Raw genomic sequence first — 144,179 nt, 5'->3', positions numbered from 1 at the left:
TTTATTTGATGTACTTACTGTAACACACCCTTAACAATATAACCACAGATAAACCATAAGGTACACACACCAGATATGTGGAAAACTAATAAGATTTCAGTCATTCATTAATTCTCTTGAAAGCATTACAAAAGGTGCCACATGCATTATACATTCATAAACCCTAGATTCTGAATCTATAGCATGTGACACAAGACACTATATTGAAATAAAAGGAAATTCGAATAAGTTCATACCTTAATGGCTACATATTTTCAAGACGATACCTGGTTACAACAAAAGTGGGTCAAGCCCAAAGCAAATTAAAAGCATGAGACTTGTACAAAAGATATTTACAATAAAAGAAAAACAAATGAACCTTCAGCTCCAAGATCCTTACAAGTTAAGTCCTTAGCGAAGTCATATCATCAGCACCTGAAAGTTGGTTTCCACATAGGATAAGCTAAAGTCCGGTAGAGAATACCTTAACACATTGTATAATACTTAACAAGATCATACGGTGAAAGCACACAAAAGTCACTTACCAAAATGTTACACTTTTTCCTTTCAAAATAATGCAATGCCATGATTATAAATCAATTCATAAAATTTTACTATTTAAAGATTAGAAAACAGGGTAGTGAATACACAATATTGGAAATCTCTAGGTACGTATCTGCTAGTAGGCTATACAAGCACCACCAAATCTATTTTACTGGTACCAACAGGAAGGATCGGCATCTAACCGCGCAAGAATTTCTAGACTTTCACCAAAGATACACAGGCCAACATGATAATACCACAATCACACTCCCTAACCAAATTCACCAAGGTATTCACCATGTTTTCTCAAAACAATACATTTTTAAGGTATTAATATGAAACAATGTTTAATGCAAGATGTATGAGCAATTGGTTTCAATTAACCTAATCCTCATGCAATTTCTCCAACAATCAAAGATATCCTCCACCGATTGTCCAAAACAGATATCTCTATGATAAATCTCCAAGCAACAAATATAATTTCAAATCTCAATATAGAAGTGATAATACATATTCAACTGCATTCTCATCATCAACAGGTATATTCACATTATTATTTCAAACAATGTTTTAAAAACCAGACCGGTGAGCGAACTGGAAAAGAAATCAAGTGGGCGAGTCACTGGTTCAACCGTCAGGTTGAATCAAAATCGAACTGTGATGTCATAATTATTTTATGAATATTTTTATAATTTAAAAATAAATAAAATACATTCATTTAAAATATTTTTATAATTTAATATATATATTCATCAAACATATATGTTTATATATTTTTTTATATTATTATTATTTGTAAAAATATTAATTATACATGTGTTTGAGGGAAATTAGTTTGAATACAACTAATATTATATATTTCCTATATGTTAACAAGGAACCATGGTAGCAAAGTGGAAATTCATGCTCTTTGGAGCTTGAGGTGTTGGGTTCAAGTCCCTTTAGTATTAGCTTTTTCAATATTGGACCAAACATTCCGATTTGCTATAACCCAGGCCGATTCGTCCGGTTTTGTGGTTTAACTGTGGTTCTTCCAGACCATAGACGGGTCGATGGTCAGGTCTGGTTTTCAAAACATTGGTTTCAAAGCTCAACATCTTTCCCCTTTTTCCTTAGTTCAAAACCAATGACTTCCAAGATGTCCAACAAAACACCTATTCCTTTTAAAACACATTTAAATGAGAGATTTTCAAAATTTCAACCCAACTTAACAATATACCCATCTCCACAACATTTCTCATGAACTCATTTAAAAAACCCTCTTTTATTTTTCCCAAATCCAAATCCAAATCCAAATCCAAATCCCAAATCAAACCCTAAACCAAGCCCACAACTCCCAAATCATTACACTTTTCAAGGAACACATATCAAGGCTAAGAATCATACAAAAGGTTGAATAAATCCCTACCTTAAGATTAGAAGAACAGATGAACAAGACCCAAAGTTTGACAGAGCCAAAAACGAGAACTTTTCCGATTAGAATGTTTACCTCTACAAGCTCTACACTTTTTCCTAAAGCACTATGGCAACGAGACCAACGGATTTGAGTGTAGAAGGATGTTTAGACAAGAACTAGAGAGAGAGTAAAGAAATTTGGCAAAGAAACCTTTTAGATAGAGAGAAATAAAAAAGTGAAAGAAAAGACCATTTTTCCGTACTGATATACGTATAGACCGCTCGAGCGACCAAAACACCGCTCGATCATCAGGCACAAAGAACCCCTCGAGCGACCAAATCATGGCTCGAGCACATAATGACCCCCTTCTAGAAGTTTTATAGACCTGCAAAAAGACCGCTCAAGCGAATAAAAGACCGCTTGAGCAAAGAACATCCTACTCCCAATAGTTCAGACTGCAAACACAAATACTGGAAGAAACCAAATATTGCTAGAGCAAACCTAAAGAGAAACAAATAGAAACTCTTTTGAAAAACTAACTCCCAACCTATTCAAAACACAACCAACCACTCCACACAACCATTCCCAAATAACAACAAGACAATGAGAAGTATAGACAACAATAATGAGTACTGGATCCTGGATCAAAGAATGCAAGTAGGTCAAGTTGTAACCCGAGCCATTATAATCTTCCCCCCTTAGGAAATTCCATCCTTAAAATTTAACCAATACAACAATAACACTATAAACCATCAACAACAATAATAACTCATGCTAACCAACAGTAAAAGTCATAGCAATCCAACCCAAAACACTGTGATTTCCAACACCAAATCATTCATAATGTTTACATATTACAACACAAGTGAAATTTAATAGAAAAGACTCAATTACCAATAAACAGGTCCCGGAACTTATCACGAACTTCAGCATTACGTCCCAAGTCACCTCCTCGATCTCGTAGTGTCGCCACAACACCTTAACCAATGGCATGGTCTTACCCCTCTAGACTTGATCTTGAGTATCTAACACCTAAACTGGTTTCTCTTCATACGAGGAATCCTTATCTACCTCTAAATCGGCGCAATCCAACACATATGAAGGATCAGACTCGTACTTTCAGAGCATTCATATATGAAACAAGTCATGAACCCCGAAAAGTAGGGGCAACAAGGCCAAACGATAAGCTACCTCCCCAATCCATTCTAAAATCTCAAAAGGTCCAATGACTCTAGGAGACAACTTCCCACTCTTCCCAAATCTCATCAAATCCCATCTCGGCTAGATTTTAAGAAACACATGATCCCGTACCTCAAAAGACAAGGGTCTCCTCCTTTGGTCAGTGTAATTCTTCTGACAATTGAACTGAAACTAACTTTTTACGGATACGAGCGATCTTCTCCATCATTTTCCAGACTAATTTCGAACCCAATATAGGTGCATCACCCACCTCGGCCCAACACACAGGTGATCTACATAGTCACCCATACAAGGCCTCAAAAGGTGCCATTTCATTGCTCGCTTGAAAGCTATTATTGTAGGCAAACTCTACCAAAGGAAAATGTCTCTCCCACTACCTCTTAAAATCAAGAACGTAACCCCAAAGCATGTCCTCTAGAATCTGAATGATGCGCTCGAACTACCCGTCAGTCTGAGAATGATAGGTGGTGCTAAAAGTCAACTCAGTGCCCAAGGCACTCTGTAGGCTCTGCCATAGCTGAGCCGTCAAACGCAGATCCCTATTCGAGATGATAGTCAATGGAACCCCATGAAGTCACACTATGTCTCTAACATACAGATTGGCAAGATAGTTCAATATGTCACTCGTGCGCATAGGTATAAAGTGTGTATATTTGGTTAACCAATCAACAACTACCCACACGACATCATTACCCCGTTGAGTCATCGGAAGACCCACAACAAAATCCATTATGACATGCTTCCACTTCCATTCGGCTATAGCTAAGGGTTGCAACAAACCCACTGGTCGTTGGTGCTCGACATTCACTTGTTGACAAATAAGGCACCTTGAAACAAACAAGGCCACATCTCTTTGCATCCCCCTTTACCAAAATTGGCAGCAAAGGTCGTGGTACATCTTCATGCCTTCTGGGTATACCGCAAGGCATGAATCGTGGAACTCTCAGAGTACCTCCCCTTTACAAGACTCTGGCACATAAAGGCCATCTAGATATCTCACAGTCGTGTCATAATGAATATTCAAACCCTTATCTACCTTTCTACTGGAGAGCTTCCCTCGGATAGTCTCTACTTCATGATCATGTTGTTGTGCCTCTATAACTCAGCTAACTAAGGTAGGTTTTGCAACCGTGGTAAATAAAGTGGCCAACTCAAAGAACTCGCCAAGGTGGAAGTCAAACTCGCCAATAGTACCCAACATCTCCAATTCCTGGATAGCAATACTCGCTACTCTGCAAACAGACTTCCCACTCAAAGCATCGACCAATACATTGGCCTTCCCCAAATGATAATGTAACTCAAAATTGTAATCCTCAATAAACTCCATCCACCTCCTTTGCCTCAAATTCAAGTCATTCTGAGAGAATAGATATTTCATGCTCTTGTGATCGGAAAACAGCTCAAATCTCTCCCCGTATAGATAATGCCTCCAGATTTTTAAGGCAAAAATCACCACCACTAGCTCTAAGTCATGCGTAGGATAATTTCTCTCATGGGTTTTCAATTGTCGTGAACCATAGGTTACAACTTTCGCTTCATACATCAACACACAACCCAAACCTTCCCGAGATGTATCACAATAAACTAAATAACCCCTACCTCTCTCCGGAATAACCAAAACTGGAGCAATGGTGAATCTAATCTTAAGCTCTCGAAATGACTTTTCACAAGCCTCACTCCATACGAATCTAACTCCTTTCCTCGTCAACCTAGTTAATGGTGAAGCCATTCTAGAGAAATCTTTTACAAAACATCAGTAATAACCGACTAAACCCAAAAAACTCCGAATCTCAAAGGAGTACTGCATCTATTTTAGATCATCTACAATCACCCCTTCCACAGACACCACATGGCCTAGAAACTTAACTTCATTGAGCCAAAACTCACACTTCCTGAACTTAACATATAGACGGTATGCTCTAAAAAGCTCAAGTACAACCCGCAAGTGTTCCTCGTGTTCTTTCTCAAAGGGTGACTATACTAACATGTCATCGACAAAGACAATTACGAATCGATCTAGGAACTCACGAAAGACTCGATCCATCAAGTCCATAAAGGAAGCCAGTGCATTGGTTAACCTAAAAGGCATCACTAGGAACTCGTAATGGCCATACCGTATACAAAATATCATTTTATGTATATCCTCCTCCTTCACCCTCAAATGGTATACTCTGATCTCAAATTAATTTTTGAAAAGCAACGAGACCCCTTCAACTAGTCAAACAAATTATCTATTTGCAGCAATGGGTATTTGTTCTTAACAGTCACCCAGTTCAACTTATGGTAATCAATACACAACCGCAATGTGCCATCATTCTTCTTCGCAATGAGAGTCGGTGTTCCCCAAGGTAGGCACTAGAGCAAATAAAGCCCTTATCTAATAAATCCTAGAGTTGTACCTTTAACTCGCACAACTCGGCTAGTGCAAACATATATGGTGCCATGAAAATCGGAGTCGTGCCTGGCACCAAATCGACGGAGAACTCGATCTCTCTATGTGGTGGTCACTCTATAAGATCTTCTAGAAAGACATCCGGATACTCTCAAACTACCTTTGGTCAATCACCCCAAACCGCACTACCCTCATCAGGTATCGAGATGAAAAAAAGGAAACTCAATTCTCCTCGACCCTTAAGATCATATAATGAAGAAATAAAACTATCACCTTGGTCACACATAGAGTAGAAACATTCTCCTCATGGTGTATACACCGACACCCTCCTATGATGGCAATCTATCAGAACACGAAAATGAATCAACCAATTTATACCTAGAATCACATCAAAAGTATGCATATCAAGAACAACAAAATCAAAAAAGAGTCGATGATCTGCGACCTCAATCTCAAGAGTGGCAAACTTGACCTAATGCCATTCTACTCCCAATAAGTGTCTCAACAATCAGAGGAGACTCTAACTGATCAAACTCCAACCTAATGCGGATGCAAAAGAAGACAAAATGAAGGAATGAGATATGCTCGTATCAATCAACAGATTGGCTAAGGAATTAAATAAAAAAAAGTTACCTCTCACGACAGGAGGTACCGACAACTACTTCGGTGTGGTCACAGCACACACTCGCCTTGGAGGCCTCTGATCAATTTGCTCAACTCTCAAAGCATAGGCCTGAAGAACTAACTGAACCAAAGTGGCTCCCTGGTTGGCCCTCGAGGCCTGAACAGACTAAACTGACTGATACGTCTGTGTTTGTTTTCAACCAAACGCACCAGATATGCCACCCAATTGAGGATAAAACCTCCTCAAATGCCTAAACTGCGCACACTGATAACAGGTAAGTAGTTGCCCTCTACCTTGGCCCTGACTCTAAGAACGAGTCGAAGACGGTATGAACTATTGTCCTCTACCTCTTTTGGGAAAACTGGAGACTTGTGGCCCAATTGACTACACTTGAAGCACGTAAACCCACCCTAGTTGCCTCTCCCCGAACTTGAACTCGGCACAGGGAAGGTAGACCTAAACTTCAAGGACTGGGACTGTTAGGGGGTAGAACCCCTCTGCATTTTGTTATCCCTTACATCCCACTGAGACTCCGGGCCCCTCTACCTGGAACCTCTCATTCATTCGTCCTTTGCCGAAATCACTATCTCCAAATGGGCAGCCGATTCGACAAGGCGACCATAGTCCAAAATCATAGACCCGACCACCTTGAAAAGGAGCCCAGTCCTCAATCTTATCTCGAACTCGATACAAAGGCATTCCTTTGTTGCCACAAGTTCAGGTGCAAACCTCAAAAAACTAGTGAAAGTCGCCTCAAACTCTACCACTGGTGTGCTCAACTGCTTGAGCTTCAAGAATTGCTCCCTCAACTTTTCTCTTGCTATGGGTGGTAAAAACTTATCTTGGAAAGCAATAACAAAAGCCTCCCAAGTCACCCCGATACGGCCCCTCGCAAACTTCCACCATTGACCCGCGTTTCCTTTTAGCTTAAAAGCTGCCAAGGTCACATCAAACCGTCGTCTTCAATGCCAATCATCTCAAACGTCTTCACTATCTACTCGAGCCACTCATCGACCTTCAATGGCTCTTTCAGATCCCTAATAAACTCATTCAGATTCGACCGGAAAAACTCCCACTTTAGAAAAGATGGCCATGTCTCTGTAACATGGGCCCGTACTTGATTTTTAGCTTTGAGAATGTCCATAGATTCCCGTAATGCTCCTGCAATTTCACGAGCTAAGGTGCCCTTGACTTGCTAACCTACTGGTTCAGCCACGCTTGCCTAACCAATCCGTTCCTCTTGTGCCAAAATTTTATCCAGAATTGGCACGTCCTACCATCTAGGCCTGCCACGCCTACCACTACTACTACCACTACTACGTTCGCATCCTGACATACTAATAAAGGTAACACACAATTCAATGCATTCACAATGTGCCATAACTAATTCACACATGTCCTACACAATAATTCATTCCACATAAGCACTAAATCATATATTCACAAACGAATTGCTATTCTAGATAATGACCGTTCCGCAACATTGTCAGAATTCCTATTAGAATTAGCAATGATTAAGTGCTATTCTAACGGGACTTCTAGGAATTTGTAGACACAACCAATATCTTTGAAATGAAATTTCATACTCACTTAAATCACATAAATATGTTATCACAAAGCATACTAGGTATACGTCTATTACCATCTAGCGAGACAAACCCATTATGGTAATAACCACTTCCCACGAGCCCAAAGTATTCAACCCGGGTAAGCTTTGATACCAAGTTGTAACACCTCTTTAATAATATAACCACAGATAAACCATAAGGCACACCAGATATGTGGAAAACTAATAAGGTTCCAGTCATTCATTAATTCTCTTGAAATCATTACAAAAGGTGTCACATGCATTATACATTCATAAACCCTAGATTTTGAATCTATAGCATGTGACACAAGGCACTAGATTGAAATGAAAGGAGATTCAAATAAGTTCATGCCTTAATGGCTACATATTTCCAAGACTTTACTTGGTTACAATAAAAGTGGGACAAGCCCAAAACAATCAAAAAGCCCGAGGCTTGTACAAAAGATATTTACAATAATAGAAAAAGAAATGAGTCTTCAGCTCCAAGATCATTTCAAGCTAAGTCCTTGGAGGAGGCATATCATCAGCACTTAAAAGTTGGTTTCGACATAGGATATGCTAAAGCCTAGTAGAGAATACCTTAACACAATGTATGATACTTATCAAAGTCATATGGTGAAAACACACAAAAGCCACTTACCAAAACGTTACACTTTTCCCTTTCAAAATAATGCAATGCTATGATTATAAATCAATTCATAAAATTTTACTATTTATAAATTAGAAAGCAGAGCAGTGAATACACAATACTAGGAATCTCTAGGTACGTGTCTGCCAGTAGGCTATACAAACACTATCAAAGCCATTTTACTGGTACTAATCGAAAGGATCAGTACCTAACCGCGCAAGTTTTTAGACTTTCACCGAGGACACACAGGCCAACATAGATAATACCACAACCACACCCCCTAATTAGATTCACCAAGATATTCACCCATTTTTCTCAAAACAATACATTTTTAAGGTATAAATATGAAGCAATGTTCAATGCAAGATATATGAGCAATTGGTTTCAATTAACCTAATCCTCATGTAATTTCTATAGCAATCAAAATTATCTTCCACTGATAGCCCAAAACAAATATCTCTATACAAAAGACAAATCTCTTAGCAACAAATATAATTTCAAATCTTAATATAGAAGTGATAATACATATTAAACTCCATTCCCATCATCAACTAATATATTCACATTAGCATTTCAAAGCTTAACATCTTTCTCCTTTTTCCTTAGTTCTAAACCAATAACTTCCAAGGTTTCCAACAAAACACCTATTCCTTTCAAAACACATTTAAAGAAGTGATTTTCAAAATTTCAACCCAACTTAACAATATACCCATCAACATTTCCCATGAACTCATTTAAAAACCCCTCTTTTATTTCCCCCAAAACCAAATCCAAAATAAAATCCTAAATCAAGCCTACAACTCCCAAATCACTACCTCAAGATTAAAAGCAAAGATGAACAAGACCCAAAGTTTGACAGAGCCGAAAATGGGAACTTTTCTGATTATAATGTTCACCTCTACGAGCTCTTCGCTTTTTCCCAAAGCACTACGGTGGCAAGACCAATGGATTTGAGTGTAGAAGGATGTTTAGACAAGAACTAGAGAGAGTGAGTGAAAAAAATATGGCAAATAAGCCTTTTAGAGAGAGAGAGAAATCAAAAAGTGAAAGAAAATATCTTTTTTTCATACTAATATACACACAAACTGCTCGGGCAACCAAAACACTGCTCGAGCGTCAGACACAAAGAATCGCTTGAGCAACCAAATCATGTATCGAGTGTACAATGACCCCCTCTCAAAAGGTTTACAGACCTGCAAAGAGACCGCTCGAGCAAATAAAAGACCGCTAAAGCAAAGATCACCTTACTCCTAGTATTTTAGACTACAAACATAGATACTGGAAGGAACCAAAGACCACTCGAGCAAACCTAAAGAGATATAGACAGAAACTCTTTTGAAAAACTAACTCCAAACCTGTTCAAAAAACAACCTTTTACTCCACATAACCATTCCCAAATAACAACAAGACAACGAGGTATATAGACAACAATACTAAGTACCGGATCCCAGATCAAAGAACATACATAGGTTAGGTTGTAACCCGAGCCGCTATACTTACTTTCCACATCATTGAATTGATGCGATAATTTTTTGACATCGTTTGATTTTTTCCTTGTAATTTAAATAAAATGTGTGCATGAGGTACATTGTTTTCTTGAACTTCACAATTTCTGCTTTAGCTCGTCTAACTTTGCTTGGAAAGCATGTTGCAATAGATCTTCTGTAGTTTTGTTTCACCATCTTCTTGTTTTTCTTCTTGCCCATTATAACGCCCCGAAATAATTATAATAATCCATCCACAATATCCATTCACAACAACAATAATAAAGTAATTATCCTTCATTTAGTCTAATTTGATTTACAAAAGAGAAACATATGCAGTATACATTCATAATACCTGACCCTGAATCTATAGCATATGTTGCAAGCTAAAGGGAAGAATGGAAGGCAAACAGATAAGACTACCCTAAGGGCTTACATCTTTCCAAGACGATACTTGGTTACAACAAAAGTGGACTTAAGTCCAATACAGTTAAAGCCCTTGGCTTATGAAAAATAAAAATAGTAAATACACAAAAGAAACTCTCGCTTCAAGTCCTTCCAAGCTATTGCCTTGGCGGAGGCATATCATCAGCACCTAAAATGTTTTTCCCACATAGGTTGAGCCAAAGCCCAGTAAAAATAATCCAACACAGTATATGAATCTTAACAAAGCTATAAGGTGAATGCATATGCAATGCACGTGTCAAAACATTTTACATCTCTTTCCAAAACCATGCAACGCCAAGTTAATATCACGGTTCATAAATCATTTCATTTAGAATAGAAAATTGAGTGATGAATTACACTCTGGGAATTTCAAAACAATACAACTTTTCCCAAAAATTTCGTCCGGAGGAAATCGTAAGCCAGGACCCATGTAAACGTAGGCTATACAAGCATCACTATTGTCATTTCATGAAAATTTCGTCCGTAGGATCGGCACCCATGTGTACGCGCAATTTTCGAGACTTTCACCCTGAACGCACAGGCCAACTTATTTGATTTAACAACAATTCCTTTCCCAGATTCACCTATTTTCTCAAAAACAATAACATTTCCAATGTATAAGTGTGAGGTAATACTCAATGCAAATGAATGAGAAAGATAGTTTTAATTCTCCTAATTCACATGCAATTTCTACAACATTCAAAGTTATCCTCCACTACTAGCCCAAAATAGTATTTCTAAACAGATAAATAATTACCAATAAAGATAAACGCTCTAAATTATCAAGAGGTGAGTGATAATACATATCCAACTCCACCATCCTCATCAACATCAATCAAATTTCACAATTCCAATAACAATCTCACAATTTGTATAAAATCAACATTTGAGGCATTTAGGGCAAAATCCCTCTTTTTCCCAAAGTCAGTCCCAGCATTCAAAATCAACCATTTTATTCCTAACTCAGCATCATCTTCCATAACAAAATCATTTTCAAGGATCCATTTGAAAAGTCCATATTTTGATTTTTACCCATAACCCTAGATTGTTCCAAATCTTCCAAAAATCTCATTATGGCTTACAAATAACAAATAACTAAGTTAAAACTCATAAAAAGTGTGGAAAGTATCCCTACCTCAAGCTTAGAAGATGATTGAAGGAGGGATGGAAAATCAAATATGGAAAAATTCAACTATGCTCTGATTAGAACGAAGCCCTCGCTAAGCTCTACCTTTTTAGCAAAGACACACAGGTGAAAAGATCGATGGATCTAGGTGTATTTGAGGGAAGGAGATGAGTTTTAGAGAGAGATAGAGTGAAAGATATTAGGGTTTTGAAATGTTTAGAGAGAGAGAGAGGTGAAAAAGTGACTCAAAAAAGTGTTCTTACGAACTGATATATGCACAGTTCGCTCAAGCGCAAGATGTGTCGCTCGAGCACAAGAATCTTCACTCGTGCACAGGATACAAACTCCCAGTAGTTTTACAGACAGAAGACCATCGCTCAAGCGCAAGAAGCTTCACTCGAGCGAAGAATGCAAACTCCCTGTAGTTTTACAAACCTACAAAAGTACTAGAGGTTTATAAAGACCGCTCGAGCGCAAGAAGTGTTGCTCAAGCAAAGGAACAAAATTCTGGGCATCAACCATTTGAAAAACAAGCTACCAACCTGTTCTAAACACAACCCAAAAGCCAAACTTAAAAAGAAATAAAGGGAAAGAAGACAGGAACAACTATATAAGAGAATGAAACCCGAATTCGAAACATACTATAGGTCAAGTCTAAACCAGAAACGCTATAACCTCCCCCCTCCCCCCTAAGGAATTTTGTCCCTGAAATTTAAACTAAACAATAAAACCAAGTTTAAATCAATTACAACAATGATAGTAAATCTAATTCATCACCATGACCCATTCACCGGTCATCCATTCCCATCAACATGATAAATGAGTTTTCAACACTAAATATACAATTCACATTTCCCAACATATACAATGTTTATATTACATTAACATAACAAAGTTTTCAATGCATGCTCAAACATCAATAAATAGGTCCGGATATTTCTTACGGACTTCCGCTTCACGCTTCCAAGTGGCCTCTTCAACCCCGTGGTGTCACCACAACACTTTCACCAAAGAAATCGTCTTGCCTCGCAAGACTTGGTCTCTAGTATCCAAGACTCTAACAGGTCTCTCCTCAAACGAGGAATCCTCGTCTACCTCTAACTCCGTCCAATCCAACACGTGTGATGGATGCGGCTCATACTTCTGAAGCATACAGATATGAAACACGCCATGTACCCCGGAAAGCTGTAGCGGCAAGGCCAAACGATAAACTACCTCCCTAATCCATTTTAGGATCTCAAAAGGCCTAATAAACCTAGGAGACAACTTCTCACTCTTTCCAAATCTCATCAAATCCCTTCTAGGTGATATCTTCAAGAAGTCGTGATCCCCTACCTTAAAGGCTAACAGTCTCCTCCTACAGTCGACATAACTCTTCTGACGACTCTAAGCCGTGACCAATCTCTTACGGATAAGTGCAACTTTCTCTGTCCTTTCCCCAACTAACTCTGGACCCAATATAGATGCATCACCCACCTCGGCCCAATACACAGGGGATCTACATAGTTGACCATATAAGGCCTCAAACGGTGCCATACTAATACTCGATTGGAAGCTGTTATTATAGGCAAACTCCACTAAAGGCAAGTGTCTCTCCCACAACCCCTTAAAGTCAAGGACACAACCACGAAGCATATCTTCAAGGATCTGAATAGTATGCTTGGGCTGTTCGTCAGTCTGTGGATCATAGGCAGGACTAAAAGTCAACCTAGTCCCAAGGCATTCTACAGGCTGCACCACAACCGAGGCGTAAAATGCTGATCTCTATCCAAAATAATAGTCACAGGGACCCTATGAAGTAGAACAATGTCCCTAATATAAAGGTCAGCTAGATGATCTACCAAGTCACTCATGCGTATGGGTACAAAGTGCGCCGACTTGGTCAAGCGGTCAACCACCACCGAAATGGCGTCATTACCCGGTTGGGTCCTCGGAGGACCTACAACAAAATCCATCATGATATGTTCCCATTTCCACTTGGCTATAAGTAAGGATTGCAACAAATCCGTTGGTCTCTGATGCTCGGCCTTCACTTGTTGACAAGACACTTCGATACAAACATGGCTACATCCTTTTTCATCCCCTTCTACCAAAATTGACGACTAAGATCGTGATACATCATTGTGCCTCCTGGGTGCACCGCAAGGCGTGAATGGTGAAACTATTGGAGTACTTCTTCTCAGCAAGACTCCGGCATGAAAAGACGGTCAAGGTATCTAACACTCGAGTCATAATACAAGTTCAAGCCCTTCTCTACCTTTCCACTAGAGATCTTCTCCCGGACGGTTTTTGCCTCAAGGTTACCCCTCTGCACTTCTATAACTCGACTCACAAGTGTAGATAGTGCAACTACCGAACACAAAGCTGCCGACTCAATGGACTCGCCAAGATGTAAGTCAAACTCACGAATAGCACCCAACATCTCCCATTCTCGAATGGCAATACAAGCTACACTGCTAATGGATTTCCTACTCGAGGCATCGGCCACTACATTGGCCTTTCCAGAATGGTAATGCAACTCAAAATCGTAATCCTCCATAAACTCCATCCACCTCCTCTACCTCAAATTTAGATTTTTCTATAAAAATAGGTACTTCAAACTCTTGTGATCAGAAAACACCTCAAACTTCTCACCATATAGGCAATGCCTCCAAATCTTCAAGGCAAAGATCATAGTTGCTAGTTCTAAATCATGGGTAGGGTAGCTCCTCTCATGTGTTTTCAACTGACGCAAGCCATAGGCTACTGCCTTCTTTTCTTGCATCAAGACATAACCCAAACCTTCTCGTGAAGCATCACAATACACAAAATAGCCCAAACCCCTCTCCAGAATAATTAACACTGAAGCAGTGGTAACTCTAACCTTAAGCTCTTAAAATGACTTTTCACAAGTCTCACTCTACACAAATTTGATTCCCTTTCTCATCAGCCTAGTCAATGATGAGGCTAATCTAGAGAAATCCTTAACAAACTGACGGTAATACCAGGTCAATCCCAAGAAACTACGGATCTCGAATGCATTCTTAGGTTGTTCCCAATCTTGTATTGCTTTTATCTTTGATGAATCTAGAATCACTCCTCTCCCGGATACCACATGGCCTAAGAACTTCACTTCACTCAACCAGAATTCACACTTCCTGGCATACAGTTTGTGGGCTCTAAGCAACTCAAGTATAACTCGCAGGTGTTCCCCGTGCTCCTCCTCAGAGGGTGAGTAAATCAAGATGCCATCAACAAAGACAATTACAAAAAAGTCTAGGAACTCGCGAAAGATCCAATTCATCAAATCCATAAACACAGTGGGTGCATTGGTTAATGGCCATATTGCGTACGAAATGTCATCTTCTAGATGTCCTCTTCCCTTACCCTCAACTGGTGATAACATGATCTCATATCTATCCTAGAAAAGTGAGAAGACCTTTTTAACTGATCAAACAAATCATTTATACAAGACATTGGGTACTTGTTCTTAACAGTTACCCGGTTCAACTTTCGGTAATCTATACAAAGTCGCAACGCACCATCTTTCTTATTGGCAAAGAGAGCCGGTGCTCCCTAAGGCGAAACACCAAGGCGGATAAAACGCTTATCCAACAATTCCTGGAGTTGAATCTTCAACTCACTCAATTCGGTAGGTGCAAATCTGTATGGTGCCATAGAAATCGATGTCGTGCTAGGAACTAAATCAATAGAGAATTTAATCTTACGGTGAGGTGGCAAACTAGTGAGATCCTCAGAAAATATCCGGGTATTCACAAGCTACCCGCGATAATTCAACTCGGACTTTATCACACTCACTACTCAAAAAGTTTACAAGAAGACAACTAAGCTCACTCCGACCTCGCGGATTATATACTGGCAACGAAACTCTATTGGCTCTATCTCCCATGAAATAAAAACAATCACCACTCAAGGTATATACTGTAACCCTCCGACGATAACAATCTATAACAACCCGATACGATGATAACCAGTTCATACCCAATATAGCATCAAAATTCGACATATCAATCAATACAAAAGCAAAAGAAAGTCGACGATCGGCAGTCTCTATCTCACAACCCTAACACCCATGTTCCAAAGCAATCTCACCACCAACAGGTGACTCTACACTAAGTGGAGATGCTAACCGAGCCAATTCTAACCCCAATGCTAATACAAATGTAGACGCGATGAATGAATAGGATGCACCCATATCAATTAATATATTGGCAATAGAATTACACAACAAAAAGTTACCTCACACTACTGAAGGCGTTGGCACTAAGTCTGCGCGTAGTAATAGCATACACATGCCCTGAAGGTCTCTATTCCACCTGCTCACCCCTCGGAACATAAGTCTGATACACAGACTGGGCCGAAAAGGCCCCTTGATTGGCCTTCGAGACCTGAACTGACTGTGCAGGCTAGTGGCTCTGTGTCTGCCTCGAAATAGATGCACCAGGTGTGCTACCCAACTGAGAACAAAACCTCTTCATATGCCCTGACTACCCACACTGATAACAAGTAGGTGGTTGCACTCTCCCCTGACTCTGGCTCTAAGAATGAGTCGCAGGCAGTGCAGGCTGTTGCCCTCATCCTCTTTGCGGGCAAGCTAGAGACTTGTGGCCTAACTGGCCACACTTGTAACAAGAGAAACCTCTCGAATTACCCCTCCATGAACCTGAACTCGGCATAGGAAAGGTGGACCTAGACTGTGTTGCTTAGGATTACTGTGGGGTGGAACCCCTCTACCTTTTATTGCCCTGGTTCTTCCCCTGAACCTCCTAACTTCTCCTAGAGCCTCTCATCCATTCCTCCTCTACCTGAACTACGATCTCAAGATGAGCCACCGCCTCCACAAGGCGTTCGTAGTCCCTAATCATCGACCCGGCTACTTTGAAAAGAAGTCTAGTCCTCAATCTCTTCTCGAACTCAATGCAACAGCGTTCCTCTGTCACCATAAGTTCCGGTGCAAATCTAGAGAGGCTTGTGAAAGCTACCTCAAACTTGGCTACTAGAAAGCTAAGCTGCTTAAGCTTCAAGAATTGGCCCCTCAACTTCTCCCTAGCAGTGGGAGGCAAGAACTTGTCTTTGAAGGCATTGACAAAAGCCTCCCAAGTCACCTCAATGTTCTTATGCACATACTTCCACCATTGACCTGCATCTCCCTTCAGTTGGAAGGATGCTAAGGTCACTTTCAAACTGTCGTCCACGATGCCAAGCATCTCGAACGTTTTCACTATCTATTCTAACCACTCATCCGCCTTCAGTGGTTCCTTAAGGTTACCCAAAAACTCGTCCGGATTAGACCGGAAAAACTCTCTCTTTAAGAAGGACGACCCTGCTTCAGCAACTTTGGTCTGGACTTGATTCTTAGCCCTGAGAATGTCCATAGTTTCCCACAGAGCTTCAGCCATCTCACAGGCCAAAGCACCCATGGCATGCTGACCAACCAGCTCGGCCACATTGCGTCGGAATCTCATCTGATAAAGGCACTTCATGCCTTCTAGGCCTACCACGCCTACCACGTCCACGTCCACGTCCACATCCACGTCCTGACATCCTAATGAAGGTAACAAAAGATATTAGCACATTTACAAATGCACCGAAGCTAACTCACTCACGTCCTAATACGATGGACAACAGTTTTTCACTCCACATAAGCACGATGTCATATAAACACATACAAATTTCCTTCTTAGATAATGATCATCCCGCGGCATTGCCAGAGTTCCAATTAGAACAGTAGTGATCAAGTGCTCTACTAATAGGACTTCTATTAACCCGTAGACCCAATCAATATCTTAGGAATTAAATCTCATACCCATATAATCACATAAGCATGTTACCACATAACATTACAAACATACAAACATCTCTATCAAGCAAAATAAACCCATTGTGGTAAGAACCACTTCCTACGTACCAAGTTGGACACACAGGCCAACTTATTTGATGTAACAACAATTCCTTTCCCAGATTCACCCATTTTCTCAAAAACAATAACATTTCCAATGTATAAATGTAAGGTAATGCTCAATACAAATGAATGAGAAAGATAGTTTCAATTCTCTTAATTCACATGCAATTTCTACAACACTCAAAGCTATCCTTCACCGATAGCCCAAAACAATTATTTCTAAACCGATAAATAATTACCAATAAAGATATACTCACTAAATTTTCAAAAGGTGAGTGATAATACATATCCAACTCCACTATCCTCATCGACGTCAATCCAATTTCACGATTCCAATATCAATCTCACAATTTGTATAAAATCAACATTTTAGGGCAAAATCCATCTTTTTCCCAAAGTCAATTCCAATTTTCAAAATCAACCATTTTATTCCCAACTCAGCATCATTTTCCATAACAAAATCATTGTCAAGGATCCATTTGAAAAGCCCATCTTTTGATTTTTACCCAAAACCCTAGATTGTTCCAAATCTTCCAAAAATCTCAATATGATTTAGAAATAACAAATAACTAAGTTAAAACTCATAAAAAGTGTGGAAAGTATCCCTACCTCTAGCTTAGAAAATGATTGAAGGAATGACGGAAACTCAAAGATGCTGAAATTCAACTTTGCTCCAATTAAAACGAAGCCCTCATCAATTAGAACCAAGCCCTCACCAAGCTCTACCTTTTTAACAAAAACTCAAAAATATAAATATAAATTTATATATATTATTGTATTCATACATTGTCAATCTGTAATGCTAAATTAGTTTCATATAACAATCTAAAGAATCTAAATTAGTTTCTCATTATTACCTGTATTATATTGTTGCAAAAGATTTCATATAACAATTCATATAACAATCTAAATTCATCTAAAAATTGTACAATCTAAATTCATATAACAATTGAAAGGAATTTGTGAATAATATAAAATTAGAGATTAGTGAAGAAATATTTTTAAAAAGAGAAGTTTATAATGTTTGGTTTGGTTTATTTTTTCAAACTTTTGTTTTAAATTTTTTATTTTTCATATTTTCTGTCTTTGACACTTTTTTTCAATAACCATTTTATTTTCTTTTTAGATTCACTTAATTTATTATTTTTTTTATTTTTTAATTTTACTTTTAGATTTAAACTCATTTAATCGAAATACACTTAGAAAATAATTTGTTTTGTATTTGGGAAAAAAAATTATTAACATTAAATAATAATAATAATAATAATAATAATAATAATAATAATAATAATAATAATAATAATAATAATAATAATAATAATAATAATAATAATAATAATAAATCAGTACATTTTTTAATTTATAAATGTTTTTACCAATAGTTACTTTTTAATTCTATTTATATTATTAGATATTAGATTTTCATGTAAAACTATAATTTAAATATAAAATATGAAGAAATTATAGTATCTTTAATCACTAAAATTGAGAAAATATGAAAAATCAAAAATTGAAAAACAGATTTAAAAAATAAAACTAATGAAAATAGTTCATGTTTAGAATTTTGACAGCATACCTTAGTTATTAAAGTACCATCTAAAATATTATAATTCATAAAATATAATTTAAATGAAAAGAAAATATATGAAGGTAATATGTGAATTTTTGAGATGCAGCACAAATCTTTGTTTTAAAAGCACATGTGCTTTCTTCTGTGTAAATTCGAACGAATGCATACAACTTTAATATTTAACCAAAATTATTCACGGTGATTTGATCCATGATGAACAATTATAAATATTATGTATATCAATATAGAAGCAGACACAGGAAATAAGAAAGAGCAATTTATTTTTTATTCTTCAATCATTATCAATGTAAAAAATAAGAAGACATTTTTTTAAAAAAATAAGAAATGAGATGGTTTATTTATATTTATATAGGACTCTTGGAAACAGATATATCATTCTTTAATATTCAACTCCAAAAATAAAAAGATAGTTGGTTTATATAGAACCACTTTACATTTTTATAATAGTAGTAGATAGTAGATAATAGATAGTAGATATATGATATTTTTTAAAATTCTAGGAGTGTGGTTGTCCCTAGAGATGGAAAAATGTCCCAATTTCCTGGGTCCTCGACTCCCCCAACCCTAACGGGATGGGTTTGAGGGGGTGATTGAATAAGGTACGGTCGAATTTGGAAAAACTTTTGAAAAGCCTGATTGGGTTCGGGTCGAGGCGGGGGATAGTATTTTTTTACCTGAACCCTAACTGACCCACAAATACAGTAATAAATAAATAATAATATTACATATATATATGTGTGTGTGTGTGTGTGTGTATAATATATTGTTAAATTTTTATAGAATATATATAATATTTATTGAGTTTTTATTATGTTATGTATATAATATAATTTTAATATATGTGTAGACACCCCATTTTTGACTGACCTTAAGACTCAGACGTCATCGATTGAGCGCTCGATGATTGCGCATGTTGTGCCTGTTCTGAGGTTTCGAAGTTTCAGCCGAGGTCCTTACCCCCGGACCTCGGGACCCTTTTATGCTTTGCCTCGGTTTGCAGACCAGGTCTTGCTTTCTCTTCCTCGAGGGAGGGAGAGGTCTTGTAGACCATCTCTCAGTGGCCGTAGGCTACTTTTTGTGGTCGCAGGCCACTGTTCCCGTTTGGAGACCAATTTCCGGTTTTCGGAGCCGTCGGTCGCGCGCCTCGGTTCGGGACCACTTAACATTCTCCATTTGGCACGGTTTTTTGCACACACCTTGTTTCCTCTGTCTAGAGGGACACCGCGGCCCGGGAGAACACCTTTGTGGTCGCACGCCACTTTTGGTGCTTAACAGCCTATTTTCGGGGCACCCGGCCGCGCGTTTTACCCCTCGAACCCTCGTTTTGCATCGGTGTTGGTTCATTTTTGGCATGAACCTTGTTTTCATTGTTTGGAAGGTGGTACAAGGGTGGGAGACCACCTTTTCTCTTGGAGACCACTTCTTTCTCCGCCAGCCGGTTTCTTGTCGAGAAATTGGTCTCCTTGATTTTTGAGCCACATTTGCTGGTCTCCCACCATACCACTAGCTTGCATTCAGTTGGGAGACCATCAAATAGGCTGACCGACCAGTTTTTGTGTGGGAAATCACTTGCCTTGGTTGGCCGACCAGGGGAAGTGGTCGGCCGACCACCTTAACTGGTCAGCCTGCTCCCTCTAGTTTTGTCTCTCTGAGTGGATACCAGCTGTGCCAACTGGAAGGCACAGACTGGATCCTCCATACACGTGTACGGAGGATTTGCACCCTTGCTTTAGCTTCTTAAGGAAGCTTGAACCTTTGCTCTAGCTTCTTGAGAAAGCTTAAACTCTTGTTCTAGCTTCTTGAGGAAGCTTGAACCCTTACTTTAGCTTCTTAAGGAAGCTTGAACCTTTGCTCTAGCTTCTTGAAGAAGCTTGAACTCTTGTTCTAGCTTCTTGAGGAAGCTTGAACCTTTGTTCCTCTATAAGAGAGGACCTCCCTCTCCTTATACCAGGTTCCAAAAAATTTTGCTAAGGCAAGAATATATCCCTCTCTATATCTCACTATTTTGAGCTCCAAAGTGTGTGATTCTTGGCCCTTTGCACACCACCTCATAGCCTAACACTTCCACCATCAACCTAAGGTTCTTGGAGACCATTCCCAGAGGTTAAGGAGCTATGTTTTGGGTCCAGAAGTTGCTGGTTTTTGTTGAGCTTCAAGGGTAACTCATTTTCTCCTTTTTTGAGCTCTATTTTGATCCTTCTCTTAGCCTTATTTTCATGCATATTTAGGCTTTGTTGTCAACTGAAAAAAGCTTTATCTTTAAGCATTATTCATGTTTGTTTAAGGACATTTTTCTATTGGAGGTCATCTACCCTCTTGCATGCTTCATTTAGCTTTGTTTTGTGCCATGCCATAAGGCATTCGAGCTAGTCTTTGCTTGGCCCTCCTACCACTGAAATTTAGTGGATTTTCAGTGGTGAGAATGTGGTTTTGAGGGCCAAAGTCAGAGAGGGTTGACCCTCTCTCTTGTTGTCTTCTTTACTAGCATTTTTGGCCTACAAGAGGAGCATATGTTTATACCATTTGGAGGCCTAGTTCAGGCACTTTTTGGTGACTTCTAGGACCTTCCTAGGCTCTGACCATGGCTGTTTTGGTCCCCTTTTGCTTGCTTCTTGCATGTGTAGAGTAATCCCTTTCATGGCTTATCAAAGGAGCATGTCATTCTTGCATGTATTGGTCTTGTTTCAGTGGGTTTTTGGTCATTATTTGGCATGTCATACCTCTTTCTTTTTCTGGTTTAGTGGCCTCTTGAATGCTTCACATGCTTGTAGTGTAAACCATGCTCACTAGCTTACATTGCATGTGGTTTTGGCCCTTGATTCTAGCACATTTTGGCCATGCTCTAAACTGATTTTGTTCATATTTTAGGCTGCCTCAGCTCTGTTTTTAGGCCTCTTGGTCGAATGATGCTTGCCATGCATGGTTGTAGTGTAATACCCTTGCCTAAGCCTTGAGTTTTGAACCCCCTTGCATGCTTAACTTGAGGTGTTCCTATGTCTTGGCATCATTGAGCATGTTATTTTAGAGCCTATACTTGTGCCATGTTCCCATGTTTTCCACTCTTTAAATGCATTTGAGAGTTGTGCTTGTATACCTCATTTATGGGCCATTGTATGAGTTTCATTTTTGTGCATTTCAAGCCATCATCTTAATCCATTTTGCCACTGTTTTGGACCTGCATAGGGACTATTTGGGGTTGGTTTGGTCATTTGAACACCACTTTGCATACCTCTAGTGTAAGGTGCTTCACTAGTTTCGGTATTTGAGCCTCCCAATATGCATTGTGTGAGTTGTTTGCGTGATTCGGGACCATGTTGCATGTTATTTTAGAGCTAGAACTTGTGCCATTGTATGCCATATTTCATCCCTTCAATACTTTTGTAGAGTTGTATCTCGTACCTTAGGCTTTGATCCCTTGCATTGTGCATGCTTGTGTGTGTCTCATTACCTTGTTTTCATCATGTTTGGCCACTGATTTGGGTGCGGCTGAGGTCTATCCATCTTGGTTTAAGCCCATCTTGCATTGTGTATGCCATATAGTCCATGTTATCGCATGTTCGATCATTGCATTGCGTATGCCTCGTTCATAACATTGCGTATGTTAGTGCATTGTGTATGCATTCCATATAATCCACGTGCATTAAGTATGCCCTTGATTAGTCCATAGCATTGTGTATGCTAGTTGCATGCTTGCATGACATCCTTTGCATGTTTGCATCACTTAGTCGTATTACATTTAGGATTGCATACTAGAGTTGCATTTGCACATGCCATGCCATTCTCCTTGTTGCATTGTGTTTGGAATACGGGAAACGAGAAACGTTTCATACTCCAAGTGATGAAACGTGCCTCGATTTTCGATCGTCGACACTCTTGACCATCCATGATGGAATTGTTGGTTTTAGTTGCTTATATGTGCATTCTTGTCCCATTGAGTCGTGCAATTCGACTCCTCGACCATCATGCATCGGGATGCGTGATTGGTGGCCCGAGGATCGAGGACTACACTCCCTAGAACTTATGCAATGATGGGAGAATGGTTGGGCACACATATGTTGAAAATACCTTGCCTTCTCTCTCTCTTGCCTTTGTTGCAGAAAAAAGTAGAAACCCGGAGAATGAACTGGTCGACCGACCAAGTTTTTTGGCAGGCCGACCGCCTTTTCTGTTCTTCACTACCAAGGGTGGTTGGCAGGTGGTCTCCCCTGCCCATAGCTGGTCGACAGCCTTCCCACAGCTTCCCTGGGTGGAGTTTCATCTCTCTAGAGCCTCGTACAACTTTCTGAAATCAATTGCAAAACAAAGGCGAGTCGAGGCATCGCGATGGATTTCCTGACAAGGCGACTCGAGCATGCATGCATCTTTTATCATTCAAGACAGAGCTGAGGCAATCCATTTCATGTAGCTTGCATGCTAGTTTATTTGTTTCCTTAGTTAAATTTGTTAATTAGCTAGTGTTGTGTAATAATTAGCTGTAATTCGTTATTCATCTGGGTTGTGTAATAATTAGTTCAATTAGCTTAGATTAGCTAGTTGATTGTGTATTATTCATTCGAACCCTCCGAGAGAAGGCAATGTTGTAATAAGTGTGCGTGTGTATGATGTATGTCTTCCAACCCCACGTCTTTTTCCCTTTCATTTACCAGCTTATGATGGTTAGTTTTAGGGCACGTTTCAATTAGCATCCTTATGCTCGTATGTTTGCATCCATTCATCTGTTTTGCATGCACCGAGCTCGGCGCATCATACTAACTGCATCGTATTTCAATTCCAAGTTGAATAAATGTTACCTATAACATCTCATATGTCATCTTAGAATAGTCGAGCCTATCTTAGTTGCATTCTTGCATGTGTTGCATTAGGCATCTCAGCATAGTTAGGATTCATGCATGTTTTCTAATTAGCTTATTTCTTTAGCTCGGAGTACTCGGTAAGTGTTTATGCTTTAGCATCCTTGCATGCATGTGAGTGACTGCCATGATAGCATGCTTGCCATGAGGCTATGTGCTTATGTGATATAACTGCCTGAATGCCTGTGGGTGAAGGTTAGGTTGCTTGAATTGGAATGATTCGTCGAAACCCGTGTTTTAGCCTACTTGCGAGTAGCAAACTTCAATCCATTTTCAAAACAAACAGATATGTGATGCTTTGTTCCAACTTAGGCAATCTAGTCTATACTTGTATGCTGTGCGCATCACATAGTAATTCTAGGTTAATAACCGGAATAAGAGCACATGTGTTTTCAAAAACGAGATATCATGCTTAGTAGTGGCCGATCTTTGATCGGGCGAGCGGGGGTGCTCATGAAATGACCTTCTCCAATCGTACCCAAGTTCCCGAGCCGAGGCAACTTTGGTGATGACGGACATGTGACCTTAGGCACGAGTCAGGGTTTCCTAAATTCCCCAAAATAAAATATTTATGTGACGACTTTGGCACTTCTTTCTAAAATTAGTTTTTCAAAACGATTTGCCGGATTTAAACTCTTTGGTGATTTATCGATCTTGTATTGCACCTTGCGAGATTAGATTCAGAACCGTGACATCGAGTCCGAACTATAGTGAGCCCAATGAACAAAACGGGATTTTTCGGGACGTTCGGGGGACGTCTACAATATATATATATAAATTATAAATAGTATTTCCAGTTTTAATTATTACATTTTAATATTATTGTTAAATTTTTTTGGGAAATTGAGCAATAAGTCTTATATTTTGGACTTGTAATCTATGTAGTCTCATATTTTTTCATGCGATCCATTTAGTCATTTTGGATGTGTAATGCCTCATTTACCCGCCACATTAGAGTGTCACATTTGAAAAAAGTACACTAAAAAAATTTTTAATGTCACATCATACTTGCCACGTTTGAGTGTCACATTTGATAAAAGTACACTAAAGAGTTTTTAATTTTTTTTAGAATGTCACATTATACCTGCCATGTTGGAGTGTCACATGTCACATTTGGGAAAAGTACACTAGGGAGATTTTAATTTTTTTAGAGTGTCACATCATATCCGCCACATTAGAGTGTCATATGTCACATTTAGAAAAAGCATAACAAGGAGTTTTTAATTTTTTTAGTGTGTCACATCATACACGCTACATTGTTACATTTGATAAAAGTATACTAAGGAGTTTTTGTTTTTATTTTTTTAAACTGTCACATCATACTCACCACGTTATCACATTTGGAAAAAATACACTAAAGAGTTTTTAATTTTTTTGGAGTAATAGTTTTGGAGTGTCACATTATACCTGTCATATTGTCACATTTAGGAAAAGTACACTAAGGAGTTTTTAATTTTTTTGGAGTGTCACATCGTTGAAGTGTCATATTAATACCTGCCATATTAGAATATCACATCATACTTGTCATATTAATAAAAGGTTATAGCTGTCCACCAAAACAATACCAAAATCAAAAATAGGATCACACGGAACGAAACTCTTCACTAATAGGACTTAGCAGATTAATAGAAAAAATTTCAGACTAATTGAAGTACTTGTTTGTTTGATGGGATTTATTGGTGAGATGAGACTTAGCAGATTAATAGAAAAAATTTCGAACTAATAGGACTTAGCAGATTAATAGGCCCTAGACCCATACCCTACCCTACCCATTGTCATCCCTATTGCCCCCATCTGCACCCCCTACGGCACATTTGTTTGGCTCTTTGATGAGGAGGATTTGACTAATAATCTGTTGGATCCGCTTAAAGAGTGTTTGATTGGGGATATGAGTGAGGAGATTAACTATCTCCTTAGACTAGTAATCTCCCCATTGGTAGGACTATCAATCTCATACGGGAGTTGGGATTAGAAATTAAGTGATGGGATTAATGAATTTTTAAATAATTTTGAAGTAAAATTTATATTTTTTAGAACAAAAAAAATATAATATTAAAAAAATGCCAAAAATTAAAAAATATTAATTTTATATATTAATACTATTTATGGTATTACTAATCCGGTGGTGTATTTATAAACACCTTTTATTCTACATCTTCAACATAATACAATTATACTAATAATCTTTTCACTTAATCTCATCATACTCTTAATCACTTCCTTCCTATGGAATCAAACAAACATGGCCCTTAGATCCATCCTTGTATAAAAGGAAAAGGAATAGGAAGAGGAAGAGGAAGAGGTAGAGGTAAAATTACTTTGAGAAAGAGCGAGAAAGAGAGAGATATGGAGGGCGTGAAAGAGAGAGATATGGAGGGAGAGATGATAACCAAACACTACTTGTCCATGGCTGCCACCACACGTCAATGGAAAGACGTGTTGTATATATGCAACGAACGCCCAGACTTACAGGTGAACAAGCTCACTAAATCAGGAGATACTGCATTGCACCTAGCGGTGTCAGACGGCCAAATAAAAGTGGTTCAACAACTAATACAATTACTGCGAAATTCAGGGGAACGTCAAACCAAGGAGGTTCTGAGAGCAAAAAATGCGATGGGGAATACCCCTCTCCATTTGGCAGCAGCATTGGGAAGCGTGCACGTGTGCAAGAGCTTTGCTAGTATTGATGATACATTAATTCGTGCTCGCAACCTTGAGGGCGAGACACCACTCTTCGTGGCTGTTCTTAATGGTAACAAAGATGCTTTCCTCTATCTCCATCGTTTGTTAAATCGCACGACGGATGCCGTTTACTTGAGAAGGATGGATGGCGAAACTATTCTTCATGCTGCCATCAACCAAGAATATTTTGGTAAGTTCTTCCCACCCACACCCACACCCACACCATTTATTTATTTTATTTTTTATTTTTTATTTTTTGTGTAGATTGGCCATTAGAGCATCCCAATATATTTTCTTCAAATTGTGCATCCTTTATTTTAGGGGATCATTTTTTCAATTACTTTCTCTAATAATATTCCTTTTTTTTCTACTCTATTTAAATATTATATTATTATTATTTTTCAATTAAACTTATTTTTTGAAAAATTGATGTGAGAATTAGATTTGAGAGAGTAAAGAGGAAAGGGAAGAGAGAGAAATTAATATTATATATTTAAGGAATGAACAGTGACCCCTATATATAAAGAGTCACTGTAGCATTGGTTACATTAAGAAATTTTTTGAGGAGTCTTGGGATGATTTTTAGAGTTTTCCCTCTCTAAATTAACTAAAAATTGATAATTGGGTATCTGATGGGAATGCTCTTATATTCGTCTTTTTAGTGTAGTTTTTTACAAATTAGTAGCTGATAATTAAAAACATAAGTTAAAACACATTTTTGCCCATGTCTCATTACTTTAGTATTTTTTGCTTTTTATTTTAAGGTTGGGTTTTTTTCATATTGAGATATCAATATGAAAAAACTTGAGAGACCTACAAGGCTTATCATGAGTCCCGTTTTAATTATCCGAAACCGTTTGTAAGGCCATAAATACATAATATCCATGAAAAATTTTAGATTAATTCAATAATCATAACTTTTACATTTTATAACATTTATCTCTAAAAAAATAGATAGTCTATTTAAAAATATATATTTGGTGTCCATTTATTTGGAGACAAATGTAATAAAATAAAAAAAGTTTTGATTATTGGATCAACTAATTATTTCATTAATACAATATGAGAGAAGCCCAACCCTTATTTTAATGCTAGAGGTAGGGGTGGTCTTTCGTTGGGCTGATCCGAATTCGGGTTGGGCCGACACTACATAATAAGAGACTTTGTGTTTGTCCAAGCCCCAGCCGGACCCTAACAACGGACCTCTATTTCTGCCCAAGCCCATTCCAAAATAATTATAAATTTGAAGTCCACCCAGCAGGCTATATGTTAAAAAAAATTAAACATTTCATAATTAAATTCAATCACACATTATATTTCTAAATTAAATATACTAATATAATTATAAATTGAAAGATTTTGTATATAAATTGAAGGATTACTTAAATAAATTCAATCAAACATTACCACAAATGTGAGTTTCAATAAAATTAACAAAAATAAGAAAACATTATGGTAGGATGTACACTATATGCACCTTATAATTAAAAAAAAAAAAAAAAAGTGACATAATTCAATTTTCTAAGTCATAACTATAAATATATAAATATATATATATATATATCATAAATAAACATAACATGATGCATAGCTAAAAATCTCATGAATCATAACTAAATAAGAGAATTAGTCATAACTAAAGAAAAAAAAAATAGCAAAATTATGAGTGCATGTGGTACACCCTTTTTAAAGGGGTGTATGTTAGAATTTCTCACAAAGATAAAGTATACATCCTAATAAAAAATATATATATTATTATATTATATTTAATTAATTAATTTAATAGTGGGCCGAGCTGGATTGAAAGTATAAATTTCAAACATAACCCACTAATATATTGGGTTAAAAATGTTGGCCTAGCCCGGCCTTATGGGCTAAAATAGGGAAGGGACGGGACGGGACGGGACGGGACAGGACGGGCGGACCAACGAGTCGATGCCCACCCTTAACTGGAGGGTGTTGTCTAGACTTGTAGGGACTACCATACGTCCCATTTTTCAATAATTTGAACCATTTATTTTGTAGGATCTTTTGTGTATATCACGCAAAAAAATAAAATAAAATAAAGTTTGTTAGATATTCGTAATGTATTCAATTGTTGTGTTTGTCGCACACAAAAAAAAAACAAAAAAAAAATATTTTTATTTTTAAAAACACACTGGTCGTCCATTTTTTTTTTAAATAAATGCAATAAATTGAATGAGTTTTGATTACCGAATCAACTTTGTTTTTTTTTTTTAAATGATATACAAGATCTCTTCAAAATAAACAGTTTGACTTATCGAATTGAGAGCCGTGATGAATCCTATGACCCCAAATATGACTGTAGAAGTTATTTGGTGGTCCTGGAGTATAACTGCGTAATGCTCCAGAAGTGTTATGATTGTAGAGGAAATGAGGCTCACGATTTTGTATTACGTGATTGGAAAATATAAAGGGATATGGTGGTTTGTGATTGGCAAAAGACGTGGCCATGTGATGTCCCTAGGCTTCTGTCATGTTGTGATATCAACATGACATAACTATAGAAGTGTGTAAAACTTGACACGGATATCGTTTCAATGATCTGAACTACTCATTTTGTAAGGCTAATATTGTATATTATCCATGGAAAAAAAGATAGTTCAATCCAACAATTGTAATTTTTTCATTTTATTGCATTTCTTTCCCAAAAAAAAAAAAAAAAGACGACAAATATATATTTGAAATCGACCATCTATTTTTTTTAGAGATAAATATGATAAAATGAAAAATGTTATGATTATCAGATCGTTCTAAATTTTTTCATGGATAATATAAATTGCGAATCCTACAAAATGAACAGTTTGAATTATCAAAACAAGACACATGTTAAACTTACAAACCCTTTAAATTTTTTCATGTTAAAATCCCAACATGAGAAGAGTACAACCCAATATAATGATAGTGAGGAGAAGAATAAAGAGCTAGTTGATTTGGTGAAATAACTTTATTTGGTTTGAGAAATTTTAATTTTTAATTTGTATTTTTAATTTTTAATGAATTTTTTAATATTTTAATTAATATTTTTTTTTTATTCTTTAGATTTACTAAATTTGGATACGATTAAAAATATAAAATTTGAATTGAAAAAAATACTAAATACTAAAAATACAAAAATTCAATAACATCACTTTTGGCCTCCAACAACATCCCTTTAGGATGAGAAATTATTGATTGATCCAGGGATAGCGTCACATGATGCTCCAAATGCATTGTGATTAGTAGAGAGGGTGAGGTTTACGATTTGATGTTCGGTTATAAAAATATGAGAGAATATAATAATTTGTAATTAGTAAGTAGTACCGCCACATATCACCCAAAACTAACCAATAATTTTTCCTCTAATACCTCTTTTCCACAACCCATCCCTAGGAATGGCAACGGGACGGGGCGGGGGCAGGGATCACAACCCCTGTCCCCGATCCCCGACAATGGAAATTCCCCTGTCCCCGGCCCCAATCCCCGACGAGGAACTTATATCCGCCCTCGCCCTCGCCCTCGCCTCCTAATGGGGATTGGGCTTCCCCGACCTCGAAAATTCCCCGGCAAAAAAAAAATTAGGTCTAACAGATCTGTTCATCATCAACAACAACAACATAGTAGAAAGAGAGATATGTTCATCATCATCACCATTAACAGATCTGATGAGCTCAAATGTTTAAAAAAAAAATGGTAAAATGGTAGATGGGTGAGACCAGATGGACCTAGTTCAAACCCAGATTTGAAGAAACATATTTGACTCATAGAGAAATAGATTTAACCAGATGGAAAGTTTTGCTACCTGTGATGATGGTGATCCGGTGGTCCTCCGAGAGAGAGACAGGATGGAGTTTGCACAGATGTTTTCAGCAAGAGAAGCTCTCTTTGACGCGATGATGGTTGTTTGTTCCTCTTTTCTTTCACTGATAAAAAACCCTAGATAGTTCTTCTCTGTGCCTCATCTTTCCTTGTTTTTTCTCTTATGGTATCGTGAACTCGGAGCTCCTTGTTAACCATTGCGATAGATAGTTGATCATCGTTCACCATCGCCGTTCACCTTTTGAGATCGTCGATCGGGGTAGAGGTGATTGATGAGAGAGAGAAGAGATCGGCGGAGCGTTTTAGAGAGAAAGAGAGAGAAAGAGATAGAGAGATGACGAGAGGCGGTGATGAGTGAGGTGCTGCTGCTATGTTGTGTGAGCGAAAATGGTTGATTTATATATATATATATATATATATAGGGGTAAAATGGTAATTTTACTTCTGGAAAATTCGGGGTCGGGGTCGGGAACGGGGACGGGGACGGGACGGGCTGGGGCTTGAACACTGATCCTTGTCCTCGGCTCGAAACTGATCAGGGATTTAATTTCGAATACCATCTCCGTCCCCCACGGGGGTATTTTTCAGGAAAAAACCATTCAAATCGGGGTCGGGGGATCGGGTCTCCGTCGGGCCGGGTTCAAATTGTCATCCCTACCCATCCCACTGCTCCTAACCAAGATTGAGAATAATTTATTTTTGTAAAGATCTGCTACTACAAACCCATTATCATTCCAACTGACAACTACTAAAGATTTAGTGGATGTTTAGGAAGTTGTTATTTTAGTAGGTTATTTTAGTTTTTGACTATTTTAGGAGGACAAATTTTTTATGTTTGGAAAAATAGTTGGATTTTTTTGTGGTTGGATGTGATGCTTGCGAGAGAAAAAGTGAAATGATTATGGGTTTGATATTATATTTTGTCTTATTAGCTATTTTAGCCTATTTTGTCTTTTAATGCTATTTTAGCCACAAAAAAAAAAAAAAAAAAAAAAAAAAAAAAAACTAAAAAAACTTCTTCCCAAACAACTAGAGAAAATTCTTAAGCCTATTTTGAAAGGTAAGAAAAAAGTTAATTTTTTAATTTTTTATAAAAAATATATTTTAAAAAAATAAACAGATAATGTGGGTGTTTGGGAAGTTGCTATTTTAGTATGCTAAAATTTTTGTGTTTGGGAAGATGATTGGATTTTTTTATAATTGGATGTGATATTTGTGAAAAAAAAAAAGTAAAATGATTATGAGTTTGATGTGATATTTTGTCTTAATAGTTATTTTAATCTATTTTGTCTTGTTGTGAATTTTAACCTAAAATAAGCTAAAATCTTTCTTTCCAAACACCCCCAAATAATATAAACCAAATAAGTCACTTTTTTTTTTTTTTTAATTGCCAAAATAGGTGTTAATTGAAAAACCCAAATGCCTAATGTACACTAATCTAGTAACCATAGTTGAAACCCCCCAAAATATAATATAAAGAATTAAAATGTTAGAGTTTAGAGAGTGACCCAACTGCAAAATCTGACAAATTCTTCAATCGCACTTACACAAAAGTCATAGAATCAAGCAACGTTTGAAAACTCGAACCGAATTGGCCGGTCGGATCGATGATCTAGTTTTGGTTCGAATGATCATTTAAATTTGGATTATGCTCAAACTCGGCTTAAAATTTAGGAATATTTACCAATCAGTCCTATTAATTAGATTTATTTACATATAGGTCTTAACTGATAAATTTATTACTCTAAAAACAAGAGACTGATAAATTTATCACTATAAATTTATTCATAAAAACAAAGAGACTAATAAATTCATCACTATAAATTTATTTATAAAAACGAGAGACTAATAAATTTACCAATTGATAAATTTATCAATAAGACATAATGAGTAATAAGTCTCAAAAGTAAGACATAATGATAATTTACCCTAAAATTTAAAAACCGAAAGAATCATCGTTTCAACAAGAATAACCAACGAACTGGTCAGAGGTTGACACAAGAGCTGACCAAATTTGAAAAATTGAAATTTCTTTCAAAAATATGCTGTCAAGCCGCTAAGCCATCAACACAATTACCGACAATATAATATGCATATATATTATATTCAATATTATCTTAATTATTTTTACTGAAAATTAATGTATAAAAAATTAAAATAAATTTTAAGAAGTATTTTTTTTGTAACTTTTTATTATTTTTATTTTTTTGTAATTTTAATATCTATATTTTTTATACTTAGAAATTTTAATATATTTATTACATAATTATGACAGCATGATTCAATTCCAAATCACCCGCAATTAGGGCTATGCAAAATACCGCTCAATTCGCTAAAACCGCACTAATCCGCACCACTCTAACTGCTAACCGCGGTTTAAACTTTAAAATTTATAATACGTAAACCGAACCGCTCTGCTCCGCTATAGTTAGTACTGTTGGAAATGGTTATAAAATTCTGGATAAAATCAGAATTTTTTCTTAAGTTTGGTCTATTTTTTAGGTAAGCTCCGAGTGTCGATTTACTCGGGTCAAAGTGGTAACGCGTTCTATGCCGCGTTGTGATTCACGTGGTATATTTGGTTGCTCAAAACCATTACCGAGTGAATGGGAAATTGAAGCCAAAGTGTGCTCCATGGAAATGGAGTTTTGGTGGAAATTCCTTAAGGTTGTAAATTGGCTTGTCCCACATTGATTTGGTGGGAAGTTTTGAAAGGGTTTATAAGGCTTAGGGTGAGATACTTGGGGTGTGCCCCAAGGGGTACCCAAGTGTTTTAGAGGGAGAGGTTATGGACAAAATGGGCTAGACCCATTGGACCCAAAAATCACCACACGCGCGCCGCCGTCCGTCCGGTCGGGCGGGTGTGTGCTTCTAATCTTTTTGGGCCAAAAACATTTGAATTTAATTTTATTTTTTATTAAAATAAAATCCATAATTCAAATTAAATTGGTTTGGATTTTTTGTTCATCCAAACAGGGCCCTTCCCGTTTTCAAACAGAATTAAACTGTTTTGGATTTATTGCTCATCCAAACAGAGCCCTTCCCGTTTTCAAACAGAATTAAATTATTTTGGATTTATTGCTCATCCAAACAGAGCCCTTCCCGTTTCTATCTGTTTGAATAAACAGATTCAAATCTGTTTAAATTTGAATCTAACAGGTTTCATACCTGTTCAATTCAAATCCAAAAGCCACCTTTACATCTATAAATAGACTAGCCTCCCATTTGGATTTAATTCCAATTTTCGTACTCCATACTCTGCAAATTATATTCTTCATCTTGCTGCATTTTATTTCCGAAAGAAAGAGTGTAAACACTTAGTGTGTTCGTAAGGCAAACAATTTGTAGTGCTGCTATTGTTTGTGGTAGATCATTTCATCCTGGGAGATAGACGTCCAAATTCTGAAAGCACCGTGGAGAGGACGAATCTGTCTTAAGGACACAGTGTTAAACACTGGACTTGATCAGAAAAATTATTCATATAAATTAACCAAGTAAGTTGTTTAATTTAATTCTGTTTTTATTTGTTTATTTAATCAGATTTTAATTTTGTTTTTGTAACAAAATAAAATCTGTGGTTTTATAAAATCAGAAAAATTATTCTCTATTTCTTTTATTCTTGTTGTTGTTTTGTACACAACAGAATTTAATCTTTTTAAATACAGTGAAGATTGTCCAACAAGTACATATATATTTTTTAACCTCCAATGAAATATCAATGTAAAATAAGTGTAAGAAATATTTAAGATATGAAATTTATTATAAATTAGTAATTATATATATGAAACATATTATGTAAAATTACTTTGTGTTATATATCTAAAAAATATTATACAAATTAGTATTATATATTATGCAAATGTATGATAAATAGTTAGAACATTTTTCAATCCGTCAATCCGTTAAAAACCGCTCAAACCGTAATTTGTCAATCCATTAATCCGTCAACCCGCCATTCGATTTGTAATTTTACCTTCAAACCGTCCGAACTGCACCACGCACACCCCTATCCGCAATTGAACGAGTAACCCGTCTCGATCACTTTCCTAGCTCGCTCACCCATTCGATTTTCAAAACATTAGAATCAAGCTCGAAAACTTATATACAAAGAAAGCCCCCAAAATGCAGCAAAAAATTTGTTTTATATATATAGATTCGGTGATATTATATGCAACAATTAATATATAAATTAGTATATCAAAATATAATTGATGATAAAAATATATATGTACAGCTGAGAGCATCTCCAATGAGGGTGTTAAAATTATTTGTTAAAGATTATTACATGAAAAAAATATAAAAGTGAGATCTATTTATATGTTTGAAGTGTTTGTTAATTTAGAGAATGTATATATTTGTTTCAATAATGTAGTTAAAATATGTACTAAGCGAATAATATAATATATATATATATATATGCAACCAAATACGCTTCCTCTAATCTCTTTCTCTCTCCTCTACTTTTTCTTTTTTTTCTTTGTTCTACTGCACACACAGCAAAACTCTGACAACTCTTACTCCTTTACTCCCTCCCTCTCTCCTCGCTTCCTTTGTTACCAAGCTCGCTGCAGTCAACAAATGGGATAGCAAACTTTTCCTTTTATTTTTGATTAACGAGTAAAACTCTCCAAATCTGTCCTCCATTAAATTTGAAATCAATTACGTAATGTCAATTAACAAGCACGTTAACAAGACCATTGGAGCATATTTTTGATTTGTTTGTTAGTTAACTGTAACTTTCTGACACTAACCAATGAGTTAACAAATCCACTAGCGATGCTCTAAGCTTCTGAAAAACATAAGCTACAATTATAATGATGACACATGTATGCTCTTATTAATTTAATTGTATTTATTTTCAGTCTGATCGGTTTGTGCAATTTTTCAATTATTACATCCTTGAAGAAAAATAATAACATTACTAATTATACGGGAAGCAAATATTTCGCAGAACTCGTACTCCTTTCGTCCAAGCTCATTGTCTATCCGATCGGCCTACAAGTACAACAGCAGTGAGTTACCTGGCGGTGTGTAGCCGGAAAACCCCTCCGACGGTCAAGTTAGCACACACACTCAGGGAGAGAGAGAGGAAGAGAGAAATAAATCACAAAGAGTGTTTCTCACCAAATGATGTTTCATCCACGGCATGGGGGGCGCAGTCATGCTTATATACTTTCTGCGCTCAACTCTGCACCCATAAGTCTCTTTACACGTCGAGCTACTCTCCCATCTGTCAGCACAAATCCAGTGAACACCACCTAACCAAACCGCCAAACAACATTAGCGGGAACTCGGCAGCCCGGCGGCATCACCCCGGCCTCTTTCGACCGAGCTACTTAACGAGTCCAACAGTGCCACTCACCGAGCTCCATCACAACCGAGCTCGGTAGCATTCCAGTACGGCCGAGCTCCAGACAAGTTAGGCTGGTCCGTGAGAGACCTTTCTGCCGAGCTACATGCGCGAACAATAAGCCTGGGTTGACAGACGATCATCTCTACCGAATGGGCCCTGGACCTCAACCGAGCAATCCACTCTAGTTCAGCCAACGTTAGCTCAGCCCAAACATGCTCGGACCTCTTTTAAGCCCGGTCATTACCACGGCCCAAAGCCAGATTATGAAATCTCCCTCACAATTGCCCCTTAATTCTGTCCGCATTTGCGTGACCGGAATTACATTACAAGGCCGGGCTAGAATTTTCGCTCGGTGGTTTACTTTGCTCGGTCGGCAAGCAAGGTCAGCTCGGCGACTTTCTTCTTGGCGAGCAAGATCAGCTTGGCAAGGAACTCCAAGGTCGGCGGGCAAGGTCCGCTCCGCGATTTGCTTCTTGGCGAGCAAGATCAGCTCGGCAAGGAACTCCATGGTCAACGAGCGAGATCCGCTCGGCGACTTGCTTCTTGGCGAGCAAGATCAGCTCGGCAAGGAACTCCATGGTCGACGAGCAAGGTCCGCTCGGCGACTTACCTCTTGGCAAGCAAGATCAGCTCGACAAGGAACTCAAAGGTAGGCGAGCAATGTCAGCTCGGCAACTTTCTTCTTGGCGAGCAGGATCAACTCGACAAGGAACTCTAAAGTTGACTAAAACCATCAACAAACCTCTTGCCGAGTAAAATCTATCTGGTAAGGAATTCCAAAGTTAATAAAATCATCAACAGATTTCTTGCCGAGTAAAACCCGTCCGGCAAGGAATTCCAAAGTCGCGAACAAGGTCCGCTCGGCGACTTGCTTCTTGGCGAGCAAGATCAGCTCGGCAAGGAAATCCAAGGTCGGCGAGCAAGATTCGCTCGGCGACTTACTTCTTGGCGAGCAAGATCAGCTCGGCAAGGAACTCCAAGGTCAGCGAGCAAGGTCCACTCGGCGAGTTACCTCTTGGCGAGCAAGATTAGCTCGACAAGGAACTCAAAGGTCGGTGAGCAAGGTCAGCTCGACGACTTTCTTCTTGGCAAGCAAGATCAGCTCGGCAAGGAACTCAGAGGTAGGCGAGCAAGGTCAGCTCAGCGACTTTCTTCTTGGCGAGCAAGATCAGCTTGGCAAGGAACTCTAAAGTTGATTAAAACCATCATTAAACCTCTTTCCGAGTAAAATCCATCCGGTAAGGAATTCCAAAGTTGATAAAATCATCAACAGACCTCTCGCCGAGTAAAACCTGTCCGACAAGGATTTCCAAAGTCACGAGCAAGGTCCGCTCGGCGACTTGCTTCTTGGCGAGCAAGATTAGCTCGGCAAGGAACTGCAAGGTCCGCTCGGCGACTTACTTCTTGGCGAGCAAGATAAGCTCAGCAAGGAACTCCAAGGTTGGCGAGCAAGGTCCGCTCGACGAGTTACCTCTTGGCGAGCAAGATCAGCTCGGCAAGGAACTCAAAGGTCGGCGAGCAAGGTCAGCCCAGCGACTTTCTTCTTGGCGAGCAAGACCAGCTCGGCAAGGAACTCCAAGGTCGCGAGCAAGGTCAGCTCGACGACTTTCTTCTTGGCGAGCAAGATCAGCTCAACAAGAAACTCCAAGGTTGGCGAGCAAGGTCTGCTCGGCGACTTACCTCTTCGCGAGCAAGATCAGCTCGGCAAAGAACTCCAAGGTCGGCGAGCAAGGTCCGCTCAGCGACTTACTTCTTTGGCGAGCAAGATCAGCTCGGCAAGTAACTCCAAGGTCGGAGAGCAAGGTCAGCTCGACGACTTGCTTCTAGGCGAGCAAGATCAGCTCAGCAAAGAACTCCAAGGTCGGCGAGCAAGGTTCGCTCGGCGACTTACTTCTTGGCGAGCAAGATCAGCTTGGCAAGGAACTCCAAGGTCGGCGAGCAAGGTCCGCTTGGCGAGTTATCTCTTGGCAAGCAAGATCAGCTCAGCAAGGAACTCAAAGGTCGGCGAGCAAGGTCAGCTCGGAGACTTTCTTCTTGGCGAGCAAGACCAGCTCGGTAAGGAACTCCAAGGTCGAGAGCAAGGTCCGCTCGGCGACTTGCGTCTTGGCGAGCAAGATCAGCTCGGCAAGGAACTCCAAGGTCGGCGAGCAAAGTCTGGTCGGCGACTTTCTTCTTGGCGAGCAAGATCAGCTCGACAAGGAACTCCAAGGTCGGCGAGCAAGGTCCGCTCCGGGACTTGCTTCTTGGCGAGCAAGATCAGCTTGGCAAGGAACTCCAAGGTCGGCGAGCAAGATCCGCTCGGCGACTTACTTCTTTGGCGAGCAAAATCAGCTCGGCAAGGAACTCCAATGTCGGAGAGCAAGGTCTGCTCGGCGACTTTCTTCTTAGCGAGCAAGATCAGCTCGTCAAGGAACTCCAAGGTCGGCGAGCAAGGTCCGCTCCGCGACTTGCTTCTTGGCGAGCAAGATCAGCTCGACAAGGAACTCCAAGGTCGGCGAGGCAGGTCAGCTCGGTGACTTTCTTCTTGGCAAACAAGATCAGCTCGGCAAGGAACTCCATGGTCGGCGAGCAAGGTCAGCTTAGCGATTTTCTTCTTGGCGAACAAGATCAGCTCGGCAAGGAACTCCAAGGTCAGTGAGCAAGGTTCGCTCCGCGACTTGCTTCTTGGAGAGCAAGATCAGCTCAGCAAGGAACTCCAAGGTCGGAGAGCAAGGTCAACTCGGCGACTTTTTTCTTGGCGAGCAAGATCAGCTCGGCAAGGAACTCTAAGAGCGGAAGCAAGGTCCGCTTCGCGACTTGCTTCTTGGTGAGCAAGATCAGCTCGGCAAAGAACTCCAAGGTCTGCGAGCAAGGTCAGCTCGGTGACTTTCTTCTTGGCGAGCAAGATCAGCTCGGCAAGGAACTCTATGAGTGGGAGCAAGGTCCGCACCACGACTTGTTTCTTGGCCAGCAAGATCAAGTCGGCAAGGAACTCCAAGGTCGACGAGCAAGGTCAGCTCAGCGAATTTCTTCTTAGCGAGCAAGATCAGCTCGGCAAGGAACTCCAATAGCGGGAGCATGGTCCGCTCCGCGACTTTCTTCTTGGCGAGCAAGATCAGCTCGGCAAGGAACTCCAAGGTCGACCAGCATGGTCAGCTCGACGACTTTCTTATTGGCGAGCAAGATTTGCTCGGCAAGGAACTCCAAGGTCGCGAGCAAGGTCCGTTCGGCGACTTGCTTCTTGGCGAGCAAGATCAGCTCGGTAAGGAATTCTAAAGTTGATTAAAACCATCAACGAACATCTTGTCGAGTAAAATTCATCCGACAAGGAATTCTAGAGTTGATAAAATCATCAACAAACCTCTTGCCAAGCAAAATCCGTCCGGCAAGGAATACCAAAGTTGATCAAAACCAACAAATCTCTTGCCGAGCAAAATCCGTCCGGCAAGGAATTCCAAAGTTGATCAAAACCATCAATAAATCTCTTGCCGAGCAAAATCCGCCCTGCAAGGAATTTAGATCTTTCCGTCAAGATGATTGTTAGTTGCCTCTTGGACCGCACTAAATCCGCTTGGCGAGGCAAAAATACAACACCCTCTGCGTCTCCTGCCGGCAAGCGCGCTCCTCCAACACATTCTTTAAGTCTTTCGATCGGTCGGAACGAGAATACCTCGACGCCGTCGTCGGGCGTGAGGGGTGGTAACTGCTGTCCTGCGTACGAGATATCGTCGCCGGTGTTACGTAGTCTCCAGCTCTGAAGCTTCTCGTGACGGAGAGCGAAGGGGTGCGACGTCTATTAAGACTACCGGAACGGCGGGAATGGGCATGCTCATTGTGGTTTCCCACTCCAACAATGCCCTTTCCCTTCATCTGGCGTCTTATGGCCTCCATCTCTGTCGTCATTTTCTTGATGATGGTATCTTGGTCTCTCAGCTTGTCTTCAAAGTGTTGAGTGTGTGAATCTCACCGTCGGCGACGCTCTTTTAAAATGACAGAGCACCCAAAACTCCTTGCGCGCTTGTCTCGCGCATCCCTTGGAAGTCCTTGTGCGGGGGTCTTTAAATCAGCCATCGTCGGAATGGCGAACAAGCCATCTCTGAGACAAACGGACTCTGGCATGATGCCGTCGATGGCGAGTAACGGGATGTCGTCGTGGTTCGCCATAAAAGATGACCGGAGAAGCTTGGAGGACAAGGTTTTGTCTGTCGACTTCCCACAGACGATGCCAATTGTACGGGGAGCAAATATTCCACGGAGCCCGTACTCCTTTCGTCCAAGCTCCTTGTCTATCCGATCGACCTGCGAGCACAACGGCGGTGAGCTACCCGACGGTGTGTGGCCGGAAAACTCCTCCGACGGTCAAGTTAGCACACACACTCAGGGAGAGAGAGAGAGAGAGGAAGAGAGATAAATCACAAAGAGTGTTTCTCACCAAATGATGTTCCATCCACAGCATGGGGGGCGCAATCATGCTTATATACTTTCTGCGCTCAACTCTGCACCCATTAGTCTCTTTACACGTGGAGCTACTCTCCCATCTGTCAGCACAAATCCAACGAACACCACCTAACCAAACCGCCAGACAACATTAGCAGGAACTCGGCAGCCCGGCGGCATCACCCTGGCCTCCTTCAACCGAGCTACTTAACAAGTCCAACAGTGCCACTCGCCGAGCTCCATCACAACCGAGCTCGGTAGCATTCCAGTACGGCCGAGCTCCAGACAGGTTAGGCTGGTCCGTGAGAAACCTTTCTGCCAAGCTACATGCGCGAACAATAAGCCTGGGTTGACAGACGATCATCTCGGCCGAATGGCCCCTGGACCTTAACCGAGCAATCTGCTCTAGTTCAGCCAACGTTAGCTCGGCCCAAACACGCTCGGACCGCTTTTTAGCCCGGTCATTACCATAGCCCAAAGCCAGATTATGAAATCTCTCACACTAATAATGTGGTAGTAGGTCCCGCCGACTGTCTATGCCTTTTTTTTTTTTTTGACATTCTCAATCCATTAGTGCTATTAGCGATTTTTTTTTAAATTGTATGAATTATTGTTGATCCGTGAGTCTACTGAAACCCACACAAAAGTCAGCAGCCCAATCGGTTGTCGACCGTTGAAGCTTCGAAACCATTCAAATGGTGTCGGATTGGTCGGATCGGCTCAGTTTACTTGGGTAATTCAGTTTTATGAACACTCCTAGCTATGGGGCAAAATATGCTGGTAGAGTGTCGTAGAAAGAAGGGAAGGGAGATGGAATAAAAAGGTAATTGAAATGTCTATTTTATTCTTAAAGTTAATCACATGTTGTGAACATAACTTTTCTTTTTTTCTTTTTTTCTTTTTTTTTATTCTAATGACAGTTATATATTGGATCAAATAAATATAAAATTAAAAATTAAAAAATATAATAACCAAAATTACATAAGAAACAAATTGTAAGAAACTTGTCCCATCTAATACACTTATTTTTAGAAGAGATTTTTTCATTGATGGATGTTTTGGACAGATTTGGCATTTCTTATAATTGGTCTACATGGAGTACTTGCTTACTTTGTCAACACACGTGGACTTACCCCTCTCCAAGTTCTAGCCGGTAAACCTTCTGCCTTCAAAAGTGGAAGTGACCTTGGATGGTTCAACAAAATCATATACATCTGTAAGTACGAGATCTACAATGCATGAGCTCGTGACACATTATTTAAATTTAAAATTAATGATCTATGATTTTTATGTTAATTTTTAACCTTGGAGTTGAATGTTTATAAATATTGTCAAAAATCTGGACATGTAGAATGCGAGTCATGTTACCATAATTATTTATTTTTATTAATTTATGTTATAATTTGATGTGTTAGTTTAATTATTGTATTAGAAGAAAGAGATTTCTCTCCAGTTTATTACGTAGACTGAAGCGTAATGTTGGGCTAGTGGGACTCATCATGGGTCTTATTTCGATAATCCAAATCATTCAACATGTAGAGCTTGTTGAGTATTTCATACCTGTAAAAAATCATATTAATCGGATATCGGTAGCTCCTTAATCTGAACACATTTTTGTTAACAATTTATTTTTAAAATCATATTTACTATTGACAAAAATGTGTTCTGATCAAAAAGCTACCGATATCTAATTAATATGATTTTTTTCAAGCATGAAGTACTCAACGAACTCTACATATTGACGGTTCAAATTATCAAAATATGATCCGTGATGAACTTTACGGATTTAACAGTATGCTCCAGTCCACACAATGGACTGCTTCTCCCATATTATAAATATACATTTGTGGTAGGTCTCATTAGACATAGAGCATGTTTGTTTCGAGGGATAAGAGGGTGGGATTGGACTATTAGTCCCACTGGACTAATAGTCCATTGTTTGTTTGAAAAATTTTGCTCCAGACTAATAGTCCCCCTAGACTATTAGTCCCACAAACATGGGACTATCCTATCCCATGGGGGGGGTGGGATAGAAACCACGGGATTGGTATCCCATGGGATTATTTTGTAAAATGTCCATTTTACCCTCCATGCTATTACTTAGTGAACAATTAGAAAAGGGTAAAATAGTCTTTTGAACATTTATAAATTATTTTTTTGGTGTTGTTAATTTAAAACTATATATTAAATAAAAAATTTAAATTATAAATTGTAAATTAAATTTAATTAAAAATAATAAATTATAAATTATGGCCTTATAAATTAAATTTTTTTAGTGTTGTTAAAAAATAAAATTTACATATTGAATAAATTTTTTTTTAGTATTTTTAATTTAAAATTATATATTAAATAAAAAATATATATTATAAATTAAATTTATTTAAAAATAATAAATTATAAATTATAAATTATGGCCTTATAAATTAAATTTTTTTAGTGTTGCTGAAAATTTAATTTATATATTAAATAAAATTATTTTTTATTGTCGTTATTTAAAATTATATATTAAATAAAAATATAAAATATAAAATATAAATTTAATTTAATTGAAAATAATAAATTAAAAATTGTGGCCTTATAAATTAAATTTTTTTAGTGTTGTTAAATTATAAATTATAGATTATAAGGGTAAAATAGTCTTTGAACATTTATCCTTATCCAGTCCGTCTAACCAAACATTGGATTTACTAAAAATAGTCCAATTCAGACATCTAATCCCATGACTAAACAAACATAGGATACAAATCTAATCCAACCAAATAGTCTCGGGACAATGTATCTCGGGACTAACAGTCCAATGAATTACAATCCTCCCTTATCCAGTCCGTTCAAACAAACACACCAATATAGTATGTTAAGAACTTGATAGTTAGCATACAGTTCTGCTACAGACCTCGAATGAGGTCTGTCGCGAATGGCCCGGGCCCCAAAGTAACATCGTTTTGGGGAAAAAAAAAAAAAAAGAGCAGCAGCAGCAGCAGCAGAACCGAAGCTATCATGGCCGACCGGCCAAGAGCAAGAAGAAGAGGAGGAGGAGAGCCGGTGATGGCCTTGGTGTCGACTGTAACGCCCTCAAAATAATACATAAAACCCAACAATTAAACATGCATTGATAAAAGAGAAATCAACCATTTCTATTCATCAGAGTAGTTCTTTCTACAGTATTACATGTTAACAACAAAAGCAAATGTCCTACGGGCTTATAGCTTTCCAAGTCAACATTTGGTTACACAAAAGAAGAGTACTAACTCTATACAAAAGAAGCTCTTGGCTTGATGTACATGTAATACAGACAAATAAACAAAAAGAGTCTTCAACTCTCATCATCATCCAAGCTATGTCCTTGGAGGTGGCATGCTACCTGTACCTAAAAATAATGTCCCATATAGGGTGAGCCAACGCCCAATAGAGATATGCTAAACACAGTATGAGCAATAACTAAGACATTAGCAAATGATAAATGTTTAATTCCCATAAACCAATCCATAACCCATTTCCATTTTACAATCACAATGACCATGTTTCATTTCATTTTCCATTTCTTAACAATTTCACAATTTATGTTAACAGCTCAGAACATGGCCAACCACTTATGAGACAGTGACTCATATTAAACATTTCTCATTACACAATAGATAAGCCTACTAGCTATATCAACTTCTTAACAGATAAGCATACAAGTTGTATACACACTCCAACAGATAAGCATATGAGCTATATCAACACTTCCACAGATAAGCATATGAGTTATATCAACACTTCCACAGATAAGCATATGAGCTGTATCACCACATTATCTGACAAGCATATGAGCTGTATCAATGGAGTCCATCCCCTATCTCCTCCCAAACAACATCCGGTTTAGTGGTCCATCCCCTATCTTCCCCTAAACCGTGGAGTACGTCCCCTATCTCTTCCCATACATACACAACGTATATACACATAGGTCATATACACAATCAATCAATACATAACGCAAATGTATTCTATCAACCGTCATACTCTATGACATACCCAATTGATTAGTTTTAGTTTGCCTAATCATCATGCATTGTCTACAACAATCAAAACTACCCTCCACCGGTAGCCCAAACAATTATTTCTAAACAGATAATAAAAGCTCCAACAGATAAAATATCAATGTTTTTCAAAAGTGAGTGATTAACAAATCCAACTCCACTATTCTATCATATAATGAGCCAATTTCATTATTCCCCACTCAATTTCAAATATCGACACTTTTCCCAAATTAATTATACCAATTAATTTATACAACAAATTAGGGTTTTCTACCCCCTTTTTCAATATTAACCCAATGGTCCATGTATCAACAACCAACATCAATATCCTTATTTTGAAACCCAAAATACACATTTTAGAATCAAAATAACAAACCCCCTTTTCTACATTTTGAAACCCTAGATCCCAAAATCAAACCATGTAACAAAATGCTCAAAAATCTAGGTCAGAACCCATAGTTGTGAGTAGGAATCCCTACCTCAAATTCGGAGCTCAAGGGAAGAAGATGAAGAAACTCAACGTGCTCCAAAACTCAATATTTTCGGATCAAAACGTAGCCCTCGACGATCAATCCAACTTTTGTAAAGACCGAAGGTGAGGAAATCACTCTTACTAGATCAATACCTAGAGAGAAGGGAGTTTCTAGAGAGAGAGGCTCTCAAAATATCTTTTTAGAATGAAAGAGAGAGAAAGGAAGTGTAGAAAGTGATTCAAAAATGCCCAGCTGCCCTCTGTTATACGACATTTCCGCTCGAGCAGAAAACACAACTCTCGAGCGTCAAGCACACAAATCTGGACACGCTCGAGCGCAAGAAGGCCCGCTCGAGCGCCAAGACACAAGAATAAAGTACATCCGCTCGAGTGCGAAAACCAGTCCGCTCGAGCGTAGATTTCCCTTTCCCAGGACTTACACCAAAACTGAACTACCAGCTCGAGCGCTAACAAACCCGCTCGAGCACCACCCACTCGAGCGCAATAAACCCGCTCGAGCGTAGAAAACACACCTGCAGAAGTTTTGTAGAGACATGAGATGCTGGAAGGGTGCAAACCCTGCTCGAGCGCCAGAACACCCGCTCGAGCGGAAAACCGAAAACAAAACTCCGCTCGAGCGCAACTCCAAAAACCTGGGCAATAACACTAGAGACCGAAACCCATCCTACCTGTTCGAAACATGCTTAACACATCCTAAAAACTCAACATAAGGAATTAAAGGATGACCACAAGGCATACAACCACCAACTTCACGGAACCAAGGTCCGGAACACAACAATTTCATAAAGGGAAGATCGGGATCGCTATAACCTTCCCCCCTTAAAGAATTTCGTCTCCGAAATTAAATACAGGTTTTTCAAAAAGAAGATTTTCTCAATTCCCAACATTATTACAATGCGAAGTTTAACAACTCGACCCATTACCGGTCTTTCCATCTCTATTCAAGAGGCAAGCTCACAATATGTAAAAACAATATATTACAAGTGCATCATTAACATGCATTTGTCTTCCATTTCCAACCATTTCCAACATACATGGTCCTATAATATAGCCAATATATGCAATATTACAATTAACTCCCATATCAAGGCAAGTTCTACAATACTTTCATAAATCGAAACATTCACAATGTTTTACAACTTAAGACATTTTTAATGCTCTTAAAGTTCATTAATACTACAAAATCTCATTACATGGTTATACATCAATAAACAAGTCCGGATATTTTTCGCGGACTTCCAACTCGCGTTCCCAAGTGGCTTCCTCCACTCCATGATGTTTCCACAAAACCTTTACCAAAGGGATGGTCTTGCCACGTAGGACTTGATCCCGCCCATCCAAGACCCGAACCGGTCTCTTCTCATACGAGGCATCCTCATCTACCTCTAAGTCGGTCCATTCTAACACATGGGATGGATCCGGCTCATACTTTCGAAGCATACTCACATGAAACACGTCATGCACTCCAGACAACTGTGGCGGCAAAGCTAAACGATAAGCAACCTCGCCAATCCTCTCAAGAATCTCAAAAGGACCAATAAATCGAGGGGATAACTTTCCACTCTTCCCAAACCTCATCAAATCTCGCCTAGGTGATATTTTCAAGAAAACATGATCCCCTAGCTCAAACGCCAAAGGCCTCCTCCTACGGTCGGCATAACTCTTTTGGCGACTCTGGGCTGTAACAAGCCTCCTACGAATAAGCTCAACTTTCTCCGTCGTCTCCCTAACCAACTCCGGACCCAACAAAGGTGCATCACCCACCTCGGCCCAACAAACTGGAGACCTACACGGTCGGCCATACAAGGCCTCAAACGGTGCCATACCGATGCTAGACTGAAAACTGTTATTGTAGGCAAACTCCACCAAGGGTAAGTGCCTCTCCCACGTCCCACTAAAGTCAAGGACACAACCTCGAAGCATATCCTCAAGGATCTTAATAGTACGCTCGGACTGCCCGTCAGTCTGAGGATGATAAGCCGTACTAAAGGTCAACTTAGTGCCCAGGGCACTCTGCAAACTCTGCCACAACCTATCAATAAAATGAGGATCTCTATCTGAGACGATCGTCACTGGGACCCCGTGCAACCTCACTATGTCCCGAACATACAAGTCGGCGAGATGATCTACTGAGTCTCTCACACACATAGGGATAAAATGCGCCGACTTAGTCAACCGATCTACCACCACCCAAATAGCATCACTACCCCGCTGAGTCCTTGGAAGACCTACAACGAAGTCCATAGTGACATGCTCCCACTTCCACTTGGCAATAGGGAAGGGTTGCAACAAACCCGCTGGCCTCTGATGCTCGGCCTTCACTTGTTGACAAGTAAGGCACTTCGACACGAAAACTGCACATCCCTCTTCATACCCCGCCACCAAAACTGGCGACCCAAATCATGATACATCTTAGTGCCTCCCAGATGCATCTTAAGGCGTGAATGGTGAAACTCTCGGAGTACTTCCTCTCTGCAAGACTCTGGCACAAACAAACGGTTTCTGTATCTCACACTCAGGTCGGGATACACCGTCAAACCCTTTTCAACCTTCCCACTGGAGATCTTCTCTCGGAGGGATTCTATCTCAAGGTCACCTCTCTGTGCCTCTAACACTCGAGTCACAAGTGTAGGCTGCGCAACAACAGAAAACAAGGCCGCAGCCTCTACGGATTCACCCAGAAGCCAATCAAACTCGCCCAGTGCACCCAACATCTCCCATTTCCGGATGGCTATACAAGCTACATCACTAATGGATTTCCTACTAAGGGCATCGGCCACAACATTGGCCTTTCCCGGATGATATTGCAACTCAAAATCATAGTCCTCAATGAATTCCATCCACCTTCTCTGCCTCAAATTCAAGTCTCTCTGTATAAATAGATACTTCAAACTTTTGTGGTTCGAGAACACCTCGAACCTCTCACTATAAAGGTAATGCCTCCAAATTTTTAAGGCAAAAATCACAGCTGCTAACTCTAAGTCGTGTGTAGGGTAATTCTTCTCGTGTATTTTCAACTAACGTGAGCCATAAGCTACCACTTTCTCCTCTTGCATCAACACACAACCCAAACCCTCTCGTGAGGCATCACAATAAACCGCATAACCCAACACTCTCTCCGGAATAATTAAAACCGGAGCGGTGGTCAATCTGACCTTCAACTCTTGGAATGACTTTTCACAAGTCTCACTCCACACAAACTTGACCCCCTTCCGCGTCAATCTAGTCAACGGCGAAGCTAACCTGGAGAAGTCCTTCACAAACCGACGGTAGTACCCAGCTAATCCCAGAAAACTACAGATCTCAAAAACACTCTTAGGTTGTACCCAATCTTGCACTGCCTCTACCTTGGATGTATTAATAGACACCCCTCCCCCGGATACCACATGGCCTAAGAATTTGACTTCTTCTAGCCAGAACTCACACTTTTCAAACTTGGCATACAGCCTATGGGCTCTAAGCAATTCAAGCACCACTTTCAAGTACTCCTCGTGCTCCTTCTCCGATGGCGAATAGATAAGAATGTCGTCCACGAAGACGACCACAAATCGATCTAAGAATTCCCGGAAGATCCGGTTCATCAAGTCCATAAAGACTGCCGGTGCATTAGTGAGCCCAAATGGCATCACCAGAAACTCATAATGGCCATACCGCGTACGGAATGCCGTCTTCGGAATATCCTCCTCCCTGACCCTCAACTGGTGGTAACCCGATCTCAAGTCTATCTTAGAGAAACAACGGGAACCCTTCAACTGGTCGAACAAATCATCTATACGGGGCATAGGGTACTTATTCTTGACCGTAGCCCGATTCAACTTCCGGTAGTCGATACACAATCTCAAGGCACCATATTTCTTTTTAGCAAAGAGGGCCAGTGCTCCCCACGGCGAAACACTAGGACGAACAAAACCCTTATCTAACAACTCCTGAAGCTGAGTCTTCAACTCACTCAACTCGGCTGGGGCAAAACGATAAGGTGCCATAGAAATCGGCGCCGTGCCGGGCACTAAATCAATAGAGAACTCTATCTCTCGGTGAGGTGGCAAACTAACAAGGTCCTCGGGAAAAACATCCGAATACTCACAAACTACCCTCGGTAACACAATCTGGGTCTCATCACACTCACTACTCAGGAAGCTAGCAAGTAGACCACTAAGCTCACTCCGCCCTTGCGAATCATACATCGGTGGCAACACACTACCAACCCGATCCCTCAAGAAATGGAAACACTCCCCGCTCAAGATACAAACTGTGACCCTCTGGCGGTAGCAATCAATAACAGACCGGTATGACGATAGCCAGTCCATACCCAAAATAACATCAAAGCCCTTCATGGGCATAACAACAAAGGGAAAAGGAAGCCTACGGTCGGCGACCTCTATATCACAACCTCTACACCCGTGTTTCAAAATCAATTCACCCCCAACAGGTGATACTACACAGATAGGAGATGCTAATAGCGCCAACTCCAACTCCAACACAGATGCAAATGCAGCAGATATAAAAGAATGAGACGCACCCATATCAATCAATACACTAGCAACCGAGTTGCAAAACAGAAAGGTACCTCTCACTACTGATGGAGCCGGTATTAGGTCCTGCCGGTAACAGCATACACGCGCCCTGTAGGCCCCTGATCCACCTGCTCACCTCTAGGAGCAAAAGACTGCTGCACTGACTGGGACGACGAAGCTCCCGGATTGGCCCTCGAGGCCTGCACGGACTGAGCTGGCTGATAACTCTGCGTTTGCCTAGAACCAGACGCTCCCGAAGTGGCACTCAACTGTGGGCAAAACCTCTTCAGGTGCCCAGGCTGACCACACTGATAGCAAGACAAGGGCTGGCCCCTGCCCTGACTCTAGCCTTGAGGTCTAGCTGAAGAAGAAGTAGCTCGCTGATCCCCTCCCTTCTGCGGGCAAACCGAAAACTTGTGACCCAGCTGGCCACACGCAAAACAAGTCAAGCTTCCCTGACTACCTTTCCCAGAGCCCGCACTCGGTACTGGAAAGGTCGATCTAGCCAAACCACCCTGAGACTGCTGAGGGTTAGAACCCCTCTGTCTCCTGACATCACCCTGACCATCTTGGCTCCTCTTGGAGCCTCTTTGCCCCTCATCCTCCTCCTGCATCATGAGCTCCATATGAGCTGCAGCATCAACCAAACGTCTATACTCCCGGATAAACGACCCTCCAATCCTCAACTTGAGCCCACGCCTCAGCTTCCGCTCAAACTCAAAGAAACGACGTTCCTCGGACGCCACAAGTTCAGGTGCAAACCTGGACAGACTAGTAAAATTAGCCTCAAACTCGGCCACTGACAAACCCTGCTATTTAAGCTAGCAAAACTGCTCCCTCAGCTTCTCCCTAGCAGCTGAAGACAAAAACTTCTCCTGGAAGGTGTTCACAAAAACCTCCCACGCACCACCAACACGACTCTTCTCGTACTTCCACCACTGACCCGCATCTTCCTTCAGTTGGAAAGATGCCAGGGTCACCTTTAAAGCCCCGTCCTCGATGCCAAGCATCTCGAACGTCTTCTCCATCTATTCCAACCACTCGTCAGCCTTAAGTGGTTCTTTCGGATCCCCAACAAATTCGTCCGGGTTAGACCGGAAGAACTCCCTCTTCAAGAAAGAAAGTCCTGCCTCAGCAACCTGATTCTCAGCTCTGAGAATACCCAAAGCTCCCGCTATCTCTCGGGCCAAGGCGCCCATAGCCTGTTGACCCACTGGCTCGGCCACACTGGCCTGACCAACTCCCTCCTGCATTGCCGGAACGTCATCCGGTAAAGGCATCTCCTGCATACCATGCCTGCCATGCTTGCCACGCCCTCGTCCTAACATCCTAATAAAGGTAACCAAGACTATTAGCACATTCATAAATGTGTCGGAGCTATAACACTCACGTCCTAATGCATGGACAACCGTAATTCACTCCACGTAAGCACATAATCACGTAAGCAATTACGAATTTCATTTCCGGATAATGATAGTCCCAAGGCGTTACTAGAGTTCCAGTTAGAAACAGCATTGATCAAGTGCTTTTCCAATAAGACTCCCATAAACCCAAAGATCCAATCAACATCCTAGAAACTACGTTCCATACCCACATAGTCACATAATCATGTTATCAATTAAACACATAGCATAAGACACTACATCTAAGTCTCTGTCAAGCGAGACAAACCCATTGTGATACTAATCACTTCCCACGTACCCAAAGTATTCGAACCCGGTAAGCTCTGATACCAAGTTGTAACGCCCTCAAAATAATACATAAAACCCAACAATTAAATATGCATTGATAAAAGAGAAATCAACCATTTTTATTCATCAGAGTAGTTCTTTCTATAGTATTACATGTTAACAACAAAAGCAAATGCTGTACGGGCTTACAGCTTTCCAAGTCAACACTTGGTTATACAAAAGAAGAGTACTAACTCTATACAAAAGAAGCCCTTGGCTTGATGTACATGTAATACAGACAAATAAACAAAAAGAGTCTTCAACTCTCATCATCATCCAAGCTATGTCCTTGGAGGTGGCATGCTACCTGTACCTGAAAATAATGTCCCATATAGGGTGAGCCAATGCCCAGTAGAGATATGCTAAACACAGTATGAGCAATAACTAAGACATTAGCAAATGATAAATGTTTAATTCCCATAAACCAATCCATAACCCATTTCCATTTTACAATCACAATGACCATGTTTCATTTCATTTTTCATTTCTTAACAATTTCACAATTTATGTCAACGGCTCAGAACCTGGCCAACCACTTATGAGACAGTGACTCATATTAAACATTTCTCATTACACAATAGATAAGCCTACTAGCTATATCAACTTCTTAACAGATAAGCATATGAGCTATATCAACACTTCCACAGATAAGCATATGAGCTATATCAACACTTCCACAGATAAGCATATGAGCTGTATCACCACATTATCTGACAAGCATATGAGCTGTATCAGTGGAGTCCATCCCCTATCTCCTCCCAAACAACATCCGATTTAGAGGTCCATTCCCTATCTTCCCCTAAATCGTAGAGTACATCTCCTATCTCCTCCCACACATACACAACGTATATACACATAGGTCATATACACAATCAATCAATACACAACGCAAATGTATTCTATCAACCGTCATATTCTATGACATACCCAATTGATTAGTTTTAGTTTGCCTAATCATCATGCATTGTCTACAACAATCAAAACTATCCTCCACCGGTAGCCCAAACAATTATTTCTAAACAGATAATAAAAGCTCCAACAGATAAAATATCAATGTTTTTCAAAAGTGAGCGATTAACAAATCCAACTCCACTATTCTATCATATAATGAGCCAATTTCATTATTCCCCACTCAATTCCAAATATCAACACTTTTTCCAAATTAATTATACCAATTAATTTATACAACAAATTAGGGTTTTCTACCCCATTTTTCAATATTAACCCAATGGTCCATGTATCAACAACCAACATCAATATCCTTATTTTGAAACCCAAAATACACATTTTAGAATCAAAATAACAAACCCCATTTTCTACATTTTGAAACCCTAGATCCCAAAATCAAACCATTTAACAAAATGCTCAAAAATCTAGGTCAGAACCCATAGTTGTGAGTAGGAATCCCTACCTCAAATTCGGAGCTCAAGGGAAGAAGATGAAGAAACTCAACGTGCTCCAAAACTCAATATTTTCGGATTAAAACGTAGCCCTCGACGATCAACCCAACTTTTGTAAAGACCGAAGGTGAGGAAATCACTCTTACTAGATCAATACCTAGAGAGAAGGGAGTTTCTAGAGAGAGAGGCTCTCAAAATATCTTTTTAGAATGCAAGAGAGAGAAAGGAAGTGTAGAAAGTGATTCAAAAATGCCCAGCTATCCTCTGTTATACGACATTCCCGCTCGAGTGGAAAACACAACGCTCGAGCGTCAAGCACACGAATCTGGACATGCTCGAGCGCAAGAAGGCCCGCTCGAGCGCCAAGACACAAGAATAAAGTACATCCGCTCGAGCGTGAAAACCAGTCCGCTCGAGCGTAGATTTCCCTTTCCCAGGACTTACACCAAAACTGAACTACCTGCTCCAGCGCTAACAAACCCGCTCGAGCGCCACCCGCTCGAGTGCAATAAACCCTTTCGAGCGTAGAAAACACACCTGCAGAAGTTTTGCAGAGACATGAGATGCTGGAAGGGTGCAAACCCCGCTCAAGCGCCAGAACACCCGCTCGAGCGGAAAACCGAAAACAAAACTCCGCTCGAGCGCATAATGACCCGCTCGAGCGTAACTCCAAAAACCTGGGCAATAACACTAGAGACCAAAACCCATCCTACCTGTTCGAAACATGCCCAACACATCCTAAAAACTCAACATAAGGAATTAAAGAATGACCACAAGGTATACAACCACCAACTTCATGGAACCAAGGTCCGGAACACAACAATTTCAGAAAGGGAAGACCGGGATCGCTATAACCCTGTCAATCCATTCAAGAACACACACACACACACACAGAGCCACCAAGAATTGCTTGAAGGCAATCAAAATGACCATAGTAAGCAGCATAGTGCAAGCAGGTTCTTCCATGAATTGAATCAAAGTTCAAAATCTGAAATTAAAAATAAAATAAAATCGAGATAATCAAGATCAGCAAATCATCAAATTTGACTACATAGTATAACAAAGATTCATACATGGACATGGATAAAGAAACAAAACAAAAAACAACACACACACACACACACAGAGGAATTTTTCCTCTGAGCAAATTAGCAGACAAATCAATGTGGGTAAGGTTCAAATGCTAGTGTTTTGGCAAAAATCCAATTAGATTTTCTTGAGAAAGGGGGGGTGGGGTAGTTGACGAATTGGAAGGAGGTGAGAGATGAGAGAGAAGAGAGGGCGGTGATGGAGAGTGAGAGGCCGGCGGAGTAGTTGGAGAGCCAAAAGGAGGGAAAGGTTTGCCGGGGTCGCAGACGGTGGCGCTGTGGAGGGAGGGTGGTTGAGAGCAAGGGTTGGTGGAGGTGGGGATGTTGAGGGCTTGGAGGGCTCTAAGTTGTTTTGGGTCAAGGGTTGAGGCGGATGAGGGAGTGGAGGGTGGAGATGAGATCAGGAGGGGGATTTGGGTTGGGGAGATGGTGGTGGTGGTGGTGCTGGGAGGAGAGAGAGAGAGGAGGAGGGGGAGGAGAGAAGAAGGAGGAAGATGAGGAGAGAGAGTAGGGGGACCATGGTGCCATTAGTGAGCTAGAGAGAGAGAGAGAGGGATGAGAGTAAGAGAGAGGACGATTCGAGTCATTCGCGCCTCGAATTTTCGAGGCCTGAAGCATTTTTCGTCAACATAAATATGGAGTATAAAGATATGGTACACGTAGAAAATTGAAAATTATAATAGAAAGCCACATATAGAATTGAATATAACCTTCTCTAAATGGATAGGTAAATGAAATTTGGGGTTAGTTTGGGGTGTACTAAAAAAGTGTACTTTTTGTCTTTTTACGAAAAGATGTGCAGAAAAGTAGAGAGGTGATGTGATGGAAAAAAGATAAAAAGATAAAAAAATGGATTATATAGTAGATGACAAACAAGGCTAAAAAAAAATGGACCACACTAGCTGTGGCAGCGCTCCGACATAAATTTGGTGGAATTCAACCCAAAACACTCAAGAAAGCAAAGAAACCCGGTTGATGGACAATTAGGAGACTCTCCGATACTTCATTTAGTAAGTTTGAAAGTAATGCAATAAAAGAGCGTGTGTGTAGAAGTTATCGTGGAATTGATTGTGTACCTTATCCATCTATTAGAATCAAACATATCCTAGGTGACCGTTGGGGGTGGTTACACTTCCCATGCTACTCCTCACGTCTGTCCCACTTTGAGTGGGATTGTGTCCCTCATTTGGGGATTTTTAGGAGTGGTTGGTCCATATATGTAGAACCAAGCATTAACCCAGTTTGGTTATTCGGATTGAGGTTCACGCCGACATACTAGCTCGACCTTCCGAGCTGACATCTAATCATGCTCAGAAGTGCTGGTTCTAGTTCGGCCAATAAGGCTAACTATCTTCTAGCTTGGCTGAGAGGTCGTGCTCCATTCCTGTTCGGACTCAAGAGATTTGTAGTTTGGATCCTGCTTAGATTTCACCCACCACAGTAAAACTCTTGTTGCTAAAAAATAACAAGTTTCAAAATCATATCTCCAATGGTTAGGTAAAAATCATTGCCATAATTTGTCATTGTATTATATTTGACACAAGGAATAGTTTTAGGTAAAATTTTCGACTCATCAAAAAGAGAGACGAATGATAATGAATGGCTGTGATTAAAATAGAAAACTTCAACTCAATAGTTATGATTAAAGAAGAAGAAAAAATCTAACAAGGACACCATTGAACGAATATTATTAAATTATAGCAATTTATCACTATTTATTACGAAGGCCAAGTTTGACATGAAGTCAAAAAGTTACTCAAAAAGTTAAAAAATTATCACTATTTATCAAAAATCAAAAAGTACGACTGCATAACTCTTAATCTTAATTTTTCCCAACACATTAATTTATACAAATTTTTAATACACATTTTTTTATAAAAAGTCAAAAAGTTAACCCAAACAACTATATTTTTTTTCTCAACTTTTTAGTTGAAAAAGTCAAAAAGTATACTTATTTAGGACATCCCAAACAACCTCTAAAATATAATAATAGCTAGAATTTTAACAGGTAAATCATTTTTTTTTTAGAACATGATAAGTATTTATATTAATAAACGACATTTATAAATAAGACTCCAAAGGTTATCCCAACCAAACAACAAAACGGGGAAAAACAAAAAAACAAAAACATAAAAAATCAAATTCATCAAAAAACTAATTACAATCCAAGAATAATTGTTGATCTTCTCAAAGATGTGCTCTAAAAAATAAGATACTCATCAAACTAAGCAAGATCTTCTTGAAAGTCTGTCATTCCCGTCGACGTCGTCTCTGTTTCTGTTGCCCAACTCTGCCACCATCATCGCCAGACTTCGAACACTGTTAAAAGTTAAGAGTTGAAAATGAAGTACACATATAATAGTATGGGAGAAGATTTGAGAGAGGAAGGAACTAGGGTTAATTACACTAATAGTCCCTATAGTTTGGGACTTGTATCACTTTAGTCCCTGACTTTTCAATTGTGACACATTTGACCTTGAATTTTGAATCTTGTTCTAACTAAGGACAATTGAAAATATTATTAGATTTTTCAAGGATAAAATCGTTAATTTGATAAAATATAAACTAATTTGACAAAAATAAATGTCAAAAAAATATGTTTAATTTTTTTAAAAATTATTTTTATCCACCAATGATAAAAGTATGTAAAATTAATAAAAATTACATGATTAATTTTTTAAAATTAATTTTACATGATCCTCATCAATACACATAATAAAAATTAATCTGGTAAAAATAAATAAATAAATGTCTAAAAGATTTATCAATTTTACATAATTTTATTTTTAGTAGATAGAAATAATTTTTAAAAGTTCAAAAATATTTGTTTGACATTTATTTTTGTCAAATTAGTTTATATTTTATTAAATTGACAATTTTACCCTTGAAAAATCTAATTATATATTCAATTGTCCTCATTTGGAACAAGATTCAAAATTCAGGGTCAAATGTGTCACAATTGAAAAGTCAGGGACCAAAGTGACACAAGCCCCAAACTATAGGGACTATTTGTGTAATTTGCCCAAGGAACTACTATAAATATTGAGAATCTAAAAATTTATACCAACGGCGAAAGAGAGTCCCAATTAGAATAACATTAGAGACAATCCGTGTGTTTAGTTTCAATTTTTTGAATTCAGTTTTTTGAAAATTGAGTTTTTTGTTTCGTATTTTTTTATTTTTAGTGAATTTTTTTAAAATTTTAAACAATTTTTTACTTTTTTAGATGTATTTAAATAGCAAATTATTTATAAAATTTTTTTTTAAAAATTAATAAATACACAAAAAAATAAAAAAATGTATTAAATTTTTGTTTTTTTTATATTTTTGGTATTTAGTAAATTTTTTAAAGATTTTTTTTCACAAATATTAGACTTTCTAAACATATTTCTGTTAAGTGTGTTTAATAATTAAAAATAATAATAAAAACAAAAAATACAAAATACGAAAAAATATAATTTTCTGAAAAATAAATTTTGAAAACTGAAAATGAGTAATTTTCTATTGTATTTTCTACTTCACACTCATAACGAAAATGTGGCTCATAGGTGTCGAGCAAGGATTCTCTAAAGTGATTTTTCTCTAAAGTTTCTTAGAGTGCTACATTGTGTGGTTGAGATTTACTGGCAAGTCACATCAGAAATTGATGTGACTTGCCAATAAATCTCAACCACACAATGTAACACTCTATGAAACTTTAAAAAAATTTCACTCTAGAGGATCCTTAGTGATAGGTGTCAGTGTCACTTTCATTAGTGGATAAAAAATACCATAAAAATAATGTGCCTACAACTAGACTGCATCAATTAACACTGATACTGTTGGACAATCTTCACCGTATTTAAAAGGATTTAATTCTGTTGTGTACAAAACAACAACCAGAATAAAAGAAATAGAGAAAAAGGAGAGAATATGTTTGATTACAAAAATCAAACTCGAAATAAAAATAAATAAATAAAAACCAAACAGATTTTATTTTGTTACAAAAACAAAATTAAAATCTGAATAAATGAACAAATAAAAACAACACTGAAAGTAATTAAATAACTTACTTGATTTAATTTCTTCGAATTATTTTTCTGATCAAGTCCAGTGTTTAACACTGTGTCCTTAAGACAGATTCGTCCTCTCCACGGTGCTTTCAGAATTCGGACGTCTATCTCCCAGGATGAAATGATCTTCCACAAACAATAGCAGCACTACTAATTGTTTGCCTTACGAACACACTAAGTGTTTACACTCTTTCTTTAGAAAATAAAATGCAGGAAGATGAAGAATAGAAAACAGAAGTGAAATACGAAATTTCTGAATGCAAACATCAAATGAGGGTGGTCCTATTTATAGATGTGAAGGTGGCTCTTCATTTTGAATTAAACAGGTATGTAGCTCTTGGTTTTGAATTGAACAGGTATCATACCTGTTGGGTTTTGAATTCAAACAGATTTGAATCAATTCAAACAGATAGTAAAACGGGAAGGGCCCTGTTTGGGTGTGCATTAATTCCAAAACAGTTTATTTCTGTTTGAAACCGGGAAGGGCCCTGTTTGGGTGTGCACTAATTCCAAAACAGTTTATTTCTGTTTGAAACCGGGAAGGGCCCTGTTTGGATGAACAAATAATCCAAACCAATTTAATTTGATTTATGGATTTTATTTTAATAAAAAAAAATAAAATTAAATTCAAATGTTTTTGGCCCAAAAAGATTAGAAGCCCAACCCAACCACACACCACGCACTCGCGCCCAAGCCCAGGCCCAGCCCAGCCCGCCCGACCGACCGGACGGACGGCGGCGGCGGCGCGCGCGCGCGTGTGTGGTGATTTTTGGGTCCAATGGGTCTAGCCCATTTTGCCCATAACCTCTCCCTCTAAAACACTTGGGTACCCCTTGGGGCACACCCCAAGTATCACACCCTAAGCCTTATAAACCCTTTCAAAACCTCCCACCAAATCAATGTGGGACAAGCCAATTTACAACCTTAAGGGATTTCCACCAAAACTCCATTTTCATGGAGCACACTTTGGCTTCAATTTCCCATTCACTCGGTAATGGTTTTGAGCAACCAAATATACCACGTGAATCACAACGCGGCATAGAACGCGTTACCACTTTGACCCGAGTTAATCGACACTCGGGGCCCACCTAAAAAATAGACCGAACTTAGGAAAAAATTCTGGTTTTATCCAGAATTTTATAACCATTCCAACAATCCCCCACATGAATGGAATTTGATGACAACGGAAATGCAACAAAATGCAGACTTTAACGAAAGAGTATAAGTCGAAAATATCTTGCATCAGGATAGGTAGTTTTCGGCTTTGAACCTTCCCTAGTGATAACCTATCGGACTTACTGGCTAACCAATGGACGCGATGCCTTGAATTGTTCAGCCGTTTGTGTAAGCCAAGACAATAGATTTCACACAAAATATCTTCTAACACATCGTGGTTCTCACTGTTGTGTTCATTTTGGCCTTGAACGCACCTGGTTTTCATAAGTGTTTCTAGAGAATTTAGCCTCTTCATTCTCATAGAACCGGCCCCAGTTCAACACTCATATAGGTGATTCTTATTGTGAGTATCTCTTTATACTCGTCTTGATTTTATGCCTTAATCAAGATATAAGTAATCATTAAAAGCAAAGCTTATCCTTATACCCCTACAGACAACATATGTTGCAGATATCACTCTCACCATAGGAATGGGTAGGAATTTTAATCCCTTGGTGATTTCTGGCGAGCCATACATAACTTAGTTGTCCCTTTGAACTTAGTTCTTGGGATCTCCAGTCATATAAGTAGGGTTACCATTATGACGACTCTTATGTAATAGGCTTTAATCCCATCCCCTTCGATGAACTATACACTAGCTCTTTTGTCAAACCTTTTGTTAACGGATCCGCAATATTCTCTTTAGATTTTATATAATCTATTGAGATTATTCCGTTTGACAACAATTGCCTTACGGTATTATGTCGACGACGAATATGTCGTGACTTACCATTATACATATGATTCTGTGCCCTGCCTATTGCAGATTGACTATCACAATGAATGCAAATAGCCGGCACAGGTTTTGGCCACATTGGAATGTCTTCTAAGAAGTGACGAAGCCATTCTGCTTCTTCACCTGCTTTGTCTAAAGCAATGAACTCGGATTCCATTGTGGATCGTGCGATGCACGTTTGTTTCGTGGACTTCCAAGAAACAGCAGCGCCTCCTAGAGTAAAGACATATCCACTAGTGGATTTTGAATCTTTAGTATCCGATATCCAATTGGCATCACAATAACCTTCGAGTACTGCTGGATATCGAGTAAAGTTCAAACCATGATCACGAGTAAATCTTAGATATCTAAGAACTCGAATGATCGCTTTCCAATGGTCTTCTCCAGGGTTACTAGTGTACCTACTCAATTTACTTATAGCATAAGCTATATCAGGACGAGTACAATTCATTAGGTACATTAGGCTTCCAATGATTTGGGAGTATTTTAACTGAGACACTGCATCACCTTTATTTTTCGATAAATAAAGACTGATGTCTACAGGTGTTCTAGCTAAATTCAAATCATCCTTGATAAATTTATCAAGAATTTTCTCAATATAATGAGATTGAGATAATGCATATCCGTCTGATGTTTTAGTAACTTTCATTCCTAATATAACATCTGCGACCCCCATATCTTTCATATCAAATCTTTTGTTAAGCATCTGCTTAGTTGATTTGATCATGTTTTGACTGCTTCCAATGATAAGCATGTCATCCACATAAAGACAAACTATGACATATCCTTGGTCAGTGTTCTTAACATAGACGCACTTGTCACATTCGTTTATCTTAAACCCATTAGTAAGCATTGCATGATCAAATTTTTCATGCCATTGCTTAGGTGCTTGTTTTAATCCATAAAGGGATTTTACAAGTCGACAAACTTTCTTTTCTTGCCCTGATACTACAAACCCTTCGGGTTGTTCCATATAGATTTCTTCATTTAGATCACCGTTTAAGAAAGCTGTCTTAACATCCATTTGATGTATTTCTAAATTAAACAACGCTGCTATAGCAATAAGCATGCGAATGGATGTTATTCTTGTCACAGGGGAATATGTGTCAAAATAATCCAGACCTTCCTTTTGTCTGTAACCTTTAACAACAAGTCTTGCTTTATACTTATCAATTGAACCATCTGTTTTCATTTTTCTCTTGAATATCCATTTATATCCAAGAGGTTTAGAACCTGGTGGAAGATCCACCAATTCCCAAGTATGATTTTGCATAATGGATTCAATTTCATTATTAACAGCCTCTTTCCACAAAGGTGTTTCAGGACCTGTCATTGCTGCCTTAAAGCTTTGAGGTTCATTTTCTAACAAGTATGTCAGAAAATCTGGACCAAAGGATTTTGATGTTCTCGCTCTTTTACTTCGTCTTGGTTCATCATTAGTTAAATCCTGTTGGTCGAGACTATTACTAGTCTCTGGTGTTTGATTGTCATTAGTCTCTTGACTTTGTGTACAATCATAAGTTCTTTTCTGTGAACTTAATTCCTGTCCTTTCTTGTAAGGAAAGACATGTTCAAAAAACACAGCATTCCTTGACTCTATAATAGTGTTCACATTTATATCAGGTATATCTGATTTATAAGTCAGAAACCGATATGCACTACTATTCTGAGCATAACCAATAAACACACAATCTACTGTTTTTGGTCCAATTTTAGTCTTTTTAGGAACAGGTACTTCAACTTTTGCCAAACACCCCCACACTTTTAAGTATTTGTAGGAAGGTGGTCGACCTTTCCACAATTCATAAGGAATGCTTTTGGTTTTCTTGTGGGGTATTCTATTAAGAACATAATTAGCAGACAATATTGCTTCCCCCCACAAGTTCTGTGGTAAGCCTGAACTTAGTAACATGGCATTCATCATTTCTTTTAGGGTTCTATTCTTCCTTTCAGCAATTCCATTTTGCTGTGGAGAATAAGGGGCTGTAGTTTGGTGAATAATGCCATGTTGTGCACAAAATTCATTTAATGGTGCATCATATTCACCACCCCTATCACTTCTAACCATTTTAATGGTTTTACCAAGTTGATTTTCAACTTCTGTTTTGTAGAGTTTAAACATTTCTAAGGCTTCATCTTTACTTCTAAGTAAATAAACATAACAATATCTTGTGCAATCATCGATAAATGTTATGAAATACTTTTTGCCACCTCTAGTTTGAATAAACTTTAAATCACATACATCAGTGTGAATTAATTCTAGAGGTTCGGTTTTTCTTTCAACCGATTTAAATGGAGCCTTGGTTAGTTTCGCTTCTACACAAATTTCACATTTATGATTAGGATTAATTTCAAACTTTGGTATATAATCTAAACCAATTAATCTACGCAAAGCATCAAAATTCACATGTCCTAATCTACCATGCCATAAATTTGACTCAAGAATATAAACAAAAGATGTGTTATTCTTATTCATAGCAACTTTCGGTACAACTGTCATTACATTTAACTTAAAGAGACCATCACTCATGTATCCCTTACCAACATACATACCACTCTTTGTTAATACAAACTTATCAGACTCAAATACAAGCCTAAAACCATTTTTACTTAACAAAGACCCAGAAACTAAATTCTTCCGGATGTCAGGTACATGTAGTACGTTGTTGAGGGTCAGTTCTTTCCCTGATGTCATCTTCAAGATTACTTTCCCTTGTCCAGCCACAGCAGAAGTAGAAGAATTTCCCATGAAAAGTTGTTCACCATTTGCAGCCTCATTGTAAGTAGTGAACATCTTCTTGTCCGCACATATGTGACGAGTTGCTCCAGTGTCAACCCACCACTCTTTGGGATTTCCAACCAAGTTAGCCTCAGACACCACAGCAGAGAGGTTGATGTCATTCACTCCGTCAGAGATGTAATCCAATTCTGTTACATTGGCCTGATTGGTGGTCTTCTTACTTGTACTTCCATGATTCTTTTTAGGGCGGCGGCAGTCAGAAGCTCGATGTCCAGTTTTGCCACAGTTATAGCATTTTCCTTTGAACTTCTTGCTACTATCGCCTTGTTTAGGACCATCTCCAGTAAACTTTCTCTTTTTGTTATGTGGTTTATTAACTTGTTCAACCACATTTGCCTTGGACTCAATGGGATTTTTCTCATTCCTCTTTTCAGCCTTTCGGTTATCTTCTTCAATTCTTAATCTTACAATCAATTCATCCATAGTCATCTCTTTGCGTTTATGTTTTAAATAATTTTTGAAATCTTTCCAAGCCGGTGGTAACTTTTCCACTAAAGCTGCGACTTGGAATGACTCGCTAAGAGACATACCTTCTGAATGAATATCATGCAAAATTATTTGAAAACTTTGAACTTGAGATATTACCGTTTGGGAGTCTACCATAACAAAGTCCAGAAATTTACCGACGACAAATTTCTTCGTGCCGGCATCTTCTGTCTTGTATTTCTTCTCCAAAGAATCCCACAATTCTTTTGCTGTTTTCAGAGGACTGTATACATTATACAGCATATTGTCAAGGCCATTTAGGATGTAGTTTCTGCACAGGAAATCTGAATGTTTCCAAGCATCTACAGCGGCAACAACTTGCCGATCTCTTTCACCCTCTTTAAGTGCTGGAGCCTCTTCATGGAGAAACCGGGCCAAATTAAGAGTTGTAAGGTAGAACAGCATCTTCTGCTGCCATCTCTTAAACTCGGTACCATTAAATTTTTCCGATTTTTCTCCATGATGAACATGGTTCTGGATAGGGACCGATGTAGGTGTAACAATAGGAGTACCACTGCCAGATGCAGTTTCAATTGTAGTAGCCATAATCTCTGATTACAAAAATCAGAAAATATTAAAACACAAATTAATTTTCTAGTTACTAAAACCAGAAATAATTATAACAACAAAATAATTTTATTTTCCTTGTTACTAAAACTTGAAAAATAAAATATCACAAGAATTTTCTGTAATACCAAATAATATTCTGAATTGTTAATGACACCAGTATCGTACTACTAGTAGTTGTCAAAGAAAAGAGACAGTATATTACTACTATCTGTCAAATAGCATAAATCACTATTTGTTTTTCCAACCAGAATATTAATTTGAAAACACAGAAAATTAAATACAATGAAGATACCCAAAAAGGAATCTGTCTTAAGATTGTTGGACAATCTTCACCGTATTTAAAAGGATTTAATTCTGTTGTGTACAAAACAACAACCAGAATAAAAGAAATAGAGAAAAAGGAGAGAATATGTTTGATTACAAAAATCAAACTCGAAATAAAAATAAATAAATAAAAACCAAACAGATTTTATTTTGTTACAAAAACAAAATTAAAATCTGAATAAATGAACAAATAAAAACAACACTGAAAGTAATTAAATAACTTACTTGATTTAATTTCTTCGAATTATTTTTCTGATCAAGTCCAGTGTTTAACACTGTGTCCTTAAGACAGATTCGTCCTCTCCACGGTGCTTTCAGAATTCGGACGTCTATCTCCCAGGATGAAATGATCTTCCACAAACAATAGCAGCACTACTAATTGTTTGCCTTACGAACACACTAAGTGTTTACACTCTTTCTTTAGAAAATAAAATGCAGGAAGATGAAGAATAGAAAACAGAAGTGAAATACGAAATTTCTGAATGCAAACATCAAATGAGGGTGGTCCTATTTATAGATGTGAAGGTGGCTCTTCATTTTGAATTAAACAGGTATGTAGCTCTTGGTTTTGAATTGAACAGGTATCATACCTGTTGGGTTTTGAATTCAAACAGATTTGAATCAATTCAAACAGATAGTAAAACGGGAAGGGCCCTGTTTGGATGAACAAATAATCCAAACCAATTTAATTTGATTTATGGATTTTATTTTAATAAAAAAAAATAAAATTAAATTCAAATGTTTTTGGCCCAAAAAGATTAGAAGCCCAACCCAACCACACACCACGCACTCGCGCCCAAGCCCAGGCCCAGCCCAGCCCGCCCGGACGGACGGCGGCGGCGGCGCGCGCGCGCGTGTGTGGTGATTTTTGGGTCCAATGGGTCTAGCCCATTTTGCCCATAACCTCTCCCTCTAAAACACTTGGGTACCCCTTGGGGCACACCCCAAGTATCACACCCTAAGCCTTATAAACCCTTTCAAAACCTCCCACCAAATCAATGTGGGACAAGCCAATTTACAACCTTAAGGGATTTCCACCAAAACTCCATTTTCATGGAGCACACTTTGGCTTCAATTTCCCATTCACTCGGTAATGGTTTTGAGCAACCAAATATACCACGTGAATCACAACGCGGCATAGAACGCGTTACCACTTTGACCCGAGTTAATCGACACTCGGGGCCCACCTAAAAAATAGACCGAACTTAGGAAAAAATTCTGGTTTTATCCAGAATTTTATAACCATTCCAACAGATACTGCTACATTTTATCAATCAATATTTTCAAGAGATTATATATATAATATGACAGGAGATTATGAAAAAAAATAAATTATATAAAGTAATGTTAAAAATTATGAAAAAAAAATTATGAAATGTTTTATGAATTTTTTATATTTTTTTTAGATTATATATATAATAAAACATCACTCATTAATTAAAGAATGAAAAATTTTTATAAAATATTTTATGATACTTTTTTTATAATTCCTAACATTATTATTTTAAATACATTCATAATAACATGACAAGAGAGAAGATCATATATCATATCTGTTGAATGAAAATATATTATATCATATCATATAATATGTAAGTAAAATTGTTCTATCCATTGAAACGCTTTAATAAGTTATCACATTCACGTGTCATTTTTAACATGCTAAAATCAATCCAAATGTCTTTAAACTTTCTAGACTTTTCTTTTTATTAACTTTTTTTTTTATATATATATTTTCACACTTCGTATTTCTTCTACTTAATTGGCGTCTTTTAATTTGAGATAGTAGAACTCTCACAAATCTTGTAATTAAAAACACTCTTTTACTTATATAATATATAGATATAGATGTATTACTTACATTTATTATGTTATTGAATTCTTACAAAATCCTTCATTCTTTTATATATGTATATATATATTTTTTATTCATTGTTGTTTTTTGGGTGTTGGTGTTTATTTTGCAACATGTAGTAATGCAATTTAAAAATCTAAAATTTCCGAAATATTAATTTGTAATTATATTTCAATTTTAAATAATAAATAACAATCTCAATCAAACAATTAAAAATAAATCAGCACAGCGATTTAATGTGAAAAAAATTAAAATTAGAGCACCTCCAATTATGATTAAAAAATCACGAGTCAAAGTCACAAAACAATTCACAAAGAAGATAAAAAAGAATTACACATGAGTATTTTCAATTACCTAACGAATTCAGGTCCAAATTGGACCCCAATGTGCCTCTTCTATAACCATCTTCACCTCGAAATTGTATTGTCCAACATTCAAATGTTACACTATATGTACACATGTTACCTATTTGTGCAATTATCTGTTCAAATGTCCTACTATTTGTACGTGTGTCATCTATCTATGCAACAATTTGTTCAAATGTCTCATTATATGTACACATATCACCTATCTATTTACTTATCTATTCAATATCACATATCTGTCCAACTCATTGCCACTAGTTACTGCCACTAGACATTGTTTTCCGCTAATTTTCCAATTCTGACAACTTTTTTGGTGCCAGCGACTTTTCTGGCAACTTTTCCTTGTCACCAACAAATATTAAACCTTAAACAAATGGTTGCTATGGGAATAGACGATTTTAGTTATTTTTTAATATTTTAACTAAAATATGAGGTGAAAAAAATTAGTATGTGTTGGATATTTTTTTATTTTTTATAAATATATATATATATATATATATATATGTATGCAAAAAGTAGAGAAGAAAATGAATCTTTGATTTTTTTTGTACAATTTTTTTACTTTTTAATTTTTTTATAATTTTTGACTAATGTAGCATGTTCCCAAATTTATCCTAAATGACATAAGAATGAATATTTTACTAATTAACCCTTATTAAAATTCTATATATTATTATATCACATTTAGACATCTAAAAATATTTCAAATTATGAAAGCTTTTTCTTTTAGGATTCTTAAATATTTTCCAATTTGTAAGGTACATTTGTTGAGCTTGACGAGGCTTTTGCCGAGAAAGTGGAAGAGGAAGAGGTGCCGTGGTTTCCGCAGAACTACGAAACGTGTATGAATGTGTTTCGGAACTTACTTGGACTGTTTCGGAACTTACTTTGTGAGTATCTCTCTACAGTTAGTATCTACACTATAAATATGGAGAATTACACTGAGATTATGTGAGTGAAAAATATTTATAAAAAAATAAAAATATTAATAATTAATTTTATAAGTTTTTTTACTTTATTTATAAATAATTTTTATTATTTCCACTAATGTATTATTCCCCTATAAATATACATGTGACCTTTAAAGATTTATTCAAAAAAAATTGTACCATGAAATTAGTCTAATGTACTGGCAGAATTGTAAAAAAAAAAAAAAGTAATAAGTAAAATTGACGTGGCTTGTAATAATTATCTGTGATTACAATCTTTAAAAATAGCTCGCAATTAATCATATCCTTTACTTCTCACTGCAAATATATATTAGTACTATTAATGATATTGATAAATTTTATCAAAATGATGAATGATTAAGATATTTTGAGTTTTATTTGTAAGTTTCGCTTTATTTTAGTTTATTTGTATTAATTTGTGTTAAAATATGATGTAAAAAGCGTGAATAATTTTTTTGTTTTTTGGAGTAGTGTAAATAATTGAATTATATATTTTTAAATTTATTTTTACTTGGGTAAATGAAAGTTGAAATTAAACATTTTTCTTCAATAAATAAATATGATCCACACGATTGACGTACGCATACCTGTTGTTAAAATCATTCAAATTCTAGTTGTTATATATTATATAAGGAAGAAAATGGGCTTTTTAAAAACATTGATTGTGAGAGCTCCAAACTTCCAAATTAATTTTGTTAATTTGTTAATTTTTAAAGAAATAATAATTAAAAAAAACTCAATTGATTAGTTCCTTAAGTCGAAAAATCAAAAAAAAAAAAAAAGACTCTAATTATCTATGATTTTGAATTTTAAAATTCAAAACTATCAAATTAATTTTGTTAATTTGTTAATTTAAAAAAAAAAAAAAAGCTCTATTGGTTAGTTCTTTAAGTCAAAAAATCAAAAACAAAAAAAGACTCTAATTATCTATGATTTTGAATTTTAAAATTCAAAACAATATGATAAGTCACCCTTACTCTTTTCAAAAATAATATTGATCAAAACAATTCAAATAAAGAAACAATAAAGGCACTAATTATTTATGATTTTGAATTTCAAAATTCAAAATAATATGGTAAGCCACCCTCATCCTTTTCGAAAATAATATAAATCCTAAAATTTTAAAAATCCAATCAAATTAAAAATTTAATACAATTTTTAATTTCTTCAGAATAGCCAATATTTGACCTTTTTTTTTTTTTTTTTTCCAGCTCGTCCAACTCCTCTCCAAATATAATGATGCAAAGATTAGTCTCTCTCTTTGTCAATAGTCCAAACTTATTTCAAGTTTATTTATTTGTATTTTTTTTTTTGTAAATTTCTATTTTAGTGTTAGTATTTTTTTTTTCTCTATATGACTTTTTTTTTTTCCAACTAAATTGATAATATATATATATATATATATATATCTTTAACTATCTTTGTTTTGAGAGTTAATTTGAACTTTTATTTTTATTTTTTTGGTGGATGTTTGTATATTGTTGTTATTATTATTTTTGATATATATAAATTGATAATATATTTATGAGTTTTTTAATAGAATAGGGTGTTTTATATTGTTCTTTATGATTTGGTCATTTTTTTTTAATTTCTTAAACAAATATTTCAATTTTTTTTTATTTGTAAAAAATTAAAAACATTTAATTGATTTGCCTATCAATAAATAAAATTTTAAATAATGAACACTGTTCCATAATGTATGGATTTAAATTTTTTTTTATCACCCATATTTGGAATAAGAAAAACTAAAACCACACATTTTTTTTCTTCATTTTTTATTATTAACTCTTTAAAACTATAACGGTACCTTTTTATTTCCTCAATATTGTCTTTTTAAATTTACAAAAATAAAAAATTGTACCGGAGTTGCATAATGGTTAGTGAATGTGGTTAGCATGGTAACAACAATGATGATGATGAGCTCGGACAAAGTATTGTTTGGGTGTGAGTTTTGAAAATGTGAATTTTACTTAAAAGAATAGTAGATAGTTTGGGTGATAATTGATTTAGAAAACCAATGTGTGGTTGAAATTAAGTGTGAATTTTATTATATAAAAACTAAATATGGATTATATATTATTTTGGGTACTTTTGTATACCTATAAAAAATTATTGTGATCACATGTTATTTATCATTTGATATATTATAACTGTATTATTATAATGAGTTTTATTATTAATATCTATTATTAATGTAGTAGTGAGATGTCACATGATAAATAAAAATATATTTTGTTATTATTATTATTGATTATATATATCTTTATTTATTTTTTACAATGTTCAAAACACAATTTATGTTCATTGTTAGTTTTTGTAGATGAGAAGTTAAAAACAAATTATATATAATTCAAGTTATGACTAATATGAGATTGAAAATGAAAGTCCAAAATAAATTATAATTATATATAATTTTAAAATATTTTTTAAAAAATACAAAGAAAAATTGGAACTATAAACTATAATTATCAAACAACATAATTCTATTATGAAAAAAAAGTTAAATGAAAATTGATCAAATTTAAATTTATAATCATTAAATATTTTTAATAAGCCATCAATTTTTTATTCAACTTCTAACCTGATCTGATGTTAAATAGTTTTTCAGATATAAATATATCTTAATATTGATACAATCAATATCAGACATATTTTAAGAAAGGTAAATTATATCTATAGTCCTTACATTTTGTTTCTTGTGTCAATTTGGTCCCTGTAATTTTAAATAGTTTGATTTTGACTATTAATTTTATATTTTGTATCAATTTGGTCTAATTGATAATGTCAGTTAACGTTTTTAAAAGAAAATAATTATTACGTTGGTTGACATTAACTTACTGAGTTGAATAAATTTATAATTTTGTCTATAAATTTATAACAGATGGTACTCATGTGTGCATTTTCAATTAAAAAAAAAAAAAAGCTATTATAACAATTGGACCAAATTAAGACAAAATTATAAATTCAGAATCAAAATCAAGCAAATTAAAATTGCAAGGACAAAAATATCACAAGAGTTAAATATAAGGATAATCAATGTAATTTATTTTTTTAAGAATAACTACATAATTCCTTAATTAATTTTAAAATTGTTAATAAATATACCAAACAAATATGTACATATTTCCTATATTTGTTATAATTTTTTTAAAAAAATATATTTACTAATTAAAAATTAAATAAATAGGTGGGTTTACTAACTCATGTATTAGACATGAACTAGACAAATTTCCAAGGACTAGGCTTAAATCAAGAATTATTAGCAAAAAAATTATCTACTTTTAGTATTTAATCAAATATTAAACCCCCCCCCCCCCCCCGAAAAATAAATAAATAAATAAATAACTCATATCAGTCACGAATTGATAAGCTATGATAAAATTTAAATTTATTAGGACTAGAATATGACCTATAATTTAGGACGACTCTATCTTATATAATTTTTGCATCCATAAATATATATAACTATTCATTTAATTGTTTTAAACATAGATATATAGTTTTTTTTTAAAACTAAGTTCAAAATTTTTAATTATTATAAAAAATACTCACCAATATCTATTTACTAACTTAATAAATAGATAGGTGAAATGATTCATATAAGTTGGGAATAGACAAAGATAATTTTTAATGATTAGGTAAAGGACAAGTTGATGTAAATCTAATGTTAAGTCTAAATTTAATATCACAAATGAATTCTAATCCATTTTTACGTAAATCTTATAACATAAGATAAATTATAATTTTGATACTAGACAAATTTTTAGAATTTACAAAACATAAAAAAATTAATATATTGACAAATGTAATTTACTACTCTCATATGATAAATTAAATTTACGAAACTAATAAGACGAAATGTATTTATATTTTATTATAACTATAATTTTTGTGATTTATTTTTCAATTTTTACCAATTAAATTATGGCATGTATTTGTTATTAAGAACTTAGAGCACACAATTAATAACATAATAAAAAAAATTCTCATCTATGTAACTGTGATAAAAATGAATAAAATTTAATTGATTCTAAATTATTTTTACTAAATATTCTAGATAAATTTTTTAGATTATTATTTAATTTTAAAAATTAGTGTTTGATTATTTATTTATACCCGTGTATAGCACCAGTAATTATGCTAGTATCATTAGAATTTTAAAGGATATATTTCTAACCATATCAATGTGATTCATATAATCGTCAATTTTGTTGGGAAGAAATTATAAAAAAATACATAGAGTTTGACCATTACAACAAAATATATTTTGATTTTTTAATTTTATTAATTTAAATCTTAATATTTTGATTTTTTTTAATGTAAATCATTCTCAAATTTCCGTTAATTAATACTGATTGAAAAATAATATTTTAATTATTAAACTCAATATAGATGTATATAAAAATATTTTAAATATTCTCTTTCATTAAATTTAATAACTAAAATATTATATTTTTTCATTGATTTTATTTAATGAAAATAAATAGATAATTTAAATTAAAATAAATTAAAAAATTAAGTTTTAAATTGATAAAAAAAAATCAAGATTTATTTTATCTGAATTTTTTATTTTTTTAAGGGGGTTTAACAAGATCAGCCAACATCATCATTAATTTCTTTCCACTGAGAAATATTTATATATATATATTTTTTTATGTCAGCTATGAGGAACAAACCTAAACGAGCAGCAGATATAGAAAGCCAGGGTAAGTGACCAATAACTCAGGGAAATTATTCATTGCTTCTGAATTTTTTGTGTTTTTTGAAGGGGGGTTAACAAGATCAGCCAACATCATCATTAATTTCTTTCCACTGAGAAATATTTATATATATATATATATATATTATGTCAGTTATGAGGAACGAACCTACACCAGCAGCAGATATACAAAGCCAAGGTAAAGAAACCAATCACTCAGGGAAATTATTAATTGCTTCTGGGATGATGACATGGTGTTCCAACTGTGTTTTTACTGATTGAAATAATAGGATCCATCCTTTTTTGTTCCTTTTTAGGAGACCAAACCAACCAATAATTTCTCATCACTCAGACCTTTTACTATAGGCCTATATTTCCTAAAATTAATGACATGAAAGACTGGGCCCTTGATATCATTTTAGACCAAATCTCGTATACAACTAAACATTAATTAACAATAGGTGAATAGCTCTCTAAATTTTCTAAATCAAAGCTTATTATTGACAATAGAATATAATTCTATGGGTTTTATAAATCATAACATAGGTGACTTAAAAAATTGGATTTGAATTTCTTTTATATTCATGTTTCAATGTGAGAGAATTTGAGAAATTCATATCTATTTCAATGATTCGAATGGTCATTTTGTATGTCTTTCAATATATATTATTTATGAGAAAAATTAATTTGAATCGATAATCGTAATATTTTTATTTTATTACATTTATCACCGAAAAAATAGACGACTAATAGGCCATTCATTTTTTTAAAAAAAATTATAAAATAAAAAAGTTAAGATTATCGAATAGATATAATTTTTTTATGAATAATATATTGAGAGCCCTACAAAATGAATGGTTCAGATCATTGAAACGAGATTTGTGATGGCCCTGCATACTTCTTAAGTTCTCTCATAATGCGAATATAAGAGATGCCCAACCTAAAAAAAATTAGTGTGACAAATGTTTCTAACAATATCAATTTATTTGATGGGGAATTCTGTCATCAAATTTTTAAAAGGAATTAACGAGAGGAGCCAACATCATCCTAAATTTCTTTCCATCATGCCATGATATGAGTAGTGGTGGAGTCAGAAATTTAGCATAAGGGCACAAATTAATGATAATATTGATTTTTTTCATAATCAGCAATAATAAAATATTACAAAACTTAAATATTATAAGTCTATTTGGATAAATATGAATTTCAAATTAAGGGATTTAAGGTTAAATTTTATAAAAATATTGAAGAGTAACTATTATAAGCAGGTTAGAAAATTATAAAATAAAATAAGATAGAAATGATATATTTTAATAGGAAAATTCAATAAAAACACATTGCAAAAAAGTATGTATTGTATATCGCAATTATGATCTTTGCATCATTTAGTAATGATACATTATGATATTAATTATGACCTTTGCATCTTGTGGCTGTTATTTTGGTTATAACATTTGGTTATAATTTATTGTGATGTTAGTTATGACTTATTGGGATTATTATTAGATTATGACCGAAGATGTAGTGTTTGGTTATTATTTATTATGGTCGTTTTAATTAAAACCAGAAATAATTTAGTTCTAGTACTTTTTGGTATTAACACTATAAAATATCATTACTTATATATGGTATATACCCTTTTAGAAAGCATGTAGTAAAATGACTCATTTTAATAGAATCTTTGTATTTATAATGAAAATTCTTAATGAAAGGATATTATTACAATTTTAAAGAAATTACTATTATAATTTTATAAACAATATATAAGATATAATTTATATATGTTATATAAGATATAATTTATATATGTTAAGGTATTAATAGAATTATAAAAAATTCAAGGTGCACGTGGCCTCTGATCCTACTGTGGATATGGGTGCTAAAATCAAACCTTTTCTTTTTGCAGTTACAAGGGAAACTATTATACGGAGACTGGCAGATTCGAAAAAAGAATGTAAGCTTATTTGTCACACCCTTACACTCTGCTTTGTTAACTATAGCCTATGATCGATGACGTGATAATTTGAATAGTTCGCGTTATATAAATAAATTTTTTATGTAAATATATATATATATATATATATTTAAAATTATGTGGCACATAGAAAAGGTCATAGCTTCTCTCCAGTATTTCATCTGATGGAGAGATATAGTTGGGTTCTGTGAGTTTATTTTTTAGCCTTATTTCAATTATTCGAACCATTGACATTTTAAGATTCATTAAGCACATTATTCTTGTAAAAAATTAAGCCAATCGGATAACAAAAGCCACATGATCAGATTAGTTTTGTAAGAGAAGAAATGAACGATGAGAAAATAAACAGTTTATACAAAATCGATCTATATATGTGGTTTGTTATCCAATCAATTTGATTTTCTGTAGAAATAATATACTCGACAAATCTTAAAATGTGAACGGTTCGAATTATTAAAACGAGATTAAAAAATCAACCCATTCAGCCGGACTGAACGATCCAGTCTAATTTAGTACTGGAGACTGTCCAATCCCAAAAGCATCACTGGAATTCATAATTATGTATTGCCATTATTGCACCCAAATTTTTTAACCCGATGTGCCATCAGGTGCACTACAGGCCCGAATGCACTAGTTTTGTGAGATGAATTGATGAGCTAAGCTAAGTGTAACGCTAGGACTGAAATTGATTGTTTGAAAATGTTTTTGGAAAATGCTTTTGTGCAATATGGTATGGGTTATACTTGAGTTGGGTTTAATTAGATCAATGTTGGCCCATTGTTTGGACCCAACTCAAATTGTGCCCTAACTCTTACCATATTGTGCTGTGCACACCATGCACAATTACTAGCAGATGCCTTTGCACATGCACCACATAATTCATCAAAGACAGATCAAGCCATTGCCTTGTTTTATATTTTAGATTGCCTAATCAACGATTCAGATTAAAAGATGATAAGTGAGTGTGTTTAATAAGTACTTTTATGAATGGGTGGGCCTTTTCAAATGGGTTGTATTTTATTTTTATTTATTTATGGTGCCCACAAGGCCAAAAACCAATTACAATGCATAGTTTGCTTAAGCATCAACAACTGGGAAGAGTGAGTTAGGCACTTCCTCCATCCATACCCGTTTACCATTCACTTGGATAGCCATTCCACCCAAAAGATGACCCCCCATGTTGCCCTGACGTTTTAAATGAGAGTAGCTTGGGAGTCAAAAACCAAGCAGAGCTGATCTTACACTTTGAACATAAACCCCAATTACTAAAAAAATCTTCAACCACACACTGTTAACAACTATCAAGGAATCTTCTTCCAAGTGAATATCTCTAAGCCCCAAATCTTGCACCAACTCCACTGCCTTCTAAGCACTTATAGTTTCAATAAGGTCAATGTCCGTGATACCTTGCACCAATTCAAAACAAGTTGCGATTACTTCACCTTTATGGTCGCGAACTATCACCCTAAACCCTGCCAACCTATCTTTGAGTAGAGCACCATCGAAATTAACTTTGTCGACATCTCTATCCAGTGACTTCCGTTTCCCAGGTTCAGCTTGCAACACTGGAGGATGCCCCAGTTGATTTAATACTTTGAAACTTTAGTTAAACACCTCTTAGCCAATTTTGCCACCTCCATTGCAGTTCTGCCTCGTCCTTGAAAGTAGACCTTATTCCTATTACCCCAAATTCGCCACGCAATAGTAGCATCAAGCTCGAGATTACCTTTATTCGATACCCTTTTACATTCCATAACCCGATCTCATACATCCCCACAACCAGCCATATATACCTTCCCATCCTTTAAATGGGCAAAACCTCCAAAAGGTCGATGCAAAAACAGTCCCTCAAGCAGATGCAAAAACAGAGTCCCTCAAGCAGTGTCAATGGCGGAATCAGGAAATTAAGTTAGAAGGATACTTATTATTTATAATTTTTTATTTAAAAAAAAAATCATGGGTAACATTAAAATAATAATAATTTTATGAGATAAATTTAAACATAAAAAATTACATATTTATTATTAATAAGAACATATCAAAATTCTATAATAGTGTGAATAGTTCAGTGTGAAATAGTTCGGTGTGGGATGATGATGTAAGTTTGCAATTTTAACACAAAAAATTATGGATCAAAATTTCTAATTTTAAAAAATTAAAGCACATCATTTCTAGCACATATTATTATAAAATCTATTTAACTTTTATTTGACAGAAAAATATTAAAGAGATGACATTGCTTATAAATGATGTGTTTTGAATGAAAATTATTAAGCAGTCTTAGAGTATCATATGACGTTACCTACGTAATGCTTAAAGCATAGAAAATCACAAATCACACTAAGTGGTATGTTAACTACTTGAAAATGATGAATTCATTATATCCATTCTATAATATTTTTCGTTACACTATTAATTTAAACTACTGCATAAACAGTATCACATAGTGTTTCCAAAGTATCAAATAATTTTTTGTTGTGAACAATACAATAAATCCTTAGCCAAATAATATGTTAAGGAAAAAAAAAAAGATAATACATTTTATACATGACAATAACTATAAAAAAAAAAAATCAAAACCAAGGGGGGCAGGTGATCCGCCTGGCTCTGATGTGCCTCCACCCCTGAGTAGTGTATACCAGTTTCCACCTAATCACCACAAGTTGGGCAAATACTTTCCCTTGCAACTTTGTGCTTAAAACAACAATGATTTTGTTGTATGGAGAGCTATTAGAGCACTCAACCACAACAAAGCTTGTTGATGGTTATGAATATTGAGAATACGAACAAGTATAGAGAATATATAGAGAGAATTAAATATAGTATTTCAACGAACATTAGTATTTCAACATATGAATTATGAGAGAACCCACCTATATTTATAGTAGAGAAATTCTATCCAAAACTCAAACCTATGAAGAATGGGTTCCAAATTAATTTAGTTTCCTTACAATCCAATTTAATAAGGAAATAACTAAATCCAAGTCAAATAAGTATTTCTACAATCGTAGTCCATAGGAAAGAGAATACTTCAAATCCAAATCCAAATCCAAACCAATTTAGGAATGCACAATGAGCCAAAAACTAACAAATCTGCATCTTGGCGAGATATACCCAAATTGACCATTGAACAATGATGGAATCTTCTCGACTAGAAAATTTGGGATTGCCTAGGTCACACCCCAAGGCACATGCACCCGAAGGTGCTCAAACATAGTCCAAGTGGATTAAGTCCAAATAGCGTTGGAACTTAACCCTAGTGATAACCTTCGTCAACATATCTATTGGGTTGTCGATTGTACCACTCTTTTGAAGTAGGATTGTTCCTTCTTCCACAATCTCAAGAACAAAGTGGAACTGAACATCGATATGCTTCGTCTGAGAATGATGCGCTTGATTTTCACCAAGTGAATTGCACTTTGACTGTCATAATAGAACACAACATGTGCTTGCCCGAAACGCCTGAATTTGCTATCAATCGTTGTAACTAAATGGCCTTCTTTTTGGCTTCTTTCACAACCACATATTTTGCCTTCGTTATTGAAAGTGCAACAGTTGATTGCAAAATTGATCGCCAACTAACTAGTGCTCCTGCACAAGTGAACACATAACCAGTAGTAGAATGATGCTTATCTAGATCCCCTCTGTAGTCCGAATCAACATAGCCCATAACAAAATGATTAGTCATGCTTCCTCTCTCGAACTTCAAGCCCAGGGTCTACAATCCCTAAAATATACCATTGAATCCACTTTGCTGCATGGCAATGCTTCTTTCCAGAGTCATGCATGTATTGACTTACCACACTAACAATATGTGAGATATTTGGCCTTATGCACACAATAGCATATATATAAGGCTACTAACCGAAATAGCATGTAAAACTTAAGCCATGTACTCCCGATCCTCATCATTGCAAGGGGATAATGAAGTACTAAGCTTAAAATGTAGAGCCAATAGATTACTAATCGATTTGGACTTACTATCCATGCCAAAGTGCTATAGCACTCGCTACAAGTACTACTTCTGGGTAAGATGAACAGTCCCTTTTACCCTATGTTGAGTTATCTCTATCGCAACTATCTTTCGTGCTTTGCTAAGCTCCTTCCTCTCAAACTCATCACTTAATTGAGTCTTTAACTGATCTATCTCCACATTGCTTTTACATGCGACCTACATGTCATCAACATATAAAAGCAAATAAATGAAGGATCTATCCCTAAGCTTCTCAAAATACATATGATCGTTAAACTAATTGTGAGTGTATTTCTATGCAATCATGAAACGGTCAAATTGTTTGTACCATTGTCGAGGTGATTACTTCAAACCATAGAGAGACTTTTTCAATTTGCAAACCAACTTCTCCTTTCTAACAGCTCAAAATCCTACAAGTTGAGACAAGTATATTTCTTCCTCCAAGTCATCACGTAAGAAGGCTGTCTTTACATTGAGTTGAGCCAACTCGAGGTCCAACTGTGTGACCAAAGCCAACAAAATGTGAAGTGAAAAATGCTTGACCACTGGTGAAAATACCTTCTTTCCTCTTACAAGTAGAACCAAGTCCTAAGTCTCCATCTTGTGAAGAGATTGAATCTTTTCACCCATAGCTGTCTTCTAATTTTCCCTTTCTAGAGTCTGCCTAGCTGCTTTGTATGTAAATGGGATATCAACCCCAATTGCTAGAAAAGCATAAGCCACCATATTTGTTTATCATATTGGTTTTTGATTTTTTTTTCTTTTTGGTTTGCTTGTATCAATAAATAGACTCTAATTGTTGTAATTTTGCTATGTCCGGTAAATCAACTTGTACTCTACTATCTTATTCTTGATTTGGATCAACTGAGTCTTCTTACCAAACTAGTGCATCAATCTCCACCTATTGTGAATCACCAACAACTTTGAAATCATCACTAAAGTTTTTAAGCTTTTTGCTTAAGCATTTCAGACTCATTAAGCATGACATCTCGACTGATTATGACCCTCTTCGATTCTAAGCACCCAAGCATGTACCTTTTTTGCTCTAGGATCAAGTGTACTTTCTTGCACATGATAATAAGCTGAACAACCAAATATATGCAATTCATCACAGTCAGTAACATAAGTAACATACCATACTTCCATGAGTGTTTTACCATCATTCGCAATAGTGGGCAAACGGTTGTTAAGGTAGCTTAAATATGTCACAACTTCAGCCCAAAATTGTTTGCCTAAACTTGATTGAACAAGCATAAAGCGAACCTTTTCTAACAAAATTCGATTGGCCCATTTTGTTACTCCATTGTTGTGGAGTACGCCTAACTGCGAAGTGTCGTACAATACAATTTTTTCAACAAATCACTTTGAATGGATTAGCTAGTCCATCATTGTTTGACCTAAGCCTTCTAATTTTGCTACTAGTCTGAGTCTCAATCATCTTTTTCTAAGTTGACAAGATGCTCAACACATCACCCTTGTGTCTCATAGTGTACACCCAAACACAACGAGAATAATCATCTACAAAAGTAACAAACAAATACTTATCTGCTAAAGATGCAACTCTTGTAGGCCCCCAAACATTGGTATGCACATAATCAAGTGTTCCTCATGTACGACGAATTGTTGTCCTGAACTTGACTCTAGTCTATTTTCGAAAGATACAATGCTCACAAAATGATAACTTATAATTTTTAGCCCCATTGAGTAGACTTGCTTTCCCAAGCCTTACAAAGCCATTTCACCGCCATGTTGCAAGCACATCTGCTAAAGTCTAGTGCAATCTATGTCAACCTCTTGAAGTTTCTCGCAATTGGTGGTTGCTCCATCTACAACTGTACTCCCTTGTAAAAAGTACATATTATTTTTGTTGTTGCCTCTCATCATGACTTGTGCCCCCACTATTACTTTGAGAGCTTCACCTTCCATGGTAATCTTGAAACCCTTGAAATCTAGAGTGCCCAACAAGATGAGATTCTTCTTTAATTCCTGTGCATATCGTACCTCTGTCAAAACTTAAACTGTTCCATCATGCAACTTCAATCAGATGCTTCCCATCCCCATTATCTTATAGGCATTGTCATTGCTCATAAGACCTGCTCCACTTTTTAATTTTGCAAAGTCAAAAACCAATTCCGATTAGCACATATATGATGGGTACACTTTGAATCTAAAATCCACTCATCAAAATGGCAAACAAGTGAAGAACCAGTCAAAGCAATATCTAAATTATCATCTTTAACATTAGCTTTAAAGGTCTTTTTCTCCTGCAATTTTGAACAATCAATCTTCCAATGTCTTTTTTCATGACGAAAAGTGCAGTCATCTTTAGCAAGGCTTCCTTTGGTTGATGCTCCTCTTGACTCAGAGCAGGATTTGCCACTAGATTGCTTCTTTTTCGATCTTCTCCTAACATGTAAGGCTTCACTAGATGTGTCTTGATGTGCCTATTTGTTCTTATTTTGATACTCATTGTTAATCAAAGTATTAACCACATCACCAAATGTGATCTCTTCACTCTCATACAGTAATTTGGTGATTAAGTGGTCATATATATCGGGTAAGGAATTCAACAAAACAAAAGCCTTCTCATCATCATCGATTTCAACATTCAAATTGAGTAGATAATCAAGAATTTTATTAAAGTCATTCAAGAGTTCAGACATTGAAATACCTTCTCTATACTGAAATTGGAAGAGCTTTTTGTCACATACTTATCCTCCAATTTCTTCCAAAGATTTTTAGCATTCTTCTCTTTCTTGTAAAGTACTTCTAATCCTTTGCAAAACATAATCGGATGGTACCATGCGCTTGCCGATTAATCTTGACCCAATCTTTGTTGGATATTTCTACAAGTTTGTTCTCTAAATCAATATCCAAGTCTTGTTGAAAGAGCACTTCTAAGACTTTGCACTGCCATATGCCAAAGTTGTTAGTCCCATTGAACTTATCAATTGGCTAATTTTTATCTTCTTCCATTTTCCAGTCCAAACTCCAGATCCATATCAAAGCTCAGAGCGAGAGAGAGAGAGAAGAAAATGCAACAATCTCTCTCGTTTGCGAAATACAACCAAGTTAGAAATTGTTTATTTGTGAAACATTCTCAACTCTCACTAGAACACTTCTTCTTCTTCTTCTTATTCTTCTTCTTATTCTTCTTCTTCTTCTTCTTCTTCACATAGATCTACTTCACCTACCATATGCCAAAGTTGTGACTCCGATGATTCGATAACGGTATTAACCTCTATTGAATCATTCGACTCAACAACCGAAAACATGTATACTTTACTATGTGAGGCATAACTGTCACACCCTGGATTTACAGAATTCGACCCACGAGAATTAATCATAAATAACAACGAAACAACAATTTCGAATATGATCAAAATGCCTCTTGTGTGTATATATATATATATATCTAACAACGTTATTCAATACATGAGGTTATGCAATTACATACATCATATATCCAACATCTAAGTGGAGGGAATATACAGTATGTAATTAAAAAGCAATAACATTTAAATTCAACTAGAATGTCCTTAGACTTACATCAAATAAAAAGGGTATAACCCTCATAGAAGATGGCACTCGGCCTATCCAAAAGGGTCCAAGGCCAAAAAATCAAAAGAGCTCACTCTAGGCTCATCTACATATCCTATGCCTTGCCTCAATGTCTGGGTATGTCATCAACACCTAAAAAAGATTTCAACCACGTAGAGTGAACATATAGTTCAGTAGGATAATCTTTCACAAGATAATATGTCTCTACACATGCACATGATCATAAAACTACATATGTATAGTATGCTCAAAACGATTTCTCAATTTCATTATTATTAACCTAGTGAATTGTCTCAAGTACATCTATATGTCAATAGTCATCACTAATAACCACCTAAACTAGTGAGCTATCAGAAGTAACATTCTACTAGTGACTATAGACACCCCATTTTTGACCGTCCTCAAGACTTGGACGTCATCGTTTGAACACTCGATGATCATCCATGCTCGTGTTCGTTTTGAGTTCTTGGAGGTCTCGGCTATGCGCTTTGCCTTAGGATCTCTCAACTTGTCTATTTTATGCTTGGTTGTGGACCAAACACTTGTGTTTTTGCTTCTGAGGGAAGAGGGTGGCTTGTTGGCCATCCCCTCAACCCATTGGCCAAGGCTTGAAGCCATCGGCCTTGTTCTCTTGCCATCGGCCAAAAGTTTTGGCCGATCGGCACTCTTTTTAGTCAATCGGCCCTTGTGTTGGTCGATCGGCCATATTTTCTGGCCGAACCCTGTTCATCTGCTTTATGCAGATATTTTATGCCAGCTGGCACAGCTGGCATGCACAATTGACCCCCTTCATACACGTGTATGGAGGGATTTGCACCTTTTGCTTAACTTCTCCTAGAAGCCTTGGAATTGAATTCCTATAAGAAGGGAGCTCTTCCTCCCGTCTCAGAGGTTCAGAAAAATCACCTTTGAAGGATAGATATAGCCTTGTATCTATCTTGCCTTGTTTCTCCATTTTTGTGCTTCAAAAGTGTAGTATTGTCTTAGTTTAACACACAAACACCTAGCAATACACCTTTCTCTTGTTGCTGAGGTACTAGGAAGTTGGTTTTGGTGTTCTTGGGTGGGTTTGAACTCAGAAAAGCTGCTGGAATTTTGTTCTTGAAGAGGTTCTACAAGGGTGAGCAACTAACCTTTAGATACCCCATTCTTGCTTAAGCTTTTAGACCTATTTGCTTATTGTTTTAAGCTTAACTCTTAACTGATAAAAGTTCTGATTTTTAGTGCTTAAGACCTTTGTTTAAGGTTACTTTTTGGTTTGGGGTTGTTTACCCCCTCTTAGGCCTTGTTAGGCTTTGTTTTAGGCCATCCCTTTTGGCCCTTGTTCTTAGCCTTACATGACCTTTCTACCACTGAAATCAAGAGGATTTTTAGTGGTGGAAAGGTGGTTTTGAAGTCTTAGATAGGAGAGGGTCATCCCCTCTCCATGTTGTCTTGAATGCTAGTATAAATGACTTATATTGGTAGCATGTTTGCTTAGTTTGTTTTAGCTTCATTTCAGCAAGTATTTGGTGTTATTTTGCCATGTTTTACCTCTGTCTAAGATTGGTTTAATGGCTCCTTGCATGCATCATATACTTGTCGTGTAATCCTCTTTATTGCTTTAACATGCATCATGTTGTAACATGTCATTCTAGCATGATTTTGGCTCAACTCCATGAAGCTTTTAGCCTTGTTATAGCATGCGTAAGCTCTGATTTGAGTTGTTTTAACCATGTATGACATGCTTTGTATAGCCACCATGCATTTTAGTTTGTTAGCTTTGAGTGTCCAAGTCTCTAGCATGCTTTACTTGGGCCATTTCAGTGATTTGGCATCGCTGGTTATGTTATTTCAATCCATATAGTATGCTCATGTACTTGCATTTGTCACTCCTTTAATGTTTTAAAGAGTTGATGTTTTATGCTTCATGAATGGACCATTGCGCATGTCTCTATGTTTAGGCCTCTAGGATGCCGTTTTAATGTGTTTTGGTCTTGCTTTAACATGCCAAAACTCTGATTTTGGTTGCTTAAATCATGCCATGTTTGGTTTTGATAGGTGTACTGTAACACCCATTTTGTAGCCTTGCATACCTCATGCTTTTGGCCCTTTATTGTAGCTTATTTTGGCTTTGGTCCTTGCATGTTTTAGGCTCATTTTAACATGATCTAGGACTGTTTTGGATTATACTTTCCCTTTGCTTCATGTTTTGCATAGCCATGGTTTGAGCTCCTTGGCTAGCCTTAAGTTTTAGGCTTTCTTGTATGCCTTGCTTGGCTTGTTTGTGTGATTTGGCATCATCCCTTGCATAATTTCAGAGCTTAACATGTTTGTCACATGTCCATATTTGTCTCTTTTAAGTGTGCTTAAGAGTTGCCCTTTATGCCTTAGTCCTTAGGCTAATTAGCATGCATGTTTGTATGTGTATTTCATGCCTTTGTTTCATCACTTTGGCCACTGATTTGGGCACATTTGAGAGCTGTCCATATTAGTTTAAGTCCATCTTTACATGTTGTTGTATGCTTGTCTTGCATGTTGTTGCATGCTTGCTTCCTTTGCATGTTGTTGCATGCTTGCCTTGCATGTTGTCACATGCTTGTTGCATACTTAGTATATTACATGTTGTTACATGTTAGTATATTGCATTTTGTTGCATGCTAACCCTATTGCATTTTGTTACATGCCATGCTAGTTTACATGTTTAGGTCATATGCCTATTGCATATTAGTTGCATGCTTGCCTCATATGTTGTTGCATGCTTGGGTTCTTTGCATGCTTGTATGCATGCTTAGGTTGCATAGCATTGTGTGTGCATTCCCTTGCCTCTTGATCAAGCATGATAGAGGTTGGGGTCCCTTATGTGTTTTGGTGCATTTCATTTGATATTGAATTGTACACTTGGCTCCTTTGGCCATCATGCATTGAAATGCGTGATTGGTGGTCCGAGGGTCGAGGACTATACTCCCTTGAGCTCATGACATGATAGGGAGGGTAGTTGTGAAGACATTGTCTTGTAAATGTATTGTCATGCTCTGTTTGTCCTCTGCTGCAGTAACAGGAGCAGTCTGCAGGAAGAAATGGTCGATCGACCATGTTCAGTGCTAATCGGCAACAAACATTGGGCCGAGAGCCCTATTTTTGGTCGATGACCAGTTTACCTTGGCTGATGGCCTCATTTTTTGGCCAATGGCCTCACAGCATGCCCACAAGGTGGTTCAGAACTGTCACAGAAGTGGCACAATTTTCAGAGGTACAGAGCAGTGCAAACAGAGGCAACATGAGGCATGGCGATGGATTTCTGAGCGAAGCCATCCGAGCATGCATTCATCCCTCGTCTTGAGGCCATTTCAGTGTTTCCATAACTTCGAATAGTTATTTATTACGATTTGGTTGTGTAATTAATTAATTAGCTTGTTAGTTAGTTAATTAGTTAATTTGTATTATTCTTTATGTCCCTCCGTTGAAAGGGCGTAATTATGTAATAAGCATGCATGTGTGTGATGTTTGTCTTCCAAACCCCACGTCTTTCTCCCTTTTACTTGCCTGCTTTCAGTGGTTAGTTCTAGGGCATATTTCAATTAGCATTCTTATGCTATGCATGTTTGCATCATTCGTTCGTATTGCATGCACCGGGCTCGGCGCATCATACTAACTGCATTGTACTTCAAATTCCAAGTTTAATACATGTATCGAATTGTCACATCTCATATGCCATTTTAGATTAGCTGAGCCTATTCTAGTTGCACTTTGCATGCGATGCATTAGCCATTCTTAACATGAACTAGGATCATGCATGATTTCTAACTAGTTTCTTGTTTTGGCTCGGAGTACACTGTGAGTGTTTATGCTTTAGCATCTTGCATATGTGTGAGTGTTAATATGACAGCATGCTTGCCATGAGGCTAATCGCTTATGTGATATAACTGCCTGAATGCCTATGGGTGAAGGTTGGGTTACTTGAATTGGGACAATTCATTGAAATCCGTGTTTTAGCCTACTCGTGAGTAACAAACTTCAAACCATTTCCAAACAAACGGATATGCGATGCTTTGTTTCAAATTAGGCGATCTAGTCTATACTTGTGTGTTGTACGCATCACATAGTAATTCTAGCTAATAACCGGAATAAGAACGCATGTGTTTTCAAAAACAAGATATCATACTTAGTACAGGCCGATCTTTGATCGGGCGAGCGAGGATGCTCATAGATGACCTTTCCCTCTCGTACCCAAGTTCCCGAGCCGAGGCAACTTTGGTAATGACGGACACGTGGCCTTAGGCAACGAGTCAGGGTTTCCTAAATTTTCCAAAAATAAAACATTTAGGTGGCGACTTTGTATCTGGCAAAACAGTCCATGTTTGGCACTTCTTTCTTAAAAATCAGTTTTCCAAAACGATTTGCCGGATTTGGACTCTTTGGTGATTTATCAATCTTGCATTGCACTTTGCGGGATTAGATTCAGAACCGTGACATTTGAGTCCAAACTGTAGTAGCATAAAGCCCAAGGGCGCGTCTACAGTGACCATCGCTAAGTGTCACCTAAACACCAACTGGAAGAACCTTGGCACTTACACTGCGCAGGTTTCCAGTCTTTTACCGTGGACTATCAAGCCAAATTATCTTATTCCCATTCTCATCTATACATGACCTAGATTCGTCATTTTCATTAAATTAAAACCATATTGTTTAAACAAAATGATGCAACACATGCCATTATTCAAATTCGATAAAATGTGCTCAACACACTTTTGTCTAATAACGGGTTTTCATTCCATGAATTCAACAATTCAAAATGCATAAAAATATGTTTTTGTCATCCTATTATATTAATCTCTACAACAATGTCATTCTCTTCCAATGGCCAACAATGATATCTAACAATGATAAAATCTCTCAATTTCAATATAACATCATCAATTTCTGGTTTTGTAAAATTTCTCAAATTAGGATTTTTCACAAAATTGGGGCTTTTTTTGAATTTAAGCAATGTATGAGCATGAAATAATCTTCTCGTATAATCCTGTTGATCAAGTTTGTGCGCCTTCAAACGTCATCGCTTTACTCCCTGAAAACACAAACGTGAGCTAATCGGCGGGTATGTGCCGGATACCTCTCCGATGCCTAAGTCAGCAAATAGGCAATAGACAAAAGCTCTGTGTATTTGAGAGTCAAAATTGTGATACTTGTACATAGGTCCTGCCGTGAGCTTTTATAGCTTTAGCCTGGCATAATCCTAGTAGGATTCCAACTCTCCTTATAAGAGTCCTCCTAGGAATCACACTCCTAGTGAAGAGTGTCTATCCTGATAACACTCTACTCACTTCCCACCAAGTGAGAGGACCCAAACTTCCTGCCTCAGCTTGGTAGCACACTCAACCGAGCTATCCTAGACCTACTCTACGCCGGACAGACTGAAGATACTATTCGACCGAGATAGCCTTAAGCCCGGTATGTTACCAACATATCCCTGTCCGAGCTATTGAAAACACCTTGCTCATCTGTTCCAGACCTTGGCCTAATGCGGGGTACACCACACGACCGAGCTATTAAAGCTCTTAGCTCGGCCTGAAGTGTGTCCCTTGAACCAAGGTTACTTCGCTTAGCCCAATTCTTAAAACAAATGGGCCTATCTCGGCCCAACTTTAAGCATGCAAATTACCGTCTCAATTTTCCCTTAATTCCAATTGCCAAGCATGATTGGAATTATTATCTTCAAGCCGCGCTAAAATGCCTCAAACTAACCGAGCCGGAATACGCATCTGACCGAGTCCAAAAAATGTTTTACTCAATCGGGCTATTTTTAGTTCGGCCTAAAAAAATCACGTCGATTGGACAGCCTGTCATCTCACGTCTGACATCGTGTCCTTACTGGGACACGTGGCGTGCATTAATTGCCCTCTTCAACTGTAACAGCCGTATCACACTGCTCAAGAAAAAATTTGAAAATAGGCCCGCCATTTTGTCTTTCACATAAACACCATCCTTTTATTTCGAACAGTCACCCTTCTACTGTTCATCTTCGTTCTTTAGAGAATCTCTGCATTTGAAGCTCCATACCCACGCCTCCATCCTCGTTGGCCTTCTTGCTGGTTGGTTATTGTTTTCATGCCTTCTCACTCGTAAGTTGCTAATGCTTCTTTCTGATGTTTCTTTTTATCTATTTCTTCATTTTTGGTATTTAATCTTCATATACATGTGTTTATATATACTAGAGTGTTGAGCAAATACCATAAACCCAAAACCTTATGCTCGAGCTCAAAAGCACACCAACTGGATTCAAAAAACATGATGTTTAATCCAGAGTCGTGCTATAACTGAACTAGGTATTTGTTTTAGGCGACTTTTAGGCTTGAACACGACCGAACTAAGAAATCGGTTATAACCTTGCATACTTACCTCCAACCAAGCTAGAGGACTTGAGTTGGCCCTTCTTTACGACCGAACTGAAAGCTACCCGTCACCCAAATGTAGCCAAGCTAGGCTTTTACTATGCTTCTGTAAATTGACTATTTACTTAGCCTGATCCAGTTGTCTAGGCATAACACTTCTTATTTCCTCATTGCAGACTTGACTAGGTTGGCTAGGCACACCTTTGCACCCTGCCCCTCGGCGGCTTTGCTCAACCGAGTCGACCAAAGCCTCAACCGCGCCGAGCTAGGCAACTTGTGAACTTTACTTACAACTTCTAAGTTAATCATAGGTAAATATCGGTTTCTAGTTGACTCCCCTGGGGCCATAGCTGAGTTCTGAAAGGACTACCAAATTCTTAACGACGTCCACCTCTCTTCAGCCGAACTAGATACCACGCCCTGGGGAAAACCGGGCTTTGTTCCTTTCACCGTAATATCAATAGTAGAGACCGGTCTCCGTTTCCCTGTACAGCCACTAATATGCGAGTTCCTCAAGCAGACAAGACTATGCCCAACCTAACTCAGCACCAATACTTACAGAATAATAAATGACATCGCCGAGCTAAACCCCCGGCTCGGCCTTAACCTCGGATTGGCCGAGCTTTTTCACCAATATTCGCTCGGTCAAAATGGTGACGGTTGGGTGTACTATTTAAGAGTACGGAAAGGCCGAAAGAAAATCATAAAGAATACACCTGATAAAGATCTAAACGACGACGATTTTTTCTAGGTTTCGGGCAATTTTAAAGACCAGGAAGCCCAAATACCGGGCTATAACATAAATTGGAATAAGGGGACTGCTGGTAAGGATACCTCGGTTTTCTTTTTGCTTTGCTGTTTCAGGTTATAAATTTTCATCGTGCTAACCATTGTCTTTCTCTTTGTGCAGACTTAAACCAGTTAAAATCACAATACCAATACGCCAACCAAGACGCTCTTCGTGTCGCGCTCTAGTACCGTCAACGCGGTTGGGCCGAGCTGCTTAACTTCGAACCGACCTACCGATATAGCGGCAGGAGAAAGACGAAGGTGACTGACTTTCTCCTGGAACCATCACCAGAACCGGACCCAAACTTGCCTCAAATCAACCTTATTCCCCTCACTGAGGAACAAGAAATGGCCAAGCTCCGTACTATTCATGCCCTGATCATCGAACAAACACTAACTCCAACTGGCGGGGTTCAAACCGAGATACCATAAGCTGGTCAAACACACGAGGCAGTGGTGGCCCTTCCAACAACCCTAGCCTCGTCATCTCGGCCGAACAAGCGTGTGTGCACTGCTTCGGCCAAGCCGCAATAATTGATCGATGACGAGGACCGCGTGCTTCCTGAGACAACGCCACCAAGCCCTGAGCCAATGAACTCTGATCGAGCTAGCCCTTCAGAATGGGCACCAAAAATAACTTTCAAGAACCGAGCTATAGCTACCACAGACTCAGTGGTGGCTGAGAAGGACCACATACTGGCCTTCAACCTTGCCAAAAGCGTATGTCTGCCACAAGACATAGAGCACCATGACCATTTAATCGAGCTCAAGGCCATCCATTCGGCTACTAAGTCAATGGTGCCGGTGAGTGCTCCCTCTATTTGTTTTCCATTTTACACTGTCTGTTTGCTCGATTTTTGTCATAATCACTACCTCTGCCTTTACAAGCCATGTAGAAGAACCATATTGCTCATAAGCGCGTGCTGGAGCTGCGCAAGACTGCGCGGCTGGCTGTGGCTGACGCTAATGCTAAGTCAACTGTGCTGAATGAGGCCAAACAAAAAATGACCGATCTTGAATCTCAGAATGCACGACTCACCGAGCTAGTCAACGCGGTGGAAGCGGACAAGCAGAAGGCCCTGGTCGAAAGGAAAGCTCGCTATCTGCACGAGCTGGCCAAGCTTGAAAAGAAAAAAGATACAGAGATAGCCGAGCTAAAAAAAAGTGTGGAAGCCGTTGAAGATCGTGGTTACAAAGAAGGAGAGGCCACGTATGTCTTGCAGTGTGAAGTTGCAAAAGATATCTTTTTCAAATGTGGATGGAAAGCAGCCGTCATCAAGCTCGGTCATGGATAAGAGACCGAGGTCTTTCAGAACCCTCGCCCTGACTTCATCCCAAGCTACATGGCGAACTACGCCAACGCCATTCAACAAAAGCTTCTCCAAGAGGGGGAGGAGGAAGAAGAATCCCTTGTCCCAAATGACGCCCCACATACAATCACTAATCACGGTCTCCAGACCAGTCAGACAGCTCGGGTGGAGCCACCAGTGGCAAGTACGGTTGAGGTCGCTCCTATGACCGACCTACCCACTAGAATCGGCCTACTGAGTGGCTCAGCTCGGGTTGACCTGGATGCTGACTTGGACGATCTTTTTTCTTGATTTCATTTTTTCTTTTGGTATTGTAATAACCGGGCTCAAGCCCCTCCCTTTGTAATGAACGCGTTGAAATGGAATGAAATCTGTTATTTTCCCGACTGTTTGTTCGGTTATTGTATTTCAATATTTTCAATGTTTTGCATCATTTCGACTACATGTCTAGCTAAACTAATTAGCTTGGCCCTTCCTGATCCTGCCAACCTTTTTTGGCCGAGATATGCACCTCGGCTGAAGAATCCAAAAAACCTTTTGGTCAAACCTGCCAACATGCTTTGGCCGAGATAGTTATCCCGGTCCAAGAGCTTGGTATAATGTTGGTCATACTTGCCAACTGTCTTCAGCCTAGATCTTTATCTCGGTTGAATAGAGCTAAATATTGGTCAAACCTGCCAATCTTTCTTCAGCCTAGATCCTTATCTTGGCTGAAGAAGAGAAAATCTTGGTCATACCTGCCAACCTTCTTCAGCCTAGATCCTTATCTCAGCTGAAGAGAGATAAATGTTGGTCAAACCTGCCATCCTTCTTCAGCCTGGATCCTTATCTTGACTAAAGAGAGCTAAATGTTGGTCAAACCTGCCAACTTTATTCAGCTTAGATCCTTACCTCGGCTGAAGAAGAGAAAATGTTGGTTATACCTGCCAACCTTCTTCAACTTAGATCCTTATCTTGGCTGAAGAAGAGAAAATATTGAAAATGTTGGTCATACCTGCCAACCTTCTTCAGTCTAGATCCTTATCTCGACTGAAGAAGAGAAAATGTTGGTCATTCCTGTCAACCTTCTTCAGCCTAGATCCTTATCTCGGCTAAAGAAGAGAAAAATGTTGGTTCATACCTGCCAACCTTCTTCAGCCTAGATCCTTATCTAGGCTAAAGAGAGTAAATGTTGGTCAAACCTACCAACCTTCTTCAACCTAGATCCTTATCTTGGCTGCAGAAGAGAACTGAATGTTGGCCAATCCTGCCAAACTCCTTGATTGCTCCTTGCTGGCAATGACTAAGAACAACTTTTACAAATAGAAAGAATTATGCTGAAAAAACTACTTGTTTTATTTGAAAAAGAAAAAGTTACAAGTATTTTAAGGAAAAGCTAAAAATAAAATAGTTTGAGATTGGCAGTATTCTGCGGCCTAGGAATAGCCTTGATGTCTCCATCGTCCAAGTGATATGTCCCTTTTCCTGCTAAACCAACCACTTTGAATGGTCCTTCCCAGTTAGGTCCTAACTTGCCATCTCCAGGTACCAAAGTATTGCCCATTACCTTGTGCAGTACCCAATCTCCAATCTTGAATTGTTTCGGATGCATTGTTTTGTTATATTTTCTGGATAACTCTTGTTGGTATGAGGCAATGTGAACTAGTGCTCTTTCCTTTCTTTTTTATGCAAGGTCGAGTTCCAGGGTTATGGCTTCTTCATTTAAATTTGGGTCAAAATTTTCACTTCTAATAGTGGGGAGGCCTACTTCCAGTGGGATTACTACCTCCATGCCATAGGCCAAGGAAAGAGGCGTTTCTCCAATTGATTGGCGAGGTGTTGTACGGTAAGCCCATAAAACATGAAAAAGTTCCTCTACCCACTTGCCTTTTGCTCTCTCCAACCTTTTCTTCAAACCATCTAAAACGACTTTGTTCGAAGCTTCTACCTGGCCATTTGCTTGAGGGTATGCTGGTGTAAAATTGTAAAATTCTATCTTATATTTTTCGCAAAAGTCCCTAAAGATTTTTCCATCGAACTAGGTGTCGTTGTTGGATATTAGAGCCTTAGGTATGCCGAATCGAGTAATGATGTTCTGCTAGATAAATTTTTTAACGTCTTTCTGCTTTATAGATGCGAGTGCTTCTGCCTCAACCCACTTTGTAAAGTAGTCCGTTGCCGCAAGAAAGAACTTTCTGTTGCCAGGTGCGTTTGGAAGTGGTCCCACTATGTCCAGGCCCCACATTGCGAAGGGTCACGAACTAGTTAGTGGTAGGAGTTCTCTGACTGGTTGATGTATTTGGTGTGCGAACTTCTGACATTTCTCGCACCTCTTGACATATTTCTCTGAATCTACTTGCATGTATGGCCACCAATATCTTTGTGAAATTGCCCTGTAAGCCAATGATCTTCCCTCTTGGTGGCTTCTACATACGCCTTTATGTATCTCGAACAAAAATGCCTCGACCTTGCTGGGATGGACACATTTCAGGTAAGGTTCTGTGAAGGATTTTTTGTACAATGCCAGTGTTGGAGAGAGCCAAAATCGCTGTGATTTTGCTTTAATTTTGTTGGCCTCTTTCTTTTCTTCAGGCAAGATGCTATCTTTTAAAAATACTATAATGGGATCCATCTAGGATGGGCCCAGTTCGGCACAACATGTCTCGACAGCTTCGAGTTTCTCAATACTTGGTCTAGGTAGGAAGTCGATCAATAATGGGTGTGGGATAGATGTATCTGCCATTGAAGCAAAACCTACCAGCTCGTCTGCTCTACTATTTTCTTCTCGGTCGATTTGCTCTATCTGAACTACTTCGAACTTCATGATCCCCTTTCTGACTAACTCTTGGTACTTAGCCATCATTTCGTCCTTTACCTTGTAGTCGCCTGAAATCTGGTTTACTACCAGCTGGGAGTCACTGTAAACCATCAGCTCAGTGGCCTTCATGAAAAGTGTTGATTTTAAGCTTGCTAACAGTGCTTCATACTCCGCCTCATTATTGGATGCTGGGAAGCCGAGGTTGACTGCCTGTTTAATTGTTAGGCCATCTGGTGAGATGAGGACTATGCCAAGTCCTGCACCGTGCCTATTGGATGCTCCATCCACGAAGAGTTTTCACATCTCTCCGACGAATAGCTTCCAGCAAGTAGAAGGATCGGATGACGTCTTGGGATCATGGGTGTTGCTAGTGTTTTCTTCCAAGTCCATGCCTGCTGTTAGGGTTTGATCTTCACTGTCTGACTGCCTCAAGTCTTTACTTTTTGATGAGTCCTTACTGGGAATAGCATGGTTTGTTCCTTCATTTCTGTCCTCAATCCTGTATGGCTTGTAATGTAGATGGGCATCCTGCCTTAGGGGCTGCGGAGTTCCCGCGGCACTTTCCCGCGGCACTTTCCCCCCTTACTTTGGTTGCGTTGGTCAAATCGACTGGGCATATGTGATGACTTCCTGGTGTGAACTCAGCCACAAAGTCTGCTAAAGCTTGGGCTTTTATTACGGTTCTGGGTTGAAACTTGATATCGAACTGCCCCAACTCTACTGCCCATTTCAAGATTCTTCCAGAAAAATCCGCCCTCTCAAACAAGGCCTTTAATGGAAAAGCCATTAGGACGATCACGGTGTGGGCATAGAAATAGTGTGGCAACTTTCTTGAGGCCATCATCAAAGCTAATGCCAGTTTTTCCAATGGTAGGTACCTTGTTTCAGCACCTAGCAAGGTTTTGCTAACATAAAAGATAGGTAGGTGTTGGATTCCTTCTGCTCTGACCAACACTGCGCTAACTGCATGCTGTGAAACTGCTAAGTACAAAAAGAGCTCTTCTCCAGGCACCGGGGTTACTAATAGTGGAGGAGAGGTCATGTAGTCTTTCAAGCTTTCTAGGACGCGATCGCATTCCTCATCCCACTCAAATTTGGCCTTCAATGCTTGGAAGGATGGTCGACATCTGTCTGACGACCGACTTATGAACCGGTTGAGCGTGGCTGCTAGGCCAGTGAGATACTGTACCTCTTTGACTGTGTTGGGCCTCTCAAGATCTTGGATTGCTTTGATCTGAGAGGGATCAGCTTCTATACCTCGGTTGGTCACTAGAAAGGCTAGGAATTTGCCTGATCCTACACCGAATGCGCACTTAGATGCGTTTAGACGTAACTTGTGGGACTTCAAAACCTGAAACATTTCATCTAGGTCCCTGAGATGGTCCTTCTCATCTTTGCTCTTGACCATCATGTCATCTATGTAAGCCTCTATTGTTCTGCCTAACAATGGTTCAAACATTTTGGTGACCATCCGTTGGAATGTAGCCCCTGCGTTCTTTAGGCCAAAGGGCATGACCTTGTAATAGTACAATCCTCTAGGCATTGTAAATGACGAGACCTCTTAGTCTGGTTGATACATAGTGATCTGATGGTAACCTCGATACGCATCAAGGAAGCTAAGTCGATTATGCCCTGCCGTTAGGTCCACCAGTTGGTCTATCCGTGGTAGGAGAAAACTGTCTTTTGGGCATGCTTTGTTGATCGTTTTGTAGTCCACACAAGCACGCTACTTGTCATTCTTCTTTGGCACTACTATAGTGTTGGAGATCCACCTGGGATAGTGTACTTCTCTGATGGCTCCTGCCTCCAGCAAGTTTCCTACTTCTTCTGCCACTATCTCTGCATGGTGGAGTGCCGATCAGTGAGTTCGCTGAATATTTGGTCTGGCAGCTGGGTGGACATTAAGTTGATGGCAAATGAAATTTGGGTTATGCCAGGCATGTCGTATGGTGTCCAGGCAAACACTTCGTTGTTAGAGGTTAAGAATTCCATGACCTCTACTCTCTCAGTGCTGGATAATGACGAGCCGAGTGGAAAGAACTTTTCTTGATTCTTTTCATCTATCCTCACCTCAACCAAGTCTTCTACTGCCTTCTGTTCTGCTGCTTTGCCGACATCTGCAAACAGTTCGTTGCTTCTGGCTCTTCCACCATCTGAACAAACCCTTTTGCAGCACAGCTACCGTTTACTGTGATGAAACACTGCTTTGACATGATTTGGTCTCCTAAGACTTCTTCAATCACGCGGTTTCATTAGGGAACCGTGGTGCCTGATGGTAGGTTGACGCCACTGAGCGCATGGCATGCAGCCATGCCCTTCCCAAGAATATGTTGTGAGTGGAAGGGACCTTCAATACCCAGAATTCTACCTGTTTTGTCATGGTTCTTGCCTTGACTGGGAGGATTATCTTGTCCACTGGCCACTCTGGCATTGAATTGAAACCGACATGGGGAGATGTCGCAGGTGCCAAGTCTTTGTCCTCCAATTTTAGTTGTTTGAAGGTCTCATAGTACATTATCTCGCATGAGCTTCCTTGGTCAATCAGAATCCGTTTAATGTTGAAAATCTTGACGTGCAAAGTAACCACTAGTGTGTCATTGTGAGGGTAATGTAGCCTTGCTAGATCCCTGTCTGAAAAGGATATGACGTTCATAGCCTCTGTTCTGCCCTTTTTGACAGTAGGTTGTGCACTTAATACCTCTCTCAAGTGCTCAGCCTTTTTGATCATCCCCCTAAGCTCACATACCCGCTCAGGTTCAACGATCCCATGTATAACATTTATTATGCCTTGGGGTGGACTGTCGACCGGCATCCCGCTTGGTCTGTTGAGGTCCTATGGGGCTGGCTGTGTTCCCTCTTCTATATACTGGTTCACGTGTCTAGCAGCCACTAACTCCTCCAGATGTTGCCTCAATGGTGTGCAATTTTTAGTGTAGTGCCCCTTCTCTCGTCATGGAAGGTGCAACGGGACCTCTCATCATAGCCTCTTTGTGCTTCTCCCAGCTTGGATGGCCGCCGAATGAAGGGTTCATCACGTATCTCGCTAAGAATCCGGTAGATAGGTTTATTGAATACTGTGGTAATGGCAGTGCAGACTCTTAACTTCCTTGTTTATGGGTCCTCTATGTTGGCTCACCTAGCTTGCCCATTCTTGCTTGGTTGTTTTACCGTGTTGATTTTTGCTATAGTCATTTTGTCTGGCATCTCTGTTGTGCCAGAGTTTGTTTTAGCATGGGCTCTATCTTCCTCTACCCAGATATGTTGATGCACTCTCTCCATTAGGGCCTTCATCATGAGGGGTGGCATCATTGTCATTGAGTCCCTCAATTTGTTACCGACTGGTAAACCCCGTTTATATTGTGCGATGGCGAGATTTGTAGGGCAATCCCCAATCTGGTTAAAAGTCTCTCAATATCGACTGTTGTAAGACCTCAATGTCTTCTTTTCACCCATGTCAATGGAGAGTAGCTGGTCAATCTCCACTGATGTCTTGGTATTCGTTCTAAATCTAGTCACGAATGCTTCTGCCAACTGTGCCCATGAGGCTATGCAACCTTCTGGCAGCCTTTCGAACCAGGTTAGACCTAGGTCGCCAAGGCTGGATGGAAACGGGATATACATTAGAGCCTCATTTCGCCGGTATACTGCCATAACCTGACGAAAGTGGTTTAAGTGCATGTAGGGGTCTGACTTCCCATTATAAGTGATGAATTTGGGCTGGTGGATGCCTGAGGGTAGTGGTGCATTCTCAATTGCCGAAACGAAGAGCGAGCTTTGTAACCTTGCTAATACTTTATCTGTTGGTTCGTAAGCAAGGCGCAACATTGGTATCCCTACCTCGACACTCCCATGTGTCCTAAGGGCCAACTGCTGTAGGGCTGAAACTCTGCGAGGGTCGTGTGCCCTGGTGTCCTCCTTCCATCAGGCCCTTTCCTCGAGCACTGTTTGCAAGTCTGTTGACCTAGGCAACTCCGTGTGCCTAGATGTCATTTGGTGTGTGTGCGAGGGCCGATAGTTGCTTCCCTCTGTACACGATCGTTTAGTCCTTGTTCTCTCAGACTTGGAGTAACGAGTGCTGGAACTCCTTGATTGAGTGTTGCCTGTTCTAAAGCTCCTACTTTCTGCTTGTGATGGCGTGACGTATCTGCCACGATCTTCCGAATGGTAAGAGGGTGTGTTGCGTTTTTGTCCCTCTTCTGTCGCCACCCCTTTTTCCTTTATCTGGCGCTTCATTGTCTCCATGTCTGCTGCCATCCTCCTTATTAACTCGTCTTTCTTCCTTATGCGATCCTCTTAAACTTGAGGATCCAACCTCCTCCTCTGTCTTTCAGGACTTTGAGAGTGACGGGGACTAGTGCCCCGTCTCTCCCCGTGTGTCCCTCCAAAAGTTCTGTCACTGGGGTTCTAATTCTTCCATGGGTGGGATAGAAGGTAAACCTTCGCGCCTCCCACTCCCCTCCGGGGTTTGCCCATCAATAGCAGATTACGGCAAGTCTTCATTGTGCGCCATTGATTTCAACTAGAGAGGAAAACTAGATCAAAAGGTTTTGTTCTTTGTGCAATTCCCACAGACAGCGCCAATTGTACGACCACGAAATAAGCTTCGCGTATAATCCTGTTGATCAAGTTTGCGCTCTTCTAAACATCGTCACTTTACTCCCTGAAAACATAAACGTGAGCTAGCCAGCGGGTGTGTGCCAGATGCCTCTCCAATGCCTAAGTTAGCAAATAAGCAATAGACAAAAGCTCTGTGTATTTGAGAGTCAAAATTGTGATACATGTACATAGGTCCTGCTATGAGCTTTTATAGCTTATGCCTGGTACAATCGTAGTAGGATTCCGACTCTCTTTATAAGAGTCCTCCTAGGAATCACATTCCCAGTGAAGAGTGTCTATTCTGATAACACTCTACTCACTTCCCACCAAGCGAGAGGACCCAAATCTCCTGCCTCAGCTCGGTAGCACACTCAACCGAGCTATCCTAGACCTGCTCTACGCCGAACGGACTGAAGATACTATTCGACCGAGATAGCCTTAAGCCCGATATGTTACCAACATACCCCTGTCCGAGCTACTGAAAACACCTTGCTCATCTATTCCAGACCTCGGCCTAACGCGGGGTACACCACACGACCGAGCTATTGAAGCTCTTAGCTTGGCCTGAAGTGTGTCCCCTCGAACCGAGGTTACTTCGCTCAGTCCAATTCTTAAAACAAATGGGCCTATCTTGGCCCAACTTTAAGCATGCAAATTACCCTGTCAAACACCCTTATACTATTTTATACAATGAAAATAGGTTTAGCAAGAAAATTATGGAGAAATGCCCAATTATCACCAATTCCTAACTCCCTATCATGCAATTTCTCAAATCTCTACCAATAATCCAAACTTTATCTATGAAAATATCCACAAATACACCCATAAATCCATATTAAACAAATGGAAGAAAACCCTACCTCCTGGAGAGAAGAAGAGAAACATAAATTCTCGAAAATTCCCGAATCAAAGGTTGGCTTAGATGATCTTGAAGCCCTCATCGAGCTCTATGACGTTAATATTCAAGTTCAAGATCGGTTCCAACTCTAAATGCTCCAAAAGTGAGGTTGAAGAGGGAGTTATGATGGAGAGAGATGAGAGAGAGAGATATAGAAAGAGAATGTGTGAAAGGAATAACTCCGGAGAAAGAAAAGGGCATTAGAAATTAACTAGGAGTTCAAAAAGGGCTTGGCTGGGAAACTGCCACGTCCAACTTTTCAGTCTTGGTCGCACGTACAGAGCCTTTGGTCGCACATTCGGGCCTTTTAGTCGCCCCTGCGATTTCACGTAATCCCAAACCCAAGAACCGCCCCTTTACCGCACCTACACCACCATTGGCCGCACTTGTAGGACACACACCGTACATGCGGGAAATCCCTCTGCATGTATAGAACTCTACAAAAATCTTTCCTACCTTTCTGTACTAATCTGCATGTACGTGACATCCCCGCCGCACATGCGGTTAGACTTGTTGATGTCTAACTCCTTGTGAGTTATTTCTAAATAGAAATTAACACGATTTGTTGGTTATGCCACCTCATCACTATTTGGTTGGTTACGCCACCTCATCGCTATGTGGTGCTGACTGTATTCCATGTCAGTGCCACCACATGCTAATCTCAACCTGGCCACATCCTTAGCACATTTGCATTTTGAGCTCGCCATGTCATTGCCACCAAACTTTCTGGAGCAAATAAGAAAGCGTCTTCATGGTGCCTCACGTTAAATGTAAAGTGCCACATCAAACTCCACACAGCCCATTGCCTACGCCATGTGAGCATGTATGTCCTTGCGGTGCGAAAGCATACACCCTAGAACCTTTTCCACAATTCCTTATTCAAAGAAATATTCCATGTGAGTTTAACCCATTACATTTTTCTCATCTTTTTGATGTAGGACAAGCCACAAAGCTAAAGGAGATTTCCAAAGGAAATAAGGAAGGTTTTTGAAAAACTATAAAAAAAAAAAAAAAAAAAAAAAGCAAAACAAAACAAAACAAAACAAAAAAAAAAACAAAAAACAAAAAATAAATCCCCAACAGATTGTACTTTCAAATTTTAGTTTATAAAATTATTTTATACAATTATTCATACACATATTCATTGAGAATCGACGGGTCCTGACAAATATTGCTTCCTTAAAGGTTTGAGGCTCATTTTCCAACAAATTAAGAAGTCAAGAGAAAGAGATCTTGTTGTTTTAGCTCTCTTACTGCATCTCTTCTTTTTCCTTTTCTTCTCGTTTCTCCTCAATCTGTCCTTGACTACTAGTCAAATGCAGTGTCAGGTTCTTTTAGAAGAATTCGATTCTTGTGTCCATTTACAAGGAAATACATGTTCAAAAATGACACATTTCTATGAATATACAATCAACAGTCTTCGGTCCTATGATGACATTTTTTGGGTTAGGAATTTCCATCTTAGCCACACACTCCCACAATTTTTAAGTATTTGTAAGAAGGATTTAGACATTTCCGCAATTCATAAGGTGTTTTGAGTGTTTCTTATGGGGCATTTTGGTGAGAATATAAAAATTGGTGGAAAGGTTTGCTTCTCCCAACAAGTTCTGAGATAATTCTAAACTAATCAACATGTCATTCATATTTTCTTTCAATGTTCAATTTTTTCTTTTAGCAACTCTATTTTTGTTGAGGTGTATAAAGTGCAATGGTTTGATGGTTTATTTTGAATTGTGAACATTAGTCACCAAAAGGTGCATCATATTCACAACACCTGTCACTTCTTAATTCCTTAATTTCTTTACCTAGTTGATTCTCAACCTGATTCTTATATTGAATGAATTTTTCTGAGACTTCATTTTTCCTACGTAACAAGTATACATAGCAGTACCTAATACTATCGTTAGTAAAAGAAATGAAGTAATTTTTGCCCTTTCATGTTTAAAAAAATTTCAAATCACAAATATCACTAAGAATTAAATCCATTGGTTCAGTACTTCTTTCAATTGATTTGAGCCGTGTCTTAGTCACTTTTGATTCACCACACACTTCACATTTATGATTTTAAACTATTTAAATTTTAGACAAATATTCTAAGTATATTATGCTATGTGGCGAGTCAAAGTTAACATGTTCTAATCTACTATGCCACATATAAGACTCAAACAAATAAACTAAAGATGTTATCTTATTAATATAGGAATTACAATTGGTGCATTCATTTTGAACAATCTACCGCACAAGTATATCCATTCCCTACACACATTTCATCCTTACAAAGTACAACTTATCATAAACAAAGACCAATTTAAACACATTCTTGCCTAACAGATATCCAGCCACTAAATTCTTTTGATTTTCTAGAACATGTAGCGCATTGTTAAATGTGAGCTCCTTACCCGAAGTCATCGAGAGCACAATCTTCCCTTGTCCTTCAACTTTGGCAATCGAAGAGTTTTCCATGAGGAGTTGTTCGATATCCTTTACCAGTTGGTAGGTAGCGAACATTTTCTTGTATACACAAACATGCCGAGTTGCACCAGTATCTACCCACCATTCCTTGAAGTTTCCCATCAGCTTTACTTTGAACACAACTATCGATAGGTTCATTTTAGACACTTTGTCAAACAAATCCTTCACTTTGATTATGTTAGCTTGAGCATAATTCACCTTCATGGAGGGACCCTCTTGATCATTATTGTTCTGGCAATCCTTTGCTCGATGCCCCAATATTATTGCATGAAAAGCACTTCCTCTTGAACTTCTTAGGACCATTCTTAGAACTAGGACCAGAGTTCTGTCTCGAGTTTTGAACAAAACACATTCTCTTCCTGTCTTTCTATCCTTGCTCCACTATGTTAGCCTTTGCCTTAAATAGGAAAGCCTGATTTTTATTTTTTTTTTTTGCATTACAGTTATCCTCTTCAATCTGTATTCAGACAATCGAATCTTCTATTATCATTTCATTGCGCTTGTGCTTAAATAGTTTTTGAAATCTCTCCACAATGGTGGTAGCTTTTCAATGATATCAGCCACTTGGAAAGACTTGTTAAGAGTCATACCCTCTACATGAATTTCACGTAAAATCACTTGATGCTCTTGGATATGGCTAATCAAGGACTTCAAGTTTTCCATTAAATGCTCAAAGAATTAGCTAACCATACATTTCTTTATACCAACTTACTTCGTCTTGTAGTTCTTGTCCAAAGATGCCCACAATTCTCTAATCATTTTCAGTGAACTATACTCGTATATAACGTGTTGTCCAAGCCATTCAAAATATAATTCTAGCATAGAAAATCAGAGTTCTTCCAAGCCCTTACTGCAACAATTACTTGCCGATTAGTTTCATCTTATTTTAGTTTGTTAAGAATTTGTAGAACTTATGCTCAAAAACTTCGTAGAGCTAAGCTTGTCTTGGATTGCTAATCATAGGGAGCTAGAGATTGTCTTTAGTTCAAATTTGGACTGAAGAGTGTTGTTCGGGTCGTGGTGTTTATCATAGATTTTGTTTCAATAATCTAAATCTTTCATTTTGTAGGGCTTTTCGTGTATATATCATTCACAAAAGAAATTAAGTCAATCTAATAATCGTAACTTGTTCAATTTCTCATGTTTGTCACCAAAAAGCAGATAGTCTATTTTAAAAGATATACTTGCAATTCATTTTTTTTTTTAAATGAGATATCACTACAACAAAAAGAAGATTTCGCGACTAAAACTGGATTTTTCGTCGTTGAAAGCAGTAGAATTGGCGACTAAAATGGAATTAGTCGCCAAAATTGATCACTTTTGCCGACTAAAAGAGTTTAGTCGCCGAATATAAGGGTTTTAGCGACTAAAAGTCAGTTTAGTCGCCGAATATAGGGATTTTAGCGACTAAAGGTTTTGTAGTAGCCAAAAGTGACAGTTTTTGGCGACTAAAATAATTTAGTAGCCAAAAGTATAGGTTTTGGCGACTAAAAAACAGTTTGGTCGCCGATTCTACGTGTTTTGGCGACTAAAAACAGTTTGGTCGCTGAAAGTGAAGCTTTTTGGCTACTAAAAAAAAATTAGTAGCTAAAAACAATCAATTGGCGACTAAAATTCAGTTTAGTAGCCAAAAGGGGACGTTTTTGGCGACAAAAAACAGCTTTAGTCTCCAAAACTGGTTTTTTTTAGGCGGGACTGAATTTTTTTAGCGACTAAAAACTAATTAGTAGCCAAAACTATACAATTGGTGACTAAAAAATAGATTTAGTCGCCAAAAGTGATCTAATTTTTTTTTAGTAAATAATTTATTTTTTACATAAATTATATTGAATAAAAAATAATTATTTTCATATATATAGTTTTGTATAAATACCGGTCAAAGTAATATATAAATAATATATGTTGCAACTATATTCATGTGATGTTGTAGTGGCAAAGTGGGGAGAGTGTGTTGGTAAAGGTTTGGAATGTGAGATGGGTCGGTGGTTCAAATCTTGAGAATAGTAGAGGGTAAAATTTTTTTTCTAAAATATGCTTTTGACGACTAAAAACAGCGGTCGCCAAAAGATTGACTATTGGCGACGAAAAGTTTAGTCGGCAAATGTATAAATAAATAAAAAAATAATTCACTATTGGCGACTAAAAGATTAGTCGCTAAATGTATAATTTTCAAAAATGTAATTGACTATTGGCGACAAATTCTTTGGTCGCTGAAGACTAAAACTTTGCCGACTAAAACTTTTTTAGTCGCCAATACCTCCGCCGACCATCTATTCGCGACAAAACCGGCGACTAAAATATTTAGTCGGGGAAAGTGAAAAGTCGACTTTTGGCGACTAGAAAAGGACTTTTGGCGACTAAAAATTTAGTCGCCAAAGTTGTTTTTTCTTGTAGTGTATATTGAATAGGGTACGATTGTCGGATTGTCCTAATTTTTTGTGTAGATAATATACATAAAGAATTTTACAAAATGAATAATTCAACTTATAGAAATGAAACTCATAGCTGGCCTCACAAGCACGAACAACACCTAGTGCATATCCTGGACTAAAAGGAAGCCCAGCCCGCTAATCAAATAGGCTTTTGCAATTTTTCCTTTCATAAAACTTATATGTAGCCTCTGCATTTTGCTTTTGAATTACAGCGTAGAGCTTGTCTTACTAATCATTTATATGTTCAATTGGCAGCTTGGCGTTCGTTGTTTCCCCCCAATTATTATATGTGCTTTGAATTTGTCAATCTTATCTCCAAGACAATCAGCAAGGCAATGATAACCATTCTTGGATGTGGTATATACTATAAGTAATTAATTAATCTTCATTTGGTGCTATAGTAAGTTTTGAAGCTTATTTGTTTGTTTTTCTTGGAAGTATCTAACGAGCCAAGGAAAGTGAAGAGGGAAAAAGAGAAGCACGAATGGTCTCTCCGAACCATGCATGAACTTATGCTTATTGGGCCTCCCGTGGACAACTTTGTGGATGATGGTACTCCCCCACGTCTGCCGCCACCGGAGGGTTGTGGTATCTACGAGTTCTCACTCTCTTCATTTTTTTTATTATTTTTAAATGATTTTATAATTAAAAAAATGTTGCGTGTCTCCAAGCAAGATTCAAAATTGTGTTCTTTTGAGCCCTTACTAATTTGCCACTTTGACCTATTTTAGGAAGATAATTAAAAGTTAATTTTTTGATTTTTTTTAAAATTTTTCTTTTTAAAAAAAATGTATAAAAAATATAAGAGGTGATGTGACTCAAAATAGACTAAAAATTGACTTTTGACTTTTTTAGCTCTTTCCAAATTTCAAATTAATCAAAAAAACAAAAAAACTAATTTGCCACTAATTTGCCAAAGTTACTAAAGTGAGAACGAAAGCGAAAATGCGAGTATCCTTTGTAATACATATATATATATATATATATAAGTATTTGGGTAAATTATACTGACTTTTCTTAAAATTTTGAAAAAATATAATAAATTTCATAATTTTAATATAATTATATTGAGTTCTCTTCAAATTTTAATTTACATAATACTTAGTTTCATTTTTATCCACAATTCAAAGTAACATGGATAAAAATAATATTGTCATCTCTTTTTGGTTGAAATGTTTTTTTTTATCTTTATATTTTTGATACTATTTGTATTAATTACAGTCACGTTAGCTTTATTAAAATGAAAGTCAATATAATTATGCCGAAACTGTGAAGTTACTTGTATATTCTCTAAAATCCAAGGGAGGTCAATGTAATTTAACCAAATATTTTAAGAACGTGTATATATGTGTCTATAAATTTATTTAATTATTTTTAATATTTTATATTTTTTTTGGTATAAAGGTCTATAATTAATTAACAAAGAAAATTTCACGTTCCTGATTAAATAATAAATAATATTTTAATAATATCTTAATATTTTAATCTATCTAACAAAAAAGATATATGAGTTCATAATTTTGGTTACGCTAAAATTATTTTTGTTTATTATTTTTTTAGGTAAATTACAAATATACTTCTTCAGATTTTTTTAAAATATGGGATTGCCCCTATAGTTCAAAAAATTATAAATATCTCCTTATCAGAATTTTTTTATTTAACAAAATTAACTGATAAAATGAATTTCCAAATTGTTCTCTTATATAATGATAAATTACACAAATTGCTAATTGAAATAAATTTCTGACATCATCAAAATTATTAATTGATTATAATTTATTAATAAAAATGGTAATTTATTATGAAATTAGAAATTTTAAAAGGCAGAATATAATTTTCAAAATTATAAAAAAACAAATAGCATTTTAAATAAATCTCAAGGTACGTATTTGTAATTATTATTATTTTTTTATTGTAGTATAAAAAGAATAGAACTAATCATTTTGGATTGACCATCTAGTATCTATATCTTCTATACTATTATTGCGTGGAGACCTAAATTAATTTAGTGAAACTTTCTTCTCCTCATATCATGTGACAACTTTATATATGCTAAAATAAAAAATAAAAAAACTATTATACACAACATAAGTAGGTTTTGAACACAAGACTTTGGATTTTATTAAGAACATACTTATCATTTAAGCAATATATATATTATGATATTAAATTCTTTATTATTCGTTTTTATTATTAGTTATCTGAATTGCACATGTATTGCATGTACCATCTGCTAGGCTGTGGTGGGTGTTGAAACATTATTTGTCTCATATTTTTATTTTTTAGAAATACCCTGTTAGCACATTTGTGTCTAATAATATTAGTTTTTCCAAAATAATCATATATTTGGAGTTTTTTGTAAAAACCATACAAAAAATAAGATATGCCTCAAACCCATGACTATGGATTTAATAATAAAAGCTCTTACTACTTGAGCAAATACACTATATGGACATATCTCTTTATCATTATTTTTATAAAATATATTTTTTTTAGCTGCACATGTATCGCATGTGTAGACCACTAGTATTTATAAAGAGAAGGTCGTGTGCACCCTCGTTAGGAGTACATACCATATGCATTCTACTATAAATTGATATAATTTTGCCACAAAATTTGATAATATTAATCACAAAATGCGTAATATCTTAACAAACTGACATAATAGAAAATATTGTAACTAAACCACAAATTTTTGTAACATTAACTATAACATTTTGAATATTTTATTATACTAATTTATATAGAAATTACGTATTTTATAATTAATATTATAAAGTTTTATAATAAAGTTTCGATAATTTATATTAGAGCTTTGTCATATATATTGCTTGGACTATGAAATTCGAAGTCTCTTTTCAAATTTGGAAAAATACTTCCAATCAAGCTTACTTAACCTGGACCTAGACTGTCTACAAGTCAATTACATGACTACCCCAATCCAATTAGCTCAACCAACTTAATATATAATTATTACATAATAGTTTCTAAATTTCAATTCCCAATTCCTTACTTCTCATTTAGGATTGTTCTGGAATTAATTATTTTAGTTAAATTTTTTTATTTTTTATGAAAATACATATATAAAAATAAAGAGAAGAATTGATTTTTTATTAATAATTTTTTTACCTTTTCACTAAAATAGATTATTTCCAAACTAATTATTAATTTCAATTTCCTTATCCAATGTAAAATAATACAAGTTTTTGTTACACAATCAAATGCACTATTTATTACTACATTTTATTTGCGATGAAAAAAAAAAAAAAAAAATCTAAATCTCTACAAGAATGCCCTTATTTTCCTATTCCGTAGAGTGTAGAACGGTCAACCAATTCTCCTACTGGCCGGTCATCCAGTTAGACGATTCATGATTTATCATTAATTTTTTTAGGCCAAAATGCTATATTTCCTACATCGAATCTTTAGGCTGATCGATCGCCTAGGTTTGAAATGCAATATCAAATTGCAAATCTGCTTAGGTTTCACTTCAGGTAAAATGCTTTTATGGTCTCATGGGTCCACAAATATCGTCAATTCAACAATTTTACAAAGGTTTCAAGTATTTTTTGATTCAACATATCATCTATGCAAATATTGAGAAAAAAACCCCTACCTCACATGTTTATCTACTATTGGAGAAGAAGGTGACGATTGTAGTCTGAGCTCTTAATCTTCTAAGCTTTCCCTCCTTGCCTCCCAGTCAAACTCAATCCTTACACTCACAAACCCTACGTGGAGAGAAAATAGAAGAATAAGAGAAAGAGAGGAAGAGAGGTTTGTCTGACTTTTGGGGTGAAAAAATGAATCCTTTTGGTGTATTATGCCACGTTGTAGTAAAAGTTACATATGGTTAAAGTTAGAATCGCAAAGTTATGTCATTTTGTAATGGACAAATTACGACGGTAGTCCTGTACTTTACTCCTTGTATCATTTTAGTCGTTGTAATTTTAATTGGTTTGATTTTGACTCTGAATTTATAATTTTGTTTCAATTTAGTCTAATTGATTATAATTCTTAGCATTATTTATAAAAATATATACATATAAATATCACGTGTCATATTTTTAAGGGAAAAATTATAAACATACTCAACTCAGTTAGTTAATTTCAACTAATTTAGTGATAATTGTTCTTAAAAAACAATAACGATATTATTAATTGGACCAAATTGAAACAAAATTTAAAGCTAAGGGTCAAAATTGAGCCAATTAAAAGTGTAGGAATCAAAACGATACAAATGGTAAAATATAGGGATTACTAGTGTAGTTTGCCCTTTTGTAATAAAACTTATATCTTTTTGTGATGTGTTAAAAGTTATACTTTTTGTTGTGAGAAACGTTATATCATTTTGTGATAAAAATTATAAATTATTATAATATTACTATAATGTGCATACCATAATAATTAACGAAAATTGTACAGATATATTAAGCCCTTATACTAATATTCAATACAGTCCCTAGGCTTGCAACAATGCTACAGATACATAAACTTTTTTTGTTGATCGATAAATGAAGAAACTTTATTGATTTAGAATCAGAGTGAAACCTTACATCTTACATCAATAATGTGAAGGAAGACCAAAACAAAAAAACAACTGGATAAATGCTATACACATCAAAGCAGACGCTTAGATCCCAACTAGGTTGCCACCAAAACCTCTGCCAAATCATCTGCAGTATAATCCAACCAACTAGTTGATGAGTACTACAACCAATTGGAAAGCAGCCACACATCTAGGCAAAAATAGCCCCAACACACTAAATAAAATAGGAAACAAAGCCACAAACAGAGCAGCCACCACCAGAACTCCGCTAAACAAATGAATCTCAGCAGCCCTTTATACAATTCAACCTGAAGACAATATCATTAACAGATTAAGGCATACTTTTACTGTTATACATCACCCAAAGAGCTACATTGACTTTGATAGATTCCAATAGATTCACCTAATGAACACACTTTCACTCAAACTTAAATCCATTCATAGCTTTCCAAACACTCTAGATCACTGCAACAGGAGCAGCCTCCCAAACCAGTTTACCGATGCCTTTGAATTTAACCTCATTCCACCAGGTCAGTAAATTGCTGATAAATACAGGTAATGCCCCTTGAACACCACACCAAGACAATATCTCAGTCCAAATTCTCTACACCCCCCTAGAATGAATTAACACATGCTCCCCTGATTCATCTTCAGCCCTGTAGAAAATACACAAGGTGCAAGCATTCTGATCTAATACACCCATATTTTTCAGTAGCAGAGTTGTTTTGAGCTTACCTTTCCAAGCCAACCAACTGATAAATTGCATCTTAGGAGGTGCAATGTTCTTCCATATCAATACAGGTGCCTTATCCTTAATCCCATAATTAAAATTCAAGCAATCATTGGCCTATTTAACAGAGAACATACCTGATGGAGCAGCATTCCATTTCAGACAATCATCTTCAGAGATGCTAAGCACAGGAGCATACTCCAGCAATCGATGAAGATAGGTTACTTCTTCCAATTCCCAAGAGAACAGATGTCTTCTAGATTCGAATCTCCAATCCCCTGACACAGCCCTCTTGCTAGACATTACCAATCTTGACACTCAAACTTGATTGAAAGAAGTTGTACAGCTGTGGGTTGGTTGAAACCAATGAAAGGATATCAGCCTAAATTCTAGGGGCCTTGAGGTTTGAATCAGACAATGGAGACCAAGGCTGCTACTATGATAATACTTACTACATAGTACATTTTTCCATAAAGCCCAATTCACTGTCCCAAATTTCCACCACCATTTTATTAGGAGACACAATTCACATCTCTCAATCTTCTAATGCCAAGACCTCCTACCTTTATCTCCTTGGTTACATCACTCCATTTTACCAGATGAATTTTCCTTTTCAGTTCTGAACCTCCTTAAAGAAAGGATGCTTGTAGCCTATCTAACACCTTAGCCACTCCTTCAGGTATTTTAAACAACGATAGGTAGTATGTAGGAAGATTGGACATCACAGGCTTGATTAGAGATAACCTGCCACCAAAAGAAAGTAATTTCCTTTTCCAGTTTGCAAGCCTCAACGTAAAGCTCTTCACCACAGGATTCCGTGTGGACTTTAATCTAGGACTGACACCAAGAGGCAGACCCAAGAACTTAAATGGCATATCCTTTTTGGTACATTCACCTTATCTTTCCCAACTAAAACCCCTTTTAGCAGCCCCAACTCCTTAGCTCTCATACGTAGAATATTGGGCCCCTCAGCAACTATGTTAAAGAGAAATGGGGATAGTGTATCCCCTTGCCTCAAACCTTTCTTGAGCTACCATTCACCAAAACTGAAATTTTAGCTGTTGAGATACAAGTTTTGATCCACCCAATCCACATCTGACCAAACCCAAAACTGCTCATTAGATTAAGAAGAAAGTTCCACTTAACACTGTCATAAGCTTTTTGAAAATCTAATTTGATTACTGATAGAAAAATTAAATGTCACTGATGAGATATATGGGAATGGAATCCCAATGATGTATTTTGAGAATGGAAGAATAAACACACTAATTTTATTTCTGATTTATGGATACATGTAGTATCTCTAATTTTCTTATCTCATCTCATATCTCATTTTTCTCATAATTCAATACAACAACTAATGCAATCTATTTATAGAATTACAATTCGTGTGTGCACCGTGTGTGTGAGTTGTATCCAACACATAAATTCACATTTTCCTCATTTTGCTTCATGGTGAAGCGTTTGGCCATGGCGCTTCCATGAAGCTTCCATGAACTATCTTTTTCTTTCTTCCAACTTCAAACTCCTTCTGGAAATCTTCATTCTTCTGGTATTTTGTTGTTAATTTGGGTTTGGGTTTTTCAATATCCCCCTCAAACCCAATTTGGTGGGTTTCTTCATTCTTTCAATAGCTGCAAGCGTTAAAACTCTCTCTTTTGCTATGAAGATCTTTACTCTTGTCCTCAAGTGTTTGTATGCCATATATTTGATTCTTCTCTTGTATTTTTCGTAGACCTTCAGTATTGCATTCTTTAGTTGTTTTCCAATATGAGTATTGCACTAGACTTTCTTCATTCTTAGACATTCCGTGAATGTATCCTGACGACTTTTCGACTTTGCTTTCTGTTGAGATTCTTCAATTACTTTTGGATCACTACCTGTGTTGAGATAGAATAAATCAAAATATTCGTCGATGCGTCTAGTTACGTCATAGATGTCCTGAATTGGTGATCCTTCACATGAAATGTTGCTTGTCCCCCCTTGCGGTAAGTGTGGGGTCATTGTGGTCTCCATGTCTGGTGACTCTTTTTCTTGGTTGTCGTCCAAAGGTATGCTGATGCAGCATACACAGGTTTAAAGCAAGTTTTAAGCTAATCTAGGGTTAGGTTTAGTGAAATAAAGTTAGGGGTGGTTAGGGTTTGGTTATGAATAGTTTGGGCTGAAGAAAACAAGATTTTGACAGAAGACAGATTGCTTATGGGCTAGAAGTAGTAATCTGTGAACAGAGGCAATAGGAGAAGAGAGAAAAATGAATAAAACTAAGAATCACTCCTAAAATCCCTTAGGCATCACTCTGAGGGTTGGGTTGCATCACACAAACCTTAAAGAGGCTCAAAGTTCTGAAAATTATATAAATTCTGATTGTTATTTTATTAGAAGCAATAGATTGCTTTACATAGGACTAGAAGATTTCCTTAACCAACTAGGACCAAAATAGGAAACTATTAAAACTACTACAAAATCTTTGACTTCTAAAAGCTATTAAAACATAAATATAAATAGAGGAAATGCTCAAATTAATTTATTCTAGTTCTTAAGTAGGCCCGGCATCATCCAACACATGCCAATCAAAACTTGAGCCTTAGAAGCATCTGTGCCACACTGTTTATAAACTTTAGTATTACGCTGCCACTTGTCTCCATCATCTCTCCCCGGCTTGAGAAGACTGACCCCGGCGAGTTAAAAGCATGGAACCGCTCATAAAGATCATGGTCAAGGAAACAAAACTCATCATCAGAGATCCAAGTACAATCTGAAAGTGAAACAAATTGTGGCATGTGTAGAGAGTTAAGTCCTCAATGTTGAAGACATTATTGATGCCCATGTCTTTAGGGAGGTCAAGGACATAAGCATTAGAGCTTATTTGCTTCACAATTTTGAAAGGCCCAGCACTCTTTGAATGGAGCTTCTTCTAAACACCCTTTGGATACCTTTCAGGTCAAATTCGCACCATAACCATGTCACCTTCCTGAAATTCTGCGAACCTCCTATGCAAATCCGCATATGCTTTGTAGCTTTGGTTGCTCATAGCAATCTTCCTGCGAACATCTTCATGTATATCCCGAATATGTTTGCATCAGCACTTGGACGGGCTTCGATAGGTAAAGGAACCAAGTTTATTGGTTTCCTAGGTAGGATCTTAGTAGCAGGAATCGTTCAACTTGCTCACGATTCTTTCTCAAAAGCGCGATTCTGCGCTTCTAACTTAGATTCGTAGAAGAATCGTGAGTTTGACGCTAGAGAAACGCAAAATCTGATCGCGGATCTGTCTTCTTCTCTTCCTCTCGATCTGTCTGTCCCTCTTCTTTCGATCTCGATCTCATGACTCGTCTTCTCTAGATCAATCGATCTTGTCTCCTTTCTCCCTCGATTGATCTCGTCTCGTCTCTCGATCTACGCTTCTTATCTCTCGACCGATCGCCTCCTCCTCTTCTCTCTGTCTCCTCTCTCGCCTCACTTCGTTGTTCTTTCTCGCCTCTATCTGAGTCTCTCTTCGAGTCAAGAGCCTCTCCTTGCAAGTGCTTGCGTCCGTCCTTGCAGGCCTTCGGGTCTACTTTTAGGTCCAATTTTGATAATCCGAACCGTTTATATTTTATAATTTATTCAGTATATCATACCTGTAAAAAATCAAGTTGATCGGATATCAGAAAGTATGTGTTTGAAAAATTGAACTAAACACTATTTTTTAAAGAATTTAATAAACAGTTTTCCGAACATATGCTTTCTGATATCCGATCAACTTGATTTTTTACAGGTATGATATACTGAATAAATCATAAAATATGAACGGCTCGAATTATCAAAATTGGGCCTAAAAGTAGACCCGAAGGCCTGCAAGGACTCTCTTCTCCCTTTCTTTAGTTTTTTTTTTAATTTTTTTTTAATTATGTCTGAGTCTCTCTTCTCTCTTTCTTTTTTATTGCTTTTGATTATAATATAAATATTAAATGTATTTATAATTATTCTCATATATTTTCTATTTATTTATTTTACCTTTATAAATATAAATAAATGTAATGGGTTATATATATATTAAGTTAATGTTAATTTTTATATCCACAAAATAAATGGATTTTAATGCTAAGTAAAATCTAACAACACAAAATAAAATATAATTTATAACAATTTATGATAGTTATAATATATTTCAAATATTAATTGGAGAAAAAAAAATTATATCTCACAATATATTTATATATATATATATTATTTAAAATATATATATATATATATAAATTAAAAATATTATAAATAAAAATAATATATAAGATAAAAAATAAAAATATATATATTTAAATAAAACATAAATGTTGTTTTATTAAATAAAATATAATAAATTTTATTCAAAGATAATGACTAGTGTTCTAAAAAAAATTACTTTACTGCTTTTATTTGTTATTCATTTTTTTTAAATATTTTTTATGTTGTATTTAATTAATTAAATATTACAAAAAAATAAAATATTTCTAACATATATATGTTAATTAAATTTTTTTTTAAAAAATATTTATATAGATAAATTAAAAATATTTTAATAAAAATAATATATAAACGCTCCAAAATTACGACTCCTTTACATGGTCACGCTTCTCTATTCCCGCTCCTGCTTCGTGCAACTAAGGGTAGGATAGCTGTAACAATCTCAAAAGGACTGCAACCAGTTGACTGGTTCACCGAGCTATTGTATGCAAGTTCAGCAATAGGAAGAATCTAATCTCAGTTTGAAACATGATCACCAACTAGGCATGGAAGAAGGTTTCCCAAGCTGCGGTTTATAACTTCTGTTTGGTCATCAGTTTGAGGGTGAAAAGAGGAGGAAAATTTCAGCTTTGTATTCAGCAATTTCCATAAAGTGCGCCAAAAGTAGCTTGTGAACTTCACATCAAGGTCTGAAACAATGGTTTTAGGAACACCACGTAACCGAACTACCTCTTTAAAGAAGATTTTGGCAATATGAACAGCATCCGATGTCTTGGAACAAGGAATAAAGTGTGCCATTTTTGAAAATCAGTCGACCTCTACATAAACAGAGTCATGACGTCTCAGTGTTTTTGGCAAACCAAGAACAAAGTCCGTGCATAGGTCTTGCCAAGGTTCATGGGGTATAGGTAGAGGCATGTAAAGGCCTATATTTTTGCTTTTGTCCTTTGGCTAGTTGACAAGTATGACATTGAGAAACAATTTTAGCAACATTCCTCTTCAGACTAGGCTAATAAAAACTATCCTCTACCATCACAATAGTTTTATCACGACCAAAGTGACCTGCTACTCCACCGGCATGTAATTCCCATATAACTTGTTCCTGCAATGATGTATTAGGCAAACAAAGACAAGTTCCTTGAAGAGATATCCGTCATGTATAGAAAAGTTCACACAAGCGGCATGCTGTCCTGCCAACAAACTGCTATAAATGACACTAAAATCCTTGTAGGTTGGGTAGTCTCGCTTGAGCAAATCAAAGCCAACAACTTGGATAGCCATAGAAGTAAGGATATACACTACTCTGCTAAGAGTATAGGTTGCTTTATTCTCAGTACCAGCTTTATGTTTGAGGACAAAAGAATATTGCTGCAAGAAGGAAACCCACTTACCATGTCGATGATTCAATTACTTTTGAGAATTGATATATTTGAGTGCCTCATGGTTTGAATATAAAACAAATTCTTGAAACACGAGATAATGATGCCAATAGCGAATTGCCTGAACCATTTAAAACTCCTTGTCATAAGTGGAATACTTTTGCTTAGCTTCATTTAATTTCTCATTAAAATATGCAACATGATGTCCTTCTTGACTAAGAACCCCTCCAATACCCACATTAGAAGTATCACAAGCAACTTCAAATACTTTAGAAAAATCTGGTAGCTTTCACCTTGCTTGGATCAACTTCTACCCCTTGTGCAGAGACAATAAAACCTAGAAACACAACACTTGAATTGATAAAGCAACACTTTTTTGAGTTTACATAAAGCTTCTCGCGACGAAGAACACTCAGTACTTGCTCCAAGTGTTGAATGTGCTCCTCTTTATGCTTACTGTAAATAAGTATGTCATCAAAGTAAACAACAAGTGTCCAGTGAAGGGTTGGAATACTTGTGTCATAATTCGCATGAAAGTACTGGGAGCATTAGAGTCTCTGAAAGGCATAACCAGCCACTTATACAGGCCATCTTTAGTTTTAAAAGTTGTTTTCCATTCATCCCCAGGTCATATACGAACTTGGTGGTAGCCACTTTTTAAATCTATCTTTGAGAAAATTTTAGAACCAGCCATCATATCAAACATGTCATCAAGTCGGGGTATTAGGAATCTATATTTGACGGTTATTTTGTTGATGGCACGACTATCAACACACATTCGCCAACTACCATCCTTCTTTGGTATGAGCAAAGCTGGTACTGCACATGGACTTTTAGTTTCACAAATAAACCCTTTCAACAACAACTCTTCAACTTGCCTCTTAAGTTTAGCATGTTCAATCGGATTCACACGATATACTGGTAGATTGGACAATTGAGAACCTGAAACTAGGTCTATAGCATGTTGCACATCACGCATAGGTGGCAACTCATTCAGTAGTTCCTCTGGTGCAACATCAAAAAAATCAGCCAACAATTTCTAAACTTCAAGGTAAACAGTTTGCGCTATTGCAGTTGTTAGATTTTGAGCCTCTTTGACCACTACAACATATATGACTCCACTTTCTGTGCTTTCTTTCCCAAATTGCTTCCTTGTAAGGATGTGTAATGACCTGCTTCGATTTTCTACATGATCTTGAGACTTGTTTTGATTTGCAGCAGCCTTGTGAATCTTGGTTTGGCTCTCATCAACTGTTTGTGCTCTTCTCTCTTGATGCTTCGCCATAGCTTCTGTACTCAAGGGCTTCAAGATGATATCAGCACCATTAAATTTGAAAGAGTATGTGTTTTCTTTCCCATCATGTTGTACAATTCGATCGTATAACCATGGACGACCAAGAAGAATATGTGTAATAGTCATTGGAATAACATCACACCATAGAATCATTATAACGTCCGTGAGTTAATGAAACTAAACAACGTTTTATCACCAGAATAGAAGTGTTGTCTATCCAAGCTACCTTTACGGATGAGGATGTGGTTCTGTTGGTAGCTTCAGCCGTTGTACTGTAGCTTCAGACACCACATTTATGCTGCTGCTTCCATCCATAATTAGCTTGCGAGCTACTGTCCCACAACGAAGTAATGTTTAAAAGATTGTTGTACGTCTCCATTCTTCTGTTTCTTGTTTTGGCGCTGCAAGAATTCTCCTCACAACAGAGAGAAATGACATTTCTTCTTCGTTCTTTTCCAAATCATCAGTATCAACTTTCCAATTTCATTTAAAAACTCATCCGCCTCATCAACCTCTGGTGGTTCCTCTATTTCAGCATCAAGAAGTAAATTTCTTTTAGGGCATTGCCATGCCATGTGACCTTTAATACAACACTTAAAACAACCATCCTTGTTGTCCTTCTTCCGATCATCACTTAAGGAAACTCTATTCTTGAAATCTGTAGCAGATTGCCTTTAAATCCTGATTGTGCAGGCACTGGTCTAAAAGATCTACCATGATCACTCAGTTTACAAAGGGCTGTCTCCCAGCTTGATAAGTAAATTTCCTGTTGAGGGATTGTTTCATATTCTTCTCAATTTTAAATGCCAACCGAAACGTGTCATCAATGGTAAAGACCCGATGAATTTCATCTCTTAAACCTAATTTGAATCGAGAAAAAGTTTGACGTGGATATTCAACACCCCTACATTGAATCTTTAGCTCCTCAAATTTATTCATGTACTCGACCACTGTCAAGTTTCCTTGACTGAGATTAGTAAGCTGATCAAAGAGTGCATCTTGATAGTCATATGGCAAGTACTTTTGTTTCATTCACGGTTTCATCTCCTCTCAATTAATAATGGGTCTAGCAATCTACAGTTCATGTTCCACCGCAGACCACCAAATTTGGGCTTGACATATAAGCTTCATTACAGCAAATCGAACTCTCCGATCATCTGACATATCAAACCAATCAAAGTACCTCTCCAATGCAGTAAGCCAATCCGAAAAAACTTGAGGATCAGTTCTACCATCAAAATCTGGAACGTCAACATGCACTTTCTTTGTTATATCTCCAGCAGTATCATATGGATCTTGCTTCTCATACCTTCCAAGCTCAACAACTTCATTGGCTATATCCAAAAGAGAAGGGTGTAGCCTCTCTAAGGGATGCAATGCATTAGGGTTAGCCATATCCTGTGGCAAAGTACTAGAATCTTCTATTTCAGTTTCTTCCTCAACACCCTTTCCATGTGGTTTTGCCCTATTGGCTGAAAGAGGCTTCACTCTCAAATATTTTTGCTTCCAATGCATCAATCCTTTACATGATCATGTGTAGAAAATCATCTCGCTATTTGTTTGTGAGTTTGCCCCTGAAACTTCAACCGCTTCAAGTTGCCATAGGATCAATTTGCTCTGATATCAAAACTGATGCAACACATGCAGGGTTTTAAGCTAATCTAGGGTTAGGTTTAGTGAAATAAAGCTAGGGGTGGTTAGGGTTTGGTTATGAATAGTTTGGGCTGAAGGAAACAAGAATTTGTGACAAAAGAAAGACTGTTTATGGGCTGGAAGTAGTAATTTGTGAACAGAGGCAATAGGAGAAGAGAGAAAAATGAAGAAAACTAGGAATCACTCCTAGAATCCCATAGGCATCACACCTAGGGTTGGGTTGCATCACACAAACCCTAAAGAGGCTCAAAGCTCTGAAAATTATATAAATTCTGATTGTTATTTTATTAGAAGCAATAGATTGCTTTATATAGGACTAGAAAACTTCCTTAACCAACTAGGACCAAAATAGGAAAATACATAACCAATTAGCACCGAAATAGGAAACTACTAAAACTACTACAAAATCTTTGACTTCTAAAACCTATTAAAATATAAATATAAATAGAGGAAAGACTCAAATTAATTTATTCTAGTTCCCAAGTGGGCCCAGCATCATGCAACACATGCTAAATCAAAACTTGAGTCTTAGAAGCTTCTGTGCCATGCCGTTTATAGACTTTAGTATTACGCTGCCACTTGTCTCCATCGTATGCTCTTCATCTGAGCATTTGATTGTTAATTCCAGTTTGATTCTTTGTCAAATTGTGCAGCGGTTTGGCTTTCTTTAGGAAGTTCTGTTACTTCCATTCTTGTGTCATTAACCCCTTGGGTTTGTATCTATCCATCATCAAGTTTGATTGGACTTGTTGTATCTTTTCTTTCTGCTGATCCTCTTTCTTCTGAATTTTCTGCTTCTTCTGCAAATGGTGTAATTTTGTCAACACCTTCTTTATCTTACTCTTCTCCAGCCAATTCTTTTATCATATTGGCCTCTTGATCTTTTTCTTTAATATCTTTTGCACTTTCGTTCTCTTGTGCAACTTCGGTGAATACACATCTTCAAATTCTTCCCTCTTGAATTTATCTCCTTCAACGCATCCGACCTAATATTCTGTGGGTAGGACTTTTCCTGCATGTTTGGTGACAATGTCATCAATTGATTTCCAAACTTCTTGTGGGAATTTGGAATTAGTGCAATGAAAGATGAATTTAAACCAGTCACCAATCTGCCTTGGCCATGAAAATCACTGAAGAACTCCATTATCTCCACTTTCATAAATTTCCAGCATTTCTAAATACTCAAAAAATTGAACTTATCTAGCCCAGGGGTCTTATTCCTATCACATCCTTTTAATGCCTCCCACACCTTCTCAACAGAGAATTCCAACTCAAGGTTTCCCCGAGACTGAGATGAATTAATAGAAGGGAACCCACCTATCAGCTTTGGTCTCTCATTCCAGCTCTCTCATATGCTCTTAAAGTATCTCCATCCCCACTTGTGACTATATACATCACAAACATTCCCATTCACTGTAATTAAGTTGATAAGGCATGCATTCTGTTTACACCACCATTATATGGAAGAAACTTGTATTCCTATCCCCATTTAAAGACCAGTCCACCTTGTCCTTTGAAGCCAAAATCACTCAAGTTTTTCACTCAACCTCCATACCTCCCCTTTTAAGTTCTGGCTTCTTTGTTTCTCAGCTACCAACAAGCCTCTATTTTCAGCAACCAAATCCAAATTATGTAACTCTTCCTCAACAAACTTTAACTGACTTCATAAATTCCCAAATGTTGATGTATTCCAAAGTTTGAGCCATCTTCAAGCAACCCAGCTTATTGAACAATCTGAACCTAGCCACTCAGAGTCACAAATAAATCTTTCAATCCACTTGCCTTCCACCCTAGAATCCCCCCGAGTGTATTATACCCAGCATACTCTATCAATAAACTCATTAAAATCATTCATACTCATACTCCTTGTAGAGCAACCAATCATTTTCCCTAATTGCCTTATTTCATTAAAATCTCTCCCCATGCACCAAGGTTTAAAAAACACATATTTGACCGTAAAAATTAAATCCCATAGCTCCCTTCTTTTCACTTTTCTCCCCAACCCTCTAATATTCCATGACATAACAATCTTTATTAATCAACAATTAAAACACCACTAACAGCCAGTAAAATAGGGGCTTACCTGGCAGACGCCCCTCTCCTCGAAACCAGATTCTCAACATCCTTCTTCTCCGTCTCTACGATCTTGTTGATAGTTGTATCTTCTTGGCCTTCAAAATTGATACCCAGGAGCTTCCCCATTTGACTGTAGCCTGGGCTTCATTTAGCAGAATTTGACCTCTGTTTACTCTTGCTTCAGATGATGCCACCAAAGACACAGGCGCAGTCATTGCCCTGAAGGTTACTCCTTTTTGTGGTTTCTTTCTCTAATTTCTACCCATCACACTATGATCCCTCACCACTCCAACAACTTTCTCCACCATGAGGGGAGGGATCTCTTACCATTAGCCTTCATCTCATCTGTTTTCTTATTTTTCTGGGTTTTGCATATCACCAATTGACTAGCTCTTTTCCCACAAGACTGCAAGCTGCAAGAAATTAATACTGCCACCGTCTTGAACTCTTGATTAATCTTCTGATCTGACTCAAATGTTTGCAAAACTAGATTGCTACCACCCAAACGTAGTTGAACCTCATTATATCTGCTATTCATTAACAGATATTGCAAGTCTCCCAAACTACTCAAGTGTTTAAGTCTTAACATAATGCTCTTTCTTAGCCATTCACTTCCTTCATCTGAGACAACCACTGAACTTATTTGATTCTCCACCTTACATCCTCCTTTTACTATGTCGGCATATGATCTCTTCCCCAGGTCATTAATCATAGTCATGTCCTCCAATCTAGACATCTCGACCTCCTTTGGATTGATTACCTTAGTCTTTCCATGTTTGGCACAAGGACCTTTGCCTCTATTGGGTTCATACCAACGCTTTTTAGTGAAGTCGACGAACTTAACTCTTAAGGTTTTGTCACCACACCACACTCCATCAAATTTCTGAACTGCAACCCCAGCCGCCACCTCACAATCGTATCTAACGAATCCAAACCATGTTCCCGCATTGCTTCTTTTGAATGCAATAAAGACGTGTTTGACAACTCCAAACATCATATACATCTAGAAAAATCCCTTTAGATTTATATCATATGGTAAGTTTTCGACAAAGAAGGTTGACAACCTTGTCTTCCCACTTCCTCCACTCCTTTGTTTCATTTGGTGAATTCTAGAAAAGAAATGAAGTTGCTGGAGAGTTCCAGAATGAAGAAGAGGAAGCCAAAATGAAGAAGAAAAGCTAGAGAAAGAGCTAGAAGAATGGAGAAGGTGAAGCCTCCATTGTTGACCGTTGAAGCTTCTAGAGAGACACGGTTTGTACACGGTTTGGGAAATCTATAAATAGATGTATTGTTAGATTGTTTTCGATAGTGGGAGAAAAACAACATCTTCAGGAGTGGGAGATTTCTAAGATAGTTGAGAGGTTTGAGAGTCAACAGAGAGTTGCTCTGTTTTGTTGAGTCATTTGAGTGATTGAATAAAAGGAGTGTTTATTCATTATAATTCCTCTATTTGTATACTATCACAACCGGTATACATCTCTCTCACTACTCAACAGTGATATCAGAGCGAAAAGAGCCAGTTTGGTCCCAAAAAAATCAAGAACAGAGACGAACAAAGGAGTTTTTCAAATTTGCCGAGATTTCGAAGTGGTCAAAATCCAAATTTGATCACACCAGATTGAAGACAAGACGAGCACAGAGGAAAAAATCGTGTCGAAAACCAAGCCGCTGCCAGCCGCTGACATCACCTGATGTCACTATACAGAAATTCAGAGGAAATATTCCAGTGTTACGCCGTTGAGTTGCAACTGTGCATCAAGATCGTCCAACTTATTTGGCTTGATCTTAGCCATTCAAAGTCCAATTGCAACAATCTAAAAATGCTTTCCAGCTATTTGGAGCATTCCATACACATCTGTGTGGTCAGATTGTGCAAATTCTATATCAAAACTTACAGATTTATTATGGCAAGTGTGAGTATGCCAAATATTATTCACCAAGGAGAATTATGAGAATTGGAGCATTTAGATGAGAGTATTACTGGCCTCACAAGAAGTGTGGGACTTAGTAGATCAAGGATTTGAAGAGCCAGCGAGCCCAGAAGATGAAGAAAGGCCAAGAGAGACAAAAAAAAGCCGCATTGAGAGAGTCAAGAAAGAGAGATCGGAAGGCCTTGTAAAATTGATGTATTGTATTATTATTGATTGATGTATTGATTGATTGTTGTACATTTTGTATATTACAAGGATGTATTATATAGGAGAAGTTTTGGGAGTAGGTGAAGGTGGTAGTGGTAGGTGTAGGTGGAGTGGGAGTGAAGGTGGTAGTGGAGGTGGTAGGTGGAGTGTGTGATAGTGGAGGTGGATGGTAGTGGAGAGAAATTCTAACAGCCCCCCGCAAACTCAAGGAGGATAGAAACTAACCAACTTGAGTTTGGAGAGAGGAACAAAACAAGAAAATACATAAAAATAAAAAAAGATAGGAGACACTGGATGGTCGTGTCAGACCGTTGGTGAAGACACTGAAAGGTGGTGCCATAACGTAGTAGAGGACACTGGATGGGTGTGCCATAACGGTGTAGAGGACACTGGATGGTGGTGCCATAACGTTGTAGAGGACACTGTATGGTGGTGTCATAACGTTGTAGAGGACACTGTATAGGGGTGTCATAACGTTGTAGAGGACACTGTATGGTGGTGTCATAACGTGGTAGAGGACACTGTATGCTAACCGGAATCAATGTTGGGACAGTTTATGGGGTCTTGTTGGACCGTTGGAGATGCTAACCGGAATCAATGTCGGGACAGTTTATGGGGTCATGTCGGACCGTTGAAAAAGCTAACCGGAATCAAATGTCGGGACAGTTTATGGGGTCATGTCGGACCGTTGTAAAAGTTGCACCCTCAAAAGGTGTGCCTAATTTTGTCAAAAGGCGTGCCATCAAAAGGCGTGCCCAATTCATCAAAAGACGTGCCGGACATGATGGCGAGGCACGTGGGCGCCTTGGCTTGCGCGCCCGTGTTGTCGGCTGGTGGGAAGAGGCGCGCGATGCGCGTGGCTGCCTCGGCTATAAGACAGAGGCTGAGGCTGAGGCAAAAAACCTGCGAGAGAAATTCTGAGAGAGATTTTGGAGAGAGATTCTGTAACACTCTGTTTTCTGAGAGAGAGTTCTGAGAGAGATACTGTGTAACACTCTGGTGCCTAGAAAATGGCTTCATCGTCTTCCCGCGGGCTGCTCACCCTCTTTCCCGACCTCAACGAGTCAACGAGAGAGAGAACTGGTGCGGTGGCACTGGAAACTCAACCAAGCGCCCCGGAGTTTGCCCCGTTGAACTTTCCGATGCGGGCTGTGGAGCAAAGAATGGCAGGGCAGTCAGATGTTGAAGCCAATCAATATACACTGAAGTCATGTGTGGAAACCATGACTGCGGTTACAAATTTGTCGAACCGGCTGCAGAGTAGAACAAATGAGGTGCAGCATTTGAACGGCCAACTGGCGCTGCTCCAACGCATGTATAAGGATGCGCGAGCAGAGATAAGCGTGCTAAGGGCAGAAAACAAGGAGCTGAAGCGGAAGGCCACCGTGATGTTCCGTTTTGGAGGTCCGCCATATGCTGCAGTGGAGGAGCAGGGAGTAGTGATCATGCCCAATGGAGTGGGAAACACGGAGGCAACACCGTCAAGGACCGCCCAGGACGGAGGCAAAAAGAAGAGACCTGCAGTAGAGTCAAGGTTCTGAAAAGCGGTTGCGGTCGCCGTAACGGTGGCGGTGACGCGGTTGCGGTTGCGGGGTGTAAAGGTCGTAGTGTAACGGTTGCGGTAACCGGAACCGTGAATTTTTTTATTTTTCGCACAATTTGAAAAAAACTTACCGATACGCATATTTTTTTTCCATGATCATATTTGTTGGGTTAAAAATAAATATTGATCAATTTTTGTAAATTTTTAAGTATGATTCAATACATTTCCTATTTTTAAATCACTATAAACTGATTTTTTTACATTTTATTTTAATAATTAATGATTTTATATTATACAAAAAATCAATCACTAACTATTATATATAAGATAAATAATGACAAAAGTAAGAGAATAAATAAGAGTCTAAATATATATATATATACATATTTTAACCAAGCCAAATAGATAACAACCACACTTATTATTATTATTATTATTTTCAAACAATATATAGATAGACACACACAAACAAAATGGTTTAGTGATAGCAGCTGAATAGAATACCATAGGTCTTACAGTTTCAACAAATCAATAACATGTTCTTCATCTTCCCTTTTCTCTCTCTCTATCTCTTGCTCCTCCATTTTCTCTCTTTATCTTCCCTCTTCTCTCTATCCCTCTTCCCCAATTTTTAGCCTTTTTTTGTCTGTTTTTTCGGAAGAAACAGTTTGAAACCGTTACGTAACGGTGCGTAACAGGCCGTTACAGCTGTTACGGCATCGTTACGACCGCTACGGCAGCCGCTATGACCGGCACACCTGTGAATTTCAATCACACTGCAAAAGCGGCCGTAACGGGTGGCGGTAACCACCAAAACCGTTACGTAACGGCGTTACGTAACGGTTGCGGCCGCTTTTTAAAACCTTGAGTAGAGTAGAGAAGGGAAAAGGAAAAAATCCCGCCGGTGGGTGGGTGTTTGTGGGTGATGTGTGTTTTTTTTTTTTTTTTTTTTTTTTTGTAAAATGATGATCGGGGTTGAGCCCGGAGATGAATAAAATATGGGTGTTGTGCAAATTTGTAAATTGTTTGGGTTTTTTTTTTTTTTTTTTTTTTTTTTGAAAAATAAGGGAATCGAAGAATAAAAAAAAATATGGAGATGGTGATGAAATGATAAGCATGGGGATGATGAATATACAATAATAAATAAAAATAGAGCACCAAGTAAGTTTAATAATAAAAAAGAAAATTGGGGCGGTGGATGGGTGTGATTAAAAAAGAAAAGTGAGTGGGTGCAGAGGTGAAGATTGATTGAAAAAATGAAAAGGGGTATGGGTGTGTGCAAAAGGTGGGGAACAAGAGTAAGTGGTGTGGTGTATGGCCGTGTGTGTTGGGAGTGGGTGGAGAATAAAGAAAAGAAAAGAAAGGGGTTCATGTGTGGAGAGAGAGAGAATGCCTGAGAGAGAGAGAGAGATTGAGTCACCCTCTCTGTTGTTTAACACCAAGTGGAGAGGCAGTGGTATAGGAGACAGTCCAACCGTAGAACAGAAATGGGTCTTCAGCTAAAGCAACAACGACAAGCAAGCAGAGAGAGCTATAGAAGAGCAAAGAAAGCCGGAGGGCATTGGATCGCCATCTCTCTCTGCAAAGTCTCTCCCTTTTTTTTTTTTTTTTTTTTTGTCCTTCAGTTACCCACAGTTTCAACTACGAACTGAGAGAGAGAGAAGCAATTGATGGAAACTAGAAAGAAAAAGATGAGTTATCTAAGCAGAGTATGCACGGCAGTTAGTGTTGCCATGGTGGAAGTCCACCACACTGACCAATCCTCTACCATTGTCTCCGAGGGTGAATTCGACAAGGGTGACAGGCGGAGCGCCGCCGCCGGAGCACCGAAGCTGGCCTCCTCAATCGCCGGTGCTGGAGGAATCGAAGTTGCAGCCCGTTCGGGCCCAGGGGCCAATGCGAAGCCACCTGTTAAAATTGATGTATGCAAAGAGGTTTTTTTTTTTTTTTTTTTTTTTTTTTTTGTGCACTGGTATGTGGGTGAAAAGAATGGAGGAAGGAGAGAGAGAATTAGAAAATTTGGGTTTGTCCGGCGGACGGCCAAGGCGAGGCTGCCGCCCGCCGGTGAAACGGAATCACTAAATTCTTAACCTTGCTCTGATACCATGTAAAATTGATGTATTATTATTGATTGATGTATTGATTGATTGTTGTACATTTTGTATATTACAAGGATGTATTATATAGGAGAAGTTTTGGGAGTAGGTGAAGGTGGCAGTGGTAGGTGTAGGTGGAGTGGGAGTGAAGGTGGTAGTGGAGGTGGTAGGTGGAGTGTATGATAGTGGAGGTGGATGGTAGTGGAGAGAAATTCTAACAGGCCTTGTGCCTGATATATCAAGAAATTGACGAGTCAAGTTTTGAGAAGATCTCAGCTGCAACTACTTCCAAAGAGGCGTGGAATATTCTTCAAAATTCACATCGAGGAATTGAAAAGACCAAGATGATTCGACTCCAGGTATTAAGGAGGGAGTTCAAACTATTGCACATGGAGGATAACGAGGCCATTTCAGAGTATTTTGTGAAGACTCTGGCCATTGTGAACCAAGTCAGACGGTATGGAGACAAGATGGAAGAAATTCGAGTAATCGAGAAGATACTTCGATCCCTAAGTTCAAAGTTTGAGCATGTCATCGTTGCCATAGAAGAATCGAAAGATTTCAACGACCTGACAGTTTGAAGAGTTGCAAGCAACATTGGAAAACCATGAGCAGGGGACAAACAAAGACTTCAGTAAGTTTTCTAGATCAAGCTCTTCAAGCGAGTATGACGTTCAGGAGGAACGAACAATAGCAATAGAGAACACCACAGAGCAGTGGTGGAAGAGGTCGTAGACAAGAGAGAAATGGTCCCAAGAGGGGGGGCAGAAGTCAACAAATGGTTGATAGCTCCGAACAACAGATGATTGCTTCGAGAGTTAGAAATCAACAGAGGGTTGACAAGAGAGGACAACAGAGGGTTGATCTATGAGGAAGAGGTTTTAACAGAGGACATGTATGTTGCTATAACTGCAATCAATATGGTCACTACAAAAATGAGTGCACAGAGGAGGGCAATGCTACAACTGTAGAGGGTATGGGCACTATAGTCATGAGTGCATGGACAACGAAGATCAAGTACACTTTGCAAAGAATAAAGAGGAGATGATGCTCATGGCATACAGTGATGCTATCAGCAAATTGAGTTTAAGGGGATGTTGAAAATCAAACTCAATTTGAGTTTGAAAATGGTGATTTCTAGAAAAGAGATGAAGTTTCTGGAGAGTTCCGGAATGAAGAAGAGGAAGCCGAACTGAAGAATAAGAACCAGAGGAAGAGCTAGAAGAATGGAGAAGGTGAAGCCTCCATTGTTGACCTTTGAAGCTTCTAGAGAGACACGGTTTGGGAAATCTACAAATAGGTACTGTTAGATTGTTTTAGATAGAGTAGGAGAAAAACATCTCCAGGAGTTAGAGATTTCTAAGAGAGTTGAGAAGCTTGAGAGTTAACAGAGAATTGTTTTATTTTGTTGAGTTGTTTGAGTGATTGAATAAGAGGAGTGTTTATTTATTATAATTCCTCTCTTTATATACCATCACAATCAGTATACACCCCCTCTCTCACTACTCAACAATTTCCACCCTCCCTTTTCCTCCGCCACGCCCGAAACATAAACTGATGAATTCTCTTTCAAAATCATTTGCGAAAATATTGATCAATGTACTTGTACAAAACATTTCATGAGGTTGCAACTTATCGAATTCAAAATTAATAGTCTATAGTAACCATATTACTAAAATTTTCAAAACTCTTCTTAATCATTTTTTTTTAATTTAAATTTTTTATATAAAAAAAATTATGTGGGATTTATTTTTATTTTTTTTTAATTTACAGAAATTGAGGAGATCAGTAAGGAGGAAAAGCACATACCTCACTTACGGATGATGGAGACACCGATATTAATTGCCACAAAGAATGGAATCACAGAAATAGTGGAATTTATTCTCGAACGTTTTCCGCTGGCCATGGACGACATGAACTGGGATGGGAAGAATATTTTTCTCTTGGCAATTGAGAACAGGCAACCTCATTTATACAAGCTCTTACTCGAGAAGATAATCAGAACCAGCATCTTTCGTGCAGTCGACAATGATGGAAACACTGCATTGCATCTCGCTGCAAAGCTAGGAAGTCGTTCATGGATCATCCCCGGTTTGAAAATGCAGTGGGAAATCAAGTGGTATCAGGTATGAAATATTAGTAATGTCAAATTACAAAAAAAAATATTTCAGGATTTTAAGTCTCAATAAATCTTAATTTTTTAATTTTGTCAACTTAAATTTCAATTTTTTAATTTATTTTTAATTTAAACAATCTATTAGGTAAAACAGAATTAAAATGATATTTTGTTATTAAACTCAATAGAAAATGATATTTTAGATGTTTCTTATAAATCTGCATTAAGTTTAATGACTAAAATATTTTTTCTTATTAGTTTTACTTAACGAAAATAGGAGAATGACTTGAATTAAAAATAAATTAAATTATTAAGATTTAAATTGATAAAATTAAAAATTCAAAGATTATTTTTTAAAAGATTCAAATCTTCTTCTTCTTTTTTTCTCCAAAAAGTTGTATACGAATTTTTCTAGACAATGATGTTAATTAAACTGCTTTATGAGTTATTATAATAATAGTAGGTAATATAAAATAAATTTCATGAAAATCATTCATAAAAATGTTCCACTTTTAGATTAAATCACCCTTTAATTAGTTTTATGAAACTTTTCATGATGCGCGGTATTATTCTTATTATTATTTTTTAAATACCATAAAATTTATTTTTAAATGTAAAAAATGTCATTGTAGTATTATTTTCCACACAAAAAAAAAAAAAAAGAATTATGTTTTTGTGTGACACAGTATTCTTCAAATAAACAGCAGAGAGAGTAAACCACATCATTTGTGTAGAAATTTTGTTGGGTAAATTAAAAAAAACTATATGGTATGTAATGTTTATATATATATTTGTGATATTAATTATGTAATTTTATAACTTTTATTATGTATATATCTGGTTCTAGTACATAAATTATTTTAAAGATAACCTATTTAGCAGGTTACCAAGCAGGTCACTAATATTAAAATAATAAATTATACTAGCTAGTAGCTATGGCATAACAGAGCTATAAATAAAATTTTGTAACAAATCCAAAAAAATATAGAACGATATCATTAATATGTGTAAAAGTTTAAAAAAATTATTAAAATACGTAACGGATCACAGAAATACGTAGCGCCACCATTAATATACGTAAAACTTACACTAAAACATCAAAAAAAAGTTATGAGTAATGCTAGAGACCCCAAATATTCTACCAAAAATTTTACCAAATGTCTCACATGGGTGTGGGACCCACACAGTGTGGGTCCCATGTGGGTCCCACACCCATGTGAGACATTTGGTAAAATTTTTGGTAGAATTTTTGGGGACTCTAGCATTTTTCAAAAGTTATTAAAGTACATAGCGGATGACTCAGTATCCTAAGATACCATAATCATAAATAATGAATTATACTTTGTTATAACTTGTGTGGTTTAACTCAAACCACTAGCTATATGGCATAAAAGAATTATAAAATTTCGTAATGAATTCACAAAAGTACGTAGCGCTACCATTAATATGCGTAAAAAATTTAAAAAAATTGAAAAATTTCATTAAAAGTCGTAACAGATCATTAAATGTCATAACTCACCATATTCATAAATAATAAACTATATTTTGGCATAATTTATATGTTTTAACTCAAAAAATCACTTAGATACGGTGTAATAGAACTATAAAATTGCATAAATAATCCATAAAAATACGTAACACCACCATTAATATGCGTAAAAGTTTAAAAAAAATTATAAAAACAATTAAAAATCATAACAGATCAAGAAGTGTCATGACTCACCACAATGATAAATAATTAACCATACCTTAACATAACTTGTGTGTTTTAACTATCGCGTAAAAAACCACAAAATTGCGTAACGAATCCACAAAAATGCATAACGCCGCCATTAATATGTCCAAAAGTTTTTTTTAAAAAAATAGAACTTAAAATTGCATAACAAATCTTTAAAGTGTCATAACACACTATAAACATAAACAATGAACTATATTTTGATATAACTTACGTGTTTTAACTCAAAAAACCACTAGTTATGGCATAATATAACTATAAAATTACGGAAAATGATTGGTGGCCCTAAAAAAGTTGCCCCTAATACCCCTAATTTCCATTTTTAAAAACTGTTTTTTTTTTTACTTTCTTTTTCCTTTTTTTTTTTTTTTTTTTTTTACCTTAAATGGAAATACGGGGCATTCGAGCCCCCTGTTTTCGGGCCCTGAAGCACGGCTGTAAAATTACGTAATGAATGAACAAAAAAGTGTAAAGCCACCATTAACATGCATAAAATTAAAAACAAAAATCATTAAAGTACGTAACTGATCATTAAATGTCGTAACTCATCATAAACATAAATAATGAACTATACTTTGGCATAAATTGTGCGTTTTAACTAAAAAAGCACTAGATACGACATATAGAACTATAAAATTTCGTAACAAATCCACAAAAATACATAACACTACCATAAATATGCATTAAAGTTAAAGAAATTAGAAAAAAAAAATCATTAAAATACGTAATGGATCATTAAGTGTTGTAACTCACTATAACGATAAATAATGAACCATACTTTGGCATAACTTATGTGTTTTAACTCAAAAAAACCGTTGTGTAAGGCGTAATATAACTACGAAAATATGTAACAAATCAAGAAAAAAAGTAACACCACCATTAATATGCGTAAAAGTTTAAAAAAAATTAGAAAAAAAATCATTAGAGTACATAATTGATCATTAAGTATCGTAACTCACCATTAACAAGCATGAAAAGCAATACATTATCATATCTTTTACGCATTTTATTACGAAGAAACCACTAGATATCATGAAAAGCAATACATTATCATATCTTTTCCGCATTTTATTTTGAAGAAACCACTAGGTATGTTGTAACAAAACTACAAGATTTTTTGATAAATCCACAAAAATGCATAAATGGTACCATAAATTTTCATAAATGTTTTTTTTTTTTTTTTGGCGGGGGGAGGGGGGTTAAATTACACTAACACCACCTGAGATTCATGTTTAATACAAATTCTCCCATCTTATTTGAAAAATTGCATTCCCTTGCCTGAGGTTTGTAATCTCATTACAAATTGCCCCGAGATTGTTGATGTCATGCCCTAAATTTTTTTAAATGACCATCTTGCCATTTTTCTTACCATTTATTCTTCCTATCATTATGGCTATATTCTATAACTTTCCGTTATTAAAATCTACCTGAACATATTCTTATTGAATGATGATATATAAACATAAATTTTATATATAATTTTTAAACACAATGATATAGCTACATGGTGACCTTACACCTTAAAACAAAACACCCATAAACATGATTAATATTTATAACTATAATATTTTTTGTATAAATTTTTACATATGAATATAATATTTTATTTTTATTTTCACCATCATTTTTTTTCTCGTCTATTCACTCACATTTATTACTGTATTATCAAATACCGCCATTTTTTTAAAATCTAACTAACCACCCAATCAAAATTGAAAGTACAAAAATACAATGCATATATATACTTTTAAACAAAAATAACATCAACAAAAATATACCCCACACCCTCATGGATTTTTTAGAAATAATTTTGAGTTTTTAATTTATATTTTTTTATTTTTAATCATTTTAGAAATATTTTAATCAATTTGTATTTACTTTTTAGATCAATTTAATCTACATATATTTAAAAAAGTATAAATTTTGTACAAAAAAACTTTTAAAAAAAAATCCATTGATTACAACAAAATAAGATAATGTACTGAATTCTTTTTTTTTTTTTTTTGTATTTTGTGAATTTCAAAAAATCACAAAATATTATACTTCTTAAGTATATCTAGATTGGGTATATCTTAAAAATAAAAATAAAAATGCTTAAATATTTAAAAAAATAAAAAATTCATTTTTTGTGTGAGTTAAACTAAGAAGATGATTGTTATCTCCCTTAAAATGACATTAACAAAATATCTTTATTATTTTATATGTATAAAGACTAAGGGGCAAATATATCATTTTAATCTAACAGGGGGTAAGTGTTATTTTTCAAATGTGAGAGGGAATCTATATTAAATAAAAATCTTAGCAGGTGTCAGTGTAATTTATCCTTTTTTTGTAAAAAAAAAAAAACCATTAAAATAAATAACAAATCTTTAAGAGAAAATTTCATTTTAACCGGTGAACTATTAGTCAAAAATCAATTTAACCCTTATTATTTTAATAATATAAATTTTACACCTAAACTAATTGATTTTGGATCAATTTACTCCCACTGTCAGCTACAATCTATAATTAGACGGAAGTTTCCATCATGGCAACAAAACTTTATTAAAAATTTTATTTTGCCTCTCAAAATATCAATTAGACCTCGAAATATATATATATATATACACTTTAAATTTTAATATTTAATAGTAATTTTCATCCAAAAAATTAAATTTAAATATCTAATAATAATTTTCATCATTCAATATTATTTTCCAAATCAAGAAAAAAACTTCAACCTACTGTCAATCAATTACTCCTATTGAGATTAGTCTAGGAGATAAGGTAGCAAATACATTTGCTGAGAGAGAGAGAGAGAGAGAGAGAGAGAGAGAGAGAGTAGACTTCCAATTTTGGGCCCAATTAGTTTCTAAGACCGATTCATGGTAATTTGATGCTCAGAGACAATTTGAAATGAATCATATCTTTTGGGGAATTTTATTTTAAAATCCCTAATATTAGAATTTTATAAGATAAAGAACATGTAACATTTTTATAGTATTTGGAGTCCCTCAATATTTTCATAGATAAATTTTAACTCTTCGCAGAAAAATTTCAGATAAATTGAAATTTCTCTATTACGAGCTGAAATTTCTCTAATAATATTATCGAGCAATCTTAATTAATAAGAAAAAATATATTGGACATCTCTTATTACCTAAAGTTAGAGAGGGATGTTTCACTATTTTTTTTCTATTTTTTAATATTTTTTTCTATAAATGTTATTATTTAAACTTTATTTTTCACATCTTTTTAGATTAAAAAAAATATTATTAGATATTTAAATATATATATATATATATATATATATATATATATATATATTAGGGGTCTAATTGATATTTTAAGGATAGTTTGGAGGATAAAATGAAGTTTCAAAATAAGTTTTGGTGTCATGTCAACAATTTCCATCTGATTGCAGATGACAGTTGAAGGGTCAAGATTAATTTATTTTAATCCAATGATTTATACCTAAATTCCATATGGTATGCAATCCCTAAGGGGTTGCACATCCAAACACTACCCATTAAACTTTTCCCCTTCTATGTTTGGTCATTTTTTTATTTTAACCCTTGACCTTTTTTTCCCTTACTTAGGCCCTTTGTATTTCAATTTTTTATTTTCCAATTTACTCATAAAGCTAACTACTGTTCAGAATTAAATAGAAAATAACGTATTGATAGCCACATAGCATGAAAATAATTTATTATATATGACTCACATATTTGATATAAATTCAAACCCTAATGTAATAATATGTTTTTTTATGTCATGGGGGCACAAATTAATCTTGAATCTCAGTCTGCGTTCTTGAGTGGAAGAAATATTCTAGATGGGGTGTTAATAGCTAATGAGGTTGTTGATGGATGGAAGAAAGCCAAAAAGAAGGGGTTACTTATTCAGTTGGACTTTGAGAAGACATATGACTCTATTAATTGGGGTTTTTTTGTTTTCAATGCTCTATAATTTTGGGTTTGGAGATAAATGGATTAAGTGGATCAAGGAGTGCGTAACAACTGCAAGGCTTTCAGTGCTTGTTAATGGAACTCCTACTGAAGAATTCAGCCCACAAAGAGGTCTAAAGCAAGGGAATCCTCTGTCCCCTTTTCTGTTTAATATAGCAGTTGAAGGTCTACATGTGTTATTGAGTCGAGCATCTCAGTTAGATCTAATCAAAGGTGTTAAGATAGGCCATGATGGTGTGTTGTTAACTCATCTCCAGTTTGCAGACGATTCATTATTATTCTGTGAAGCCGAGGTGGATGAAGTGAGGAAGTTGAAAAGGGTGCTAAGGTGCTTTGAAATTATGTCTGGCTTGAAAATAAACTTCCATAAGAGTGTTGTATGCGGTGTGGGTGTGTCTCAGGAGATGTTAGATGGTTTTGCTGCCGTATTGAACTGTAAATCTAAGTCATTACCTCTAAAGTATCTTGGGATGCCATTAGGGGCTAATCCAAGGAAGAAAGCTACATGGAAACTAGTGTTGGAGAAAGTCAAAAGCAAGCTGGCTGGTTGGAAGAGAGAGTTGTTGTCCTTCGCAGGGAGGTTAACTCTTGTCAAATCGGTAACTTCAGCATTGCCAGTGTACTATTTATCTTTGTTTAAGATGCCTGAAGGGGTAGCCAGAGAGTTGGAGAAGATTCAAGCTACTTTCTTATGGGGTGGTTCTAAACGGGTAAAGAAAATCCATATGATTAAGTGGGAGGATTTATCTAAAAGAGTGGAGAAAGGTGGCTTGGGCATCAGGAAAATAAGAGATGTGAACAAGTGTTTGTTAATTAAATGGTGGTGGAGGGTTGGTAGTGAGAAGGATGCTTTGTGGAAGAGAGTAATTTGTAATAGATATAGGATGGAGGTTGATGGTTGGATTCCATCTCTAATTTCATCTAGCAGCCACTCGGCGGTATGGAAAGGTATTATTTCTATAGCTGATTAGAACAGTAGCTTGAAGGAGTTCTATTTGAATAATTTTTAATTGAAGGTTGGGGATGGGAGGAGGATAAGGTTTTGGTCTGATGCTTGGTGTCAGTCTGTCCGTTTGAAGGATGAATTTCCAATCTTGTATAGGTTGTCCTTAGAAAAAAAGGAATCCTTAAGTATTTTGGCAAATAAGAAAAGTACAGTGGGTGGCTGGTCCTTCGAATTTAGAAGGGGGTTATATGAGTGGGAGGAGCAGGAGCTGGTTAGGCTTCTTGTTTATCTGCAGGGGGCTCCTGCAGTATGTCCAGAGTGTACTGATCGGCCTACATGGTTAGCATCATCTTCTGGGGTTACTAACAGTAGCAGATTTATATAGGTGGGGCGTGGATAATGCAGATACCACCATGAGTGTTACAAAATTGATTTGGCTTAAGTACATCCCTCCTAAGGTACAGGTTTTTGGTTGGTTTGCGTGGAAAAAAAGAATTAAGACTAAGGAATTTCTGCAAAAAGTGGGGGTGATCAACCCCATTGAGTCCATAGCTTGTGTGTTTTGTGGCAGTGGCAGTGAATCGGTGAACCATGTATTAATCTGGTGCCCCTTTGTGTGGATGGTTTGGGCTGAAATATTGGATTGGTGGGATGTCCAAGCTGTTATTCCAGGATCTGTGGAGAGTCTACTGCTGTGGTGGGCAGGGGGGAAGTTAAAGAAGAAAGAAAAGAAGATTTGGAGGGTGATTCCATTGGCTGTAATGTGGTCTATTTGGAAGTGCAGGAATGAGTGTGTGTTTAGAGCAACTCCCCCAATTCTGGAGGATCTTTGTGATTTAATTAAAAATAGGATTGCAGTTTGGTTAAAACCAGTTTTCAGTGAATTTAATTTTAAAGTTCAGGATTTTGTCTTTAATCTGAGGCAAATAAGGAAGTGCTTGGGGGGGTCTGCTACACTTACTTAGTGTTGATTGGTATGCTGGGTTGTTTTGGTGTGGTGGACCCTGGAGTTGTGTGCTGGTTCTGGTATTGTGTTGGCTGTTCTGCTCTGTTGGTGAAAGTGGTGTTTGCTAATGTGCTGTTCTGATCTGTACAGCAGTGTGTCCTATCTGTGGTGTTGCTGGTCCTATCTGTGGCTGCCTTGTGTGGGTGATGTCCTTCTGGTTAGATGTTATGCAGCATACCAGTCTGGGTGAAGGGTGGTCTGTTGTGGTGGTGCTGGTTAGGTGGTATGTAGCATATCAGTCTGGGTGTAGGGTGGTCTGTGGTGGTGGTGCTGGTTATGCTCTGCACTGTAGTTGAGTGTTGTGCCTTGGTCTGCAGTGGTAGTGTTAGTTTATCTTTGTTCGCCTTTTGGTAGCTGCTCTGCAGTGTTCGTGTTAATCCTGTGTTCTTGTTGTTGGTTGGTTGCTCACCAGCTGGAGCTTGGAGCTTTTGTTAGCTCCAAGCTCCTCTTTATTGATGTTTTTGTATCGTTTTGTGCATGCGTTCATCAATAAAGATTTTTTTTTTTTTGCCGATCAAAAAAAAAAAATTTGGGGGCAACTAATGTAATATTTTCTATTTAATTTTGAATAAAAGTTAGTTTTACAAGTAAACTAAGAAAAACTTGAAAAATAAAGGCCAAAGTGAAAAAATAAATAAATAAATAAATAATTCTAAGGGACAAAATAAAAAAATAATCAAATATAAAGGGGCAAAGTATAATTTAATTTGCCCCATATTGTTTTTAATGCATTTCTCTAACAACTTTCTTTATAGACTGACATTAGTGAAAAATGTAGGGCATGCTTGGATGTAAATTGTAACGCACCTGTTTAAGAACTCCATTCTATTACTTAGAGCATCTCCAACGGTGAATCAGATTTTTCATCAAATCTGAGTCAAAAATGGCTCATTTCACCAAATCTGGTACCAGATGCTCCAACGGTTCACCTTTCACCAAATCTGTCCTGGGTCGACCGGGTGGTCGACCGGTCGGTCGACCGGTGAGTGAAATTTTTTTTTTTTTTGAATTGTCTGAATTTTCTGAATTTTTTTCGGGACGACCGGGTGGTCGACCGGCCGGTTGACCGGTTAGGGAAATTTTTTTTTTTTTTTTTTAACTGTTTGAACTTTTTTTTGAACTGTTTGAATCTTTTATTGGTTGACCGGTTGATATCACCCCAACGGTCAGTAACAGTGATTTGGTGAAATGCTTCGCATGTTCTCAGTTTGATGAAATATTTGGTGAAATCTCATTTTGATATCGATTTGGTGCAACCGTTGGAGCATCAAACAGTAACTTTTTCACCAAATTTTAAATTTGATGCTGGGTTTGATGAACCGTTAGAGATGGTCTTAAGTATGCGTGAAGGGAGCAAATACATTTTTGGACCACAATCATTTTTAAATAGGACATGCGTCTCACTCATTTTTAAGGAGAATTATTCAGTAATTCTGAAATATGGACACATAATATTTTATAGTATTGTAATTAGTAAAAAAGGTAGATAGGTAGGGTATATTATATTGGGTAATTGAGAAACATGAGAGAACGTATTAAATAAGGATTAATTAAGAAATATAGACACGTGATACTCCGAAAATATTAAATAATTTCCCAACCATTAAATGTACATCATACAATTTTAAATCTGACATGTTTTCATAGTCCATCGTATTTATGTGTGTGTGAGAGCATGTGTTTAATATGTTTTTGTGCTGCAGTTCGTTAAGGAATCTATGCCATTATCTTTTTGGGCTCCCTATAACAAGGATGGCCTGACCGCAGACGAAGTCTTTATGAACACACACAGTGATCTGGTGAAAGATGACATACAGTGGCTAATGAAAACCTCAGACTCATGCACTATTGTCACGGCTCTCATTGCAACGGTGGCCTTTGCGACGTCAGCCAGCGTACCCGGTGGTGTTAATGGACAAAACGGTGAACCAGTTCTCAGACAAGAACGCATGTTTGACGTCTTTTCCATCTCATCACTCTTTGCGCTCTGCTTTTCATTGATAGCATTGATCACATTCCTCGCCATTCTCACAACTCAACACCAAGCCATGGACTTTCGTCGTAAGGTGCCAATGTTGCTATTGATGGGTTTGACTACGCTCTTTATGTCCATTGCATCCATGGTGGTATCGTTTTGCGGCGGACATTTCTTCATCCTCAAAGGTGTACTGAGAGACGCGTCGGTTGTTGAATATTTAGTTGCGCTTCTACCATTGATCATTTTTGTCACTGTGCAATTTCCGCTCTACTTCAATGTTTTACGAGCTACCATTACGAAGGTGCCTGAACGTCACTACGTGGTTACTACCTAGATCTTTATTTGTTATATATATTACTTATTATTTCACACGTGTGTGTAACTGTGTTTGTGTTTGTGTTTGTGATTTCTATCCTTGAGTTTGGTATTGATGAATAAACATTGAAGTCAGTCATCGTCTTCACGTGTCTTTGTGTGTTGTTTGTTTCTTATATGAGTGTGAAAGGCAGGCGAGGCAATAAAAAATTGTAATAATGTAACCTCTTTATTTTCATGAAAAGTATGGACTACTGATCATGTCGGTATTTATTGAGTGGGTGGTTTGCTATTGTTTTTTCTGATCCGGATCTACGAAGATTAATTTTGGAATCTCTTTACTTTGCCGTGTTGTGGTCTTTGTGGGCTATCAGGAAATTCATTGGTTTTTAACTAGTTTGGTAGTGTTTTGGATCTACAACTTGACTTGTTTATATTAATTGATATTCGTTATCTTACACTTACATTGTTTTCGGATTTTTAGAAATGATAGGTTTGCATTTGACCTTTGATTATTATAATTGAGACATCTTCTAGATGTTTAAAATCTTAATTGAGGTGTTAGCATGATCGTTGGACAGATTGGATCAAAACTCCAAATTAAGATAATTATTTTTTTCAGTAGATTTCACTCTTTTGCATTTTTCTCTCTCTATACTTTGAATTTTGATGTAAAACTAGAATCATTAGAAAACTTATTCCCGGGCTTCAACTTAAATACAAGAACTGTTCAAAACGGAATTTGGATAAGAGAGTCATGTTTATTTCAAGTTTGGACACCAAAGTTGTTAACATAGTCTATTCGAGCGAACTTTTGACTGCTCAAGCAATCCATAGACCTAGACAACTTTGATTTCATAACACAAAGAATCTTGCAAGCATCCATTCAACGCTTGAGTGAACCTTTGACCACTCGAGCAATCTAAACGACTTTAGCATTCAAATATGGCGTTTGGTAGAGTTTTAAAATTATTATTTGAATGTGGAGTTGTGTTTTGAGTTTGTGAGTATTTGAATTATGATTTGAGAAGAGAAAATTTATTTTGATATGAGTTTTGAGTAGAATTTTGAATTGAGTGTTAAATTTTTTATGTGACATATGAAATAAGAAAAGTTGTTTGGTTATGAGTATTGAAAAAAGTTTTCAAAACTTAATTCCAAAAGTTATAATTCGTAACCAAACACACAACTCAAAACTCTATTGAAATTCTGTTCAAAATTCATAACCAAACTCTTTTTAAAATTCAATTAAGAAAATTAATTATTGAAAAACTCACATAAATTTTTTTTTATTGAAAATATTACAACAAAAAATTATTTTCTTTTTTCAAAATAAATATGTAATTTTTGATTGTATATTTGGTTGGAATTTTTTTTTTTTTTAACTTTTTTTGTTTGAAAATGTTTTTTTTTAATTTTTCCGTCATTTGTTGTTCCCATTGAATGAGTTGATTATAATGTTCTTGCTACATTGCCAAAAAGTTTGTCCAATAAGCAGGAGGTTGTTGCTGTGGTTATGGCATTGCAACTTCAGGATGATGTTGAGGATCATCCATGGGAACATCAGGAGCAGCCATGCTCGCAAAGAAAACATCACCTCCTCCAGCTCGATTTATTGTGTACTCACTAATGTCAGAGGCAATATGAGTTTCGGGCTCATTGTCAAATCTAACTTTGAAGTGTTTCAAGATTTTCGTCAACAGTGTTCGAAATGCTAAAGATTTGTCTCGCGTAGATGGGACAATAGTCATTTCTCGCATAATAATATAGCACAAATCAATAGATAGACCAACCTCAAAACAATAGAGTAGGTAAGCATTAAAAGCGGGGACAGCATCGTAGTGGCCTGCTTTCGGAGTTATATTCTCCACTAAAACACAATGAAGAATGCGAAGATGTGGTTTCAAGTTTTTGGCAAGTAGATTTGACTCTGTAGTTTTGGAAATGCATATAGTCGAATAAACTTCAGTGACATTGCCCGCAATTTGAGCCATTTGTTGCTCCGTTTCAAAATATATTTGGTTATTGCTTTGTTCAACATCCAGAATAGAAGCCAATGTTGGAACAGTAAACGAAATGAATTTGCCTTTCACATAAGACTGAACAGTGTACTTGTCTTCTTCGGCATTTGACTGTTTGAGATGCAAATAAAATAGGACAAGAAGACGGGGATATACCTTTCTAGGATAATTTACCAAGTTTGCTCATCACATGGCTCCAAGTCTATTGATCAACAAGGCATCATATTTTGGTGCAAGGTTTACTCTTTGACCAGTAATTATTGAACAGGAAGACATACTACCAAATTCAAATTCTTGGTGTTGTGAAAGGAAGTCAATTGACGGATATTGTCGTTCTTGATTTGATGACTCTCCAACCTCTCGGCCTCGTGGTTTCTTGGTGCGAGGAGCCATCACTTTCTGGAAGTAAGAAAAAAATAGAGCAACATATTAAAATATATATATATATATATATATTGATAAATTTTTAAATATGTGGAGATGGGTTAAGATAAATTTGTGAGGCATGAGCATAACAAACAATATTCATTTTTAACAATAACATGGAAGTATTGCATGTATTGAAAAATAAAATTAAGGAGACAAACAGAAGCATATACAGATGATATATTTATTCAAACATCATAATACCTTGCACCAAGATCAGAATATTTTCAAACTTACCTGAATAAACAACACGAATTGAGATATTTGAGATATTTGTTCAGTTTGTTTGGTATTTGCACACTGCTTCACTTCGTCACCAAGGGATGAGCTTCTATGGAATTAATCAACCAAGTGCTACACCTTTTAAATTGCAAAATAAGAGAGAGTTTGGTGACCTCATTAAATACAATTTGATGTGGGGTTTTTCAAGCTTGAAAAATGGGGTAAATGGTGGTGCGAAGAAGGTAGGTGTGTTTTACTGCTCAATTATTTTTTTATCCTTTAACTGAACTGTTATTATTTATTTGTTTAATTCGTTGCAGACAATTTCGGCCATAGCATGTCACCCACCAACAAAAAAAAAATTCTAACATTTTTTACAATTAATAACATGTTATTAATATTATGTTGTGAAAAATAATTGAAAAGTAACTTGATTTCTTCGCATCACAAATCTACCCATGGTCAATATGATTTTCCCACATAGCATTAGCAATTGTGTTCCTTAAGTTTGATTGGTATGTGAACCCATGTTGTGACATGTCCACATACTCAGCTTGGCCTCCACCAAACCCCTCTACTGTCGCTTCAACCGCCATTTCATTATCAACTTCCATGAAGAATTGGTTCATAGCTGTATGCAAACGGATCCAAATGTGCATTATACAACATGCAATCACGATGGGTCCTTGTCATGTTGACTTGTAGTTAGGCATGGACCGCAATATTGGAAAGCGTTTCTTCAGTACCCCAAATGTTCTTTCTATGACATTCCGTAATGACGAATGTTAGTAGTTAAACAATTCCTTGGGTCCAGAATAACAACAACCATGGAACTCTTGCAAGTGATAGCATTGTGAATGAAATGGAACAAGAAATCCTGGCATGTTCGTGAGCCCAGGATCCACTAAATAATACTTGCCTACATGTAAATAATGCTTGTAATGCTCTGTCAAATACATGTACACAAATATCTTATTTTAAAAAGTATAGTATGTTATTTTTTAACGCTGACCATGGGGTGGGTGTGGGAAATGTACATCATCTCTTGTAATTGAGTCAACTAAAATTGCATTATCGTGGGCACTTCCTGCCCATCTAGAATTGATAAATGTGAACAACATGTCGAAGTCGCAAGCTGTGAGTACATTTTATAGCAATTCTAGTTTGAGACCAGACCCGTTTGATATTCTGGTTCAGGTTTCTTGGTTTTGTATTGTTGTTGTTGTCTTATTCCTCTTTTCCCTCCTTGAGTTTGGCTATTGAGATGTGTTGGTTGTGTTTGGAATAGGTTGGTACCTTGTTTTTCAAAAACCTTGTTGCCAGAATTTTGTTCCTACGCTCGAGCGGGTTTTGTGAACTCTCAATACTTTTGCAAGTCTGCAAAACTACTAGGACTTGTTATTCTTCGCTTGAGCGAAGCTTCTTGCCCTTGAGCATCCCTTTTTACGCTCGAGCATTGGCCTTATGTCTTTAAAACTACTAGGAGTGTGTATTCTACGCTCGAGCGTCACTTCTTGCGCTCGAGCGGTAATTATTTTTGTGTCTGGTGCTCGAGTGTCACTTTTAGCGCTTAAGCGGACTGTGTGTATATCAATTCATAAAAGTCATTTTTTACATTATTTTTTCATCTCTCTCTCTCTCTCTCTAAACATTTCAAAACCCTAAATCTAGAGCTCGTCTCTCTAGAACTTACTCTCTCTCTCTACAAATACACCAAGATCTACACATTTCTCCACCCTACTCCCTTTGTTAAAAAGGTAGAACTCACCTAGAGCTTCATTTTCATCCGAATAGAGTTGGGTTTCGTCTTCATCCAAGTTTCATTCATGCTTTTCTCGTCTTCTAACTTTGAAGTAGGGATTCTCTACACTCTTTTATGATTTTTAACTTAGCTATTTGTTTTTATAAACAATCTTGCGATTTTAGAGGATTTTGAACAAACCTAGGGTTTTGGTTTAAAATCAAAAGAGAGGTTTTCAAATGGATGTATTGAAAATGGTTGTGGGAGTGGAAATGAGGTTGAGTTGTGATAAAATTATTGATTTAATACTTGGAATAGATTTTGGAAGAAAATGTATTTTTCTCTAAATGTCTCAAATATTTATTTTGTATAAATAAATAGAATTAATGTTGGAAATGTGAAATTGGATGATTATTATTATGGATGGTGGAGTTAGATATGTATTATCTCTCACATCTTGAAATTTAGAAAGTTTATCTGTATTGAAGATTTTATATTTGTGTAGAAATATCTGTTTTGGGCTATCGATGGAAGATAGTTATGATTGTTGTAGAAATTGCATGAGGATTAGGTGAATTGAAACTAATTTCTCATCCATGTGCAATGAACATTGTTGCTCATTTAATACATTTCAAATATATATGATTTTGAGAACAATGGGTAAATGTAGGAAATGGGTGTGTATTACCAAATTAAGTTGACTTGTGTATCCAATACGCGTATACATGGGTGCCACTTTTCGCAGATGAAATATCCATAAAATGATAATAGTAACGCTTGTATAGGCTACTTTTACATGTGTGTTGTTTGACGGTTTCCCGCGGACGAAATATCCGTGAATGGTTGTACCAGTTTGAGAATGTCCCCCTTGTTTTCTGTTATAAAGGGCATGGTTTGATAATTGTGATATAAACTGAGCATGGCATGGTTTTTGGAAAAGAAATGTAAGACGTTTTGGTCATAAGCATTGCATATGCATTCCACGCTTATATCTTTGTTAAGATTCATATATTGTGGTGGATTATTTCTACTGAGTTTTGACTCACTCTATATGAAAAAATCATTTTCAGATGTTGGTGAGATGTCTCCGCCAAGACAGTAGCTTGGGAGAATTGGAGCAAAAGTTTCATTTTGTTTACTTGTTGATATTATTTTGTACAAGCCTAAGGCTTTATTTATATTGGATTTATATCCATTTTGATGTAACTAAGTACAGTCTTGGAAAGTTGTAGCCTTCAGGGCATTTCAATTATCTGTTTAACTTCTATTTCATACTTTTGTTGTTGACACATGCTATAGATTCAGGGTTAGAACTTATGAATGTATATTTTCATGTGTCACCCTTTTGTACAACTGAGTCTTATGTAATGGAAGGATATTAGACTCTGATTTATATTGTTATTTACTTATCGTCGTGGTTGGTTTATTGTATTTATTTTGGGGTGTTACACATTTTACGATACCGTGGCTTTGCAACCACGGAATGTATTCTATCTTAAGGTATGGCCCACGCGTCCACCAATGTGCCATCGATAACACCGACACAATCCTACATCATATTAGCAGTTTTATGTCAAACGAGACACAAACATAGATATTACTTTGAAAATATATATATTAAAAAAAAAAAAATTTGTTCGTTACCGTTATTACAAATTTGCAGATCGAACATATAGTTATACCTTGAACCAAGGGAAAAACCTCCTATCATTTAAAATTTTTGCTGGTATTTCCGATTGGTTCCGTGGTTTGATAACCGTTGCAGCAAGCTTGCATAGTGCCCGCATAATGATTTTGATGTGCTGACAAATAGTTTCAGTGGAGTACTGAAATCTATCGGTCAGTAGCCTATATCAGTCATTTTGTGTGCATGTATATAAGAAAATGCCAAGCGATTCCTTGATACTGATACGCATCTTTTCAATATTCACAAAGTCATTTTGAAGTAAGGTGTCTTTCAATAAAATAAAGGTTGGGGCATCTATTCGCATGATGTCCATCATTGTTTCAGGATGGTCACTTAATAAACCGAAGACATAATCATCACCTTTGAATGGACAAGTTCGTTGTGGTCATCTTATGGTTGAGGCATTCATATGTTTATTGATAAAAGTAATCATCAAGAAGTCAATAAAATCTTTCATAACCTCATCCTCATCTGATGAGCTTACCATTGCATTGTTTTTTGTATCAGATGACATAGTGTTCTGGCTAAATAACAATAAAAGCACAATTATTTTGGCTAATTACAAAGAGGATAACTGTTGTTGTTATTTATGAACATGAAATTAACCTCTGTAATTAATTGGTTGGCCTTAGTGATTTATTGAAGTAAATTGAAATATGCAGTCAATGTATACATGTTAATATTTCTTCATCTTGTTTGACATTATGAGCCTTGAATATTCAAATTATATGCAATCTGTAAAATGGAAAATTGAACAGGAAATAGGAAAAGTGGCATGGATCAATGAAGAAGAATAAGAAGATAACATAAATAGAAACTAGGTAGAAAGAAATGGGACATGAATTATTATATGTAGTGTATTTATGTTACAAGAGGATCACAGAAATAGAAAACATAAACATACAAAGAAGAAATAACGACAACAACAACAACAACAAAAAAAAACTCAAAAGCATGTTTCACAACCATTGCAAAAATCGTAAACTCTACCAAAGACATAGCTTCACAGTTGACTAAAAAGCTAGGCTCATTGATAAGCGCATATGCGCATGAGTGTGCATAAAAAACCTTCGCCAATCCTTATCTTTGAATAGTGTCAACGCCTTAACATATTGCACTTGAAGCAAGGCATCTTGACATGTGTCAAGGGAATAGTCATCACCACCTGTGCGTACAGCCTCTGTGCTTATGGATTGTGCACGGGACTGTTCTGTCTTTGCCTGTGCATAGGCAGTGAAAGCCACGCAAACATCATCAAAGCCACTTGACCGTGACTTTTTGGAACGACCACTGTCACTTTCGCTTTGGCCCCTCCTGTGACTTTTGCCCTTACATGTTTCCATGTATTCATCTCCAAATGAGTCAATAGGAATGGCATCAGTTGCATTGCTACCTCTAGCTCTAGGCGACCAAATTTTGTTAAGCATATCGTCTTCTTCATCAGAATCAGGGGCCCCTTGTGTGGATGCACAAGCTAATGTCCCTGTGGCACAACAGTGTTCTACAATTTCGGCTATTTCATGAAAATACTCAAATATTTAGTCCTGAATTTCTTTACATTTTTTGATGCCTACCTCCAATTGCAAAATATGAATATAAACGAATGGTAAGTGTGACAATATTTTACAAATAAATGTACAAAAAAAAGTATAGGTTAATGTAATACCTTATCCCAAAAGTCATCAGGTGCAATAACTGTTCCTATAATCGGATCCTATCCAAGACCAGTATATGCCTGAAGCCGCTTGAAAGTTAAGTAATCGGCTTTGAGTCGCTGATATTTTTGTCTCACATGTTTTGGTGTGTATCAGAACCCATACACATTTTGTAACTCCATTGCAAAATGGGTCCAATGCCTAGGCATCCAGATAGTGCTACGGTCTC

The 144,179-nt window shown here is 37.0% G+C and overlaps 1 protein-coding gene and 1 long non-coding RNA gene across 7 annotated transcripts; one reads left to right on the top strand and one right to left on the bottom strand.

Moving 5' to 3' along the window:
- The first annotated feature begins 25,977 nt into the window (after positions 1–25,977).
- LOC114318833 (uncharacterized) lies at positions 25,978–136,475 on the top strand. Of its 6 annotated transcripts, XM_082894364.1 has the most exons (10): positions 25,978–26,626; positions 41,091–41,240; positions 66,430–66,561; positions 71,283–71,327; positions 71,475–71,519; positions 73,227–73,274; positions 102,750–102,851; positions 102,933–103,082; positions 125,929–126,281; positions 135,609–136,475. In XM_082894364.1, the coding sequence occupies exons 1-10, from the start codon at positions 26,098–26,100 to the stop codon at positions 136,215–136,217; spliced, it is 2,163 nt and encodes a 720-aa protein (XP_082750490.1). In that variant the 5' UTR covers positions 25,978–26,097; the 3' UTR covers positions 136,218–136,475. The 6 variants fall into 6 exon arrangements, with proteins under 6 accessions (XP_082750490.1, XP_082750491.1, XP_082750493.1 ...); XM_082894365.1 differs by lacking the exon at positions 71,475–71,519; XM_082894367.1 differs by lacking the exon at positions 102,750–102,851.
- Positions 119,686–125,261, bottom strand: LOC145802040 (uncharacterized). Its single transcript, XR_014344258.1, has 2 exons — positions 124,379–125,261; positions 119,686–120,490 (listed from the first exon to the last, which is right to left on the bottom strand). It is a non-coding gene; the product is annotated as an uncharacterized LOC145802040 (long non-coding RNA).
- Positions 136,476–144,179: the final 7,704 nt, after the last annotated feature.

This window comes from Camellia sinensis, chromosome 11 (genome assembly GCF_055761805.1).
Source record: "Camellia sinensis isolate YWXY chromosome 11, ASM5576180v1, whole genome shotgun sequence".
NCBI classification, from domain to species: domain Eukaryota; kingdom Viridiplantae; phylum Streptophyta; class Magnoliopsida; order Ericales; family Theaceae; genus Camellia; species Camellia sinensis.
The sequence above is the reverse complement of the archived record's forward strand: the minus strand, read 5'-3'. Positions and strand labels throughout refer to the sequence as shown.

Excerpts from the sequence above, each read along its gene's own strand:
- LOC114318833 (XM_082894364.1), top strand. The coding sequence starts at position 26,098 with ATGGAGGGCGTGAAAGAGAGAGATATGGAGGGAGAGATGATAACCAAA. Across the intron at positions 26,627-41,090 it reads CATCAACCAAGAATATTTTG|ATTTGGCATTTCTTATAATT; the intron begins GTAAGTTCTTCC and ends TGTTTTGGACAG. Across the intron at positions 71,520-73,226 it reads AGCAGATATACAAAGCCAAG|TTACAAGGGAAACTATTATA; the intron begins GTAAAGAAACCA and ends TTCTTTTTGCAG.